This window comes from Schistocerca piceifrons, chromosome 1 (assembly GCF_021461385.2).
Source record: "Schistocerca piceifrons isolate TAMUIC-IGC-003096 chromosome 1, iqSchPice1.1, whole genome shotgun sequence".
NCBI lineage: Eukaryota > Metazoa > Arthropoda > Insecta > Orthoptera > Acrididae > Schistocerca > Schistocerca piceifrons.
Genome location: NC_060138.1, coordinates 337,616,424 through 337,760,602, shown reverse-complemented (window position 1 = coordinate 337,760,602; position 144,179 = coordinate 337,616,424). Strand labels below are relative to the sequence as shown.

The 144,179-nt window shown below is 40.4% G+C and overlaps 1 protein-coding gene across 2 annotated transcripts; it reads right to left on the bottom strand.

The window, feature by feature from the left end:
* Positions 1–59,486: 59,486 nt before the first annotated feature.
* On the bottom strand, positions 59,487–131,087 carry LOC124783422 (proteoglycan 4-like). 2 transcript variants are annotated; one of them, XM_047254019.1, is made up of 9 exons: positions 130,894–131,087; positions 116,315–116,450; positions 116,058–116,232; positions 115,778–115,940; positions 115,008–115,134; positions 112,670–112,850; positions 96,038–96,892; positions 93,578–93,767; positions 59,487–62,940 (listed from the first exon to the last, which is right to left on the bottom strand). In XM_047254019.1, the coding sequence occupies exons 1-9, from the start codon at positions 130,898–130,900 to the stop codon at positions 60,338–60,340; spliced, it is 4,437 nt and encodes a 1,478-aa protein (XP_047109975.1). In that variant the 5' UTR covers positions 130,901–131,087; the 3' UTR covers positions 59,487–60,337. The 2 variants fall into 2 exon arrangements, with proteins under 2 accessions (XP_047109975.1, XP_047109976.1); XM_047254020.1 differs by lacking the exon at positions 96,038–96,892 and having other exon boundaries at positions 130,894–131,080.
* Between the last annotated feature and the right edge of the window lie 13,092 nt (positions 131,088–144,179).

The following is a 144,179-nucleotide window of genomic DNA, read 5'->3' as shown; positions in this document are numbered from 1 at the left end:
CTCAGGTCTTTCAGTGGTCAGTCAAACTCTTGACGCAGTATCACATCTCCCATTTCAACTTCATCTACGTCCTCTTCCATTTCCATAATATTGTCCTCAAGTGCATCGTCCTTGTATAGACCCTCTATATACTCCTTCCACCTTTCCGCTTTCCCTTCTTTGCTTAGAACTGGGTTTCCATCTGAGCTATTAATATTCATACAAGTCGTTCTCTTTTCTCCAAAGATCTCTTTAATTTTCCTGTAGGAAGTATCTATTTTACCCCTAGTGAGATAATCCTCTACATCCTTACATTTGTCCTCTAGCCATCCCTGCTTAGCCATTTTGCACTTCTTGTCGATCTCATTTTTGAGACGTTTGTATTCCTTTTTGCCTGCTTCATTTACTGCGTTTTTACAATTCCTCCTTTCATCAATTAACTTCAATATTTCTTCTGTTACCCAAGGATTTCTACTAGCCCTCGTCTTTTTACTTACTTGATCCTCTGCTGCTTTCACTACTTCATCCCTCAGAGCTACCCATCCTTCTTCTACCGTACTTCTTTCCCCCATTCCTGTCAATTGTTCCCTTATGCTCTCCCTGAAACTCTCTAGAACCTCTGGTTTAGTCAGTTTATCCAGGTCCCATCTCCTTAAATTCCCACCTTTTTGCAGTTTCTTCAGTTTTACTCTACAGTTCATAACTAATAGATTGTGGTCAGAGTCCACATCTGCCCCTGGAAATGTCTTACAATTTAAAACCTGGTTCCTAAATCTCTGTCTTACCATTATATAATTTATCTGATACCTTCTAGTATCTCCAGGATTCTTCCATGTATACAACCTTCTTTTATGATTCTTGAACCAAGTGTTAGCTATGATTAAGTTATGCTCTGTGCAAAATTCTACCAGACGGCTTCCTCTTTCATTTCTCTCCCCCAATCCATATTCACCCTTTATGTTTCCTTCTCTCCGTTTTCTTACTCTCGAATTCCAGTCACCCATGACTATTAAATTTTCGTCTCCCTTCACTACCTGAATAATTTCTTTTATCTCATCATACATTTCATCAATTTCTTCATCATCTGCAGAGCTAGTTGGCATATAAACTTGTACTACTGTAGTAGGCATGGGCTTCGTGTCTACCTTGGCCACAATAATGCGTTCACTATGCTGTTGGTAGTAGCTTACCTACACTCCTATTTTTTTATTCATTATTAAACCTACTCCTGCATTACTGCTATTTGATTTTGTATTTATAACCCTGTATTCACCTGACCAAAAGTCTTGTTCCTCCTGCCACCGAACTTCACTAATTCCCACTATATCTATCTTCAACCTATCCATTTCCCTTTTTAAATTTTCTAACCTGCCTGCCCGATTAAGGATTTTGACATTCCACGCTCCGATCCGTAGAACACCAGTTTTCTTTCCCCTGATAACGATAGTCCCCGCCCGGAGATCCGAATGGGGGACTATTTTAGCACCGGAATATTTTACCCAAGACGACGCCATCATCATTTAATCATACAGTAAAGCTGCATGCCCTCGGGAAAAATTACGACTGTAGTTTCCCCTTGCTTTCAGCCGTTCGCAGTGCAGCACAGGAAGGCCGTTTTGGTTAGTGTTACAAGGCCAGATCAGTCAATCATCCAGACTGTTGCCCCTCCAACTACTGAAAAGGCTGCTGCCCCTCTTCAGGAACCACACGTTTGTCTGGCCTCTCAACAGATACCCCTCCGTTGTAGTTGCACCTACGGTACGGCCATCTGTACCGCTGAGGCACGCAAGCCTCCCCACCAACGGCAAGGTCCATGGTTCATGGGGGTGGGGCCCTTTTATTACTAGGAGACAATTCAGAACCTGAATCAGCTTCACAACCTTCATGTTTTGTCTCGTCAGTTTCACTATCTTATTCGCTACGAAAACTGTTTCGTTCAGGCTCAGACAAATACAGCCTGTTTTGCCACTGCTAAAGTTTTATTGCACTGCAAGTAATGAAAGCTTCTGCATCAACAATATTTTTGGGCGATGTACTTGAGGACAATATTGTGGAAATGGAAGAGAATGTAGATGAAGACGAAATGGGAGATACGATACTGTGTGAAGAGTTTGACAGAGCACTGAAAGACCTGAGTCAAAACAAGGCCCCGGGAGTAGACAACATTCCATTAGAACTACTGACAGCCTTGGGAGAGCCAGTCCTGACAAAATTCTACCATCAGGTGAGCAAGATGTATGAGACAGGCGAAATACCCTCAGACTTCAAGAAGAATATAATAATTCCAATCCCAAAGAAAGCAGGTGTTGACAGATGTGATAATTACCGAACAATCAGTTTAATAAGCCACAGCTGCAAACTACTAACGCGAATTATTTACAGATGAATGGATAAACTAGTAGAAGCCAACCTTGTGGAAGATCAGTTTGGATTCCGTAGAAATATTGGAACACGCGAGGCAATACTGACCTTACGACTTATCTTAGAAGAAAGATTAAGGAAAGGCAAACCTACGTTTCTAGCATTTGTAGACTTAGAGAAAGCTTTTGACAATGTTCACTGGAATACTCTCTTTCAAATTCTAAAGGTGGCAGGGGTAAAACACAGGGAGCGAAAGGCTATTTACAATTTGTACAGAAACCAGATGGCTGTTATAATAGTCGAGGGACATGAAAGGGAAGCAGCGGTTGGGAAGGGAGTGAGACAGGGTTGTAGCCTGTCCCCAATGTTATTCAATCTGTATATTGAGCAAGCAGTAAAGGAAACAAAAGAAAAATCCGGAGTAGGTATTAAAATCCATGGAGAAGAAATAAAAACTTTGAGGTTCGCCGATGACACTGTAATTCTGTCAGAGACAGCAAAGGACTTGGAAGATCAGTTGAACGGAATGGATGGTGTCTTGAAGGGAGGATATAAGATGAACATCAACAAAAACAAAACGAGGATAATGGAATGTAGTCGAATTAAGTCAGGTTATGCTGAGGGAATTAGATTAGGAAATGAGACACTTAAAGTAGTAAAGGAGTTTTGCTATTTGGGGAGCAAAATAACTGATGATGGTCGAAGTAGAGAGGATATAAAATGTAGACTGGCAATGGCAGGAAAAGCGTTTCTGAAGAAGAGAAATTTGTTAAAATCAAGTATAGATTTAAATGTCAGGATGTCGTTTCTGAAAGTATTTGTATGGAGTGTAGCCATGTATGGAAGTGAAGCGTGGACGATAAATAGTTTGGACAAAAGGAGAATAGAAGCTTTCGAAATTTGGTGCTACAGAAGAATGCTGAAGATTTGATGGGTAGATCACATAACTAATGAGGAGGTATTGAATAGAATTGGGGAGGAGTTTGTGGCAAAAGTTGACAAGAAGAAGGGACCGGTTGGTAGGACATGTTCTGAGGCATCAAGGGATCACAAATTTAGCATTGGAGGGCAGTGTGGAGGGTAAAAATCATAGAGGGAGACCAAGAGATGAATACACTAAGCAGATTCAGAAGGACGTAGCTTGCAGTAAGTACTGGGAGATGAAGAAGCTTGCACAGGATAGAGTAGCATGGAGAGCTGCATCAAACCAGTCTCAGGACTGAAGACCACAATAACAACAACAACGGTATACCGCGAGTCGGCTTTGGTCATCTGATCTCAAGTTTTTTCCAACAATGGAATTGTGCTTATTGTTGATTTGTGAAACTGAGAGATCATAACCACGAAATTTAGTTCATAAGCGACATTTTTATCCACACTGTACCAGTTAAGGATTGGTGAAAGTTCTATCAATTGTGCTCTGGCTGGCCATTTAGGTTTTCCTACTGCCACTCAAAAAACTACTGAAAAATGAAAGCTGGGATAACGAAACTGCGACCTACTGCTCATGTTGCACGTGTCTCATCTGACAGAAGAAATGCCCACGAAACAATTCTTGAGCGATCAGGGTGTCACAAAGTTAACTTTTTCAGGGAAAACATTTCCACCTTAAACTGTTTAATGTCAAGTGTCACATCTGTAATTTTGATATTATGATCATTTTCAAGCTTGAGATTTGGTGCCTGCGCGCATATAATATTTTGTCATACACGAATAACTTCTGCTCTAGTAACACACAGTTGAAGCTGTGGAACTGACATGTTTTTGACTATGGCTTGAGATGTTTATGTATACTACAAGATTTTTAAATTTTGTAAGATGTGCGGAAGCACGAAATGTCACACTTGAAGATAAGTTTCGTAGTTTCATTATGAAGACTGGTTTCACGCAGCTCTTTGCGCTGGTCTACTCTGTGCAAGCCTCCGCATCTCGGTGTAATTATTCCAGCCCATATTCATTTGAAAATGTTTACTACAGCCAAGACTTGGCCGCTGTTGGTTGGTTGCGTGTTCCATTGATCAATCGCACGGTACGGAAGCTTTTATGATGTGGAACGTGTCAAGTGCCCAAGATATGCACATATGTTACAAGAATTTTAATATATATATATATATATATATATATATATATATATATATATATATATATTCTCATTACCAAATTCACGATTTATGGAAATAATTGGAAAGTCGAAATTACAAACTTGCTGACTCGTAATGAACAGAGAGTCGCAGCTGAACCTGTATTCCGTATGAAACGATATACGTGAGAGTAATCGCTCATTTAAAAATTTTATAACATCTACATCTACGTGATTACTTTGCTATTCACACTAAAGTGCCTGGCAGAGGGTTTAATGAACCACCTTCAAGCTGTCTCTCAACCGTTCCACTCTCGAACGGCACGCAGGAAAAACGAGCACTTAAATTTTTCTGTGCGAGCCCTGATTTCTGTTATTTTATCGTTATAATCATTTCTCCCTATGTAGGTGGGTACCAACAGAATGTTTTCGCTATCGGAGGAGAAAACTGGTGACTGAAATTTCATGAGAAGATCCCGTCGCAACGAAAAACGCCTTTGTTTTAATGATTACGACTCCAATTCACGTATCATGTCTGTGACACTATCTCCCCTATTTCGCATTAATACAAAACGAGCTGCCCTTCTTTGTACTTATTCGATGTCATCCGTCAGTCCCACCTGATGCGGATCCCACACCGCTCAGCAGTACTCCAGAATAGGGCGGACAAATGTGGTGTAAGCAGTCTCTTTAGTAGACCTGTTGCACCTTCTAAGTGTTCTACCAACGAATCGTAGTCTTTGATTTGCTCTACCCACAATATTATCTATGTGATCGTTCCAAATTAGGTTTTTTGTAATTGTAATCCCTAAGTATTTAATTGAATTTACAGCCTTCACATTTGTGTGACTTATCGTGTAATCAAAATTTAGCTAATTTCTTTTAGCACTTATGTGAATAACATCACACTTTTCCTTATTCAGGGTCAATTGGCACTTTTTGCACCACACAGGGAGGAACGATCACCAAGATAAAATAAGGGGAATCAGAGCTCGTACGGAAAGATACAGGTGTTCATTCTTTCCGCGTGCTATACGAGATTGGAATAATAGAGAATTGTGAAGGTGGTTCGATGAACCCTCTGCCAGGCACTTAAATGTGATTTGCAGAGAATCCATGTAGATGTAGATGTAGATGTTCTCTTCGTTCTTGCCAAACCTATCTTGTGCAGCAAAGTCGCCGGATCTTCCCCCAGTTGAGAACGTTTGTAGCAGTGTGCGCAGGACGCTCCAACCAGCTCAGGATATTGACCATCTAACGCGCCAATTGGACAGAATTTGGCACGATATCTATCAGGAGAACATCCAACAATTCTGTCAATCAGTGCCAAGCCGCATAGCTAATTGCGTAAGGACCAGACAAGAACCAATGAGTTATTAAGTCGCTCAATTTGGGAAGCTCTTTCTCTTCAATAAACCATACATTTTTTCTGAATTTTTAACCATTTGTTTGTCTTCAAATGTACAGCACATCTAACGATTTGCGGCCCATTCGGATAATTCATTCCTTCCCCATCCCTATTTCTTTTTTTTTTTTGGGGGTGTACATCGCATCACTTCGTGCTACTGGTGCCCTTTATCTACATTTATTTATACTCTGCAAACCACCTTACGGTGTGTGGTGGAGGGTACTCTGGTAGCACTACCTTTTCCCCCCGTTTCCTGTTTTATTCAAGAAAGACGCATCGAAGAATGATGCTCTCGGTAAAGCTCCATATGACATTTGGTTTGCTTTTCTCGTCACGACTTTTCGCAAGACATATAGGGGACGAAGTAACATGTTACCCGTCTCTTCTTCGAACATAGGCTCCCGAAATTTCAACAGTTAGTATCTCCGTTATGCACAACGCCTCTCCTGCAACGTCTGCCACTGTAGTTTATTGAACATCTCCGTAAAGCTTTCGCTCCGAGTAAACGAAACCGTGACGGTATGTGACGCTCTTCGTTGGATCTTGTCTAACTCTTCCATTAACCCCTCTTGTTAAGATACTCATACTGATGAACAATATTCAATATTTGCTCGCACAAGTATTTTGCAAACCATTTTTTTCGTGGATAAATTACTTTTCCTTAAGATTTTTCCCGTGAATCTGAGTCTGACATTTGATTTTTCTGCTATTTGTTTTATGTAGCCATTCCACCTTAGGTCGTTCCGGATGTTCAGGCCTATGTATTTTACGATACTGGTAGTTACTGTTTCTAGTGACTTTTCGACGATAGTGTAATCGAACAGTACTGTAGTGGATCTCTTCGCCTGTTTCTGCGCAGTGCATTACCTTTATTTTCGTTCAGTGTCAACTGCCAGTACCTGCACGTGTTACTGTATTTCGATAAAGTTTTCTGGCGTTGCAACCCTCCTGTGAACAACTGCAACGTCCGCGAACAGCCTCATTGAGCCCCGACCGTTATCCACTAAATCATTGATAGAAACATTGAATAGTAGTGGACCTATAACACACCGTTGAGATACTTCCGAAATAAGCTTTGCATTTGTCGATTTTGTTCCGTTAATATCGACGTGTTGAGTTCTATCTGCAAGTTAGTCCTGAATCCAGTACAAATTTCGTCCGATACTCGGTAAGCCTGAATTTTCTTCGTTAAACGACAGTGCGGAACTGTATCAAGTGCCTTCCGCAAATCAAAACACACGGTGTCAGCCTGAGCGCTTTTGTCTCATGGACGATAAGAGGGTGCTGGTTTTTGCAATCTCTCCGTTTGCGGAATCAATGTTGATTTAAAGAGCAGGTTTTCGTTCTCCAGAAACATAATAACGTGTGAGCTTAAAACACGTTCCATAATTCTACAAAGAATCATAAAGGGTGTCTCCATTAAACACGTAACAATACAGTCTAAAACGTAATCACTCGAAAATGAATTGATGTTTTCATTGACGGTTTGTTTCTACAAGTATGGCAACTCAAAAACACCTCGATATGAGCATCATTAATGGCGTAAATACATCTAATCTGCATTCCATTTCTCTCCAAGTTGTTTGTAGCACTGAAGTCGTAACAAGTACTAATGCGATGGTGCGGTTTTGGTAGATGACGAACTAGTGTCGGGTACACTTGATTCTTGCTAAACCCCCACAGTAAAAAAATGGACTACCTCTCTCAGTCCAATGATCTGGGAACTCATGAACCAAGAACTCCCTCACAATGTTCACAAAATCGCGTGATGTGTCATCTTGTTGAAAGATCATGTCATGAGGAAATTGTGGCACAGCATACAGCTCCACCATGTCTACGTATTATGTTGCATTAGCTGTTGGCTCTGTGAAGACGAAAGGGCCTATAATCCTGTCCTTCAACAGTCCACACCTCACATTCACCTTTGCACTCTATCATTACGTGGGGAATTCAGTTCCCCAAACGCGGCAATTGTGGTCTTTAACGTGCCGGAAGTGTGGAATGTAACCTCGTCTAAGAAACAGACGAAATAGAGGAATGCCTCGTTTTCATACTCTTTTGACAGAATTCTCTCCGTGGTTGTCTTCAGTGGCGGCCTGCCCTCAGGCTTTATTTTGTGACGAAGCGCAACTTCTTATGAAAGACATCGTGTACTGTCGAACGAAGCAACTGTAATTACCTACTTGCTTGTCCAACTGACTTACGAATGCTCCGCTGGAAGGACGTACGGGTTAATTCAACAGCAGCGTCTGAAACTGCGTGCTTGGCTTGATGACCCGGCATCGCAAACGTGCTCCCACTTTCCTGAAGGCACTTGTCCCAATTCTTGATTGTTACGTAAGTGGGAACATCTTCATTTGGTCTCAGCCTATACTCACGCCGAAAACGATGTTGTAACAGAGCACCAGACTTTAGCCCCGCGAGAGAAAGGATGCAGAACACCTTCTGCTGTAGTCTCTGTATGGCTACTGACGCGCATGCGCACGCGATAACAACTGCCGTAAGCAAACACAGAAAATAGCGTTTTTGAGTTACCCTACTGGTAGAAGCAAACCCGCAATAAATCTCTCAATTACGTCTCAAGTTATTGCATTTCATATTATTATATGTTTAACTTGGACACACAGTACAGTGATATAGGCCCAGAGTTATGCCCGTATATCAGAAGATGCATCTTGAAAACGGGAATGACATGCGCTTTTATCCGATCGTTAGATGCTCTTCGTTGCTCCGGTGACCTAGCATAAACTACTAGTAGCAATAGATCTTTCGCATAGTATCTGTAGTACCTCACAGGCGTCTCATTTGGTCCAAGACTTTACGCTGTTGTTCTTGTTCATTTGATATCGGACACATAATGGTGTGATTCATAAGAGATAGTAGTGGACTCAGGTATACGGAAGTCGTTAGATAACACGGCATGAGATCACTGAAAGAATTGCGACAAAGCGACGTGCGTAGTATGTTACAACACCGAGCGACATGTAGAGGTGTTTAAAGAATATAATTCGCATTGTGGACGAGCTGGGTTCAAATATATGTCTGACCATCCAGACTGACGTTTTCCATGAGTTCCCTAAATCGATTAAGGCTAATGCCGAGAGTGTTCCTTTGAAATGCCCGCTACCTATTTGCTTCTCCTCTCTTTTCCTATCCGAATTTGTGCCCCGTCTCTTGAGACCTCGACACACTTAACCCTAACCTGCTTTCTTCGTCTAATTTTCTCTGCTTGGCATACCATGGTTTCTATCCTTACTGTAATTGAGATGAACGTTAGAGACTGATTACACGGAGACAACTGCTTCAGATACTCAAATCGATAATGACGGTATGATTTCTTTCACTCCAGAAAACATAAATAAATTGTAGGGAGCTATGATAGGAATGTAGGATGTACGAAAAACTTTAAGGACCCGAGACACTTCAAGCAGAGGTTCGCTTTCCACTGTGCAATGTGGTTAGTGTGCTATCATAATGAAGTAAGGTCCCTTGTAAACTTTATTGTGAACGTTTTTCCCTGATGTATTCCAAGCGTTCGGCTATGCAGACTATAGGATATCCACTTGAAGTTACGCTTTTGCTTTTCTCCATCCACAATGGTGGTGGCAATGTAGTAACTTACCAAAAAAATGTTTCAAACGGCTCTAAGCGCTATGGGACTTAACATCTGAGGTCATCAGTCCCCTGGACTTAGCACTACTTAGACCTAACTAACCTAAGTACATCACACACATCCATGCCCGAGGCAGGATTCGAACCTGCGACCGTAGCAGCAGCGCGGTTGCGGACTGAAGCGCCTAGAACCGCTCGGCCACAGCGGCCGGCAGTAACTTACCACAAAGCATGTCCGTAGCATCATTTGTCCCACAGTCTGCGCTCGTTTCACTGTTGTTGACTGTAGAAGGAGTGGCTGATGAGGTATTTAAATGTGGGTTTTAAGCTTCCTGCATGATGTTAATTGGTAGTCTTTTGTAGACTTTTGCGCCCTAGAAAGTGATGCACACTCTACATGGAAATATTTCTTCTTATACTTTTGTGGTCGTAAATTGTTGAGTACATTTTAAATTCACTCTTTGGACGATACATTTAGAGAGTTCATGAATCGGCACGGAAGAGTAAGAATCCCTGGACCCTAGGACATGGTCCTGTTTGTTTGTACAGAATTCTTTCGTAAAATAAATCTTTTTCATCTTAGCCCGCATCTCGTGGTCGTGCGGTTGCGTTCTCGCTTCCCACGCCCGGGTTCCCGGGTTCGATTCCCGGCGGGGTCAGGGATTTTCTCTGCCTCGTGATGGCTGGGTGTTGTGTGCTGTCCTTAGGTTAGTTAGGTTTAAGTAGTTCTAAGTTCTAGGGGACTGATGACCATAGCTGTTAAGTCCCATAATGCTCAGAGCCATTTGAACCATTTTTTTTTCATCTTAGCTGCGATGCTCCAGAATATTATGCCATGGGACAGAACTGAGTGAAAGAATGCAAAAGATGTTTGGAATCCAGTCTGCAGGTCAACAAAATATGTTAAGTACAAAACATGTATAATTTACATACTTTTTGCTTAACTTATTCAAACGATGGTCCCACCTCAGTTTATTATCCATCTAAATGCTCAGAGATTTTACTCATGGAGACTCATCCGGTGATTCTTTCCATTAATCTCTACTTCTGGTGCCAGTAATTTTTATTTTTTGGAACTGCATAACATGAGTTTTTGTAAGATTAAGGGTTAAGCTGTTAACTGTGAATCAGTTGTAAACATGTTCCATTATTCTCCTGGCTACAAGTGGTAAGAAAAAAAAATTGTCCCATCAGCAAACATTGCAGTTTTTAAGAATGCCCCCGAGTTCTGGGCAAATCACAAGAACAGGAGTGAACCAAGCATGAAGCCTTGAGGAACACTTTTTTAATGTTTCCTCACTGTGACTTCAATTAATACCTGTCATACCATCTGTTAATGAGACCTTGTGTTTTCTATTGTCAAGATGTTTCCGTCCATGTAAGAAGCAGACCTTTAATGCCATCCATTTTAGTTTCTCTAGCAGAATTTTATGACGTATATAATCAAAAGCCTTGGCAAAATCACAAAAAAATTGGCTACTTGATATTGTTTCGTTCTATAAGAATTGGTTTTGTGAGATGATGAATTTACTTTCTCAGTTGAGGAGCCTTTGTAGAAGCTTACTGAACTGTAAAAAGATTATTCTCACAAAGATGGTTCTATTCTGTCTACCTTCTCAAACAATTGTAAGAGCGTGGTGCGGAGGGAGACTGGACTACATTTAGAGGCCAGTGATTCTTTCAGCTCATTTCATGCGAATTTTTACAACCACCCTGCCCGACAGTCCCTGTCCGTGAACACATGCATGTTTGCCTGGTCTTGTTCGGCTGTGGTTGTTCTTTCGCGCTTCCACTTCACTATCACATCACCATCAGTCGACCTGGGCAGCTTTAGAAGGGTCGATATGTTCCTCATGGGTTTGTTACTCAGGTGACATTCAATGAGCAGTTGACTATCAAAGACACTGAGCTTTCCTGCCGGCCGCTGTGGCCGAGCGGTTCTAGGCGCTTCAGTCCGGAACCGCGCTGCTGCTACGGTCGCAGGTTCGAATCGTGCCTCGTGCATGGATGTGTGTGATGTCCTTAGGTTAGTTAGGTTTAAGTAGTTCTAAGTTCTAGGGAACTGATGACCTCAGATGTTAAGTCCCATAGTGCTCAGAGCCATTTGAACCGTTTTTGAGCTCTCCTGAACGACCCATTCCGCTGTCACTGTTTCTCTGCTGACTACACAGTACCCCCCCCCCCCCCGCACCCCGCCTACTTTCATGACATTTAGTGGCAGTTCCGCATTACATGGGGATGTCTGCATGCTTTTGATAGGACCGTGTAGTCATTCAGTGTGTCATTCAGTTGAAATTTTTGTTTTATGTTAAATATTTAACAGAATATTTTGACAATATTACGTATTACGTATTTTCTTACAGAATTGACTCATGTCCATAACATAAACTTGTAGATATTTTGCGTTTTGATATTTATAAAAAATCTGCTCATAAAAGCTAAGAACTGTGCTTTACCTCATTCGCTGCCCTGTAATTGTTTATTACAGCTCCATGCAAACTACCGCTAAGTTCTAGGCGACTGATGACCTCCTCGATGCAAACTTATCCAAGGAAGGGAACAGGAAACTTCTCCCCTCGGAACTTCTACCACACGGCAGAGCGGAACGCTTTCATTGACCCGAACATTCTGGCTGAAGGCAAGGAAGAAGATCGCCGCGCGGAATTAGCCGAGCGGTCTATGGCGCTACAGTCATGGGCTGTGCGGCTGGTCCCGGCGGAGGTTCGAGTCCTCCCTCGGGCATGGGGGTGTGTGTTTGTCCTTAGGATAATTTAGGTTAAGTAGTGTGTAAGCTTAGGGACTGATGACCTTAGCAGTTAAGTCCCATAAGATTTCACACACATTTGAACATTTGAACAAGGAAGAAGATCAGAGTCATTCGAGACGGAAGACAAATTCAGAATGTTTCAAGAATACCTAAATCTGGATGAGCAGACGGGAGTTTGCACCGTTGATCTTCCGAATGCGGGCCCAGTGTGCTAGCCACAGTACCATCTCGCTCAGTCGTTATGGTCGAATATGTGGATGAATCATACCAAGCGAAACGTACACTATGTGATCAAAAGTATCCGAACACGTGACTGAAAATGACTTACAAATTCGTGGAGACCTCCATCGTAATGCCGTAATTCAATATGGTGTTTGCCCACCCTTAGCCTTGATGACAACTTCCACTCCCGAAGGCATACGTTCAATCAGGCGCTAGAAGGTTCCTTGAGAAATGGCAGCCCATTCTTCACTGAGTGCTGCACTGAAGAGAAATATCGATATCGGTCGGTGAGACCTGGCACGAAGTCGGCGTTGCAAAACATCCCAAAGGTGTTTTATAGGATTCAGGACAGGACTCTGTACAGGCCAGTCCATTACGGGGATGTTATTGTCGTGTAACCACTCCACCACAGGCCGTGCATTATGAGCAGGTGCTCGATCGTCCCCGAATTGCTCTTCAACAGCGGGAAGAAAGAAGAAGGTGCTTAAGATATCAATGTAGGCCTGTGCTGTGGTAGTGCCACGCAAAACAACAAAAGGTGCAAGCCCCCTCCACGAAAAACACCACCACACCATAACACCACCGAATTTTACCGTTGGCACTACACGCGCTGGCAGATGACGTTCACCGGGCATTCGCAATACCCACAACCTGACATCGGGTTGCCACACTGTGCACCGTGATTCGTCACTCCACACAACGTTTTTCCACTGTTCAATCGTCCAATGTTTACACTCTGTACACCAAGCGAGGCGTCGTTTAGCATTTACCGGTGTGATGTGTGGCTTATGAGCAGCCGCATGACCATGAAATCCAGGTTTTCTCACCTACCGCCTAACCAGCACAGTACGTGCAGTGGATCCTGATGCAGTTTGGAATTCTTGTGTGATGGTCTGGATAGATGTCTGCCTATTACACATAACGACCCTCTTCAACTGTCGGCAGCTTCTATCAGTCCACAGACGAGGTCGGCGTGTACGCTTTTGTGCTGTACGTGTCCCTTGACGTTTATACTTCATTATCACATCGGAAACAGTGGACCTAGGGATGTTTAGGATTGTGGAAGTCTCGCGTAAAGACGTGTGGCTCAAGTGATGCCCAATCAGCTGACCACGTTCGAAGTACGTGATTCCCGCGGAGCACCCCTTTCTGCTCTCTCACAATGTTAATGACTACTGAGGTCGCTGATATGGAGTACCTGGCAGTAGGTGGCAGCACAATGCACCTAATATGAGAAACATGTTTGTGGAGGTATTCGGATACTTTTTATGGCATAGTGTATTTCCGGCTCATTTTAGGTTATAAAACTGTATTATCCATAACATCAACTTTCTTCCTGGTAGGCTGCTAAAGTATACAAAAGTCCCTGTACACAATGAAACAGTTTATCAAAGTCCATTATGTTTGCCAAACATATGACCGTGTATGGTGCTGTATGACGTATTTTGTTAAGCATAAATCCTGGTTGACGTGTCTGTGAGAAATTTTGATTCACAGAAAGTTTGACAAGACAGTAGACTTTGCTTGTGTCGATGTTTCGCAACTATGGTTACTGGGAAATAGTTTTATTGCGATTTATCTCTCTGTTTCGTGATTTTCCACGTCTATATACACTATAGTCAAGGACAAAAACAAAATAGCAATATTTGTTACTAAAATGGTAGCGGCCTCTCCAAGGGCACCCACATGACAGTTTATGGGGGGGGGGGGGGGGGGGGAGGCTGGGGCTAGCCCTGGGGGTATGGAGTATTTTTAATATTTTGGAAAACGAATGGGCCGCCCCCAGTGGCCGAGCGGTTCTAGGCGCTTCAGTTCGGAACCGCGCTGCTGGTACGGTCGCAGGTTCGAATCCTGTCACAGGCATGGATGCGTGTGAGGTACTCAGGTTAGTTAGGTTTAAGTAGTTCTAAGTTCTAGGGGACTGATGACCTCAGATATTAAATCCCATAGTGTTCAGAGCCATTTGAACCATTTGAAAACAAATGGCTACTTAAAAAAAGCCATAAAAAGTTCTATTTTCGACCATGTTAAAAACCTATGTAATATCGACTTTTAAACCATTTTCTTTGAAGAAGAAGAATGCCTGTTTATAACATATTTTTTCTCTCCTTGAGAGCTAGGGGGGGTGGGTTGCGCCCCCCGCCACTCACCGCACTCCTCCTCTTGCCTTCTGGTACGGGCGCCCTTAGATGTCGCATCTTTCCCAGCCATATATTATACAGGAGTAGTTACAGAAAAAAACAGTATTCTACACATAACATACAAGCGGGAATTAAATAACATTAAAAAAGTGAAGTTCATCGGTTGTTTCACGGACGATGTTTTGCATGTTATAATACACTCCTGGAAATTGAAATAAGAACACCGTGAATTCATTGTCCCAGGAAGGGGAAACTTTATTGACACATTCCTGGGGTCAGATACATCACATGATCACACTGACAGAACCACAGGCACATAGACACAGGCAACAGAGCACGCACAATGTCGGCACTAGTACAGTGTATATCCACCTTTCGCAGCAATGCAGGCTGCTATTCTCCCATGGAGACGATCGTAGAGATGCTGGACGTAGTCCTGTGGAACGGCTTGCCATGCCATTTCCACCTGGCTCCTCAGTTGGACCAGCGTTCGTGCTGGACGTGCAGACCGCGTGAGACGACGCTTCATCCAGTCCCAAACATGCTCAATGGGGGACAGATCCGGAGATCTTGCTGGCCAGGGTAGTTGACTTACACCTTCTAGAGCACGTTGGGTGGCACGGGATACATGCGGACGTGCATTGTCCTGTTGGAACAGCAAGTTCCCTTGCCGGTCTAGGAATGGTAGAACGATGGGTTCGATGACGGTTTGGATGTACCGTGCACTATTCAGTGTCCCCTCGACGATCACCAGTGGTGTACGGCCAGTGAAGGAAATCGCTCCCCACACCATGATGCCGGGTGTTGGCCCTGTGTGCCTCGGTCGTATGCAGTCCTGATTGTGGCGCTCACCTGCACGGCGCCAAACACGCATACGACCATCATTGGCACCAAGGCAGAAGCGACTCTCATCGCTGAAGACGACACATCTCCATTCGTCCCTCCATTCACGCCTGTCGCGACACCACTGGAGGCGGGCTGCACGATGTTGGGGCGTGAGCGGAAGACGGCCTAACGGTGTGCGGGACCGTAGCCCAGCTTCATGGAGACGGTTGCGAATGGTCCTCGCCGATACCCCAGGAGCAACAGTGTCCCTAATTTGCTGGGAAGTGGCGGTGCGGTCCCCTACGGCACTGCGTAGGATCCTACGGTCTTGGCGTGCATCCGTGCGTCGCTGCGGTCCGGTCCCAGGTCGACGGGCACGTGCACCTTCCGCCGACCACTGGCGACAACATCGATGTACTGTGGAGACCTCACGCCCCACGTGTTGAGCAATTCGGCGGTACGTCCACCCGGCCTCCCGCATGCCCACTATACGCCCTCGCTCAAAGTCCGCCAACTGCACATACGGTTCACGTCCACGCTGTCGCGGCATGCTACCAGTGTTAAAGACTGCGATGGAGCTCCGTATGCCACGGCAAACTGGCTGACACTGACGGCGGCGGTGCACAAATGCTGTGCAGCTAGCGCCATTCGACGGCCAACACCGCCGTTCCTGGTGTGTCCGCTGTGCCGTGCGTGTGATCATTGCTTGTACAGCCCTCTCGCAGTGTCCGGAGCAAGTATGGTGGGTCTGACACACCGGTGTCAATGTGTTCTTTTTTCCATTTCCAGGAGTGTATTTTAAAGAACTGCCATTACGGGACCAAGTAGAAGAGTATGAATTTTGGCATACTTCTACATCTACATCTACATTTATACTCTGCAAGCCACCCAACAGTGTGTGGCGGAGGGCACTTTACGTGCCACTGTCATCACCTCCCTTTTCTGTTCCAGTCGTGTATGGCTCGCGGGAAGAACGACTGTCGGAAAGCCTCCGTGCGCGCTCGAATCTCTCTAATTTTACATTCGTGATCTCCTCGGGAGGTATAAGTAGGGGGAAGCAATATATTCGATACCTCATCCAGCAACGCACCCTCTCGAAACCTGGCGAGCAACTACACTTGTGTCTTCTTTTTCAGTATGATGGCGAAGTAACTCTAAACAAGTTATTAGATGTTTCACTGTTCATCAGCAGAAAGCTGATGAAATCTAATTGTAACATTTCCTTAATCAGGTTTGCATGTGGATACTTCTCTCTCATTTTAAACCATTCCCTGGACCACCGTCTTGTTTCCTTCTCCTTCTTTAAACACAGTACCAGAGGCAGTGCCAAAACTGCTTTGTTTGCATTTGTGTCCATTCTCACTATTGTCAAAATACTCACAAGTCTGTAATGAGAGTTAGCAAGGTAAAGGCAACATATAACATTCTCAACTGCCAAGGAAATTTTGATCATTCCAGGAAGAATAATCCTTATGAGTATTTTTGTTATCAACTGACAGTCACTATGCACCCACATGTAGAAAGCTGAAGCGATTCCCTTTGCCTAATGTATCACTTCACACGAAAAGCGCAGCATTTGACTCACTGTGACGCCAAGTGCGGCTTTCCAAGTATGTCGCCGCTACTCACTTCTTACAGATTCAGATGGGAACCTCTAGGCGCGAGGCAGCGAGCAGTTTGCCGCCAGTCGCGTGCGTCATTGCCTGTTGCCCTTTGCCCCACGTCAGCAGCAGTTACATTGTTTCTGCCCACTGTTGATCATTACAATACGGCACAATAAAGGTACTATGTTCGTGTCTGACAATGGAGGAAATCGTGACTGTTCTCGGAGTGGAGTGTGTCGTTCCAGAAGCGCACAGCCGGCTCGTTCTGTGCAACTGCTCCGTAATCGATAACTCAAATAATTTGGAAAAGTCCAAAACTGGAAATGAAATCAGTAGAATAAAGAACGGGGATTTGAGATCTGGTCGCCACAAGGAAAGAAAATCATAGATAAATTCTCATATTTTTTTTTTTATAAATCTGTTCAAATGGTTCAAATGGCTCTGAGCACTATGGGACTTCACAGCTGAGGTCATCAGTCCCCTAGAACTTATAACTACTTAAACCTAACTAACCTAAGGACATCACACACATCCATGCCCGAGGCAGGATTCGAACCTGCGACCGTCGCAGCAGCGCGGTTCCGGGCTGAAGAGCCTAGAACCGCTCGGCCACTCCGGCCGGCTATAAATCTGTAACAAGATATTTATCTTTAAAACATGTATAACTAATGCACGGCCGGCGAGGTGGCCGAGCGGTTCTAGGCGCTACAGTCTGGAACAGCGCGACCGCTGCGGTCGCAGGTTCGAATCCTACCTCGGGCATGGATGTGTGTGATGTCCTTAGGTTAGTTAGGTTTAAGTAGTTCTAAGTTCTACGGGACTGATGACCTCAGATGTTAAGTCCCATAGTGCTCAGAGCCATTTGAACCATTTGAACTAATGCACGCTAAAGCAAGTCTTTCCGTGGTAATTTTTCTTGATCTGTACAATGTTAAGGCTTAAATCCGAGAGGACTGTCATTCGCTTTCTCCATTACTGCTGAGGAAATAATCTACTAAATTATCGTGATTTCCTGTCAGTCTGCAGGCTTTCGTGGCCGTTGTCACTAAATTTAAAATCTACCGGGTTATTAAGCTGCGTCATATTTCCTCTAAAACAATCGACGTTTCGACCTCTGTGCTGGGATGCTCTTCAGGATGATCCGGTGTCCACTGTTCTAGTGTTCTAGCAGTAGTAGATACCGAAACATCCTGAAAAAGATCCCAGGAGAGGGGTCGAAACATTGATTGTTTAGAGGAAATATGATGCGGCCTAATAACCCAGAAGATTTTATCTTTACTGCGAATTCGTTTCTGAGAAGGGAACCTCCCCATCCGACCCCCCTCAGATTTAGTTATAAGTTGGCACAGTGGATAGGCCTTGAAAAACTGAACACAGATCAATCGAGAAAACGGGAGGAAGTTGTGTGGAACTACGAAAAAAATAAGCAAAATATACAAACTGAGTAGTCCATGCGCAAGATGGCAACATCAAGGACAGTGTAAGATCAGGAGCGCCGTGTTCCCGTGGTTAGCGTGAGCAACTGCGGAACGAGAGGTCCTGGGTTCAAGTCTTCCCTCGAGTGAAAAGATAGTTTTTTATATTCAGACAATTTTAGTGTGGGAGTAGACGTGATTACCATTCCTCCAGGTTGTACACCTCTTGTGCAACCGTTAGAAGTGTTTGGTTTTCGGAAAGTGAAATACTTTGTGAAACGATTCTATGATTTTGCCAAGCTGCACAGGTACACAGAGCAGTATTGTTTACGTGACGGTGTGTCAATTATCAAAGTTCAGGCACTCACACATAATCAACTTCGCTCTCCAAAATTCCAGGACATGTTCAGATTTGGTTGGACATATGCAGGATTTGACGATCTACACACGGAAAAATTTGAAAACGTTAAAACATATGTTTTGACAGAGCACAGGGAAAACTGTGCGACTGTGAAACTGTTGCATTTATTGGTTGCAGTTTATGTGACTATCTCTTACGTTTTCACTTTTTTGGGAGTGATTATCACATCCAAAAGAAAACCTAAATCGGGCAAGGTAGACGAATCTTTTTACCCATTCGCCGCCAAGTGTACAAGTGAGGTGGGTCGACAAAATATTCCTGTCATGTGACGCACATGCCGTCACCAGTGTCGTATAGAATATATCAGACGTGTTTTCCTGTGGCGGAATCGGTTGACCTATGACCATTCGATCAAATGTTTTCGGTACCCATTGGAGAGGCACGTCCTTTCGTCTACTAATCGCACGGTTTTGCGGTGCGGTCGCAAAACACAGACACTAAACTTATTACAGTGAACAGAGACGTCAATAAACGAACGGACAGATCATAACTTTGCGAAAATAAAGACAGTAAAATTTTCACACGAGGGAAAACTTGAACCAAGGACTTCTCATTCCACAGCTTCTCACGATAACCACGCGACCACGGCGCTCCTGCGGTTACGCTGTCCTTGATGTTGCCTATCTTCTGCATGGTCTACTCAGTTTGTATATTTTGCTTATTTTTTTCATAGTTTCACATAGCTTCTTCCTGTTTTCTCGATTGATCTGTGTTCAGTTTTTCAAGGCCTATCCACTGTGCCAACTTATAACTAAATCTGAGGGGGGTGCGATGGGGAGGTTCCCTTGTGAGTACTCGAGCCAGATTCTGTATCTTTAAAGCCATAGTATTGCAAAGCATCTTCAAATTTTGCTCCGTCCTGAAAGCGGACAAAACTGTGCCGTGCAAATCAACATTTTATGATGCCTACTAAAATTCCGTGGAAGACATTCAAAGGTCGGTAAAAAATTCAAGGCTTATTGGATCCTATTCCAAATACGTATGCATTCAGTAATCTTGCTCTACACAGACGGTAATTAAACGCACTCTTTTCCAAATATCTTCGGAGGGGCAGGGGCGCTGTGAGTGAGAGGACAGGGCCCAGGACGAGATGTGTGATTGGGCCCCTATGTCCAAATATAGCAACTCAGTTTTACCTTTATTTCAAAGAATGTTTGACATTATTTAAACATAATGCAATTCAGGGAATATTGGAGGTACACAAAAAATATTCATTGGGATGAATATAATTTCTCATTAAACACTAAACACGTCTTCACAAATGTGATCAGTTTTTGCACGACAGTGCATGGCACCATTATGTTAGAAAAAGTCGCGCGCGAAAATGCGATTTTCAGGGTTTCTGTTGATCACCAGATAAGGGATAACCCTCGGCCTAGCGATCATGTGCAAACTTATAGGCAGAACTGGCATGCTGTAGCTATTCTACAACACAGTGTCAAAATTTGAACACACACTTTCTCCAGTCCATGCAAATCGAGAAAATTGGTTGGTTCTTTTGCCTTAGGTGTGGTCCAGGGTGGGCCTTAGGCGGCTTATAAAAGCACTATTTGTTCATTGCCGATTCCTGACAAAACCCAGAAGATCCACGATTCTTGAGTACGGAAAGTACCAATTGTGGGGACGGCCACTTCTGTAATTTCTATTGATGGCAGATCATCCACAATTTTACCATATGTTTTTAAGATGATATTCTTGGGGAACTTAGAAACTTTTTTCGATATCATTATCCGTTACTAAGTCCCAGAGGTTCAAAGTTGTCGTACTTATGCAGTAGAATATGCAAGTAATATGCGCTCTAAAACGTAAATGTAATTTTAACTGACGATGTGAGTACATGGTAAGGGTTGTAGGGTCATCGCAAGAGTTCAGAGGTCACGAAACTATGTTTTGAGTCAGCATTTTTCCACCAGTAGAACTTTATGACCGCATTGTCTCTGTACAATGGGCACTTCATGCCTATGCAAATATTCCCAAAGTGACTGTCAAAAATTACGTAAAACTGGAAAGACTGCAAATTCAGTAAAATATTTCTCGTAACATTTTCCCTCGTTTTTGATACATACATAAGCTGGGTGTTTTCGATGAAGTGCGATCAACGAGCAAAGTATTTCGAAAAAACGTAAAGCAAACAATTTTGTGTAAACCTTATATTACGTGTCCTTATTTGTCGTTTATATGTGTCGAAGTATACAAATTATACATATTCACTGACCTATAGGATTCCTTTTGTATAAGCTGCACCCGTTGTTGTAGCAGGGAAAAGAAAGGAATCAAGGGAAAAATGGTCCTGTACGAGTACAAAAAGGAGAGTATGTTCCTCTTGAAAAGACAGTGACATTCCGCATTCCCCACTGAATATTTAGGAATGCAGGCATATTCGCGCTTTTTTGTGCTGAAAGAGAATGGCAGAGAGAGAGAGAGAGAGAGGGAGAGATTGATGGCCAGCGAGAGACAGTGGCAGTAAAAGAGAATGGGAGGGGCATGGAGTTAGAAGCAGTGCGGCGAAAAGAGGGAGAAGACAGTGGAAATAACAAAGAGAGATAAGTGGATATCATATGTAGGCTTGAGGAGTCTGGACACTCCCAGACCGGTGAACCTTAACACCTAAATATATGGGAGGTTACCTCTTGGACCGAAATTTTAAACACGTGGTTATAGGGAGATAAAAGTTGGAGAACCCCCCCCCTCTCCCTACCCCGCCCCCCACCCCCCCCCCCCCCCCCCCCCCATCTCTGCCACAGAATTTTTGAGCCATCGGGGTATTGTGGAGACTGTAAACAGTGGAAGCGCAAAGAAAGACAAAAGGGGACAGTGTTAGCAAGAGAGGAGACAGTGGCAGTGGGATACACTGTAAATTTTATTTTATTTACATGTCAAGTTTCGTAAGACCAAATTCAGGCGCAAATCTCAAAGGTCATGGAACGTGTCATCAACATAAAAGTAATAACAGATAAAAATAAAATGTTTATGAACCTGAAAAAAATCAGTCCATAAGTTTAAGTAAACGCAATCAACAATACAACAAGAATCAGCTTAATGTTTCAAGGAACTGCTCGACAGAATAGAAGGAGTGACCCATGAGGAAACTCTTCAATTTCGATTTGACGGCGCGTGGATTACTGCTAAGATTTTTGAATTCGAGCGGTAGCTTATTGAAAATGGATGCAGCAGTATACTGCACGCCTTTCTGCACAAGTGTTAAGGAAGTCTTATCCAAATGCATGTTTGATTTCTGACGAGTGTTAACTGGGTGAAAGCTGCTTATTGTTAGGAATAAGCTAATATTGTTAACAAGAAATGACAGAAAGGAATATATATATTGAGAGACCAATGTCAAAATACCCAGACTCGTGAAGCAGGAGTCGACAAGAGTTTTGTGAACTTACACCACTTATTGCCCGAATCGCCCGTTTCTGAGCCCAAAAATATCCTTTTAGAATGGGTAGAGTTACCCCAAAATATAATCCATACGACATAAGCGAATGAAAATAAGCAAAGTAGACTAATTTTCGTTCGAATGATCACTCACTTCAGATACCGTTCGAACAGTAAAAATGGCAGCATTAAGTCGTAGCACAAGATCCTGAACATGGGCTTTCCAAGACAGTTTGCTATCTATCTGAACTACTAGAAATTTGAACTGTTCAGTTTGACTAATCATATGCCCATTCTGTGAAATTAAACCGTCAGTTTTTGTTGAATTGTATGTTAGAAACTGTAAAAACTGAGTCTTACTGTGATTTAGTGTTGGTTTATTTTCTACAAACCATGAACTTAGGTCATGAATTGCACTATTTGAAACAGATCCAATGTTGCACACAACATCCTGTACTACCAAGCTAGTGTCATCAGCAAACAGAAATATTTTAGAGTAACCCATAATACTGGAGGGCATATCATTTATTATAATAAGGAACATGAATGGCACCAACACTGAGCCCTGGGGAACCCGCCACTTGACTGTACCCAACTCAGACACCACATCTCAGCCATTCTCAACGCTGTGAATAATAACCTTTTGCTGTCTGTTGCTAAAGTAAGAGGTGAACCAATTTTGAGCTACTCCCCATATTCCATAATGGTGTAACTTCTGGAGCAATGTTTTGTGGTCAACACAATCAAATGCCTTAGTTAAATCAAAAAGTATGCCTAGCATTCGAAACCTTTTGTTTAACCCATTCAGTACCACCCATAGAAAAGAGAATTTTCAGTTGTTAAACGACTTCTAAAGCCAAACTATACATTTGATGGCAAATTGTGCGATATAAAATGATCAATTATCCTTACATATACAGCCTTTTCAATAACTTTAGCAAACACTGATGGCATAGAAATAGGTCTAAAATTGCCTACACTATCCCTTTCTCCCTTTTTATAAAACGGCTTTACTACTGAGTACTTTAATTGTTCAGGATACTGACCATTCCTAAACGAGAAATTACAAATATGGCTAAATACAGGGCTAACATGTGTAGCACAGTAATATTCTGCTAGGCACTCAATCATAACCATGAGAGTCCTTAGCCTTCAGTGATTTAATTTTGGCCTCAATCTCCCCCTTATCTGTATCACAGAGGAGTATTTCAGACATCAATCTCGGAAAGGCATTTGCCAAGAAAGTTGTATGATTCCCTGTAGAAACTAAATTTTTACTTAATTCACCGGCAATGCTCAGAAAAGATTGTTAAATACTGTGCATATATCTGATTTATCAGTAACAGAAATATTTTTACTACGAACTGACTTTATATTGTTGACCTTGTGCTGCGGACCAGACACTTCCTTCACAACTGATAAAATTGTTTTAATTTTATCCTGTGAATTAGCTATTCTATTTGCATACCACATACTCCTTGCCTTCCTAATAACATTTGTAAGCACCTTACAAACTGTTTGTAATGGGATGCTGGAGCTTGATCGTGACTACTTGTAACATTTTGATGTAATTCCTGCTTTGTTCTACACGATATCCTTATCTCACTAATCAGCCACCTGGGCTGCCTGTTACTGCTAGTAGCTCGTTTAGAACGTTCTAATGGCAAGCAACTCTCACAGAGCATGAGAAATGGGTTAAGGAAAACAATATATTTATAATCTATGTTATCGGCACTATAAACATCCTGCCATTCTTGTTCCTTGGCAAGGTTTAAAATACTCTTTATAGCTGTTGGATCAACTTCCCTACATAGTTTGTAATTATATGTGACATTTGTTTGAGTACAAAAGCCTTTTAGTGTTAAAATTTGTGCATCATGGTCTGAAAGGCCATTCAGCCTTTTACTAACAGAATGCCCATCTAGTGATGCAGAATGAATAAAAATATTGTCTATGGCTGTGATACTGTTCCCCTGCACCCTAGTTGGTAAAAACACAGTCTGCATCAGATCATATGACTTTAAGAGATCTACCAACATCCTTTTTCTTGCACCATCACATGCAAAATTTATATTGAAGTCACCACATATAACTAATTTCTGGTACTTCCTATAAAGTGAATCAAGAACACTCTCTAGCTTGAGCAGAAATGCTCTGAAGTCAGAGTTAGGGGACCTATAAACAACAATAATTAGAAGTTTAGTTTCACTAAATTCAACTGCCTCTGCACAACGTTGAAATATCTGTTCAGTACGGTGCTGTGATACATCTATGGACTCAAATGGAATACTGTTTTTTACGTACATGGGCACTTCCCCACCCCACAAGAAACTCCTTGAAAAACAGCCAGCCAATCTGTATCCTGCTAAAGGATGCCTCTGAATTCTCAAATTATTTAAGTGGTGCTTTGACATACCAATGATTTAAGAGTCAAAATCTGTAAGCAATTCACTAACTTTATTTCTAATACCTCTTATATTATGATGAAATATGATAATTCCTTCTCTACTTGGAAACATGACGTTCTCTGAAGGTGAGCCCTTAGTTAGAGAGACTTCCTTTAAGTAGGTATACCTATCGGCTGACTTCAATCTAAAAAAAGTTGCAGCTCTTAATACAAACTACTACAGGAATTTTTCCATGAGTTATCACACCACCGCCCACTACACTGTCAGCTATAAGCTTTGCCAGCCTCCCCTTCCCATACCTATTGAGGTGCAGGCCATGCCTAGTGAAACCCGATCTACTGATAGACCCAACTGGCACCACTGAAATGTGACCAATGCCCTCTGACATCACCACTCTCTCCAGCCATATGTTAACGTGCCTAACAGCCTCATTAAGATGAGGTCGATCACGACGCTGAAACAGTTGCACGAAATGCACATTAGTGCCACCCATTTGAGTACCTATCTTTACCAGGTCAGCACCCACATCATATTCCCTGTCCCTATCAAGACTGTTCCCTGCTCCACCCACTATCACCACCTGATCCTCCTTCGTAAAATTCTTAGATAATTCTCCTACGCTGTCAGTCACCTGAGCCAACCCTGCACTAGGTTTCACAATGCTGGTGACCTGGTACTCACTACCCAACACTTCCTGCAACTGCTGGCCCACACCTCTACCGTGCGAACTACCTACCAGCAGAACCTTCTTGTTTCTGTTAGACTTTGCAACTGATCTAGGCCTCCTAACTGCTGCGAACTGTTGCATGTTCCCTACATCTACAGCTACAAATCTACGGTAGAAAAGTGAGACTGTGGAAAAGACACATAGTGGCGGTGAAGGAAATGCTGAGTGTCGAAGGATTTAGAACGTTCTGTGATAAAAGAGCGCGAGTATGTTCACATGCCAAAATTTTTGGTGAGGAAGCGAAATGAGGAGTGATGCAGCTGGTTCCCCACTTTCCTTTCAGAGTCTTTTCAAAACGAACATATTTGTCTTTTTGTGCTCCGATAGGGGCATTTTCCGTTGCTTTATACTACAGTACTATAAGTTCCATGACATATTGCCAGTGGAATTGTTCATGGTGCCACAGAGCTTGCAGTAGTATACATACGTGTATCATCGAGCCACGAGTAACAGTACTAACTTCGGTTGCATGTTAGATACAGTGCTATTCCGTGTTACAGATCATGTGAACATCAGAGGAAATTGTACAGACTGTGACATATAGTTGCACTTTATTTAGAAAGCTGGTGCCCTAGAAGAAAAAGCGTGAGTATTCCGACACAGAGCAGTAAGTTTATGTAAAGTTGTATCACAGGGACTGCTCTTAATTTCCGTAGTCATAAAGAGCAAAAATGTAAACATTACTTATAATAATACATTGTCTGCAAATGCTTCATTTTCTGTTCAAAAGCCCAGCTTCAACTGCTGTTATTATCACAAAAAGGATGAGCTACTGAAGTTAGTTTGTTACTATTGATCATAGAATGTCTCCTATGAAATTTACTCACTTAGTTTCAGGTACTAAAATATGTAACATTGTTTTTCTACGGGAGTGGAAAAGACAGGCTTCATAATTACAGAACTAACACTGAAAGTAAAATTTGTTACCTCCAGTAGTAATTTCTTCGAACACGTTTTCTGCATTCACATTTACGATTTCCACACACATTTTCAATCAGAACCAGAGCAGATTCTGGTAGCTAAAAATTTAAATAATGTTTATAAATATATTTGCAATTTTTATTGTATTTAACTCAAGTAAAATATCTGGGGCACGCTATTAGCATGTGTGGCCTACAGACCTATTCTCTTCTTACAGGCACAGTTCAGAATTATCCGATACCACGAACAACTTAGTAGGTAGAGTCGTTTGTTGGCCTCTGTAATTATTAAGACGGTTCGTGAATAACTTTGCGAAAATAGTCGGAACTTTGAATAAGTTACTGAAGCAGGGGTCGAAATACCATTGGTCGCAGGAATGTCAAGAACTATTTATCAAATTGAAAGAAATATTAGTTTCAGATCCATTATTGTTTTTTTCCGGATTTCGAGAAAGACTTTACCCTTTAGTGTGATGTTTCAAATGAGGCAATCGGTTGTGTTTTGGGACAGATGGTTGATGGTCAGGAACATCCGATAGCCTACACTTCAACACAGCTACTTAACAACGGAGAAAGAGATGTTGGCGGTCTTATGTGGTATTACATATTTTCTGTGTTATCTGTATGGTAAGAAGTTAAAGGTCGTGACAGATCACGCCTCGTTGAAATGGTTGCTTGTTTGAAAGCTCCATTTAGTACATTAACTCGATGCGCACTTAAGCTTAGCGAATTCTAGTACGAGATAATCCATAAACCTGGGAGATCACACGCAAATGCAGATTTGTGAAGCCACTTGGAAGCAATGTTAAGTACGCTAGGGGAGAGCATTGAAGAGTGGCAGCAGGCACAGGCAAGGGATAAGGAGTATCAAGCATTTAAGTCACAGACACTTTTTGTTACGAACGAGGGTTTGTTGTTAGAATACCAAGGTGTGGCCACATATGGTGGTTCCAGAGGATTTCCGGAAGAAATTTTTGCAACAAGCTCACAACCATATTTTGTCAGGTCATGGCGGGTGACGTGCAACGGGCAGATGTGTAGCAGAGCGTTTTGGTGGAGGAAAAGGAAGCGTGACGTCGAGCAGTATGTTAAGGACTGTGTGCCACGCCCGCAGAGGGCTGACATTACGCATCAGAAAGTGCCGTTGCAAAGATTAGCAGAGGTGTCCAATCCATGTTCTAGGTTGGTGTTGGATGTCCTCGAGGCATTTAACAAAACACCTGCGGGAAATAAGTATGTTCTCACGATCTTTTCTCGATTTTTGCCAATCGTATCAATGACAGACCAACAGGATAGTACTGCAGAACAGGTAAACAACTGGAAATTAAAGATTGAGGTGCCTGAGACCATAATTACAGACCAAGGTACGAATTTTGTCTCGTATTTAATGAAGCAGCTATGTCACATGTTGCGTACAAGGAAGTTATGGATGAGTCCGTTTCATCTGCAAACCAATGGGAGAACGGAATGTGTGCACAAGACAATTGCAAGTAAAGTGCTCTTATACTTCGAAGGTTCATACTGCAATGGGCTTGTTGCCATTTGAGGGTTGTATGGCAGGAAAATGCCACTTGTCTTTGATGTTTTGATTCCTAAATTAGGACTGGATGGTCAATCTGTGAGGAAGTTTGCCAGAAGAATTGGGAAAGTTTGGAGGAATTTCGAAAGACAAACGTGAAGGCTCTAGAACGCCAGGAACAACCAAACATACGCATGGGCAAATTGCCGCAATACCGCGTGGGGCGATGGGTAAAGGTCACTGGCCACTGTATGTCAAAGGAGAAAAAGAAGAAATTTTTAACAAAATGACTTCACCAGTATTGGGGCAAGGGTGACTCTACTCCAAAGTACCGTTATCCAAGATGGCGGCGATTACGTCATCCAATATGGCGGCTTTTGGCGGGAAGTTTTAATTTTGGTGGGAAGATAGGTCAATTGGGCTACCTCCACTAACCCAATCCCACTCCCCTCCCCTCCTACAGAAAAATGGCGGGAAGTTCAAATTCCAACAGGATACTGCATCACACCATGGTGATCTCTATTAACCTAAGAAAATTGCGGGAAGATAGGTCACTTGGGCTATCTCCACTAACATAAGTCACCCAACCGCCACCTCTTCCTAGGAACTGGCGCCACGTTTGAATTTTGGCAGTAAAGAAAGGTCACTTGGGGTTTCTCTACCAACCTAAGAAAATCATGGGAAGAGAGTTCACTTGGGCTACTTCCACTAATCTAAGTCACCCGACAGCCACCTCTTCTTAGGGATTGGTAGGAAAAGGACTCAGCCTGCACTGGGCTAGTGCAGAGAGGAAGAGTGTACTTTATTTATTTTGGAACAATTTATTTGGGGATGGAGTATATTTATCACAGTGATAGAAAACACATGCTGTGACAGGCCACACAATATACAGACCTGCAAACTACTCCTAAATAATTCATGTATAATGCTCCACACATGCGCTTGCTAATTGTAAACTGTCAAAATAATGCATTGCACAGCATACAAACATGCAAACCACTCTTAAATAATGCAATACATTTATGTCCAGAGAGCCAAACAACTCGTAATTTGTCAAAATAATAATCCATCTGAAAGACTCGAAAAACATGCTTGCTAATTGTCAACTGTCTAAATTATGCACCAGCCTTTATTTAAGCAATTAGAGACAACACCACCATCCAGTGTGTTCGCCAGGAGGTCTGCACTGCAACTGACCTAGTAGACAGCACCACCACCAGAGGACACTGTCGTCCGTTCCATGATGTAATCCAAGATGGCAGCCAAGACGCCAGCTAATAATGCAAGTACCGTTATCCAAGATGGAGGCAAACAGTGAATTCACCATGAGGTATGGACCTAGTACACAGCACCACCACCAGACAGCTCTGTCATTCATCTTGTGACATAATCCAAGATGGTGGGAGGAAATGGGGGGAAAACGAGTCTGCCTGTGTTGGACGTAAGTTTTTTATTTTGCGTGCAATGTCTCCACTGCGAGATCGAGACTCCAAAAACCTAGTACACAATATTCCCACCAGAGGGTGCTGTCATCCATTTTGTGACATAATCCAAGATGGTGGTCTGGAGTGGGGGAAAATGCCACGAAAATGACTCAGCCTGCGCTGGGCTGCTGGAGAGAGTAAGGAAGGATACTTTATTTATTTTGGAACAATTTATTTAGGGATGGAGTATATTTATCACACTGACACAAAACACACATGCTCGGGGTCATGCCACACAGCCCACAGACCTGTAAACTACTCCTAAGTAATGCACTGCAGGTATGCAAACTCTCCTAAGTTACCAAAATAATTTCAGTACAGACATGCAAACTGCTCCTAAATAATGCAGTACACAGATGTGCAGACACGAAATCAACTCATAAACTGTCCAAAGAGCGCATAGAACAGCCTACATGCCCGCTCGCAAAATATTGCAGCAGACATGCAATCAACGCGCACAAGCACCATCCACCACCCTCTGTCCACTAGACAGCACAGGAGGTTAGCGATAGGCCCCGTGAAGTGACGCAGCCATCAGCTGTCAAACCACGCACAGATGCCCTCATGCCTGAGGTGGAGACATCCCTTTCATACTTGACACCTCAGAAATTCCTCTTGAAATACGCGTTCACCTATCGACACTGTTGCTGATGCGACCGGACAGGACTGCAGACTCTCCAGGGGCACAAGCGCCAATGCAGCCGTGGGCCACCACCGGACGCAGGTGAAAGTTGCCTCCATTTTCGGGTATACAGTCAGTGTTATACTGACGTCACAGAACTCCAAGGCACGCTGACGCAGCTCCCATATGCAAGACGCCACCGGGCAGCACGTGTATTTACCATTGATGACAGAGTAGCACAGGGCGCATTGTTCTTAGCACAACATGAGAGATGTCTCTAACCATACTTAACTTTCCAGTGTGAGTGACACAATGCTGCATGTAACATTTAGCAACGTTCTCAATTCTATATTGATGTCACATGACTATGTAAAAATAAGAACCGAGTCGACCTGACGCAAATTGTATAGTGTCCTGAAAATAGTTAAAGCTCGCTTTCTTGATGTCTCAGCTTGTATGCACGGAAATTCTTACCCTAACAGATCCTGTTTACGAAATTAGCGCAGAATAACGTCGAATGCAGACTTTCTCGTGGACCTAACATGCTACTCCATTCATCACGTGTTACCCTTGCTGCTTTCAACACACACAAACGTTCCCCCCACTGCGTAGAGGCCCCAGCACAAAAGGATATGAATGATTCGAGCATTATGATTGGCTCTTATCGTATTTACCCGCTGAATTACTGATGCCGCTAGTATTGAAGCACTTTCAGCGGTTATTTTATACATGTCACCATATTGCACTGGCAATTAAATCTTACAAACTACCGTACATATCGTCAAATATGGAAAGACTCTTTGATATACTCGATATCAAGTACTAGGCAGGATCCTACCGATCCCTAGCGCAACATAATTCCCAAGATACAGACTGGAAATTATTTCTCTACCGACCCAGGCCAGATGTAAACCACTTACTACCTAGAAACTATAGAAGCTCCACTAATTTCATCCGATATAGAACTCACCTATGCACCATTGCTCACGCAATGACACAAAGCTGCGGTATACCATAAGGAATGCTTCGAGGGATGCACGCTGCGCTATTCTGGAAAGCATTGCGAAATCTCCCTCTCTGCACTGGAGCTCCACCGCAGCTTTTCGTCATCGTGCGAGCAATGGTGCATAGATGAGTTCTATATTGGATGAAGTTAGTGGAGCTTCTATCGTTCTTAATTTTTCTCTGTTTGGGGTAGAGATTAACGATGATAGCATGTTGGGCTGATAGATTTGAATGGACACAGATCTGTAGTTTGGGGATGCACAACAATATGTGCATTTCCACCAAATGGTCAAAACATGCTCCTGTCGCTCTAACTCACTAACTGTTTCTACACAGGTTGCAGAAGGTTGTGGATATGGTTTTCTCCAACTTCTGCTCAGTTCTGACTTAATATGGAACGATCACATGCGCAAAGCTATGGAAATGGGAGCAGTTGCAAGATGCGTATGGTCTGACTAAAACCAGGTTGTAATTTTACTGTAGCAGGCAGGTTCAAGGAAGGTGACCCGTTGCGAGATATGAGAGTGCCAGAAATATGATTCACTTGTGGCCGTGATCCAGTGCAGGTACGTAGTTGAATGGGAGGACTTGATTCCAAATTGCAAACAGCATTTCTAGCGGATAGCGTAACACTAGAGATCTGAAAAGCTAGTGTACATTTCTTACGACCTCAATAGGCATACGATTTACTACTGTTTGTGATCCTTCTCAGTCATCACCTACAACTCATCAAGACAGAATACGTTACACATACTGGATAAATATCTAGCGGTGTGAGGACGTCACAAATACGTGTTTCATACGATGTTCCTTAGTTGAATAACTTTCAAAATTCAGCGATTTTATCACGAGGTTGTATTGTGGGCTATGTGTAAGTGTGCTGCTGGTCTGATAATATACACTCCAGTGATCACTGTCTTGGTATTTGTCCAGATAGAAAAACCACCTCATTCAGAGGTAATGTCGTACCTCAATTTATAAAGCCAGTATAGCTTTTAACATGGATACTTGTGTGCACCTATAGAACCATGACTGCTTGTGACAGTAACATACAGTAGTTGTTGGGATCGAGTTTTTTTAACATCTGGACGACTATGTCTCTCTTTCTAGGACACGGTGATGGCACTCGCAAGAAAAACTTATGAGACATGTCTACCCATGCTTGATTTTTCTCTCGGTATTATTTCGTATTGCCAGCGATCAGTTATTGACAAAGTATTATACATAGGAGTAGGGGGTGTGTGATAGGTTCTCGTTGAGCATCAGGCTGATAAAGTGTATTTGTGCAAAGGAAATGACTATGTCCAGTCGTAAGGAAGGTATGGATTTGACATGGAGTACCGTGATAACATGGGAAGAGTATGTCAAGTCATAAGAGTTCATATACATGAATAATTTAGGAGTAGTTCGCAGGTCGGTATGTTGTGTGGCATGTCAGAGCATGTGTTCTGTATCACTGCGATAGATATACTCCATCCCTAAATAAATTGTTGCAAAATAAATAAGGCACACTCTTCCTCTGTAGGCTGAGTCCTTTTCCCACCAACCCCTAGGAAGAGGTGGTGGTTGGGTGACTTAGATTAGTGGAGTGACCTATCTCCCCGTGATTTTCTTAGGTTGGTAGAGAAACCCCAAGTGACATTTCTTTACCGGCAGAATTTAAACTTGGCGCCAGTTCCTACCAAGAGGTGGTGGTTGGATGACTTAGGTTAGTGGAGGTAGCTCAAGTGACCTATCTTCCCACAACTTTCTTAGGTTAGTAGAGATAACCATGGTGTGATGCATTATCCTGTTGGAATTTGAACTTCCCCTTCATTTTTCTGGAGGAGGGGTGGAGAGGGGGGTTGGCATAGTGGAGGTAGCCCAATTGACCTATCTTCCCGCCAAAAGCCGCCATCTTGGATGACGTCATGGCCGCCATCTTGGATGACGTAATCGCCGCCATCTTGGATGATGTAATCGCCGCCATATTGGATAACGGTACTTTGGCGTAGAATCACTCTTGCCTCAATACTCTCACCATTCAACGTGAAGACCCAGTTCTCCACTGAAACATGTGTTATTCATGTCAGTCACATAAAACCGTTTAAAGGAATGGTAGTTGGACTATCGCTGTTATTGGCTGCCAATTAGGAGTTGAAAGCTACAAAGGGTAAAAAGAAGGAAATTGGTGAGGAATGAAGGTGCATTATGTGCCGTATGGGCTAAGCTCTCGTAAGTATGTATAATTGTAATTTGTTTGGGTATTTTCTTTTTTTTTTTTTTGGTTTAATATATTAGGATGCATGTATTTTTATTGCCATTAGGGTATTTCTTGTTTTTGCTTTTTTTGCAGGGTCATTAGTTTTTCACGTCATGATTAGTGATATTGTTTTTTGTGGATTGTGCGTTTTAGGAAAAAGGGAGGGGGCGTTAGAGTAATTTGTGTTGGTGACCAAGTAGGGATTGATACACGGATGTGTGAAGCAAATTTGTTCCTGGGCAAAGTAAATTAAAGAGTTGTGGTAAGGAGCTTCTGCTAGCCCAAACATGCTTCCAGAGAGGGATACTCATTGGTTATACTGTGTATTGACATCGGAAAATGTATGGCTGAAATGCTACGAAGGAGGTAGACCAGTAGGGTGGAAAAAACTTAAGCCTGGGGAAAGCGGAATGATAATTAATGACACGACTTGTGAGGTGATCAGGGCGGATTTTCCTCTTCTGTCTACGTTCACAGGCTCAACTGTTTCGACATTGTTGCAGAATACATTGTATTGGCCAGAAGGATCTGTGAGGGCATTATACATTCAAAATTTAATGTATTTAAATGAAACACTCAATCCAGAACTTTTGGAGTCCTTGGACAGATTAAAAGAGTCCCAGCAAGGGGGAATTTCGATGGAGCAAATGTGGCAGCATGTACACCATTTCCGGGAAGAACAGAAGCACAAAGTATTAGTGGTGGCCACCAGTTCTGGCGTGTTTCTAGCAGGGTTTTGCGTACTGTATTTCTGGGTGAGAAGCCCAAGGGCACAGGCTACTGACATGCCAACATACCAATTATCAGTAGAATGGATGACCGGCATTGGTTGGGGAAGCAATTAGTTTCAAGGTCTTAATTAATGTGTAAGGGCATGATAAGGGATAAATGGCAGTAGTAAAATGTAAGCAGAAGTCCTGTGTGATGAATTCAGGAGATTGTCTTCAGTGTGTAAATTATCAGAGTTAAGATAGTTGATTGGGAGAACAATATATTAAAGATTTGGGATGAATCTTCTTGGAAAGGAGGAGGTATGTGCACCACGAATAAGTACAGGCATGGATTTGGGAAATTCTTGTGAATTTCGCTCAGCTATGGCTGGAAGGCACCGATTGGTACATCAGATTGCAGGCATGGGCAATTTTGACATTTTGCAAACGATTCTGCAAGGCTGGTTTACGACACCACTCGCAGCTTAGAAGGCACAGCATGGTGAGCACTGTATCCAAATGTTAAGTAATCAGGGAAGCACAGGGCACCAACTTGTTGTGAAGAACCCATACATTGCAGTTACATAAGCCCCTAGATAACTGTGTGTAGGGCCGAAGCGGGCTGAATCTGAACGTTGTCATTATTAAGAAGCACTCCACTTGTCCCTTCCAGAGGAACTATGTCAGAGGCATAGGGAAAATATGTATAAATAAGTGAGCCCAGAAGCTCAAGGCAGGCAGTCGTGTCGCCATGCCTAGAACCGGAGAGAATGACGACCGGTTGCAGGGCGACCACGATGACCTTTTGGTAATTGATTATGGAGGCCAATCTCCACTGCATGGAAGTGTCATTGCTGTGGTGGGATACTTCACACCTTGGAGCCACACTGGCACGAGGAGTGAGACGGCTGCTAGCCTCCGTGCTCTGGGTGGCACAGTCCAGCAGACTGCAAGCTGCCATCTGCAGGGGTGGGCAGGGGCGCGCACTCGCAGCCTCCCAAATGCAGAGCTGTCTGCGGGCACTAAACAAGCTGCCCTAGGCGGACGGCCAGGGCTGCTAACACTCACCACAATGACAGCTGCTTCCCTTCGGTGGTCTACATTGTGTCCTCGAGTCTCTCTTGAGGGAGCAGTCAGCCCTGTTCTGGGCCACGGGCACAGTTAGACCAGTATTACACTGTCATATTTCTTTGTCAAAATTAATGTACGAAATATTTTTGTCAAAGAAATTTGATAGCGTAATAGGAAATTTTGTCAAATCTCGCCTTTCATCAAAGAAATATGATCAAATCTAGGGCCTCACTGTAGATTTGATCTTAAAAGTTTTTCGTCTTCTGTTCAGTGCAATGTGAAATGTAACCACTTGGAGCACTGGTATTGCTACAGCTATTTTACGTCTGTAGTGTGTTGCTAAACATGACTGCAAAGTTTATTTTGTGTGTTCCTTTGACTATTTTTAATAAGACTGCTTTGCCACAGGTAGGGAGGTGCACTTGGGGAGCAACACACACTATTAATCGTGTGCTGATGTGCAAGTGGGATATGCTGTAGGCGACTCCAAATCCACAATCACAGCTACAGCCATTTAGCTCTACATCTGGAAACATCCAGGCAGCTTTTCAACTAGCCGGAGTAGAGGAGAAGGAAACACTCTAAAATAAAATTTAAAAAAATCTTAGCTCTCTATTCTACTTTGCCTATTTTTGAAATTTAGATGCAACAAGTTAAAAAGTGCTGTTTTGTACTCTTTATTAAGTTTGAGATTGCTGGAACACTAATCCTATTAATTAAATTATTCAAAAATAAAAATAGTTCTTATTGACCATATTGTGTGCACTAGAGATTTATTTACCTTCATTGCTTTATAAATCGCTTCACACGTTTCTTGAATTATTGAGGTTAATGTGCTCTGTCATATTGGAGTGCTGTATTGTAAGCTACAACGGCTCTCTTCTGTAGCAAGAAATCGTAGTGTTATGGTGAGCCTGTCTTGTGGACTTATAGCATTTCTCAACTGAGTATTCTGGTTTGTAATACAAGGAGCCACTTCACTGAGCAAATACTGAAATGCACTCTCATCCAGTCGTAAGTAATTTATATAAGACTTGGCGTCCTCCACTTGCCACTCTCGTAAAAAATTTGCTGAATGTTTTTATTATCTTGACATAAAACTCACAGTTTCACACAAGTATGTTTCCTTTTGTTTCCTCTGATTCTCATCCAAATGCACACACAATGCAATTGTGGTACTGCAGTGCATAGTAACAAGTTATTGTTGTCCGCCATCTTGAACTTTGATGAAAAATACGATGACAGTGTAACACCACTATCTAGCACCACATCAATGAGTCTTTGTCAAAGAAATTTGATGAATATTTGATCATATGTCTTTGTCAAAGAAATATGATAGTGTAATAATGGCACTAATACATGCGGTGGCAACTTAGCCAGGCGCGAGTAGGTTTGCAATGTCCGCAAGGCTGGGCAACCGAAAGCCGACGTTGCAGATTCCGGCTGACCCACGCACGCTGCATGGCACCATCGCCGAGTACAGCATAAGGCTTTGATGTAATAAAGTCAATGACACACTTGCCTGTGTTTCTCTGCACGCTTTGATGTGATTCACCTCTCTCTCCCAAACCATACCTCTGGGGTGTTCTGGCACAACCAGGGGGCTGTAACAATAATAATTTCATAGAAAGAAGAGAGTTAATAGCACACCTGCGTGATGTGCTCTTGCTAGGATCGTTGACTAAATTTCACATTGATTGTGACATTATAGCGATGAAATGACTACTCAGGAAATAATGAAAATCCGCCTGCAAATACAAAACTGTTGCATTTTTTAACTGTGCAAAGGAAATTTTTCTCTTAATTATTGTCTGGTTTCTATGACTCCTAAAAGTTGACACTCGCCAAAAAATGCTGGAAAAAGCACGCTCTCTTAAAATATTATCACAAGTGTGACCACTTTTTCAGCTGAAATATAATCTTCATATATCAGCTAAAAGTAGACATTTCCACAATTCTGTCAAGATGTAACACATTGATGTTCGTTATGGGATGTAACCAGAATATGAGCTCAATGTCAGGGGTCAATCATTATGAAATGGGTACTAAACACATGATGTCACACAATCCAAAATACCCCGTAACACAGAACATGCTTCAGCTAAAAAATTTAACTTAATAAGAGTTTCAACAGCAACACACACACACACACACACACACACACACACACACACACACACACACACACAACATGGGAGTGCCCTTGGAAGTTTGCTATTCTATGGATCTTATCCAAGTGAGCTGCAATTGGTGTTGCAGCGCCAGACAGAGCACTCCAATGGTTATCAGACATGGAATAACAAGGAATTCCAGCACATTGTTTCAGAATTTCCCATCACTGTGGACTGAGACTGAAAAGGTGAAAAAAGTATCTGCTTCATGACAACTCTCAGCTGCATGTACTCCACGTAAGATTATGACAAGCACACAAAAAAAAAAAAAAATTGCAAAAGGGTTTCACTGAGAAAATGTGTCAGGGCTCCTTTATAAGGCCATCTAATATTACTTCAGTTATCACCACCGTGTCTGAGGCATTCACTGGTAGGTTCTGAGCATTTCACAAGTGCTGATGAAATTAAATGTGCAACAGCAACTTACTTTTTCTGACAACAATCTACGATTTACAAAAGCCATTTGTTTATGTCATATGTATCAATTTCACTCTTGACGTAAATATAATGCAGGATGAATGTTGTTTGTTCAATATGATTTGAATTAGGAGTTGCATCAACAATAATTCAATAATCTCATTTTCTATCATTCCCTTTCATGATGGGCACAACTATAAATAAATTCATTTTGAGTATCACTTGACAGACAGTGCACCTGCAAATGCTTTCCACCTCCTTGTTGATCTCTGACCAAGCTAATGTGGTTTGGAAGAATTGGATCATAGTGCCTCAAGTGCTCTGATATGTGTGTGCACTGCAGAAGCTTTCATTCATTCAACATTTTTCATAGAGATATTACACTGAAGAACGTTCAGGATTGTGTATACATTAATACAGACTTATCTGTCAGAGACAAACACTACATACTTTATTTGAAACAAATTATTACTAACACTATATTTTAATTCTTGTTACACACATAAGTGTCCACAAGGGGACACTTGCCCCCTGTAGTATACATTGTACAAAGACAAAAAATATAAATATATGAAAAATTATGAATTAAATATCTCAGCTTAAATAGTAATCTTTCAATTTGTGATCCATTTAAATGATTTCAGGTGAAAACTAACTGCAAGTCCTCTTGAACATTGGCTAAATACCAATGCCTTTGCTGAGTGGCATGCTTTCACGACAGATATTGTGCTCCACCTTAGAATGTGTAAACTGTGCTACATAACATACTCTAAAGAACATTACACAAGAATAGCAAATGAGTGAGTGCTTAAATAATGTTCATGGTTTCTACTACTAGGAAATGAGTATGCTGAAGTGGAGAATGACTTCCTTACCTTAATGTTGTTATTTACCTTCAAAATAACAGTCTACAGTGTGCCATTTGTTGTGATCTATATATTAGTATATTCACCAATACTACAGTACTGAGTAAACTAGTCAAGCAATGGTGTTTAGTTGCATCCAGCTTGCACAATGGCTGATCAGAGAAGAAGTACAGATGGATGAAATTTAATCATAGTGTTTCTCTGTAAGTGTTTACTGTCTCTGCTAATAACTACAGTGCTCAATGTAAATATTAGCTGTGTTTAATCAAAACACTGCATCCTTCCCGGAATCTGGGAGGAGGGGGGAGGGAAGGGAGGGTAGGATAGACATTTTTATTGATTGCAGAAATCTCATTAATTTTTAGTGGTGATAGTCTATGACTCTATTAAACTGCAGATTTAACAATGCCAAGTGTGATGTCAAACAATGTGACTTTAGCAATCACTACATATCTTGTAGTTTTTCGTTTGTCACCCTGTTCACAAGAAATTATGCCAATTTGTTGGTGCAGCAGCAGTTTTGATCCTATTCAGCAGTCAAGATGGATGTGAACCCCAATGGAAGAGTGCCAAAATAGTGTCCTCAATCTTTTCTCTGTCTCTCACTACCACAGCCCTTACTGTCCTGAAGGAAGGGACTGATCCAGTATCTTGATGCACATATTCCTAACACAACAGAAACATGGCAGCAGTATATATGTGCCTATCATTTGTCCCCATTTCTCACAAGAATGTCCTCTTCTCTTCTTGCTGCCCAGTAGGCACTACAGTAGTTTACTATTTTACTACAGACAAAAAGGATCCATACTGATTTAGTGGTTCTACATTCAATTTTACACAGAAAAACTAATTTAATAGACTTTGAAAAATTCATATGTACATCTTTACTTAATCTATGGGGCCAAATACATTAGATGCAGAAACACAGTTTTCTGCAATAAAAGAAGGGGAAAAATTGTCAAATTTCAAGGTCAAAAAGACATCTTCCCCAGGAATTTGGACATTTTCAGCTCAGTAGTCCTAATCTTATACTGGCTTCAGGTACCCTTTACTTAACCAACCCCAAAAGACTAAACCTTAAAAAAATAAAAACTCATAAGTATTTAGTAAGTCCATTAAGACATGACATACTCTAAGCAAACAAAGTGTTGTAATTGGAATTAAGGTAGAATAAGACCTTCCAAAGTTTATTTCCTGTTTTGCCACTGCAAAGAGTATTTGTAGGGTTATGTCAGTTATTTTTGTTGGTATTCAGCTAGATTTTCTCCAAAGTTCTTATTTCTCTTTTCTGTATCCTAATGTTATTGGATATTGCAGGAAAGAACTGTTGCCAAGAACAAAGTTGGTCACCTGGTGGCATGACATGCAGGTGAGCACAAAATGCCTAGTTTCAATGGCTATTCCACAAACCAGGTCATCCGAATCCTTCCCTCCACCACTAGTTTCTCTGAAATATGCAGATGGGAGTTATCCTTACGACATATCCTCCACTACAGTAATTGTCCTGGCCTCAATCTCAGGTAACCCACTGTCCCTGCTCCCTCCATCCAACAGTGTCCCATTCCTCCCTTGTGTTATCCTCTCCCAATTCATGTCCCCAATGTGTGTCATTCTCCACTGGCATCCACAATCGTGCATTACTTGCCTAGCCCATATATCTGTCACCCCTCCCTCTCGCATTCCTAGCCAGCAAACTGACCAGCCCCCTCCAAGGTACTAGCCAGTCACCTCTAATCTCTCTCCTGGCCTCCCACCTCCCTCTACCCACCCCACACCTACCTTACACTACCCCACCACAACCAGTCCACCTGCCGAGAAACAAAGCATTGGCATTGTTAGTCCAGCCAGCACCATTAGGGGCAGAGGCATGTATATGCACGGCAAAAGTATTAATATTATTGGAATGTGAATTACTTTTTGTGAATGCTTTCAAGCTTTATGCCCCACAGATTGTTAGAAGTCTTGGATTTAATCATATGAATACATAATTTTAAACTGTTGAATAAAAAATTGTGACATTCACATCCACCTTAATAATATACGAGGTGCTTTGGACATACTATATAAATTTGTTTACCATATAGGCATCAGCTGACCTTAAAAGTGCTAAGTGGATAACTATCACTTGTTTAACTTTAAATAAGTTTTGTGTTCTTCTTATCGAATTTAGTTCTTGGGGTGTTACACATTGTCTGTCTTACTGAATCAATTATGTGAAAAATTGCAACTTTGGTATCTTGCTTCCTCTTGGAAAAATCTGTGTATTGTCTCTTGGTTAAGCAAGCTATAAATGGACAGAATGAAATTAGCAGAATAGCTACTATTCTGAAAAGCCTGCTGCCTTCTGGTCATACTAAGCAGCTGCTGATTATATGCTAAAGCTTGAGTGATATTTATGTGGGCACACTGACAATGAACAACGAATTATGGTACATTTATATACAAGCTTATTGAGGCCAATTTACAATGAACATTATTACCTGCATCATCAATATGTGTTTCCAGTTCTTAAATCTAGATAATATGGTAATTTATGGAAAGAGTAGGTGACAAGACACATTTTTCATTATTATATGTATTAGCAGTTTCTTGTACTTTTTCTGCAAGCTGTTTGCAAACATCTTTGTACGCAGTACCTCATGACCATCACTGGACAAGGAGACTACGTCTGCAAGGCAACAGTTTTTGTGGAATTTGTTGCAATTATGCACATTGTAGTTCACAGTGATGTTATATTGATACAAATCCAATTTTTTTCTCCTCAAAGAATACAAGAAACTCAAAATTCAAATGAATGAAAGATTACTAATTAATTATTTGGAGTGGAATCCTTTCTTAATCTGTGAGACACTTTTATCACAGCAAAAGCTGGTGTACATATGCAGACAAATAAATAATTACAATTTCAGAAAAAAATTATGATTTATTCAAGAGAAAGAGCTTCACAAACTGAGCAAGTCAATAATGTGTTGATCCCCCTCTGGTCCTTATGTAAGCAGTTATTCAGCTTGGCACTGATGGACGGAATTGTTGGATGTCCTGCTAAATACTGTCCAGTTGGTGCATTAGATTGTCCAAATCCTGAGCTGGTTGGAGGGCCCTGCCCATAATGCTCCAAAGGTAGCAGTTGGGGAGAGATCTGGCAACCTTACTGGCCAAGGTAGGATTTGACAAGCATGACGGCAAGCAATAGAAACTCTCGCCATGCATGAACAGGCAACAGAACAGGGTATAGAATATTGGTGATGTACACTGTGTACGTGTGCTGTGGATTAAAACCAAAGGGGTCCTGCTATGAAAAGAAATGGCACCCCAGACCATCACGTCTGGTTGTCGGGCCGTATGGCAGGTGACAATCAAGTTGGTTTCCCACCACAGTCTGGGACATCACCAGACATATCTTTGCTTGTCATCGGGTTTCAGTTCAAAATGGAACTCGACACTGAAGACAGTTCTACTCTAATCAATGAGATTCCAGGCTGAAGATGTGTCTGGAGATGCCCCAGACAGTGGTGGGATACCAACCTGACTATTGCCCACTATACAGCCTAACAACCAGGAGTGATAGTTTGGGGTACCATTTCTTTTCATAGCAGTACACCTTTAGTTGTCATCCATGACATCCTTCCACCACAATGGTATGCCGAGGATATTATATGCTCTATTTTGTTGCCCTTCGTGTCCAGCCATCCTAGGCTTACATTTCAGCAAGATAATGCCCAACCTCACACAGTGAGAATTTCCACTGTTTGTCTTCATGCTTGCAAAGCTGTACCTTGGCCAGAAAGGTCATTGGATCTGTACCTAATTGAGAATATTTGGAGCATTAGGGGAATGGCCTTCCAACTAGCTCAGGACTTTGATGATCTACCATGTCAATTGTACAGAATATGGCTTGACATCCCCCAGGAGGACATCCAATAACACAATGCCAAGCCAAATAATTGCTTGAATAAGGGCCAGAGCAGGACCAATGAGTTGTTGACTTCCTCAATTAGTGAAGCTCTTACTCCTGAATAAATCATCCAATTTTTTAAAACTGTAATCATTTTTTTGTATGTGGACATACATTAAGTTTACCAATTTTTGTTCCATTTGGATAATTCCTTTGTGGTGCATCTTATTTTTTGTCTTAAAGTATATTTAAAGACACTGACAGTCCTAGTCAGAAACCGAACATTCATCTCCTTCTGCAACTACAATAAATCACTCTTCTTACTCATGAATGCATCACATACCTTGGATATTCTTCAAATGTGATATGTGTTTTTGCTTTTTGTCTCACATTTATACAGAGGTCATAGGAATGTTTCCTGTTTGGACACACTTCATCACTATGTATCAATAATTAACTATAAAAATACCTCAAAATGGTGCAAATTATGTAACATGAAACTTGACTGCAAACACAAAAGATGTATTATACTTAAAGAGTTAATTTAATATTCACATAAAGGACAGACCAAGTTCAAAAAGCAGCAGTGTTATTTCAAGTGAAAGTGTTCCAACTATAGCTTATGTAATTTCAAATCTTTCTTATTCCTCAGCTTTAAATACTGACATTGGGCTGCAGTTTCAACTATTCATATTAATATTTGGCAATGAAGAACTATTGCAGCATACTGTGTGGAAAACATTTGTTTTAAGGATGTGGCTCATGTGCCTTTAAAAGTGTAAAGTTTTTATTAATAAGGTGTTTTTCCTATTCATTACTTACTATTTCCTCCCATAATTTAACCCTAGCCTTGTCTTTACAATTGGAACTTTACCTTTAAATTGCAACAATAAGAGCTTTGGAAGCAAACTGAGCTCTCTTCATATGCAGATACTGAGACAGCTCAGCCTTTGGATTCAGTTATAATTGATAGCCAGACTAATAAAGTGTTTTTGGTCCTATTTTGAACTATTAAAGCAGTACCAGTTAGTTTCTTTGTGCTTGGGCTGAAAGTCAAGTATCTAGTCCAATGATTTTGTAAATATTTGTTCCATCTGTTTGTATACACTGCAAATGTAGAACTGTGAAAATATGCAAAGAATTCTCACTCTCCTACAGAAATTCACACATATGAGAGTGTGACTCACCAGAAGCAGTGTTATACTGTAAAAAATAATAGTAGAAGTAATCTGGATGAATGTAAATGTTGTCAGAAGTATTCAAAAACTTTTTATTCAGGTAGCAAATTTCTCATACTCAAGCAGTAGCACCAGGATAAACAAGCTGTGTATTTTGGTGAGCTCAAAAAAATGTGAGTTCATAGATGAGCTGCCATGTTCCATTTCTTGTTTATGTTCTTACATACTGTTCACTCAACAGCTCCACTATATATGTGGTGACTGGTTAGCCTTATTCTTTTCACTGAAAATTTCCCCAATTATTAAATTTAGAAATATCCTTCTGAAAGTAGCAGTTTTGTCATTGATCACTAACATGTTTTCATGATGCATTAAATATCTCCTAAATTTTTCACATTTTGCATTTTGTAACTAAACTGTTGTTATGTGCTGGTTCAGTGCAACCAAGCAAGATTTGTTTCTTACACTGAAGCTGGATATTAATTCATTCTTGCATTATTCTTTAGAACACAATTTTAAATGCATTCTACTTAACTTTACTGTTATTTCATTTTTTAATGATTTCAAGTTTAAGTCATTTTAACAAAATTGGTGCTTCATTTGTTTGTGCATGGGGACTACAGTAGCTACAATATTGAGCAGTTAGTGTGTTCTTGTGCTGTTTAGTATATCCCTCCCCAACATATATACATACAATGGTGAGCCAAAATACTATACCATTCCCCATCACGAGACTGAATGCCACCAGGTGGTCATTCATTTCTGTGTCCAGTCAGCATTCCCAAAAAATAGGAGCTGCGATGGATTTGTCTTTTCCTTCGTAAACATCTTGTATTGTGCACGAGTTGTCCAAGAGGGGGCATACAAGTAGGTGGCTTGGATCTACTTCAGCCCTGCAGTCGCAAGAGGTGTCTGCGCTCGCTGGAAGGATTCCCCATTTCTTCAGGTTGGTCTTGCATTGGGGGATGTCCACTCTTAGACAGTTGAGGGACCTCCACACAGGGTATTTGTAGGTTTGCGCCAGGAGCTAGTTCTTATTTTGGTGATTCGTCTTCCATGTTGCAAAACAAATTGCCTCTGGTGCTCCCTCCAGTGGTGCAGTCCTAGCAAGGTAACTGTTGCAGGATTTAAGGCGGGATCTTGCTGCCTGATGACCATACAGAGGATGTCGGCAGTCATTCTCTGGCTTTGTTCTCTCATTGTCTGCAGCAGTGGCCCTCCGGATATTGGGTGGGGCTATTCCAACAATCGGATACAATTTCTGCACTGGTGTTGGCTTCAAGCATCCTGAGATGATGCTTGCAGTATCGTTGACCGCAATATAAACTTGCTTAGCGTGAGCTGAAGCGTTCCACACAGGAGCAGCATACTCAGCAGCTGATACACAAAGCGCAAGTGCGGAAGTCCTTAAGAGGTGCAGGTTGGCTCCCCAGCTGCTGCCAGTCAGCTTCTTAAGTATTCCATTGCAAGCAGTGACTTTCTGTTTCACATTTAGACATTGCTGCCTGTATGTTAGAGTCCTGTCCAGTATGACACCTAGATAGTCTGGTGTTGGGCAATGTTTCAGTTGCTCTCCTTGCCATGTGATGTCCATCTTTTGCTGTGCTTCCCTGTTTCGTAAGTTGAAGGCACTCACTTGAGTTTTACTGGGATTGGGCTTCAGGTGCTTGGCATCATAGTACTTGGAGAGTTAATCCATTGCTAGAGACAGTTTTCCTCTACTTCTTTAAATGTTGGCCCCTGAACAGCTACTGCTGTGTCATCAGCACAGCCTAGTACTTGCTGGTATTGGCTGATCATTTGTGTAGATATTATACAGTGCTAGAGCAAGCACACTGCCTTGGGGGAGACCATCCTTCTGCATTCACCATCCACTCCTCTTACCCCGTAATGAAACTTGGAATCTTCTGTTCTGAAGAAAGGCCATAATAAGTGATGTTAGCTGGTAGCCCTTAGTAACATCATACACTTTCTTTAACTGTTTCCTATGATTCATGGTGTTGTATGCAGCTGTTAGATCAACAAAAGTGACTCCAGTAAGCTCACCACACTCCAAACTGTCCTCGATGTGCTGGGTTAGATTCAAGATCTGGCTACAGCATGATCTGCCAGCCCGAAAGCCTGCTTGTTGTGGGATAAACTTCGCTTCAAGGGTGGCCCTGGTAAAGTACCAGCTGTCCTAATATCTTGAACATGTGGCATAAAAGGGAGATAGATCAAACATTTTTTGGATCACTTGGTTCCTTCCCAGGCTTAAGTATTGCAATGACTGTGCCACATTCTGGGGATGTGTAGCCTGACGACACATATGTTAATTAGGGTTAGTAGCCACTCCATTGTTTTACAGCCAAAGTTCTTTATCTGTTCAACTCTAAAGTCATCGACACCTGCAGCCTTATGCATCTTCAGACTGCAGATGACAGCTTTGAGTTCAGCCATGGAGAAGGGATCCCTAAGAAAATAAAGCTCTGTTTCTGGGTTGCTCCGGAGAGCTTCTGGGGTGTCTTTCCTTTTATTTTGCCATTCAGTACTGGGTTGCCACTTTATCAGGAGTCACACTCAGGTTTTTAAGCAGTTTCCAGGCTTGTGTACCGTTCAGCTTCATGTTGAGGTTCTCTACCAGGTAACTCCACTTGGCCTTACGAGTTGCTGAAATGGCGTTGCAGCAATATTCCACCAACTTGAATAGTTTCTTCTGCAGATTGATCCTCTTCATAGAGAGTTTGGTATCTTTCTAACAACAGTTTGTCGTCACTGGACATGCTTGGAACATACTGACTTTCGCATCCTCTCGGAATAGTTTTGCGCGAAACTTGTTGGACACATTTGATGAACGTTTCATACATTTCAGGTTGAGGTGGGATGTTTATCACTTTTGAATCAAACTTGTTGCTCAACTTCTGCCATTCAGCTTTCTTGAAGTTAAACCTCCTCTTGAATGGTACCTCTTCAGGTGCTATTACAGGATTCACAGTGCATATGACAGGTCTGTGTTGGGTATGGGAGATGGGCTCTCCTACAGTCTTCATACATCATACAGCTACCTTTGAAGAAACAAAGATGTTGTTAGGGTTGTAGCTTCTTTTCCACCTGCCACTGTTAAAAGAATGAGGGAGCTTCAGCTCATGGATCAGATGTAGGTCATGAGCCTCAGCCCATGTTTCTAGACTTGTTCCATTTGTGTCAGTATCTGGGTATCCCCATGATGTGCTTCTGCAATTGAAATCACTTATGGCAAAGTTCACATCCTGATCATTGAAGTTGGCTGGTGTTTTAATGCTGAAATTGGCATTGGGTGGTTTGTAGACAGATGTTACACAGAAGAATGGGGTTCACACTATGAGGAGCTCGATGTTGTTGTCTTCAGTCCGTGAGGCTGATGTGATATTCACTTTAGGTCTGGTAAAGATGGCACTGTCATATTTGTTATGTGTCCTTTCCAGTATTAATTCCATACCAGCAATTCTTGGACAGTTTTTTGTACTTCCCCTGTGTGTTTCCGGGACTAACAGAATGTCACGTATATTTTTGACATAAATTTACTACTAAAACTTCTTTCTCTTGGTAAAATCCCTTGCTGTTAATGGAAATAAAAACAAATAGTCTTGAGAAAGACCTGTCAAAATGCAGTCCATTTGAATGGAGACCAGTTGTGAAAGGATCTGCTGTCAGTGCACTTCATAGCATCTTCTTACATTACCCAGAGTATACCCGACTACTACTCATTTCTTGTTCTTCTCATATTGCAATATTCATGGAGGTTCCTTTCATGTACCCCTGGTGGTGTTTCAGGCACATGAAGTCATAATTGATTCAGCAGTTGGAAGAAGGAAATAACTCCATAAACCTGTTTGTTGGGAAATTAAAAAAACTGTATAACTTATGCATTTTTCATTGAATGAGAAATTATTTTTTATTGTACATACAGAACAACATTTCCATCCGTTTGCAGTGTTCAGACAATTTCCAGGTGTTTTACTTTGACTTGTAAAATTAAAAAAAAATTGATGCATTTGTTTCCTTCTTCCAACTGATTGAAAATGTGACCAAAAGTAAAGAAGTAAGTCAATAATGCCTTTCAAATTTTATTCAAAATTGTAAAAACATAACACTATAGGCTATGGAAAAATGTATATAGTTGAAAAGTTTAAAAGGGCATCAATTATTTGACCCCAAGAATGCGCAGAAAGTTTTATGGAAAAAAACTCGGACACAAAAATCACTCATCATCGTGATCAGCTGGATCTGAGATGGTAGGCCAGGTCATTAAGTCCTCGTAGAAGTCCTTCTTTTCTGTAGGTATGTGGGTGATTATCTTCTCTACATCTTACATTTTTTTCTCATTTATGGGCATTTTTCCTGTGTATGCTGTCTTTGTAGGAAGCGTTATTTCATCCAATAACTTTGGTTTTTGAAGGATAAATCTTGTCTGAACGATGCCATCAACGAATTCAGAGGCTATTACAGAACCCTTTGAATCAGTTGAATATTGAAGGTGTCGATGTTTAGAAATACAAAAGTTTGAGTGTTTGTCAGTACTTTTCGTTGATTTCTCGAAGAACTTTGACCACCAATCCTTACAGTTCATGATTTGGTCTGAAGTCACCTTTTTCACAGAATATCCAGATTCTCTCGCTGTTTGTATCAACTCACAGTACTCATCCAGAGTGTTTGGTCTGAAGTCGCCTTTTTCACAGAATATCCAGATTCTCTCGCTGTTTGTATCAACTCACAGTACTCATCCAGAGTGTATGTTCTGTCCATTTTCATAATTTTATGCTTGGCGGTACCAAAGATCCTGTCACACTGCAGGAACAAATAGGAAAATATTGGTGAATTGTAGCAAAACGGCAAAGTGATACCAAGGCAAATAGAAACCTGATGACAGTATTATTTCGGTTTTGTCCACTGCAAGCGTTGCTAAAAGTGTGAATTTCTTTAACAGTTGGACTCATGTCCTGAATCTTCAACCAAAGTAGGTTACATACCTCATCAGGGCGTCTTTTAGCCACACCTTCTGGATATGCGTAGAAATTTGCTCATCCTGTTTTCACATCATGGATACAGAAAACGTACAACCAAAGCTTTCTTAGATAGAATGTCTCTTGGACCAAAATTTTTGGCAGTGGAAGATTTTGCATGTAGTCAAAGACGAGGTGCCCTACTTCTTCTTTTACATTGCACAGTTGCAACACTTCTTTTTGTCTGGAGTAAAATTTCTTGGCTCGATGTAAATGGACCATCTTTTCAGTGGCTGGGACACATTTTGCGGGGTCGTTGAGAACTGGTGATTCGATCTTCATTTCCAATTCCTCACATGTGCTACAGACATGAATTTGGAGCCTCCAAAATCTATATCCATGGTTCTCATTATAATATTTCCAATAAAAATCGTATTTGACACTAAATGCGTAATGCGGATATTTCTAACAAAACAGGTGGTGCAAAGACTTTATGTCCAGCTGAGCACTTAGATATTTAATTTCCTTACTGCAGTAATGAGAATGGTGTATTGGGAACTCATTTACATGATCATCAATAGCACCTAGTATTTGTGGAGGTAACACATTACCCTGGTTCATATGTTTATCATGCATATCAACTGCAGATTTTCCAGAATGTTTCTTAGGGTTTTTGTTATCCGAACAGTGGCATTTTGGATCACGACATATTATCAGACCCATTAGGAATGTATCTAGTTCATTTTTGTTTTGTCCATCATATAAATTATCTAGAAAATATTTCTTCTCTTCAGGATGGAAGTAGTCTGTACATTTCAACTTGCAAGAAAACCAAATGTTGGTGTTTGATTTTGCAGGACGTACTCACATATTGTTGACCAAGAAGATGCTGCCTCTTCTGTACTTCATGTTTATAGCTGTGAAATTTACAAACTCCATTTTTCCGCTTGTTTCTGAATGATGAAGCCACTTCAGAATGACTCTCAGAAATCGATGGCATTATATAAGTATGTTGTAGTACGAAGAAATTAGTGATTAGTAAAAGCTCTACATGAACATGTAATCACATTAACCAACTAATCAAAATATCCACGGGTATGCTGCCGGTCTATAGTGTCCAACGGGCACAATATTTCGGCGATCAAACATGTCGCCATCATCAGGTGAACTGACGGACTGAGCTCCTGTGAGCGTGCCGGCACGGAGATCCGTACGCTATGGCTGCTCAGAGGGAACTGGGTTCGGTCGCGGCGGCGGCCGATTTAAATACCCTCCGCCCGCGGCGCGCTCCCTCCGCCGTCCGCGCCCAGCGCCACGGTCGCGCGGTGGAACAGATTGCGACGGCGTCTGAGATGACGTCGGTGTGATGGCTCTGTCCGCCGTGGTCATCACAACTATACGTCTGCTCGATTTACTCTTGATTAACCCGATAGAAAGGCAAGAGTACTTAGCAAACGACATCTACAGTGGCGCAACTTTTCAAATTTCTTCATGCTGCGATACATCTCCTCCCCGTAAAGGTGTATGATGTGATTCTTGAGTTTCTCCCGGCGTATTTGATAATCAAAATATCCACGGGTATGCTGCCCGTCTATAGTGTCCAACGGGCACAATATTTCGGCGATCAAACATGTCGCCATCATCAGGTGAACTGACGGACTGAGCTCCTGTGAACGTGCCGGCACGGAGATCCGTACGCTATGGCTGCTCAGAGGGAACTGGGTTCGGTCACTCACTCACTCACTTTTACTTGCGAGCAGTTCTTTGCTCATGAAGGGGCAGGGTGAGCATCGGGTGCTATTCCTGCTAATATTGACTTACAAGATGCAGGAGGGAAATGGCTTACTTCGGGCTGGCCTATCGGATGCGTTGCATCCATTGGTTGTTGCAAGATTTTTATGCTTGCAACAGGTCGGGCCAACGTGTGGTCGGCCTGTGGTGTATTTGGTGGTCCAGTGCCTGGATAAGCCTATTGTGAGACCTGTGGGCCTCTTGATAGAACTGTCCCGCTGAATGTCGGAAGCGATCTCTCAGCAGAGGTATACCAGTTTGTTGGTGCAGTTGGGTATTTGGGTAATGCCAGGGTAGACGGAGGGCGAGCCAAAGTGCTCGGTTCTGCACCCTCTGGAGCTTGACAATGTGGGTTTCGGCCGCATTTCCCCACACCGCGGCAGCATACTCCAGCACCGGGCGGACCAATGCCAGGTATAGGGTGATGCCGTGGCGAGGGGGAAGTGTCGAAGTCGGGTTGAGTAGAGGGTACAGGACACGAAGACGCCCTGCAGCTCTACCCTTTACCTCCTGTATGTGGGGGCGCCATGTTAACCGCTGGTCTAGGGTTACCCCGAGGTATTTCGCGGTTTTACACCACGGGATGGGGCCTCCCGTGATTGTCACCGGCTCTAAGTCAGGAGGCAGCATTCTCTTAGTGAATATTACTGCCTGACTTTTGGCAGCATTAAATTTCAGCCGCCATTTCGTCGACCAGCTTCCTAAAGCCTCACACCCTAGCTGGAGACGCCGTCTCACTTCTTGCAGGTTCATGCTCCGGACGAGCAGCGCAGTGTCGTCGGCATATAATGCGAGCGACACCCGCGCCACTAGTGGAGCATCTGCGGTGTAGAGGGAGTACAGCAGGGGGCCGAGTATGGACCCCTGCGGCACTCCAGCCTGGATCGGTCGTTGAGTAGACACGCCCTCCTCAAGGCGCACATGAAAGGTCCGGTTTTCGAGGTAGGACTTCAGTAGCACCCCGTGCGACGTCGGGACCCCGTGCACGAATAGTTTGTTCACGAGCCCGTCGTGCCACACGGAGTCGAATGCCCTAGAGACGTCCAGGAACACCGCCCCAAGGTATTCCCGGGTCTCCAGGGCTCTCATGGCTTCCTCCACGACACGCATGAGTTGGTGTACTGTGGAGTGGCCCCTGCGAAAACCGAACTGTTCATCTGGAAGCAGGTGTTCGGCCTCCACGTGTCTGAGGAGGCGTTTGGCGTAGAGGCGCTCGAATACTTTCGAGAGTGTGGGCAGGAGGCTGATCGGGCGGTAGGAGGCCGCCAGACGGGGGTCCTTGTCTGTCTTAGGGATTGCTACCACTTCCGCGTGTTTCCACTCAGAAGGGTAGATTCCTGTGCGTAGGATGGTGTTGAAAATGTCTACGAGTGTCTGGTATGCCTCTGCTGGGAGTTCGCGCAGGAGGATGCCGACGATGCCATCATTCCCTCCCGCCTTTTTTGGGCTGATTGTCTGTAGCTGCTGGGCCACTTCTTCCACTTTTATCAGTTCAATGTTGTCTCCGTCTTCTCTGGCCGCCAGGAAGGTGGGGAGCTGTGTTTCTACCAGGCGAACGTGATCGGCGTCCACGACGTCCGCCATGGGCGTGCAAGACGCCGCGAAGTGGTCGGCCAACACGTTCGCCTTTTCATCGGCGTGGCTGAAGACCTCCTGGCCTACCTGAATTGGTGGGACGCGCCTGCGACGTCTCAAAAATGATTTTGCGACGCGCCAGGCGTTGCCGTCAGCAGGGTCAAGGGTTTCCACTAGGGCCGCCCATTCCCTGTTTCGGTGGGCCTCGACTGCAGCCTTGATCTCCCGGCACATGTGGTTCAGCCGGGCCTTCGTGTGATGTTGGCGTGTAATTTGCCACTCTCGGAAGAGTCGATTTTTCTCCCGGATCGTCTCCCTGATTTCGGGCGGGAGGCGACGGGAGTTTACCAGTGGATGTTGTGGGGGAGGCGGTGAAGCTGCCTCAGCGGCCTGGAGTAGTTTTTCGGTCAGATACTGCAGTGCAGTGTCCGTGCCAACCTCAGAAGGGTCTGGGGCGTCTGTCAGGAGAGGGAGGACCTCCTCCTGATAGCGCTCTCGATTTAGGTGCCTGAAGTTCGGGCGACGTGGCGGAAGGGCCGCACCGACGATGTCCACGTCATAGATCACTGGGATGTGATCTGATGACAGTGCACAGCGCGTCGATGCAGAGATGTGGTGCCCTATACCTTTGAGAAGTGCTATGTCCAGCACATCGGACAACAGACCCTGGCGAGCTGGGAAGATAGTATGTTCGAATGGCCCCAGCGCTATGGCGCCATTTCTCTGAGCAGCTCTGAGGAGACGGCGGCCACTGGCATTTGTGAGGCGGGAGTTCCACTCCGCGTGCTTCGAGTTGAAGTCACCCGCAATGAAAACCCGCCTCCCAGCCGCCAGTAGCGCGTCGGTATCCTGGTCGGCAAGAGCAGCGCGTGGGGGCTTATAGGCAGCAACAAAGGTTATCTGTCCTATTGCGGTGGACACGCTGACTGCTGTGGCTTCCACCGATACTAGATCAGGGAGGTGGGTGGCATGGTGCATCAGTGCACGTCGAACATACACGGCTGTCCCACCACCGGCGGTTGGCCTATCATAGCGGTAGCAGGCGTAATTGGCTGCCCTGACTTGGACTCCAGGCTTAAGGCGGGTTTCGCAAACGAGACATATATCAACTGCTTCGTCCTGCAGAAAGTTGCGAAACTCACCTTGTTGCCTTACCAGGCCGTTTGCGTTGAATCCGCAGACGGTTAGCCCATGTATGTGTGGGTTATCCATGGTGTGGGGCTGGGACGGTGCTGGCCTGGAGGGCCGCCGTGACTGCCTGCACTAGTACCGGGAGTTGCTGGAGCATAGAGGTCAGCGAGTGCAGGAGGGCATTTAGCTGTGTTGTCTCCAAACAGGGTTTATTGTGGGGCTCAGGAATGGCTGTTGCAGTATTCCGAACCGGTGGGATGTGTGCAGCAGGTGCCGTGCGACTGGCCACTTGTGCATTTGCCTGACATGTTTGGGGTGGGGAGCTGGGGGTGGGACGCAGTGGGCCCTGACTGCAGTCTTTGGTGCTTGTTGCGGGTGGTGTGGGGCCTGGCTGGGCTGCTGGTGACTGGTTTGTGGCAGCTGGCTTGCTCGTGGCGTCTGGGGGTGCTTGCTGTCACCCCTGGTGGGCTGGGGCCGCGCCTTTTGCGGCTGTGGCATAGCTGGTGCCTTGCTGGACTGGGCGTGACGTTCCACGTCCGCGTCCGCGGCGCCTAGTCTTTTTAAACAGGTTGCAGCCCCTGTAGCTTGCCACGTGTTGTTCACTGCAGTTGCAGCATTTCGGCGGTTCGTCTTTGGTCTTTTTGCAGTCTCTGCTTTGATGGGGGCCCGCGCATTTGACGCAACGGGCTGGCATTGTGCAGAAGTGGGCCACATGATCCAGGCCTTGGCACGAGAAGCACTGTGCTCTTCGCCCCTTGGCCCGGAGCGGCTCAACTTCTACATCAACTGTGGCTACTGTTTTAAGCTGAAATATCTTTCTTGCCTCGATGCTGTCCACACAACGAGGTACAGCGGCATGTCCCTCCGTGTCCTGGGTGACTTCATGAGGCCTGCGGATCTAACGCTGTACCCCAGGGCGAGGAGTTCCTCCTCGAGGTGATCAGGTTCCATGCTCATGGGCAAATGGCAGAAGACTACCTTCAGGAGAGGGAGCCGCTCTGCATCATGAGTGTAGCAGAACAGCCCCTCCTCCCGAATCTTTCTCATGGTTGCGCGGTAGTCGTCCATGTTTGCAGGTGTGATGCGCAACAACTCACGTCCAAGGGACTTTATTTTGGGTGGTGCAGACACACCATCTGAGAATTTTTCAAGGAAGGCTCGAAAGGTGTCCTTCCATAGGACATTTATTGGAGGTGGGGCCACCCTTTTGAGCGGCATTGGCGCTTCCTCCATAGCCTCGGTGTCGATCGGGGCGGCCTCGAACGAGTTTGCCGTCGGGAGCGGCTGCACCTGCTCGAGCTTCCTTGCCCGAGCCGTGTGCCTCCGCTTGGGGCCGACAAACTCATCTTCTTCCTCCTCTGCGGCTTCATTGTCATCTGTGGCGCCTTCAGGCGCGCTTTGCTTCTTCTTCTGCTGCGGCATTCTGTGGGCAGAAGAAGAGGTATTTTCGGACGACTCATCGTCATCCGCCGGCCTTTTTCGCGATGGGAGTGAGACTTCCATAGCCTCGCCATCGCGGATTAATTTTTCCAGGTTGGCTTCTGGAATATCGTCCTGGTGAGATGCTGCTGGCAGGTCAGCAGCCTCTTGACTGGCCTGTACCGTAGGGGGGGCCAGTAGGGCAGAGGGTGCTTGAGACGCCTCGCCTGGTGGCTCTGCTCCGCCCGCGGCGCGCTCCCTCCGCCGTCCGCGCCCAGCGCCACGGTCGCGCGGTGGAACAGATTGCGACGGCGTCTGAGATGACGTCGGTGTGATGGCTCTGTCCGCCGTGGTCGTCACAACTATACGTCTGCTCGATTTACTCTTGATTAACCAGATAGAAAGGCAAGAGTACTTAGCAAACGACATCTACGGTGGCGCAACTTTTCAAATTTCTTCATGCTGCGATACATCTCCTCCCCGTAAAGGTGTATGATGTGATTCTTGAGTTTCTCCCGGCGTATTTGATAATCAAAATATCCACGGGTATGCTGCCGGTCTATAGTGTCCAACGGGCACAATATTTCGGCGATCAAACATGTCGCCATCATCAGGTGAACTGACGGACTGAGCTCCTGTGAACGTGCCGACACGGAGATCCGTACGCTATGGCTGCTCAGAGGGAACTGGGTTCGGTCGCGTCAGTTCACCTGATGATGGCGACATGTTTGATCGCCGAAATATTGTGCCCGTTGGACACTATAGACCGGCAGCATACCCGTGGATATTTTGATTATCAAATACGCCGGGAGAAACTCAAGAATCACATCATACACCTTTACGGGGAGGAGATGTATCGCAGCATGAAGAAATTTGAAAAGTTGCGCCACCGTAGATGTCGTTTGCTAAGTACTCTTGCCTTTCTATCGGGTTAATCAAGAGTAAATCGAGCAGACGTATAGTTGTGACGACCACGGCGGACAGAGCCATCACACCGACGTCATCTCAGACGCCGTCGCAATCTGTTCCACCGCGCGACCATGGCACTGGGCGCGGACGGCGGAGGGAGCGTGCCGCGGGCGGAGGGTATTTAAATCGGCCGCCGCCGCGACCGAACCCAGTTCCCTCTGAGCAGCCATAGCGTACGGATCTCCGTGCCGGCACGTTCACAGGAGCTCAGTCCGTCAGTTCACCTGATGATGGCGACATGTTTGATCGCCGAAATATTGTGCCCGTTGGACACTATAGACCGGCAGCATACCCATGGATATTTTGATTATCAAATACGCCGGGAGAAGCTCAAGAATCACATTAACCAACTGTTTGCAAACTAACTAGTTAAAAAGATATCCAGCAGATTGAGCAATAACGAACTTGTTCCATGCCCTGATGCCATGTCTTGGCCACTCGTGGCAGTAGTTGGAAGACAGAAATAAATCCAGTCTTTGTTTCCTTCTTCCAACTTACGGAATATTCAGACCTGGTTTTCAAGGCTTGATGGGTTAATTTTCATTCCTTTCTTGTATTGTATAGTTGTGTGTAGCCTTTCATGACTCGAATTCAGCAAAATCTCAATTTATTATTTTTGGTGTTTATTCCCTTCTTCCAACTACTGATTCAATTAAAGTATATAAGTGGAGCAGAGATGAGTGAAGAATCATTCTAGCAATAACATAAGCCACAACTCAGGAAATCCACTGTCATAACTGAGTTTGACAAAGGCCAGACTGTCATGGCCCAGAATCTGGGGATGAGAATCTCAGAAACAGTGGAGCTGGTCAGCTGTCATGTGCTAGTGTTGTAAGCATTTATGGAAAGCATTTCAAGGACACTCAAGCCATGAGTAGGTGACAAGGTGTTGAACATACCCTCCTTATTACAGAGGTTTGCCTGTACTGAATTGGAGAGCAGGTGGCAATCTGTGTTAGGTCTGATGACAGAGTACAACGCTGGTGAAGGAACAAGTGTTTTAGAGAAGACCATTCAGTGCACAGATGACACACAGGTGTTACCACATTCACCCAATGGTGTCACCAATTTTTACGAGTGCAGTGGGTACTGGATCACTGAATTTAGATCACAGATCAATGGAAACATGTTGCCTGGTCAGAATAATCATGTTTCTTGTCACACTAGGTTAATAGCCACGTCCGGATATGGTAAGATCCAGGTGAACGGCTCAAATTACCCACTGTGCCATGGATGCAGGCCCTTGGTGGCAGTATCATTCTCTGAGAACATTCACCAGGTCTTCCAGGGGACATGTGATAGCAATCAAAGGTTGTGTACAACATGAACATTATTGTGGTCCAACTGCAGCCCTTCATGTTTGATGTCTGTCCCAACAGTAATGGCATCTTCCAGCAGGATAACTGTCCATATCACAAAGTCATATTCATGCTACAGCGGTTTGAGAAGCATGATAATGAACTCAAATTGATGTCTTGGCCACCAGGTTCACCTGATTTGAACTTGAAACACATCTGGGATGCTATGGGGCACAACAAACTATCAGCTCATAGTTCGCATGCATTGCATAACCTATGCATTGACAGCTAGTACCACATACCTATGGATACTTACCAAACACTTGAATCCACACCATGCAGAATCAATATTGTATTGCATTCCATGTTATAAAGCAGTCAGTCATAATGTTTTTGTCTCATCACAGAGAATTACTATTGTGTGATCCTTTAGCTCATCCATTCATGTGTGCATCAATTGCAGCCTCCATGCTTGCCCACATATTTCTGTCTGCCTGATGTCTGCTCTAATTATATCTCTGTTTTATTTGCACAATATATATTTATGAAGAGCAGAATATTCTTAGAATGAATATTAAAGTTATGGTCAAAGAAATTTTGGGCTTGCAGCTGGCTGTTGTTAAATACACTCCATGATATTTTGACAGGGCACCTGCCGGTCATCATCAGGTGAGCCAAGAAAGACTGACAAAGATGTCCTCCATTCACAGTTTATTAGTGCGCTGCATGTATTCTGCAGATGTGTCAAGATTGCATTGAAGGACTGGCCAAAATACCTGGCAGCAGCATCCTTAGTTGTAGAAATGCATAACTCAGCTGGCCCCATGTTTGCAGCTTGCTGCTGCCATTGGCATATTATGTCATCTTCAATTAGAGCAAACCATGGAGATGATAGGGTTCCATGTGTTATGCATCTGGTAGCCACTATCACAGCTCAGATTTTCTGCCATGCAGATTTCTATGGATTATTTAATAATACAGTCCCAAAAAGATGTTGTTGTGGCCAAAATTATTCTGTTACCGTACTCTATTGAATGTCTGCTGGAGATACTATGCTCTGGAACAGCAGGCTTGCTTGGCTGTAAAATGCAAGCATGGTATTGATGTTCAGTGCAGCTTGCTTCCATAGTGTGTGTGGTGTGGCCTATAGAAACCGTGCTTCACTGGCAAGATATCCCATAAATTCCACCCTTCTGCTGTATTAAATTGTCCTTCACTGTTCCCAGAAGATAGGTGATCGTAGATAGTAGGCAGAAAAACTCTTTCACCTGAAGCTTATGGAGAACGCTTACTATCTTATTCGAAATATTGCCAACAAAGGGAAGAAAAACCAGAGATTTTACAGGTATGCTCTACTCTTTATCCACTTTCTAGTTTTTAGTTTCAACCGATAGTGGCCTTTTAATCTACTGGGCAGAAGATCTGTGTCCCTTAATACTGTCTTTAGGTGAGCAAGTTCTTGAGGCATATTATCAGGATGTGGGATTGTGTGAGCTCTGTGTGCAAATGTTTTAAGGATACTCATAGGTTGCAACAGGTGATGACAACTCAACAACTGTAAGTACAAATAATTTTGACTGGGTTTATAATAAACTGAATGCACCAGAGAGCCATCATTCTTCCATCTAACTAAAACATCCAGGAAAGACAGGCAACTGTTTTTGTCTATTTCCATAGTGAACCAGATGTTCTTATGAAAGGAACTAAGGTAATGAAATAAAACCTCCATTAATTTGCCCTCTCCATGAGGCCACATTATGAAAGCATTGTCCACACACCTCCAAAATACAATTGGTTTAAGGGCCACTGAGTCCAGGGCTCTGCTCTTAAAGTCCCCCATAACAAAGTTGGCCACCAGGGGAGACAGAAGGTCACCCATAGCATTGCATCAATCAGCCGAAAATATTCTTGGTTGAGCATAAAATAGATTGAGAAAAGAGCATGCTAAAATAAAGTGCTGGTGGCCTCCTGAAACTTATTACCAATTAGTGCCAAAGAATCTACAAGAGGGACCTATGTAAAAACTGATACTATGTCAAAGTTCAAACTGCTTAGATGGAGAGTCCCCAATCTGTTGGTAAAATCAACTGAGTTACTGGATGATGTGAGCATTTGTCAGAGAGGAAGCAATGTGCTTGGCAAAATCATATGTACAAGCGCTAGTGTTGCTTACTGTTGGCTGTAAAGTCAGACCTTCCTTGTGATTTTTAGGAAGGCCATGCAATCTTCGAAGTAAGCAACCATATGGTCTTAACCTGTTGGTGGTCTGTTGAAGTAATGCAGACGAACTCAAGAGTGCAGAGGTTTTCTGTTCCTCGTGTCATGGGAGTCATAATCAATAATCCTATAGGCAGAATCATTTAGTAAATCATGCATCTTATCATCATACAATTACAAGATAACAGGACATTTTTTCTGCACATACAGTATTCAAATTGAATGTATGAATCAAATAAAATGATACACCACCTTAATTCCACAGCAAAATAACATTACAATAGAGGTTGCCTAAAACTTCAGTAGTAGTTATTGCTATACTCAGGAAAGATTTGAAAAAAAAGTTGCATTGTACCTGTACCTTTCCTAGCATAATAGTATAATATTATGTCTAATGTGTAATCATCAGCTGTCTCACAACATCTTCTTTGATTTAGTATTTGATATTTTGTTGTTCCCCCCTCCAGAATTTCACTTGGTTTTTCTATAATTTTAATAACAGACAATAATTTATTATTAAACCAGAATAACATTTCATTTATGTTATATTCAACTGGACTACACTATGTAACTGATAGGTTCTTATTTTTTTTAACAACAGTTGCAGAGAATAAAAGTGTTTAAGATCAGACTAATTGTGCACTTGGGGTGAGTTTAAAATAATTTTTTAGATGGAAAACACAGAACATCAGTTTTTAATTTCACATTTAAATTACAATATACTGTTACAATTGAAACACATTTTCATACACAGGAAATAACAAAGAAGGTAGAATTTGTAACATTTATTATGCAGACAGCACTACAAACTGAAACTACAACCCTGTTTTCTCTGTTCAAAGATGAACAGCTTTTTCTTTTATTATTAATGTCTGTTCTTTTATTTTACTTTCATGGCTCTTATACATCACATACTTTGTCCTTTTATGTAATGTTCTGATACACAAAGAAATCTGAATGGAAAATGTAAGGGACTGAATAGCATAAAAGATACACACTGGGGTCCACTCAGTTTGGCACATACATTCAAACTCCAAGGTTTAGTTCAATGTTCACTCATAAAACATATGAAAATTTACAAGGCTATGCACAGACCTGAAAATGCAATTAATCTACATTAATATTCAATTAATACTCATAAAAATTAGTATACAAATTTTGAATGTTGTTTGATAATGTTGCTATGTTACATAATCTTGTGTCGAAATGGGTGCAAGTTAAACTTTTAGTTAGAGTTTTAAAAAATTGAAAATGTAAAATATGTACAGCATAAATTTTAGAAAGCTGTAGTGTTTTGTCCAAAATAAATCATGCACAATGGAAGATTTTTGATAAAGCTGTGCAAAATGCATGTAAGTAGAGCATTACATCTCCTATTAGTTCATCTTATTTTGATTACGAACAAGCAAACTGGTAGACTGATAAAGATAGAGTATAAAATATTTAAAAAAATCTCCAGCCAAATGTTATGCAGCTTAAAAGGAAAAATTCCTGAGTGCAAATAAGCAATGGAAAATGTCTTATTGTGTTACTTTTTAGGTTTTGAAGTAGGTTTTGCAGGTTTAGGTTGTGGCTTGCTAGCACCTTCACCAGAAGCTGCAGCCTTTGCTGCTTTTCGTTTTGGAGGCACTGGAGCAGGTGATGCCTGCTCTGTGGAAGCTGTAGCTGCAGGTGGAGCTGCTTCTGCTCCTGCTGATTCCTTCACTGGAACTGTCGGACTTTTCTCAGCAGGTGCTTGAGGCTTGGGAGTTGCTACCTTAGCAGAAGCTGCTTCCTTTCCAGCTGACTGATCTTTCTCAGATGTCTTAGCTGGTGCTGTCTTACCCACATCAGGGGATTGTGGAACCAAGCTTGCAGTAGGAGATAAGGGAGGTGAAACAGTCTTTGAAGATGAATCCTGCTGCGTTGTTTCTTTTGTAGCACCTTCCTTTGCTATCTTTTTAACAGCTTTAGTTTTTGGTTTCGTGACTGAGGGTGCTGCTTCAGCTTCTGGTGATACAGATTCAGTTGCAGGTGCAGCAGCTGGTTTGGCTGGTGTTGGTGTTGCCACATCACCAGGTTTAACAGGTGCAGTTTCAGACTTTGTAGGAGTGTCTGGTGCCTTAGGCTTTGTCTGCTTTGCCTGTTTTGAGGTGGTTTTGGCAGTGGATTTTTCATGTGCAGCTTGACTGTCTGTGCCTTGTTCAGTGTCTTTCACTTTCTTAGTTGTCTTGCTGTCTGTTTCTGCTGTCTGAGTTGTAGGTAGCTTTTCTAAATTACCTGAGTCTTTCTCTTGTTTCATTGTTGTCTGCTGTTTTCCAGATTTCTTTTCACTTTTCTCAGGTGATTCTTCAGCTTTAGCTCCCTTTAATTCTGGAGTAGTGGTAGCACTAGTGGCAGTAGTAGTAGTAGTAGTAGTAGTAGTAGTGATAGTAGCAGCAGCAGCAGCAGTAGCAGGTTTTGGAATCTGCTGCTCTGTCACAGGAGAGACCACAGGGGATGCTGATGGGGGTTGCACTGTAGATGGCGATTCTGGAGCTGGCATTGGAATAGGAGGTTTTGGTGGCTCTGGCGTTTTTGTTGGTGCTTTCTGTTTTATTTTTGGTACAGATACCAGAGCAGTGGACATTGGTCTTGTCAGAGTATCAATGGGAGAAGATGGAGGAGATGCCAGAGGGGGCAATTCAGCTGGTTTTTCTGCTGCTGCAGTTGGAGCAGAAATTGGTAATGGTGTAGAGGGCACTGTTGTAGTTGGTGGAATTGGTGGTGATGGAATGTGTGCACCTACAACTGGTTCTGTAGGAACTGATGGTGGCACAGCTCCTGCTGCTGGAGGTGATGTTACTGGGGAAGGCTGTATCGGAGTTGGTGTCACTGGAGTTTGTGGACTTACAGCTACTGGGACAGCTGGTGCTGGGGCAGACTTTGTTGTCTCTGTTTGAGGGACTGCAGGAACTGATGACTTTTCAGTAAGTTGGGGTACTTCTGTAGGGACTGCTGCTTCAAGGACTGCTTCAGGCACTGGTGCTGAGGGTTTTTGAGTTAGGACTTGCTCTGGTGGAGTTGGAGTTTTTGGAACAGGTGAAGTTGTAGGTTGTGTTCCGGCTGTAGGGGCTGCTCCAACCACTGGTTCTGGAAGTTTCTCAGTCATAACTTGTTCAAGCGGAGTTGGAGCTGTCGGAACAGTTGAAGCTGGAGGTTGTGTTCCAGCTGTAGGGGCTGCTCCAACCACCTGTGCTGGAGGTTTTTGAGCTATGACTTGCTGTGGTGGAGCTGGAGCTGTAGGAACAGGTGGAGTCAGAGGTGGTGTTGCAACTGCAAGGGTTGCTTCAACTGCTGGCATTGGAGGTTGCTTGGTTATGACTTGCTCTGGTGGAGTTGGAGCTGGAGCTGTTGGCATGGGTGAAGCTGCAGGTGGTGTAGAAGAAAGTACTTTATCTTGAGGTGGTGCACCACTCACAGATGCTGGTAGAGGGGCAACTGGGGGACTTGTTGGAGGTGTAACAGGTGGTGGAGCAGTTTGTGGCTGAGTGATAGTTGGCTGAGGTTCTGTAGGATGCACAGTGGGCTCTACTGTTGCAGGAACAAACTGGCTTCCTTGTGTGGCACTTACTTCAGCTGGTGGCTTTGCGGCCAATGGTTGTGCTGGAGTTGGCAATATAGTTTGCTTTGCCTCTGAAGGAAGGAGTTCCGGGCCCACTGGCTCTGCAGTGGGAGCTGTAGGAGATGTTGGTGTAAGAGGAGACAATTCTTCGACCTGCTGCACTGGTGCAAGATCAGGTTGGGGGGCCATTGCCACAGAAGGTGATTTTGCTGGTGTTGTTGTCAAAGATTCCTTTGTGGAAAGGTCTTTATTGTCAGGAGCTATCACTGCCTGAAGAACAGGTGATGCTGGAGGGGGGGTAGCTTCTGCTACAGAAGGCACTGTAGGAATAGCAGGAGTTGGAGATCCTGGAACTGCAGGAACAGTGGCACCAAGGGGAGAGCCAGCAGCCATTTCTGCACTTAGTGAAAACTGAACTGATGGTGCTTGAGCACTAGTCACAGCTGCTGTTGGAGTGATTGTGGAAGTTTCGCTCAGTGTCTCAGGAGGCACAGGGGGACCATGTTGTTCTTGTTGTGCTGGTGGTACAACTTCCTGGTGTTCTTCTTCTGTAAAAAAAAGAGTAATATTATGCATGGTGATTAAAAAAATACTTTTACATACATAAGGAAGAGTTGGATTTAGCATCTCATCAGTGATAAAGTAATTGGAGGTACAGGACAAGCTCAGATTGAAAAAAGACAGAAGAAAAATTCCTTTTCAGAGAAATCATTCTAACATCCACCTTAATTGGTTTAGTGCAACCACAAATAACCTAAAGCTGATTTTGCATACACAATGATTTTTTATTCTGTGGTTTCATATCAAAAGAAGTATGGGTGAAAGTTAAAGAATAAAAAAATGAACAATTAATGGTAAATATTTTACAATAATATCAAAATTAATTTTTTCTTTCTTTTCCCTTTCCCTTGTCTCATTTTTCTATGGGATCAGCATTATTATACATCATTTTTGGGAATGTTAGTGGTGTTTGATGGCTGGATGCTCTTCCTAATACCACCACTCTCTTAGGGAAGGGATCTGTGTAATCCATCTGTTTATATCTAGTGCAGATCTCATGTTCAAGTCTGATACTGTTTTCTGAGTGTTGCTGTACTGTGTGTCTGAGGTGAGACATGAATACCAGCCTGCTATTCATGTAGTTGGATGTGGGAAACCATTTACAGCCCACATCCCAGCTGGCTTGGTCCACAGCCTCAATTGTTAATCCCCAAGACAAATCAATCTGGGGCTGGTTCACATACCCATGTTTCAGAAGCATGTGCTTTAGTGCTCTTGGCTATCCAGGTGGATTCAGTATAGAAATTGGTGTTTCAGTTTATTTCATTTGTTATGCCAAAAAACTTTATCTCTAAAACCAAAAGTTTGTTAATATGTCCCATAACATTTTTGTGCAGACTAATAGTATTAATTTTTCTCCTTTGGAAAAGTATACCTTTTTAGCTCCTGACCTGTCGCTTTAACCTTCTTAGAAATGTTTGTAAGTTTTTTAGCCAAAGTATGTCCACACAGTTTCTGGTAATTAAAATAACCAAGTTGAAATAATGAAGGGAATTTCTTTCACACTTAAAAATTAATTATTTATATATTCAAAATAAAATTTTTTGGCACATCTCATATTAAAATTATATATGCAGTCACATCTCATGGAGTCTGAGTCTCTGTCTTCAGATTACAGAACTACAGCAACCATATTTCTTTACTTTTTATATCATAGTCGAAAAGAAAAAGAAAGAAGTAAATGATGTTAACCAATTCTTTTGGATATAATTAGAATGTATTTTTATCTGTGCAGCTGATGCAAAATTAAATCTTAAAAATTCTAGATAATTCTCTTCTTATTGACAATCACTTTAATCTTTAGATGTTTTATTGCAATAATCATATTTACAGAGAATAATTGTAATGTGAAATTGCTGCTATAGCAGAGCACTTATTGAAGGAAACAGCAAAAACATTAATTATCTGCAAACAAAGAGCAGTTACAAATTTTTTCATAGGTTCAGATAATAGCTGTGGTACTTTATTTCACAGTGAAATTTTTGCTGCCTTTAAACCTGTGTAACAAATGCAACTTAACCTGACCTCATTCTCCAATGTAATGCTTGTTATCATATTGTTTGCAATAAATATCTTTCATTGAAAAATATTTATTAACAAGGTGTTTAACTGTGTCAAAGGAAAATTCTATAGAGAAAATTAATAAATATAGGATAGAACTGCTGGCCATAAAAAACAGGCAATGAAGCAAGAAAAAATTAGCCTGCTGGCACTTGCAGTGATTTTACCAAGGTCTTTAATTACGTAGATCGAAAAATCCCACAATGGAAACTAGAAAGTTATACTATTAATTGCATTCCCCTTATATGCTTAACAACATAAGTAATGGGTCTCCCAAAGGACACTGAAGGATTATTCAAAAACTTTGATGTTTGCCAGTGATACAAATTTGCTGATAAAGGACATTAACACATCCATGTCAGACATAAGCAGAAAAATGGAGTAGGATTGTGGGAACTTGACTAATAAAATTGCTGCCATTAGGCAAAAATAACTTTATGGTTCCAGGCAGCAGCGTATTCTGTTCTCTGACATTGACTGTGACAGTCACATTTATGTAAGCTGTTATACATGGTAATAAAACACTGTTCACACCAACTGTATGTGTACAGATTATGTTCTTTTCCCACTGCCATAGCGAGGAACTACAGGTTTATCATTGGTTTGCAGCAAACAGCTTAACACTTAATCATACGGAAGCTTATATTATGTAATTTCAAACAAATAAAATTTACCTTCAGGTACCAGAACTAGAGATTAATGGACAAGGACTAAATGAAACATCATGTGTGGAATTCCTAGGTATCCAGATGGATAAAAAACTGAGAAGTTAATTGAAAAGCTTAGTTCTGCCTCTTTTCGAAATCTCTTTTCTTTGGGTTGACCTGCAGATGGAACTGGTAGCATACTTTCACTCAGTACTGTCCCACTGCATAATCATCTGGGTCAAAACTGCTAAGGTGAAGAAGTATTTGTTCTACAAATATATGCAGTAAGAATTTTATGACAAATTACTAAAAGGACATCTTGTAGAAGCCTCTTCCAAGGCCTTGAGACTGTTACACTCATACGGAATTGTATTTACTTCACAAAGGTATTTGTTGTTAATAATAAAGATTGAATTAGGATTAACTATGAAATTCATCACTACAATACTAGAAATAAAAATAATTTTCATCTAGGTTATGGAGCCCTGTAGTGCATTCAGAATAGTTTTATATTCTGGTGCAAGGTCTTTAACAGGTTCCAATAGGCATCAGGCAGGTAACTGGGAATCTCCTAACATTGAAAATCAAGTAAAAGGGTACCTTATTAGCCTTTTCGTGTATAATTTATCAGAGTATTTTGACTCAGGAATCTAAATACTGGCTAACATTAATGTTCACAATATACAGATTTCTAACTTTTCCAGCATATACATGATTAATAGAAAATAGTTGATAGAAACATCATCTGAATGGCATCAGAGGCAGAGCAATGGCTAGTGTCAGAAGCTCTCAGAGCAATGTGGAAGCTGAGAAAATGGTCCAGACATTCAAACAGCAATAGGTCAGACAATGGAGGTTGATGGCAGGGTGGTAGGGGGGCATCCTCAGATGCCACTCAGACCTTTCTTCTCAGCGTATGTCACACCAAACCAGTTAACAGAAGGAGATTGACCAAGGTGTCGTATGGGTGGCAACCCAGAACTCCTCTGTCTGCTGCTCTCAGACCAAAACACATACTACTCCATTCATATCACCTGTTTCCAATTAGATCGTCTCCTACATGTATGTAGTTTCAGGATAGTGGCCCCATGGGTTCTTGCCATGATGGAGTTCATTAATGGCCACCTGATGTGTCTACCTGAGATGATGTCCATTGATGCCACTATCTCTGCCACCATCAGTTCAACTAGAGCTTCTTTCACAAAAACTGGATCAAGAACCACCACCCTGGGTCCTGCTTGGTCTTTGAACATTGTCACTGTGTATCGCCAACCAGATGACTGTTTCATACTGCCCTCCATCCTCTAATCTCTTCCAAGATTTGGCAATACAGGGCAAGTGCTGTATATAAGACCAGATCCCTGCCACCCATGACCATGTAACTAAAACTGAGGATGCATTTAATGCCACCAGTGCTGTCCTGCCAGACTCCACCCTCTTGCTAACTCAGACAACACTGGAAGGGTCATTTTTTGTCCCTGTGCGTTGAACTGGGGAGGGAGGGGGGGGTTGTTTTAAAGCAAGTAGTATAAATATTCAGTTTCCAAAGACGTTGATACAACTAGGAGTGATAACTCACCAGAGATAAGTGCAATGAAAGGCAGCCACATGTAATTCCATGCTCCATCTCCTTGGAATGTGCACTGACAACCAAGTATGGATAAATAATCAGCACCATAACTAACATTTAACTTGTTTGGTTGCCACATCAGTGCTGCCTTAATTCTGCAAACAAACTCTCTTTGGATTATTTGTATATTTTTGCTGCTTACTTGTCTTTTCTGTTGACTGGATTTTATATGTTACTTCAATGTTGTTGCATGGACTTGTACACTGCTGCTCACTATCAGAGTATTCAGTGTGTTCTTGTGATGTTATTCTGTATAATTTTAAAGAATCAATAAATAGCAGCTTAGCACTGACAGAACAATTCTGTAGTGTAGGGCTACAGTTTATTACATCTAAAATAAACCGAAGCCTTTGAGTGTCCACATTATGCACAGAGGCCACCTTATAAGGCATTAGGGTAATCATTTGGTCGCCACAATAGACTGAGTCACTGCCAAGCCTTCCAAGGGTGCCTAACAGTACTATCTACCATGGTGAGGGAGAGGACAGTAGTGAATGGAGACTCAGTCGGTCGGTTGGTTGGTTGGTTGTCATAGCTCGTGACCTGTGCACCTTGTATGCTAAATGCTGAATATGTATATTTTCATTTGTTGATGTTAACTTAACTGTAAATAATAAGTGATTAACAAACACCTGTTGACATTCATAACAATCTAAATGTATCCAAAGCATTATTTAGTCCTTTTAAATTCTGTGTCCTCTGGTAATATTACAGTTAACGTTTTGGTCCTTCCAGGCTGGACTGAGGTGGGTTCAGTGAAGTAATGTGCAGTGGCAGCCATCCATTGGTGGGATGGCAGTGGCAAGTTTCAGCAAAGCAGTTGGAGACACAGCCAGCAGCATCAACATATGCCTGGTCTGGTCATTCCACTACCTGAATTCCCACTTATTGTAATTGCTGCTTCTGCTGTTACTTGCCCCCTCTAACTTTTCAAGCTGGATGGAGTTTAAAAAAAAAAAACTTATTACTACACACTTGGCTGTGAAAGCAAGCCTCACATAGTTGTTAAAGTTTGCAAACAAATTCGACATAACAGGCAAATTGGACACTTTGGATAGTATTGTCATGATAGAAGAATTTTCAAAGATCATGGAGAAGTATGAGGATGTGCAGTCACAGGTTTAATTGTTTGAAGATGTAGAAGAACATGCTGATGATAGAAATATCTTTGAAAATATGATTTTTGAGGTTTCGAAAAAGATGGGAGCAATCCAGATGAATTGTGCCAATGCAGCTGACAGGGTTTCATCAGATGCTGGATCAGCATCAAGTGCATCAAAATGTAGTTTCAAGCTGCCCACCACAAAACTGCCATCATTTAATAATGATGTAATGCAGTTCAAGCATTTTTACAATACGTTTGTGAGTCTCATCATAAATAATGAGGAGTTAGAGGACATTGCTAGGTAACATATTTGCTTAGTTCACCTAACAACGCATCTTCCAGTCACTAACACCAACCTTAAGGTAAGTTTCGGTTTGGTCTGTAACAGATAAAACAATCCTTGATTGACTGCATTGGCACATTTGAAGAGAATGTTAATGCTACCACGCGCAAGTGAACTTCCTGCAGTGCTGAACAAGGATTCTAAAAACATGTATGCATTGATGGCATTACAACTAGATGTCTCACTGCAAGGTATCATTATATCACAGTTTCTTCTAGAAAGGGTTGAACCATCTACAAGAACATAATTTGAAGGCACCTGAGTTCAAACAGGTTTCTGGCATTCAAAGAAATGTGTGTTTTTCTCAAAAACAAGTGCAAATCATTAGAAATCATCAAGACTACAGTACCATAAGTCACATTGTATCTAGTAATAAAGAATGGAGTGCCTCCAATGGCCGGCAGTTTGCGTCTTCAAGACAAATTTACGTCACTTTTAGTGCTGCATGTGTTATGTGCACCAGCCTTTTGCATGGCATGAGTGCAACAAATGCAGGCAAACTGCATGTAGCGAATGCAAAGCTGCCTGTGACGCACAATGGCGTGTGTTACAATTGACTGAAGAGTGATCACAGGGCTTCTAACTGCAAACCCATTAATTGTCATACTTGTAGAAAACAACACAACACATTACTGCATGCAGAATCGCAGCACACACAAGATGGAAGAAGGGAGGATTCTCCAAGTGGCATGCAACATGAGCAAAATGACAAACATCAGTCAAGTACATCGAGTTATTGTTCACTGAAGATCAGCCCAGGCAAACAACTATTCCTTGTGACAATGAGAATAAGTTGCAAGATGGCAGACTTTTCATATTCTATTAGACTCTAGGTTGCAGTCACGCTCCAAATCAGAAACAGGTGCACAATGCCTCAGAATTCAAAGGTGGCACAGCCAAGCACTGATTCAAGGAATAGGTGCAACCCTCTCAGAAACATAACATCACTCTCTGTACAAGTGGGCCCCTCCATAAGCAACTTTTTCCTGTCAAATATTTAATTTTGCTAGAACAAATAAATGATGCTAGCACATGGAACCTGCCAAATATACAACTCACTGATCCAGAGGTTTGGTTCACTGGCATAATTGATGTATTGTGAGGTGCAGAATTTTGTCCGTACATTCAAAGGCCATGAACCATCTCCATAGGAACTGATCATCTCACACTTCAGGGAACATGACTAGGTTGGGTCCTATCAGGCCATTATCAAAGGTACAGTCCACCAGTTCATCACAGTGGTCCCTCACATCAGGCAGTGTAAAATCCAGCACTGACATTCAAACACATTCAATTCTGGAAGACAGGAGAATTAAATGAAGTTGTAATGATGAAAGAAGGGAAAAAGTAAGAAACACACATTGTGGAATACATGACTGAAGATTCCAAAGGCAAATTTGTTGTCCAATTCCAGCTCATGATGAGCCAAGCCAGTAAGGGAATTCTTTCCACAATGCATCAATTTGTTTTCTTAGACTGAACAGAGAAAATCAAGACAACCTAAGTTTATGGAAAGCTGCTGAGTTCATGAGGCAATTTGAAGATGTTTATGAGGAACAGTGTGTCAGAGATACAGAACATTTCATCAGCTGTGGTATGGAACCCTGTACTTATAATGGAGAATCCAGCTCATATAACATCATGACAAGTGTCGCCTGCACACCTAGAAGAAAACAGCCTGTGGTAGGAGATGCCAGCCTTGCTTAAGACATCATTTCATAGCCTCTGTCAGATACCTCCAATGTTTCTGCATTTGACGAGATGCCAGAAGAAACAGCTAAAATCCTCTGTCACATTAGCAGAACAATTCAAGGCAAAGAAGGCATCAGTTCTCACTTCATTCCTCCAGCATCACCACATTTTGGTGAATATGGGAAGCAGGAGTGACACCCTCCAAACACAACTTGTGGCAAATGATGGGAACAGTGTGTGTAACATTCGATGTGCTGACAACTCTGACAGCCCAAATTGAGGCTTGCTTGAACTCTCATGCCACTATGTTGCAGTCCTACTGATCCCCAAGTCTTCACCCCAAGTCATTTCCTGAGAGGAACCACAATCACAAGTATCCCTCAGCCAGATCTTTGTGCAGCCAGACTGCAATTGCTCACAAGGTGGAAACTACAGCAGCAAGGATTCCAGGTCTTACACAACACTGGTCATCTGGCTACCTACATCATGTGCACAGTCATAGTAAGAGATGACAACCTGCCCTCCTTGTCTGGAAGCTGGCCATCATTGAAGGCATGATGGAATGCTGCAAGTGACTATTCACACACCACAAGAGGTTTTCAAAAGATCCATCTGCAAGCAATTTTCTTTGCCATCGTTATGCTCAAATCTGCCCATCTTTGAAGGCAAAATGCAATGCTGTGCGTGATCACTATTCACACAATGCAAGCTATGCCCTTTACCAGGTGTAGCGATACAAAAGTGAACAATATATTAGTTGCTTCATTTTTTATTTTTATTTTTTATTTTTTCACCTTTAAATTTTTCTTTGTTCTGTGTGACTCAGACTGAGTGTATTTCATCATTTTTTTATATTTCAGTTTTTTTTGAGTATGTGTGTGTGTGTGTGTGTGTGTGTGTGTGTGTGTGTGTGTGTGAGAGAGAGAGAGAGAGAGAGAGAGAGAGAGAGAGAGAGAGAGATCATGATTTTCAGGAACCAAACACTATTATCAACAGTACCTAGTTGAAAGACACAATGTTTTGTGTATTTGCTTGTGTTCTTTTCTGTCCTTTTGTAGACTTTGTGCTACTTGCATTACTTTGGAAAGAAGTCAATATTCCTTTGGTGACCAGTATGTTTGGTCATTATATTGGGCTGTCACTAGGGAACACTGTCCTCTCTGAAAGTATTTGTACCCGAGAGACAATGACAGGAGGCTGCCCTTCCAAGGGTGCCTAATGGTACTATTGCCACTGTGAGGGAGGGAATGATAATGAATGGAGACTCGGTTGGTCGGATGCAATAGTGCATGGCCTGGGCACCTGATTGTGAATAATAAGTGATTAACTAATACCTGTAGATGTTCATCACAGTCTGAATGGATCCAAATTATTATGGAATCCTATTACATTCTTTGTCTTCTGGTAACATCACAGTTTACATTTTTGTCTCTGGATGCAAACAGTCATGACTACCCATATCTAAAGCAACCATATTCCAAATGGCATCAAATAGAACACTTAGTAAATAAACATGAAATGTTGTATTGATAGGGCCTCCCATGGGTAGACTGGTCACCTGGGCAAGTCTTTTTAGTTGATGCCACTTCCGTGACTTGTGTGTTGATGAGGATCATATGATGATGAAGATAATACAACACCCAGTCCCTGAGTGGAGAAAATCTCTGACCCAGACAGGAATTGAACCCAGGCCCATCACATGGTATTCTGCTGTGCTGAGCATTTGGCTGTGGAGGTGGATAGTAAATAACAGTGATCTGTCTGTTCTCAAGCTATTTCTATTCACACATTGCAACATATTCAAAGCTTTGGATGTCTTACCTTCAAGTTTTTCGGGTGATGCACAATTGTAAGTTTTTCCAACAAATATAGAGTGCTAGCAGATATAGAGCTCAGAGGACCGATCATGAGTCGCGTTCGGATAGCTCCGTTTCCTGCTGGTAGAGCATTTGCCCATAAAAGGCAAAGGTCCAAAACACAGTTTTAATTTGCCAGAATGTTTCATATCAGCATACACCATTCCGCAGAGTGAAAATTCATTCTGGAAACAATAGCCCAGGCTGTGGCAAAGCCATGTCCTCACAATATCCTTTATTCCAATACTTCTAGTCCCGCAAGTCATACAGGAGAACTTCTGTTTTGGTAGGAAGATAGAAGATGAGGTAGTGGAAGAAGTAAAGCTTTATGGATGGGCTGTGAAGTAACTGAACTTTATAATCATATGATGTTGGAAAAAGTAACAGGTTTGCCCTTTGAAACAAATTGTCTAAGTAAATTCTGGGCAGAAACAGCGTCTGCTACAGTCTATCTAATCACAACTGCTCTCCAGCTAAAGCACTCAAAAGTATGAAACAAACTTAAACAGACGAGAGGTTTCGTATTCAACTCCTTAAAATAGTTAGAAGTAAAGCCTATATTTGCATTTCAGGAACAGCAGATGAAAATGGAATAAAAAAAGTATAGTATCTTAGTTCAATATTGTGAAGTATTTTTAAGCTATACTCAAATTATTCAAAACCCATTGAGAATAGATATTTTCTCACAGCTAAATGTTATGCAAAAATCAAACATACTGCATGCACCCTTTGATATGATTAAGGAAGCCTCTAGCTCATTGTAAATCACATGCTTATCATTCAAACATGTCAAACACAGCATCAATGATTTTTGAAATAACAATTGAATTTGATCAACATTCATGAAATTCACCACTGTATGACCATGACAAAATTTTGCAAACCAATTTCAGACACCTCTCTGATGGGGGCTGATTACCAAAACTTTAGCAAAACAATTCAGAGCATTGTTGCTGAGTTAGACCTTTACAAAAAATTGTAAAAAATCATCTAATGAACACCTTCATGTCAAAATTATGTTTTTTCACTAAACTGTCTTCATTGAACTCTCATAAACTAAGTCCTCAATCAAATTCTGAGCTGCCATTGTTCGAACAATAACAAATTTTAGAACATTAGTAGTCTCACATCTCTATAGTAGTTGTTTGTAAAGACTTGAAGAGGTGACCCTCAAATTCATCATCTTTTTATGCTATTTTTTCGTTTCTTTATTATTATTAAGGAACCCACTAAAACACAATCAATTTTCATTGCATATTTTTCTGTCTCTTTCTTTTTCGTTTCCCAAAAGCTTCTCATGTATTCACTGTTTCTTCTTCCTCCCTTCTGTCCAAGTTTTTCCTATTTTCTTCTCTTTTGGTGTTTGCTGATATTTCTGTTTTCAGATTTTCTCTCTATTTTGTCCTGTCTGTCATATCTTCTGTGGAGATGTTAGTTTCTTGAGGTCTTCCTTGGTTTCCTTTACCCAGGTGGTTTTTCACTGTATTAGTGATCACTATGTTAAAAATCTTTTTGGTCAAGTCTGTTTTCATTCATCATGCGTGTGTCTGTAGAACTTGGTTCTTACTACCTGATAATGTTTTTAATCATGTCTGCCCATTCATACAGTTCTTTTGTTGGTCTTTTTATCCAGATATCATATTTTGGAACCAGCTCATAGATCTTTCCCAGTGCTTTCACCTTTTTTTATCCATTTCCTTGATTTTCATTCTTCTCTTGATTACTGTTGTTTCTGAGATAAGACTACTGTACTATAGTGTCTAAATTTTACATTGACAGAGAATTTCTTTTGTTGCAGGGGTTTCATGCAAGTCTGTCTGCTTTTTGTAGTATTGTGATACTTTCTTCATTGAATGTCAAGTTCAGTCCATTTTTCTGTATAATCTATCCCAGCTTTTTGAAACAGATTTGTAGTCCTGGTTTGGCTGAGATTTCATTTAGCGTCTCTAGAGATTCTTTTCTGTTACTTGTTGTGATGGCTACATCATCAGCAAAGACCAGACATTTTATGTTGACAGTTCTATCCTTGGGTCTCCACATCTTTACCCGTTTACTTCTTTGTCACATGTCTTGATTATTTTCTTCAAAACTGAGTTAAAAAGAATGGGCGACAGGTCATCTCCTGTCTTGATTTTGAATTGTTCCAATATCTCTCCTATGAACTTCACTTTGGAAGGTGTATTTGTTAATGTGCCCTGGATTAGCGTTCTCGTCTTGTCCACCTTCATTTCTTCCAGAGTGTTGAAGAGTGTTTCTCTATCTACGGAGTCATATGCCATCTTGATGTTTACAAATATTTTGTTTCACTTTTTTCTTTATTATTTTGAATTTCAGCCTACTGTTTTCTCACTACAAGGTTTTGACCTGAATTTACATTTACATTTGCATACACTGTACAGTTTACTAATGTTTGTAAATGGAATATTATGATGTAGTTCAGCTAATATTTCCCGGGTATAATTTCTTCCTTTGTGATTTTCAAAGAAGGTCCTTGTTACAATCAGCTGAAATACATAACATGACTGTGAAAGCTTCTTTTGCCTTTACTTTGTCCCCAAATCACAAATTCTCCAGTAATACAGCCATTATTTTTCTGTTCTACTATAACATTCCAATTGTCTAGGTCTATCAGATTTTCTTTGTGCTGAATCATCAGCTTTTGACATGAGCATATATAACTGTTGAGTGGTGTTTCATGTGGGCTTTGTTTCAGCCCTTGGAAAAATAATTTGGACACCATGTTGCTCATAACAACTCTCTCCATTTCATATTCCATGCTTTTAAAGTGGCAACATGTTGCATCAGCCACTAATGTTGTTGTTCTTCTTCTTGTTATTAGCTTATAATTACCTTAATAGAAATCTTTTTTCCATTTCATTTCACTGACCCCTGTTCTTCATTGCCCTGATAAGTAACACCTGAGATGTCTCCAAACAGAGATCCAAATATGGATTTAGTTTCTGTCCGTGATTTATTTTGTTAATTTTGTGGTTTTTATGAGAATTTTGTACTATATAGAAAATTTTGTGAAGAAACTTCTGTGTATTTAATGTGGTGGTTTCATTTTTCCATCTGCATCTACATGCCCTTGTTCATTGCTGGTATTTTCACTTTTAGGGACAGATCTAATCAAAAACTCAGTTCACCTTGTTTGTGTTTTGATGTGCAGACAAAAATTCTAATATGTTATGCATACTTCCCACCCTTATTATCATTCAGGATATTTTGCTGGGTAAAACAGCAAGAAAGAGTAAGTATTTATTCTGAGCAGAGCGGTGAGAATATGGTGAAGTCAATGGCAGTAAATCACACAGGTGCCTGTCACTCTTGTGCCAGTACATGACCACATTAAAGCATCCACAACCAAGTATCTGGTGAAATGTGATGAATGTAACCGCTACATAACACGTAAAATAATATTCATTGACACTTTGTATCTTCTCAGTGACTTAGAGGGATGTTTGATTATTCTTTCTTTATGATTACAAATAAAGGAGACAACTCATCAAAAGGCAGAAGCACTGCATCATCGATAGGCACACAAACTAAAGGTATGGAGCTTGGCTAGCTTTTGGAATGTACTTACTTTTTCTAGCTGTAGAAAAAACATGCACACAACACACAGTCATTCACATGCACATGCCTGTCTCCCTATATTGTGCTCAGTTGACTGCCAGCTCTTTACTGGCCCACAGTGGGTGGAGTGGGGTGGGGTGGGGGTTTGGGGTGGAGTGAAGAATGGAGAGAGAGATAGAGGGGAGGCAGAGTATGGGTTGGGGGGGGGGGGGGAGTGTCTAGTGGCTCATGGGTGAGTGGGGAGCCATCTGTGGACTAGCCAGGGTGCAGGTAGGATGTGCAGTAAGGATTGCTCCCATCTGCATAGCTCAGAAAAGCTGGTGGTGGTGGGGAGGATCCAGGTCACACAGGTAGTGAAGCAGCTATTGAAATTTTGCATGTTGTGCTATGCTACATGTTGTTCCCCTGGGTCATCCACCTTGTTTTTGGCAACGGTTTGGCATTGGCCACTCATTCTAGGTAACAGCTGGCTGGTTGTCATACCAATGTAAAATGCTGTGCGGTGTTTGCAGCAGAGCATGGCTGCTTTCACAGGTGGCTCTGATTCTGATGGGCCATGATAAGCCTCTGACGGGACTGGAGTAGGTATTGTGTGGGTTGATTGGGCAGGTCTTGCATCTGGGTCTTCCACAGAGATATGACACCTGTGGCAGGAGAATGGCATAGGGATGGACTAGGATGTGGAGGTTGGGTGGTTGGCGGATCACCACTCTGGGAGTGATTGGATGTGTCTATGGTAGGATTTCCCTCGTTTCAGGGCTTGATGATAGACAGACAGAGCCCTGACAAAGACCGTGTTTCAATCATTCCAGTCCAGGATGGTACTGGGTGTCAAGGTGGTGCACTCCTTTGCAATTGGTTCCTGGGATGGATGTTAGGATCAGGTATGTGTAAGGATGTGGTCCAGGAAATCTGTTTGTGAACTAGGTCTGGAGGGTATTGCCTGTCTGTGAAGGCTTTTGTGAGGCCTTCAGCATACTGGATGAGAGAGTTGTCATCACTGCAGAAACCTCTACCATGGGTTGTCAGGCTGATGGCAGAGATTTTTTGGTGAGGAAAGGGTAGCAGCTGTCAAAGTGCAGGTACTGTTGGTGATTGGTGGGTCTGATGTGGGCTGAGGTGTGGGTAGAGCCGTCTGAGAGGAGATCGATAACAAGGAAGGTGGACCAGTTGGTGGAGGAGGGCCAGGTGAAGTGGTTGGGAAAGAAGATGTTGACATTGTGGAGTAATGAGGATAAGATGTCTTGGCCTTGGATACAGATTATAAAGAAGTCATCAATAAACTTGAACCAGACCAGGGGTTTGGGCTTTTGGGAAGCTAGGAATGTTTCCTCTAGGTGGCCTATGATGAGGTTTGCATAGCAGGGTGCCATGCGGTGGCCACAACTGTGCCACATATTTGTTTGTATACTTTCCCTTTAAAGGTGAAACAGTTAGGGGTTAGAATGTAGTTGGTTAGGTGTACGAGGAATGAAGTGACGTGTTTGGGAATCTGAAGGGTGTTGGGGGAGGTAGTGTTCAATCCCTGCAAAGCCATGGGCATGAGGGATGTTGTTGTATAGGGAGGTTGCATCAGCAGTGACGAGAAAGGATCCAAGAGGTAAGGGTGTGGGGATGGTGGAGAGCCAGTGCAAGAAATGGTTGGCATCTTTATTGCAGGAGACTAGATTTTGGCCAATTGGTTGGAGATGTTGATCAAAAAGGGCAAGATTCTCTTGGTAGGGGCACTGTAACCGACCACAATAGGGTGGGGAGAGATTCTGGGGAGGGCCTAAGGATTTCAGCAGGGATTGGAGGTTATGTTGGACTTCTGGGATGGGGTAACCCTGGTAGAGCTTGTAAGTGGAAGTATCAGGCAACTGGCCTCTGCCAGGCAGTCACTCTGGTTCATAACAACAGTGGCGGAACCTTTGTCTGCTGGGAGGATGATGAGATCAGGATCCATTTTCTGGTTATGTAGGGCAGTCCTTACTTCTTAGGGGGGCCTGGGGAAGGATGACGAGGTCAGGCTGGAAGTTAGGAATTTGTGGAAGGTGACCAGGAGATGGTTGGGTGGGAGTATGGGAGGGTCATGGTTAGATGGTGGTATGAACTGGAACAGGCAGGGTTCGATGTTGGGACTGGATTGGTTTTGGTTGGAGGGGTTCATGACAAAGAAGTATTCAATGGCTGCTTAACCTGTGCTATCTGGGTCCTCTCCACCATCACCTGTTTTCTGAGCTGCACAGATGGTACTATCCTTGCAGCATCTCCTTTGCACACACACACACACACACACACACACACACACACACACACACACACACACACACACACCATCCCTTGCCCCAGTACCCTTGACCAATGTGTGTGTGTGTGTGTGTGTGTGTGTGTGTGTGTGTGCATGTTTTTGCTACAGCTAGAAAGAGGAAGTGCATTCCGAAAGCTAGCCAAGCTCTGCACCTATTGTTTGTGTGCCTATCGATGATGCAGTGCTTCTGCCTTTCAGCAAGTTGTCTCCTTTATTCCTAAATAATTTGTAATTTTCAACCAGAACTTTGGTTAGAATTTTTATAAAACTGTGTGTAAACATCAAGTACGAAACTGAAACTCCACAGAAACTCACAAATACATTACCTTTCCCACAAAACAATGTGATATTGGTTTCTGCATTTGCAAATCTCTGTGCATATTTTAAGGAATAATACTCCTTGAGAAATTAACGTGCTTTCATACAGCAAAGTATTTTCTTTGACAAAATACCGGGTGATCAAAAAGGCAGTATAAATTTGAAACCTTAATAAACCACAGAATAATGTAGATAGAGAGGTAAAAATTGACACACATGTTTGAAATGACATGGGGTTTTATTAGAAAAAAAAAAAAACAAAGTATTGCTAGACGCGTGAAAGATCTCTTGCGCACATCGTTTGGTGATGATCGTGTGCTCAGCCGCCACTTTCGTCATGCTTGGCCTCCCAGGTCCCCAGACCTCAGTCCGTGTGATTATTGGCTTTGGGGTTACCTGAAGTAGCAAGTGTATCGTGATCGACTGACATCTCTAGGGATGCTGAAAGACAACATCCAATGCCAATGCCTCACCATAACTCCGGACATGCTTTACTGTGCTGTTCACAACATTATTCCTCGACTGCAGCTGTTGTTGAGGAATGATGATGGACGTATAGAGCATTTCCTGTAAAGAACATCATCTTTGCTTTGTCTTACTTTATTATGCTAATTATTGCTATTCCGGTCAGATGAAGCACCATCTGTTGGACATTTTTTGAACTTTTGTATTTTTTTGGTTCTAATAAAATCCCATGTCATTCCAAGCATGAGTGCCAATTTGTACCTCTCTATCTACATTATTCCATGATTTATTCAGGTTTCAAATTTATACTGACTTTTTGATCACCCGGTACATAGTTTAATGACAATAAGATAAATAATAAATAGCTGAGTGTGTGTTTCATTCAAAGCAAAGCTTTAATAATACAATGATAAATCAACAGATGGAGAGACTTGACAGTTGCTAACAGTAGTGCTCTCAGTTTGAATACTAGGTAGCAGATCGCAACATAAATCAGGAATACTAAACAAAGATGGCCACTCCATAGGTGAAGATTAACAGCAGCGGTTAATGACTATGCAGTACCTTTATTATTATTATTATTATTGTTACATAGTGTAGAAGCTCTTAAGACATGGAAGCAGACAAACTTGGACCAAATCTATACATTGGGTTAATGACCTTTTTACTGGTACTTAAGTTGGCTTGGCTGGAGTTTTTAAGCAGTTTTCCATAGTCTGTAGACATACGACAGGTTAGCTTTTGATCTCTGCCTCAGAAGCACAAAGTACAAACATTTCAAATATGACTATATAAGAACTATTATATAACCATCCACAGACAGACAGTGCACACAACTTTCCTCCCTTATAATAACTAATGCCTCTGGCAACAAGAAGAATATCTAGGCACAAAATAGAAATAAAAGTGATAGCCGTATCACAGATGGGTAACTGTTTATCTTAAATGGATCCTGCAGTAGATAGAACATGTTCCAAGGAAAAGAAAAAAACGCAGCTTATCCCTGCAACAGATTTAGGAAGTTTAAAAATGTCATCCATTTTGCTTGGGCTATGACCAGGCCACAGAAACGCGTTGTCAAAGATATGTGAGCAGGTGTTGCTTTGAAGGAAATAAACAATGAATATGAGTGTGTAGGTGTCAGTTCAATATATTACATTCTCCAAGATGTTCTGCAATTCCACAAAAGTTCTGTGATTTGTGGTACAGCAATTGACTGTACAACTTCAGGACAGACCACTAAAGATATGAACTGTGCCTTTCACATCTGGTCCATTTGATAGACCTTAATTCCACTGAATTTTCATGCCATTGAAAGATTCTTGAGGAAAGCATTCCTTCTCCAATGAAGAGAGGGAAAACACAATGGAGAAGACTCTTCCAAGAAGTGAGTGCACATTTGAAGCATAGGTGTATTACAACTTACTGAGGGAGATAATGTAACTGAATTACTTCAGTGTGTTAACAGTTATTACAATTAAGGTTCTCATTTGAACAATCGAAATATAACCAGTAATGATATTATGAAAAGGATAGTTACTACTCACCATATAGCGAAGATGCTGAGTCGCAGATAGGCACAACAAAGAGACTGTCAGAAAATGAGCTTTCTGCCAACAATACCTGTGTTAGAGATAGAGAAAGAACACACACACACACAAAAATAAGCACGTGTGCGCTAATGCAACTCACACACTCATGGCTGCAGTCTCTGGCTGCTGTGGCGTAAAGTTTACTTAGACACTATAAGAATAAATCATTATACATTTGATATCCATTATTGGATAAACACCTCTTCTGACTTTCTTATGCATTTCAGCTAAACACATCCGTGTTGTTCCTTCATGTTTTCTAATATTGTTTATTGACCTTCCATTAGGTCATTGTCTCCATCATTTATTATCTATTTGAATTCAGTAAGAAACTACCTTGCTCCATCCACTATCCATCTGCCAGTCTTCATGTCCAGCATACCTGGATTTCCATTTCCATTGCACTCATAGTTATGTCTTGCAGTCCTTTCAGTTAACTGTTCCATTTGTTTGTTTCCATTTCTCTCCTACTGACTCCAAGAGAACATAAAGCAAAATGCTTCTGATTGATATCATAAGAGCAAAGTTAATGCTAATTAAAAGTCAGTTTAGCTCCTGGTGTACATTTACTTAGTGTGCTCGTAAATATAGGTGTTTTCTCGTGGAAAAACAATTTATTAAGGTAATATTGTAGCTTAAATAAGTAAATTAGTATCTATTGTGACGTGAATATTGAAGGTTTTGCTTTTACTTGTGTAGTTTTCGAGAAAAGATAACTGTTGTAAAGTGCAAGCCTTTGGCGTGGGTTTGTTTTCGTTATTGACCGCAGTCAGTTATGTTATTATTCAATAATTTCTGGGTAGTGTGTGTAGCTTTATTGTGAAGAGTATCATGGGTGTGTAGTTTGCATTCGGTTCATGTTTTCTGTGTTTCTATACTTCCGTACAGTTAATTTTCAATATTGTGCAGTAAAGTCGTTAAGTGGTGTTTCTGTTTTCATTAGCATATTTATACATAATTCAGTGATAGCACCTGATCAAATTTATCATTAGAAAATATCAAGCCTCTTCAGTTTCTTGCTCGTTTCGTGATTTCCGCCACTATAACCTACGCCAGCAATTAACTTCGCGCTGTTTACATTTGCCTGCTGCTACATTCGCCTGACGTCTATAAGTTCTCTGCTCATCTCACCGCAAGTAAGTTACTTTCTGCTAATTATATTGGTGTAGAGGAATTGCTTGTAGTGCAATTTGTATTGTTTGTATTTGTGTTGTTTGTTTGTAGTGTAATTTGTATTGTTTAATTTGCAGCCATGTGTGACAAATGTGTATGTTGTCATAGATTAGTGAGCACAGGAATAAAATGTCAGGATTGTGGATTGGTGTTTCACTAGGGAGATTGTAGCGGGGAAGCTGTTATAGTGTCAGATGAGGCTTGCCAATGGAGTTGTAGATTATGTAGCCATGACAAGAAAATCATGGAACAGGGGAAAAAGATTTGTGCCCTTCAGGCTGAACTAGAAATGGTTTACTTTGAATTAGACAGGTTGAAGGGGGAAAGGGACAATGGGAGCTGGGAACAGGTAACAAGTCGTCGTCAGAAGAAGAAAACCTCAGAAATCACTTTTCAGATTCCAGTGAGCAATCAGTTTGATTTGTTACCTGAAGTAGAAGAGCCTCAAACAGCTTTTGAGCAAAGTGGGGTGCAGCAGACTTGTAGTAACAATTGTAATGCTAGGTCGGGAGTAAAGTCAAGCAGAAAGAAAAAGAGTCCTGCTGTTATGTAGCAATCACAGGGGAGGTGTAGGCCAGTTGCTACAGGATAGGCTAGGAGTCGAGTACCACGTCACAAGCATTGTGAAACCTAGTGCTAAGCTTAGCCAGGTTACAGAAAACCTAGGGGCCTTGTGCAAATATTTTGATGGTGAGGACCATGTTCTTATAATAGGAGGAGCAGGAAACAGCCTGGCTAGAAATTTGGACTATAGTATTAGGTGTGACCTGGATGTGCAGCAACAGCTCACACTCATGTGGGGTTTGTGGATGTTTTGCAGTGCAATGACCAGCCCTGAGTTAATACGGCTGTCAACCGTGTTAACAGAGAGCTGGGGGGGGGGGGGGGGGGGTACTGTTGCCAGAAACTAAATCTCATATCTGTGCTGTGCCTGTTGATGAAATTGGGAGGTGGGGTTACACTAGTCATTGCCTGCACCTGAATAATAGGAGAGGGAAGGATAGATTAGTTGATCTTCTGGCAGAAAATGTAAGGGGGGCCACATGCACACAAGACAAAATGCCTGTGTTTACTGGAGTCAAAGGGACATATTTTTTTAGGTTAGAGTCAGGTTACAGATAGAGAGTATTGAAAGAGATTAAAACAGAACAGTGGCACAATGTCTGTAGCAGTATCCACAGAAATAAAATTTGTGTTTCATCAGAACATTAGAGGACTGAAAAATAAGATGGATGAGCTTCTTGTATGCCTAGAAAATGGGGTAAATTCTGAAGGTATAGATGTTTTGTGTCTCTCTGAACACCACGTAACCTCAGGGATGGAGAAGTTAAATTTAAGGGATTATAGTCAGCATTTTATTCATGTATAGTCAACTTGGAAAAAAGGAAGAGTTGATACTTATATAAAAACTGGACACAAAGTCAAAAATATTGAAACAAATAGCTTTTGTGTGGATCAGATCCTTGAAGCATGTGCTTGTGAGTTGCTACTGCAATATACTTCTACAGTAATTGTAACAATCTACAGATCCCCTCAAGGTAACTTTCAGCTATTCATGAAAAATCTTGAGGCATTATTGAGCTACCTGTCAGACAAAAAGAAGCAGTTAGTGGTTTGTGGTGATTTTAATGTAGATTTCTTAAAGGATACAGATAGGAAAAAAGAGATAGAATCTTTGTTTGGTTGTTTCAATCTAGTATCTGTTGTAAATTTTCCTACTCGTGTGCACCAGGATAGGAGGTCACTTATCGATAACATTTTCATAGACAGTGCTCAGGCAGAAACAATTAATGTGTACCCAGTTGTTAATGGGCAATCTGATAATGATGCACAGTTAATGGAAATAACACATATAGCACCCTACAGGATTCAGATAGGTTCATACAAGGCAGGGAGGCTTATTAATGCGAACTGGATATAGAGCTTTAAGTGCAATCTAGAAGAGCTACACTGGGATGAAGTATACACAGAAAATGATGCTGATGCCAAATTCAATTTATTCCACCATAAATTTGTCTCAGTATTTGAGAGTTGCTTTCCTGAAATGTTATCCAAAAAAGCCATTACAAAGTCAAGTAAGCCATGGATTACTAAGGGAATTAAGATATCATGTAAGAAGAAGAGGGAAATATATGGACAGGCCAGAATAAGTCAGGATGTAATATTTTAAGGAAAGTCATTAAGAAGTCGAGAAATGTGTTCTGACAGAAATTAATAGTGGGGATAGTAAGATTAAAACTATATGGAACATTGTCAACGGGAGACGGGGCAGCCTGACAGTGCACAGCCTACCATAGCAATAAAGCTAAATGATGATGTTGTGAGTGATAATTCACAAGTTGCAAGTATTTTTAACAATCACTTTCTGGATGTAGCAGCAAAAATAGTGTTAAAGGGTTCAGTTGAAGAAGCAAAAAGTTGTTAAAAATGTCATTCCCCAGGACTTTAGGCCTTTAGAAATAGCACCAACATCCCCCACTGAAATTAAGGGAATTATAAATATACTGAAAAACAAGAGCTCATGTGTTGTTGATGGAGTCTCTAATAGAATTTTGAAGTGTTGTTCTAATTTAATAAGTGGAGTCATTAGCGATATATGTAATGCTTTACTGGCACAGGGATTTTTTCCAGACAGATTGAAATACGCAATTGTCAAACCTCTTCATAAGAAAGGAGACAAGTGTGTCTTAAATAATTATAGACCAATCTCATTGCTGACTTCATTTTCTAAAATTTTCGAAAAAGTTCTGTATTCAAGAGTAGTCTCACATTTAAGTGAAAATAATTTACTCAGTATGTCACAGTTCGGATTCCAGAAGGGTTACTCAACTGAGAATGCTATCTACACATTTACCCATCAAATAGTACAAGCCATAAATAACCAATTATCTCCAGTTGGTATTTTTTGTGACCTCTCGAAGGCATTTGACTGTGTGGATCATGTCACATCTTAGAAAAACTCAAGTTTTATTGAATTAAAGGCTATACATACAGCTGGTTTGAATCATACTTAATGAACAGAAAGCAAAACGTTGTGCTGAGTAGCACAAATAATGTTGAGAGGGTGGAAAATTCTAGTGAATTGGGAGATATCACAAAGGGAGTCCGCAGGGTTCAATTTTAGTTCCTCTGCTGTTCCTCATTCATGTGAACAACCTCCCACTTAATGTTTGGCAAGTGGAACTAGTACTTTTTGCAGATGACACGAGTGTTATACCAAAATCCCATTCCAGAAATAGCAGCTGAAGATATTGTTAAGGCTGTCTTTCAAAGAATTATTAAGTGGTTCTCAGAAAATGGACTCTCCCTTAATTTTGAAAAAACTCACTATATCCAGGTCTGTACACCGAACAGAGTCATAGCAACAATTGATGTAGCATATGAACAGGGTAGATTTCTCCAAATTTTTGGGTGTTCACATTGATGACAACTTAAACTGGAAGAAGCATATTACTAAGCTTCTCAAACAACTAATTTCAGCTTCTTTCGCTCTTCGTATAATCACTAGTCTTGGTAATAAACAGATCAGTCTCCTCACGTACTTTGCATATTTCCACTCAATAATGTTTTATGGGATAGTTTTCTGGGATAACTCACCACTTAGATATAAAGTATTGATTGCACAAAAGACAGCAGTGAGAATAATTGGTGGTGTTCACCCAAGGATGTCATGTAGGCACCTTTTCAAGGAGTTAGGGATTTCAACAGCACCATCAGAGTACATTTATTCACTAATGAAATTCATTACAAATAATCCATCTCAATTTGCGAGGAACAGTGATGTTCATACGTACAACATGTAACAACAACAACGGTGTACTATTATACATATAACTAATTTTTTTTCTTCTGATTTTTCGATAAACTTGTGTAATTAATGTTCTGATTTCATTTCTTTTTTGTTTCATGCCATTGTGTTAAGAAAAGTGTAAACAAGTTTCAATGTGAATATTAATGTTTATGTCAAATGTCAAGCAATATTGTAATAGAATTGAAATGTAACAAATGTTGAAACTGTTGTAAGATGTTTAAAATTGTAATTGTGCATCTGGTCCATACATAGGCAATGTGTTAGGATATGTAGAATGCAAAACCTCAGGTGAATACCCTGTCTGTAAGGGAGCGGTAAAAGGTGGATGGCAGGCTAGCGTGGGAAAATGCACGCGGGCACTGCATGGCACAACGGGCTCAGCAGTAGTAGTTGGAGCCTGGCACTGGTTTGAGCAACACTTTCTGGAGCGAGGAGGCTCTCCTGGAAGACGTAGTTTCACTGAGCCTCGGGTATGCCGTTCCAAATCCCACACAGCATGGCAAAATTCCATAGGCACTAAATCGAAAAGTATTGCGACGCTATGAAGAATTAAAGTGCCGATACGTCAAGAGCCATAGTTGTGGTTGTATGTGTGCTCTGTCTCGCCATCTCGCCGCCCGCCAACCACCGCATCGATAGAAGCAGGTTGAAACTTTTAGTACTGTATTCGTATGGACCATAGAGTGAACTGTTCAATAATAACATAAATTTTACCAGAACTTTCCCGTCATTTAATTATCCTCACAACTGACCTAGACAGGGTCCTTTCCAAATGTTGTGCAATCCGAGTGTCCCGAAATGAAAAATTAAATTGTGTGTTAATAATAATTACTTGCAGACCTAGCAATGTTAGAGTGGTGTTTAAAGAACTGTTTTGTTAATGAACCAGTAAATAAATAACGAATGTCTAACAAAGTTGAAAGATAACTTTAATATTGATATAGTAATGAAGTTTAATTATTTCGAGACAGATATAAAGGTATTTAAATGAGCAGTAAATAAGATGAAAAGAGTAGTAACTTATATACTGGAAATCTTGAACGCATAATAATTTCAGTAATCAATTTTTTTAATATAGTGATCATAACAGTTTCAGGGTCCCCACCTCCCCCCTTTTTTTTATTCATTTGAATTCTGAAGTGTTCTAAATTGGTTTGACCAGCAAAAGTTAAAGTCATATATAAGTCAAAATTTATCAGTATTTTATCTTTATCAAAATTGACATTTTGTGTGTGTCACGAAAGTGCTATTGCTAGGGTAACCTATGACCAATTTTAATCAGATTAATAGACAGTATGAAGTTTTGTAGTATACATTATAGTGTAGTGTTATGTATTCATGGTTTTTCCATATCAGTACAGAATGTGAAACTATCAGTTCAATAGATTTTCTGGTTCTAAAATTCTACTATATTATGCAGTGTTACTACTTGTTGTTTTGCATGAATATCTACCATCTTGTACAGGGAAGAAACTCAGTTAATGCCTAATTAGGCTGGCGACCGTATTATTATTAAATTGGTAACATCTTCAGTGTTGCTTTTGGTCCATCCTGATGTGTAGTTGCATTTCGGACTTGCTTGACGGATCATTGTTATTACAGAGTGTGTGTAAGTCTGATTTGCCACCATTCAGGTACACGCAGTCGATATCTGTAAGAAAACCCTTTCTCATAAGGTGAATTCCGCTCACTTACTATAGTACAGGCTTTAACGAGTATTGTGTGCCCCACGCGCACGTTACAAACACTAGAGGGAAAAATGACCTTTCCTATCCATTACTGAAGCTGTCAGTTGCTCAAAAAGGAGTACATTATTCAGCAACTAAAATCTTTGATCATTTGCCCAACAACAAAGTGTCTGACAGGTACCAGATCAAGTTTTAAATCTAGCTTAAAATAATTTCTTTTGGACAACTCCTCCTACTCCATGGACGAGTTTCTGTTTCAGAAATGTACCTCTAACTGTAATTGCATGTGTAGAACTAAAAATTTGAGTAATATTAATATTAGCACTATTCATGTGTGTGCGTGTTAATCTGACTTGTTCTACATCATATCGATAAAACAATCGGGAAAATGATCTACGGAACATGACATAACTAAAACTGAACTAAACTTACTATCAATTCATTCCTTGGTCCATTACATGTCCCTGAATGTTTCAGTCCATACTGGATTTTACAAAATGATATCTGGGAGTGAGAGAATACGCTTTACAGAGTAAGCGAAGTGGAATAAAAGAGACACCAAGTGAGACTAAAAAGGATCAGCTAAGACAACAAACACAGAAATAGATTTACCCTCCACAGTGACTCTGGTTGAAAAAAAAAAATTATAAATTTGTTGATTTATCATCTTCCTAAGTTCTATCACAGTTTCAATGTATTGTAAGAAAAGGCCCATTAGGGTGAGATGTCTTGAAGTTCACACTATTCATTATCAATATCATTAGAATAACTGCTGTTGCCACAAGGAATTGGCTAGATGGGTGAATGAATGAATGCACTACATATAGGATGGGTGGCAAACATGTTTGTTTTTCAAAACATTTTTCCTCCTTTCTAACATACTACACACCAGATGGAGGGAGATAAAGATAAACAAATTAGAACTTTCGATGAAGGACAAGAAAGATTATGTAGCAGTAAAATTTGTTATGCCAAATAATTCGAGAAAGAAGCAATCAATGGACAATACCTCTTCGTTATTTTATCTGTTTTCTCTCTTCAAATTTATGACTGCCTTAATCTTGATTTCTATATTACTATTCTTTCTCATTAAGTCTCAAACCACAAAGGCATTTCATTGTAAGAGACAGATCAAGAGGAAACCATAGATGGTTCTAAAATGCTTGAACATTAGCAGATATTGACGAATATTAGTATCAAATTTATTTTGATGATAATGACCCATTGAGTATTAAAACTTTGAGAAACTATTTTATTTCCTGAAGAAATATTCGAAAATGATTGAGCGTGTGTGCATGCACACACGCGCGCGCGCCCACACACACACACACACACACACACACACACACACACACACACACACACACACACACACACACACAAACACACTCTCAGCCGAATACATGGCGTTGTCTGGATGTGTATTAATTCCAGTCTCCTAATAGTCCATCTCCTCCTTCCCTCTCGCTATACATCTCCTCCTGGTCCCTTTATGTCAATTTCCTTCTCCTCCCTTCTTCTCCATGTTATAATCTGCACCCCAATACAAGGTTGTTGATTTACACCCCATAGTAGTTCTTTTCAGATGGTGACTAATTTGTGTACCCAGTTTGGTTGAAATTGATCCAGGGATTTAGGAGGACCTCCTTACCTGTGGTTTTCCCCGTGTACACACAGATCACATATATTCGGTTTATTTGTATACGTACTTCATCCGTATCTCCAGCAAATTTCCCCTTGCTGTTCTGTTCACACACAGCTTGATGTTTATGAGGTCACATCTCCTGAAAGGGGTGTCCTACAATGACATATTATTGCAAATACATTCAGTGGTATATGTGAATACTGTGTACAAAATTTGTCACAAATAGAGTTAGTAGTAAAGCAGTAATAAATTAAAGGGTCATGCCTGATCTGGCAGTTTTACTGCATGAACAGTGTAAATGTAGTAAGCGAAAAACTTTTTGGGAGGGGGGTATCAGTGAGAAAAAAATCTTGTAAATGTTTGCAATTATGTGTAAAGTTACATGCAAGTCACTAAGTGCTCTCATTCTCAAATACTGGATGAAGATAGTCTAGCTACGCATGTGTTATGAGCTAGACTTCTTTTTCATGTCCACCCGTTTTGAGAGGTAAGTGGTTCTTACCCCCACAGTGGTTTAGGAATAGATGTGGAACATACACATACATTTTATGTATATGAAAAGCAATTTACCTTAGTTTACTCATGTTTACCCGTATTTACAAAAAACTGCAGTTGCAATCTTCTTATCTCACTGTCATTTACATAGTTTCTATATCATGTATTGGTCAGGAAACTGCAACTTGTGTATGCTGTTCAGTCTGTAAACTACAACAATGATCCAAATAAGTTAAAAGATTCTGCTGACAATACACTCGCCCAAGCATCATATTGGTTAAGGTCAAACGGGTTTGTCCTGAATAAGAACAAAACACAGAAAATGGTATTTAGTCTAAAGGACAAAAGTCCTTTTAATGATCCCTTTTATATAAAAGTTCTTGGGGGTATACCTAGATGGCAAATTGTCCTGGGATCAACACATAAAATACATTAGTGTTAAATTATCCAGAGTTATTTACTAATTAAGATGTCTTATGAAATGTGTACCAGAACCTTATGTTAAAACATGTTATTTTGCACTGTTTCAAGTACCATGTTACATGGACTTATTCTCTGGGAAAACTCGAGCCACATTCAATACATATTACATCTGCAGAATAAATCAATCAGAGTCATTACAAGTTCTCGGCATAAATCACATTGTAAGCCTTTGTTCCCTGAATGTAAAATAATGACCGTTATAAATCTGGATATATACCAAGCGTTAACCCATTAAAAAAAACATAGAAACAATATTCATGGGCACAACACAAGAAATAATAGTTCCATACATATGTCATACCACAGATTATCAAAGTCAATCAATAGCAATGAGCTAGTGGGCCATAAACTATTTAATAAGCTTCCGCAGAGGGTACAAGTGTGAATTTAGGAAAACATTAAATAAATGGCTTTTGCCAATGCCTTCTACGAATTGAAAGAATTTTTTGACTGAAACATGGAACTGTAAGCTAACAACTGACATGGCCAAACAGTTATATTTGCTAATGTAATAATGATTATGCTACACATATAAAAAAATTGTCTATTGCTGTAAAGGCCTAATGACAGTAAAATTGTCTTGTCTTATCTTGTAATCATGTTGTGAAACCTCATTTCAACCTGAGACAGTACACCCACAGTCGCTTTACAGCAAGAAGGATTGTCGGCATGAGAAGTTGCCCACTGAAATGGCATGCACCACAGTGAGTTCATTAGAACATTCAACTGCTATCGTGACCCACAAAATGTTGAAGATCTACTTTGCAGGGGATTGCCTGCAGTTAGTGACGCCAATTACAACCACTACCTACAATTTATTGCTTATAGGTATCTTGAGGAAGACAGGAAAAAATAAATAAACAAATAAATAAAATAAACTGTTTGGGTATTGGTGTAACCCACTGGTATGACTTTGATGACTCAACATGTACTTAACCATTTCAACAAAATGAATTTGGGTACAAATCCCAACAGCACTTCAGCATGCAGAAAAGATGGGCATGAAAACACGTGGAATAGAAACTGTGTCAGTGATGTCATGTTCTCATCGTTGCTGGATTCAGGAATTGTCCAACACCTGTGTCATATAAAGATTTTAGGACAGCCAGGCACCAATGTATGCCACAGGTATGCTTTTCCATGTGTTTGACAGGGACATGGCTCAGTCATGTTTTGGGGCTGGTATCATGTATGAGAGTCATACAGCTCTCATTAAATCGAGGGTAAGTGAAGTATTGGGACAATCTTGCAATCTATTTTCCAGCCCTACACTTCAATGGTGAGTGTCCCTTTCAAGATGGTAACGAATGAGCATGGTGCACTCATCTCTCATATGCATCCCTCCAAGAGGCAGGAATCAACTGAATGTAATGGTTTGCAGTATCTGTTGACATGAACCCAACTGAGCATATTTCTGGATGGTTAAGACTCTCAGTCCCTTGTCATAAATACCCTCTTAGCACACAGGATGACCTCCGGAAGAGGCTTAAGCAGCAATGACTTCACCATTTTGTGGAAAATGTATGGAGGAGGATCTAAGCATTTTGCAGTGCACAGGCTGAAGGAAACACAATTGAATTTTACCAAAAGTAGATTTTTATTTTGAAGATTTGTACTTTGAAAAGACTGTTTTATTTCACTTACAGTTTTGGTTTTATTTTACTGTAATGTACTTTTTTTAGTTTCACAGGTCTTATTCTTTGATTTCTCACAACCCCTGAATCTAACCAAGACCACACACATTCATAGATTTGCTGGGGAACCAAATTACCACCACCGTCGTCACCACCACCACCACCACCACCATTATTATTGTTATTATTATTCCACCACCATTATTATTATTATTATTATTATTATTATTATTATTATTATTATTATTATTATTATTATTATTATTATTTTATTTATTTATCAGATTATTGTATGGTTTACATTTTGAAAATTTTCTCACCTCATTATGTAAACTATATCAGTCAAAACAAGTTCTTTAATTGTTTTATAACAGTATACATATTTATTTGCATATGTCTGAGTATTTGATGTGTATTGCTTATCGATAATCTTTCATAAACTTGTAAAATTAATGAAAAGACCAGCTGTATAACAACTTGCTTGTTCCATATTTTATAAAGAGTGCCATGCCTCTATTTTCACAACGATGTATGTTACTAAATGCTGTTAAAATATCCTGCTATTTCTGGAATGATGATTTTATTTTAATACCAATTTTCAGTGTTAGACACATAACACTCTGCATTTTGTTAAAGCATTATCAGTTGTGATATTAAAGCTTCAGCAATACACCTCAATTTTCCGAAAATAATTTATTATGGCAATATTAATTTCAAATAAAAAAATCAATGTTATTGTGCAATATACATTATGTTCTAATAGCCATACAAACTACACTTTAAAAGTATAGTTCAAAGAAACAAAAAAAACAACATGCAAGTTCTTTGTAAATTTTTATTAAAATAACAAAGCAATTCTTACAGAAAATGCTCCAAATTTTACATTTTTAAAGAATGTTACAACACACACATCTGACTGCAGAAGAAAGAAGAAAGTTTCACACGAGGCAGTCAAAACACAATGGCAGTATTGCATAAAATATTAAAAACTTTAATTTTTTATCATCTTCCTTGTAACAGTATTTATGAAATACAAATACTACTTCTATTTTCACACAGAAGTATTTAAGAACACTGCCATATATTGCTTATCAGGCAAAAGCATAAATAAAAAGTATCACAAACTGAGTTATAATGTAACAAGTCAGGTCTTAGATTGACCTGGATGTGGTAAAGACAGAAGAAAGGAAGGTAAAAGATAACAGATCTTTCAGTTAATATCATTCATTCATAGTTACAAAAGCTGTAAGTTGCTGCACCTAGATGAACTGCTTACCTATCTGTCTTCATTCAAACGGAATGCAGCACTACTGATCACATAACAAAATTTGAGTTTGCAGCAGTTCATTACACACTGCTTTTGTTTTAAACAATTGGAAAGCAGAAAGCAAACTAAAATTTTCATTTGTGCTGTGATGGTAACTACGATTTTGCCTTTGGAAAAAACAACTGAATTACCTGTGCATACAACAGCCTTTTTTTTCCTTTTCTTTTTGTCCAAAAAATATATTAATAGCCACTGTAATATAACTTTCTCAATATTAAAAGAAAGTTCCAGCACAGTACTCAGAGCACTGTATTTGAAGAAATGCTATGTAAGATTGAAGTCTCTATCAAAATGCTCACAAATTAACTTGTCTTAAAGCTGTTGTTCAACAAATGACAGCAGATCGATATTGTTAAACCATTTCAGGTGGCAATGCTTTATACAGGATACTCATCCTCCAGCGATGCATTTTTTTTACAATGAATGTTGCTACCATGTTTCTCTGAGTACTTTTCAAAATAAATCTAGCTTCCACATGATTCTGAAATACAAATTTGGAACATATACAAATTCTCAGAGAAATACAGTAGTGGACAATGGTGCTGAAAGAACTAAATTTCTCAATTTAGGTCTTTTTCTAGGTATTGAGTGTTGTCTACATTGAGAAGCTGCCCAGATAGAAGTCTGCTGCCCTGTAGTTCAAAGATCACTTCCTGGATCCTGCAACATGCCTTCACGCATCCATTCACAAACATACAAAATTAAATTTAAATATTACATAGCCTTCTTGATAAACAGAGTTCTTGCAGAACTATTCAGTGCATAGAAAATGAGTATAAAGAGTTAATTCTCTCAAAATAAAGCATAAATATATTAGAAAAGAGACAGCACTTTCAAGAGAATACAGAACAATAGTAATTAGCTGTCAGTCTTTAGTATTTCACACAATTCAACTGCATAACATTAGGCTTTTAGTCTTCATTCTATAGTCTGAACCTCAACCACATCTATCAACTGTCTTAACAGAAATTGAACTGGGAAGAACATAAAACAAATGAATTTTTGATATGACCAAAGACACACCAGAAAGAATTATACAAATATAATGCATCATTGCTGTATCAAAATATAGCATGTCTGTAGTATACAAACACTATATTTTTTCTATTATGACATTCTTTAAGTATTGATAAACAGAAACTACAAAAAGCATTCTTGGGATTATGTTAATTTTCTACACTTCTTGTGAGGTTTAGACTATTCAGTTTTGCATCCTTTGCATGTTAAAAGTGTATACATGCACAACACACACAGAAAACTTATTACTGCTGTGTGGTGGAAGTCAACTCCTGACCTTTACTTTCAGGCTTTGTAGCCAATGTTTCACTTATCCTCTGCCATATATTGTCAAAGGCATCAGCACCCATGTAATCAAATCTGCCTTCTTCCCATGCCTGCCGGCGCACATGTTCATCATATGCGATTTGAGCTGCTGTTCGAGGTGCTCCCAGTGTCAGCTGTGCAAATGCTCCAGCAAGGCCAGCCTGTGATAAGTTAAACACAAAGTAAAAATTTTACTACTGTACATTAAATACTTTAAAAAATGAACAAAAGAGTCCAAAGACTTGGATTAATCTCATTTTTAATTATATTCTTTTATTTAATGGTTAATCCATGGAGAGAGAAGTAAGTTATCACTGAATGTACACCAACTTATGATTAGAGAGACAGTAAATGAAGTGAAAAATGACCCCTTATGTAACAAAATCAAAATTTTCTTTTCTGCTTGCTCATCATATAAAATGTTTGGTCAATAATTGACATCTCCGTCACAAATCAGTTACAACTCATCTATTATTATGACACACCAAGCAATGTGTCTAGGTACAAGTTTAAATGTTCTTTCAGATTATCTAAGAATTGTGATCCAACTTAGGTGCAGTTTTTCCATTCACCAGTATTATTAATGGCCAACATCACAGATTATTAATGATTTTGACCATTTGTATCCACAATAAAATGTACATTGTAATACAGTCCTGATAATAGAATGAATTTATTTATAATAGGTATTGAACAAAATAAAACTACAGATGAAAATTTATTTAATCAGCAGTGTAAGGAACCAAAAAACAAGTAATCAGAAATTGTGTGAAAAATTTGATAAAATGGCTGTATAGAAAATTTATACAACATGACAAATAACAATGTAATGTTTAAATTGTGATACTGCTCTCACAACTATTAATAATTTACTTTTGCAATTTTTTATTATTAGTTGTTGCGGAAAAGGTCTACAATGCTGGAAGAATATTTAGTACTTGTTGCCACCAACTGAACCTTGATTACCATCTAGCAAACACAGAGGCTGCTCATATTTGGCACCGATATCAAAATGTGATTTAAGCAGTTACTTGTTTCATGAACTATTTACATGTATGAAATTCATTGTCTGAGTCAACTCCCATTCAAGTAACACAGCATACGATACACAATCTGAGGTAACTTCTATCATATTGGAACACATAACAGCTATAATTACTAAGTGATAAGTTTGGAAGCAAATTAATTCATTAGCCATCAACCTCCATTGGAACTTCTTTAGGTAGGAGGAGGACTGGCAGTCTTTATTAAAATACAATGTTGCCAAGAGCCTCCAGACAATATCACTACATATGCTCTACACACACATTAGGCTATGCACTGTGGGTTATTGAGGAAGGCTTTACAGATGTGGATTATGATGATGATATTGGTTTTAGGACTTTCAACAGCATGATTATCAGCATATTTTATGAACATTAATGTATGCAGTTTCTGAAATGAACAAAGAAATCTGTCAATACAAAAATAAATTTACTGTGATGTACTATGAAAATACATTAGCAGCATTTTTGAAAATGTGTGACAATGTTGGTGTGAAATGATGTAACATAACACCAATCTGCAGACTCCATCCTGCCAACACTGACTGACCAAATTTTATTGAGTAGTAAAGGCTCCCAGATAAAACATCCACATAAAGCCATTAGGCAGGTAATGACATGGTCACTCAGCACTGCACAAACCTATGGGCATGATCACTGAGTTACTTAGGATGAAATACTGTGTGATGAAATTAAGATTAGCTGGATAACAGACTCATTTTTCCCCAGATACACATGACTGGCTGATCAACATAATAGATGGCCAGCCACTCAATTTTTAAATATCCTCCTTAATAGCTTAGGGAGCATTCCTGACTAGGATGAACTTGACTGTCAGTTAGGTAAAATGTAAACATACTAAGAAAGTGTAGCAATACTACAGAATGCTTCAGTAAGAATGGAAACACCACATTTAAAATATTAGCACTTGACAGATAGCCTTCCTCTGTGTTTAAATACAGACACAAACTGAGAGAAAGCCTGTGTGCTCTTATTAAATGGTTTGCATCTTTGGAATGAATAACGATGGGTGTCTGAACACTTTTGGGAAACTGTACATGTAAGTTCCAAATTATTTCTCCATTAACAGTGAAACTATCTTCCTTAGCTCTACAACAGAAATTTTTCAGGGTCAAAAAGCTCATGAATCCATTAACATCTTGAAAATATTGTCATCTTACTTCCACAGATTATTGTGATAAGTTGGACAATTTTGCTCCTCCCATTATGTTGCCTCACTCTGTCTTGAGACAGTTGGAATCTAGAACTGCCTAAGGCATACCTTTTAATAATAATGGAGCTAAGAATGAAAAAATAATCAGTTATTTGCTTGGATGGATTTGTAAAGCCACAAAAGCTGAAATAATTGAAAATGCATGCTTACTTACTTCAGTTATTTGCTGTACTCTGTCTGCTGCAGGTCCAGTATTGATATAGTCACATTCACTCTCTATACTACTATCCACATTATGATCACTGTGGACCTCATTTATCTGGCCAGTGTTAAGAGGATTAGGGAAGTTTAAGGCTTGTGTAGTATTAGGAAATTGGGACACTTGCTTGCTGTCATTGTTCTCTATGACCGGTACACTTAATTCACTGTTTTGAGTCTCGTCCAAATGCTTGTCTTCAGAAGTGCTTTCAGTCCGTGAGACATCTTCAGAACCAGTTCCAGACTGATGAAAACAGTTATGCTGAACTTCATCCTCAATAATACAATCTACTACCACAGGTAATAATGTTGACCTATCTTCAGAAGATTCTAAATTCTGCTGCCAATAAATGTTGTCATCATGCAATGCTTTATTGATGGCATCAGTACTTTTAACTTCAGAATCTTTATCACAGTCTAAATGGACTGAACTACAAGCTGTAATTTCACTTTCTGGGGAAGAAACACCTTTCTCAGTTTCATATACTATGCTAATGGTTTTATCTTCCACAACTGAAGGTGCAAAAGCAGGCAATGATTTTATACAACTGTTATTATAGTGTTCCTGACTTTCCACATGTTTTGCATCACTGGAGTGTTCTGGATGACATGTTTCATTGTGCTCTTCCCATGGATCAGTGAAATAGCTACTCACATCGGGGCTACTGTACACAGTTTCAGCAAGATTAGAGTTCTGTTTATTAGAGAAATTGGATGCAAAGTTTTTATCAGCTGTTACACGTGCAGGATGTACATCAGTACGTGCAGTAGAATGTGCAGTAAGCGGTGCCACATAAGAACTTCGATGTTTCTATCAGAGTAAATCATGCAAAACAAAGAAGAAATTAAAAAGTTAGTCAAAATCAATGCTATAATAAATGGATGAGTAAAAAAGCAATAAAATGAAGTACTACACAGGAAACCATCACCATTCTGTTAGAATTTTAGTGAACTTTTCACAACAAAGAAAGATTCAAAATGGCTCTGAGCACTATGGGACTTAACTGCTGTGGTCCTCAGTCCCCTAGAACTAAGAACTACTTAAACCTAAGGACATCACACACATCCATGTCCGAGGCAGGATTCGAACCTGCGACCGTAGTGGTCGCACGGTCCCAGACTGTAGCACCTAGAACTGCTCGGCCACTCTGGCCGGCAACAAAGTAAGATTTTTCTACATTTCACCTCTTACTAGAAAGTAATAACAAATTCTACCAGAATGGTGATAGAATTTTAAAAAATTGTAAAACAAAAATATACTTTTTTAAAAAGAAATAGCTACATTTTACAAAATTATGATTTAACATCAACAAATACAGTAACACAAACACACACATTTATTTGCTTTTTGTTTATTTCACACACTTTTTCACCTCTACATGTCTACACTAAAAAGCTGAAATGCGGTTGTTTAATTAAATCTTTATAACAAATTTTATGTGCTGAAGCATAATTCTTATATGTAGTAAGTAATAGTCACGATTTAGAACACTAACTTTAGTTAGAAAAAAATCTTCAGTATTTAGTAAGTATAAAATGACATGCACGGCTCAAACTCTACTCTCCAGAGGACATCGGTGAGGCAATTTAACTTCTGATTCTTTTATGCGTATCATACAGAACTCATGGGTAGGTGGTTCAATTACTGGACTGACTGAGCTTAAATCTTTGTGATTAAGAACAAGCCCTTTGTATTAAATCAGAACATGTCTGGTTTCTTACAGCTCACTTCTATTCATGAAGCATTTTATGTAAAAGAGATAGTTTTGCTGTATTGTGTTTTTGTGGGAACCAAGAGCATACACAGCAAGAAATGATCAATTTTTCTTGGAAATGGGCGAGAGAGAATACAGAATTGCCAGTTAACATTCATTCTAGCCTTTGTGAACAACTGGTTACACAAACAACAGAAATTCACGCATTTTTACCTTAACTACATAAAGGAGAAAAATTGGTCAAAGGTAAGAATATTTTGAAAGCATTGGAAATGCCTTTACAGATTTTCAACAGTCTCCCTAAAGTAAATTAAAAGCACAGAAGAAAAATGTCCTGCAATATGGTCTGTACATTGTGAACTGTATTATTCAGAAGAATGGAATAAAGTATAGTTCTTAATACGCAAACTGCTATGAAAAAGATAGGCAAGATGCCAATGGGGGCAGAATTTTATTACGATTAAGGTATCTTATATCTAGTAAGGTTATTACAGATTCTGAATATGATTAATTTGGGTGAAAAATCATCCAAGATGGGGGTCAAGCATGCTATGGCAGCTTGCTTGGCTTAATAGATGTAGTGCCAAAAATCTTCAGTAGAAACTGTGAATGTCACATGTAAATTTCCTGATTATGTTATGATAATTCGAAATATTTCAATTACAGCTAAAAACTGGGTGACTCATATGATTAGAACAGGTTTCAGGGACAGGGATTAATGTGGTATTGGTCTTAACCTCTTACGCAACAATTACCTTGTGCAGTGAGAGAACCAACTCATAGCTACACCCTAGGAACATACAGATCTGAACTTATTGATTCGGTTAACATGGAAGACAGACAGTGCCCATAAGGTTTCTATAGAGTCATTGACCAAAGGGTATCAAAAAGAATTTTAAGAACAATAGGAAAATATTTCTTTCCTTCTCATCCCTTCTGGTAAGACTTCACTGACAAAGGGTTCTGGGTAACTTCTTTTTAACAATAACCTTCTTCTAAACCTCTCCAGTCCTTTTCCTTCACCCCTCTTCCCTCCCCTTGAACAAGCTTGCATACATCAAACATTTCTTTATATGTGTGTTCTCCAACTGCCACTTGTTGAGTAGATTTTTTTTATCTATGCAGTTACATTATATTTCTGATTAGGAAGTGTGACCAGAAACAGATTACAGAAGACTGAACGATTTTCACTGAAAATTCACCTCTGGGGATGAAAATAATAAGTAACATTGGATGTAATTCAATGCTGAGAACAGTTGTGAAGGGTGGAAAAGACCCACTGTGATTCATTAGCCATGTTGCAATGATGTTACAGAAGCAAAGGGCTTCATCACAAATTTAAATTAATCTGATGCATTGTTGACAAACAAAAGATGAATAAAGGAAAAAACAACATTAAGGATTCCACAAAATTTAAGACAACATTCCATTGCTGACACAATGAAATATCTTAATAAGTTCTGATGTTACATAAAGTCAGTAAAAATGTCAGTCATGCACATATTCAGTTATATTGACAAAGGCACAGAGGATGACATGAGGCTAAAATACTGAATTTTATCTTCCACAATTGTTTCACTACAAAAGATTGCATTATAGTTTCTCGTATTACTCACTGCACAAATACCAAATTAATCTAAGTTTATTGTTGGTCACCTGAACATCAAATTGTTGCAAGTGTTTAGAAAAAAAAAGTGCAGGCCATTTCAATTTTCAAGGTAGATCATTTTTGTAAAATAGTGGAACACTTTTTAAGCACAAGAAAATATGATCTTTTTGGACATCATAAACACTGTTTGACTGAACATGGAGCCTTAACAGTAACCTCTACTTGTTCTATTAGTTTACAAATCATGACGGCAGTACATACAAGCACACAGTTTATGTCATGTTATTTGACTTTTAGGAAGCAATTTCTACACTGTCACCTAGTTGAGAAAATACAAGCTTATGAAATTTCAATTTGAAGTTCCATTATGCTGTTCACTTAAAGGCTGTCATCAAGGAAAGTATTATACCAGAACACAGAAATGAAATGTATGTAGGCCTGCAGAGAGTCACTGCATGGTGTACGAATTGGCAGATGATCCTCAACAGAAGCACATGCAAAGCACTGAGCACAAAATGATGTAAGGGTCACATGAGATTCTTCAGAAGAACTTTAAGGAAATGCAATTCACTCACAAGACAGATTAGCTTACAAAAATCCTTGTTTGGCTGATTCTTTAATATTGCTCATCAATTTGGGACCTTTACAGTGTAGTATAAAGAGAAGATTGAAAGAGCAGCAGCAAATTTTGTAACAACTTTGTTTAACAAGAATGAGATTTTCACAGGAATGCTTGCCACAATACAACAGCATGTCTGCGGCCAACTGTCACTAAGTTGATTGACACAGAATCAGGAAACAATCCAAGATAAAAAGTGTTGGCACTACTGCGCCATGACAATGCTCCAGTAACATAATACATTGCCTCCTCTTTGTTAGATCTCTTGTGGTAAAGAAAAGGTTACAATTCCATATTATTAGATTTTTTTATTTTGGGCAAATAATTTAGAACCATGGCTTTTTATATAAATATACAGGCTTATCCATGCAGACTGACAAATGCCCATGCTTAAAAGAAAGAGAGAGAGAGAGAGAGAGAGAGAGAGAGAGAGAGAGAGAGAGAGAGAGAGAGGGGGGGGGGGGGGGGGGGGGGTGAAAACAATACTTACTTTTGAAGCACAGATTCACACTAAACACAGCAAACTCTGCTGCATTTACTACAAAGTTAATGAGCTATGCTTGAATTCCTACGTACAGTAATCCACACGTTATAAAAAATGTATGTATGTTCCACATCTCCTCCTAAACCACTGGACCTATTTCAACCGAATTTGGTACACATGTAACTTACTATCTGGCAGAGAAATACTGTGGGGGTAAGAACCAGCAACCTCTGATTGAGGTTGAAGTGATAACAAGGAGAGAGAAGAGGTGAGGAGGAGATGTTCTAATAGAGGTAGAATAAATACATACCTGGGCAACATCAGGTACTCTGCTAGTATTTACTATAAAATTTAAGACAAATATTCTCTTCACATTGTAGCACCTTAAAGGTAACTCACCACTTATGTAACTACTGGCACAAGTGTCTTTTATTCCAGTAGAGTTACCATGTGGGAATTATCAATTTGTCATAATTTTGTGCATCTTTCCCACCTATAAAATGGAGTTTTAATTTCAGCTTTGTAATGCAACTTTGTGAATAATGCTGTGTGGCCCATCAGTTTCTATTTTGGTTCACTTCTGTGTCAGTAGTGTATAACAACTATTCATCTAAAATGCTCAATCAGCTGTTAGAGCAGAACTTAACTGATACATTATCACACTTTTCAGAAATGTGGTAGCAACATACAATACAATCCATTGTAGCATGTTTCGACAATCTGTGACTAAAAGGTAGGTCTTTGGTCTTGCTATTGTGATAGTCATCTGTTGTCACAAAAAAAGTTGAAATTGTGCAATAATGTACACAATTTTAAATAATTCACTAGTGCGAAACAATGCCTTGAGTGTTACATCACTACCATGTCCTCCTGAGACAGTGAATGCTAAAAGTACCTACTGCACCTATCTGCAGAGTCAGTGTGATCTTTTGTAATTCAATTGACTGCTGTCTCTCAGATTGTACACAATAGTTTATGTGAGGCAAACTTATTTCACAAATACAACATCATTTAACTGCAAATAGGAAGCACCATAATTTAAGTTCCATACATAAATACTAAATATGTATACAGGGTATTTCAAAAATGACCGGTATATTTGAAACGGCAATAAAAACTAAACGAGCAGCGATAGAAATACACCGTTTGTTGCAATATGCTTGGGACAACAGTACATTTTCAGGCAGACAAATTTTCGAAATTACAGTAGTTACAATTTTCAACAACAGATGGCGCTGCGGTCTGGGAAACTCTATAGTACGATATTTTCCACATATCCACCATGCGTAGCAATAATATGGCGTAGTCTCTGAATGAAATTACCCGAAACCTTTGACAACGTGTCTGGCGGAATGGCTTCACATGCAGATGAGATGTACTGCTTCAGCTGTTCAATTGTTTCTGGATTCTGGCGGTACACCTGGTCTTTCAAGTGTCCCCACAGAAAGAAGTCACAGGGGTTCATGTCTGGCGAATAGGGAGGCCAATCCACGCCGCCACCTGTATGTTTCGGATAGCCCAAAGCAATCACACGATCATCGAAATATTCATTCAGGAAATTAAAGACGTCGGCCGTGCGATGTGGCCGGGTACCATCTTGCATAAACCACGAGGTGTTCGCAGTGTCGTCTAAGGCAGTTTGTACCGCCACAAATCCACGAAGAATGTCCAGATAGCGTGATGCAGTAATCGTTTCGGATCTGAGAAATGGGCCAATGATTCCTTTGGAAGAAATGGCGGCCCAGAGCAGTACTTTTTGAGGATGCAGGGACGATGGAACTGCAGGATGGGGCTTTTCGGTTACCCATATGCGCCAGTTCTGTTTATTGACGAAGCCGTCCAGGTAAAAATAAGCTTCGTCAGTAAACCAAATGCTGCCCACATGCATATCGCCGTCATCAATCCTGTGCACTATATTGTTAGCGAATGTCTCTCATGCAGCAATGGTAGCGGCGCTGAGGGGTTGCCGCGTTTGAATTTTGTATGGATAGAGGTGTAAACTCTGGCGCATGAGACGATACGTGGACGGTGGCGTCATTTGGACCGCAGCTGCAACACAGCGAACGGAAACCCGAGGCCGCTGTTGGATCACCTGCTGCACTAGCTGCGCGTTGCCCTCTGTGGTTGCCGTACACGGTTGCCCTACCTTTCCAGCACGTTCATCCGTCACGTTCCCAGTCCATTGAAATTTTTCAAACAGATCCTTTATTGTATCGCTTTTCGGTCCTTTGGTTACATTAAACCTCCGTTGAAAACTTCGTCTTGTTGCAACAACACTGTGTTCTAGGCGGTGGAATTCCAACACCAGAAAAATCCTCCGTTCTAAGGAATAAACCATGTTGTCTACAGCACACTTGCACGTTGTGAACAGCACACGCTTACAGCAGAAAGACGACATACAGAATGGCGCACCCACAGACTGCGTTGTCTTCTATATCTTTCACATCACTTGCAGCGCCATCTGTTGTTGAAAATTGTAACTACTGTAATTTTGAAAGTTTGTCCGCCTGAAAATGTACTGTTGTCCCAAGCATATTGCAACAAACGGTGTATTTCTATCGCTGCTCGTTTAGTTTTTATTACCGTTTCAAATATACCGGTCATTTTTGAAACACCCTGTAACTACAGCAGGTCAGTACTGATATTCAAAATTTTTGAAGATAATAACTACCACCATACAATATTCACAAATATTCACAATTAAACCTAAAACTGAACGTTCTGTTTCAAGAAATTTAGGAGGAAAAGTCTAAACTCAGGTTTTCTACAGTATGTACGGAATCTCTCTTCCAAAATAGGTCAAATCTTCACAAGAGTTGGAGTAATCCTTCACCTGCCACCATACATACCACTCATTGGCTCTGTAAAGGATGTCCGATCCTTTGCAAGGCAAATTTGTACAAGATCCAAAGTGAATGAGGTTTATCTTATATTGGGTGAATGGTACGAACTGTTCAATAACAGTACAATGAACACTGATGATGCCACCACCTGACAAATCTGTGGTGAATGAACACTGCACTGCGATGGACCACTCGTGACCAAGATTACAGTCCTTGTGCAGTGCCATGTTGCCTCACACGTTTATTTACATCATGCCTCACACATGTTTATTTACATCATGGCTGTCAAAGCATTTTTCGAGCCAGCTGTCTGAGTTGCTGTTTTATTTCTCTTGAGAATGTACTTGTTATTGCACTTATTTATTGTTTTTCAGAGATATATTCCTGAGTTACTTAGTTACACACTACATTAAAAGATATTCTTGTATCTTGAGAGAATATTCTACATGTTTGCTGAACTTCTCCAAAACTGCTGATTCTTAATAAGTTTCTTATTTTCTGTGCCATGCAATAAAACTTATTTTTTCCCTGCACAAGTGTGTATATTTCATACACCAGCCAGGCTAGATCTCCACAAGTGTAACTTCAAAGGTCAGATGCCACATCAAGCAGCCAGTCTGACAACTGTGTGGTTTTAAAATTATGTCCAAATTTTGGCATCTGCTTCGTCCTCTGGAAATTGAGCATCAAGAAAGCTATTGAAATAATGTGGCAAAGGACTGACTTAATCATGTTAGTGGCTTCAATTTGGATAGAGAATGAAATCCAGCAGTTGCAGTAGTTGGCTCTTAACAACAATAGTACAGCACCCATGTTGATAATGCATAATTATTGTGTGCCAAAGTTACTACAGTGTTCATTACAAATGACATGCAATTTGGATATATCTCTGCCTCATGAGTGACATTTCATGAGCTGTTAGTGCTTGTGGTTGTACGCGCATCAGTGCAATACATCAGCTTGCTTAATGTCAGTCTGAAGACAGCTGGACATCTTGTAGCAAAAATATCAGAAGATGAAAGGTATTGGTTATGGGAATGGCTTCATTAAGCATGAAAATATGAAGATACATAATGAACAATGGAGATTCCAGGTTGCACACACACACACACACACACACACACACACACACACACACACACACACACACACACGTGTGCCTGCATTCATTCACACATGACAGCCATCTCCAGAAGGCTTTGGTCAAAAGCTAAATCTGTAACAGACTTTTCAATGTGCCTGCCCACAACTTGACACATTTTTACAGTGAGTAGCAACCTACCTTTTTTGGTAATATGTACGTTGAGCATCATGTACGGCAACAGACTGTAACTGTATCAAAGTAACCACAATGAAATGGCAGTTGTGCATCTGGACTTACCCTAATCATACTACTGAGCAAGTTGGCACATTGATTCAGTCGCTGGACTCTTATTATGAAGGTTCCACACAAGTTCATGTTCAACATCCAGTGATCTTGTCATTAATGGGATGTTTAATATAATATTCCTTCCTTCCTAACCACACTTTTTCAAACAATAATGCAAGGAGAGGTAAGAGTGGAGACAAAAATGAAGCTCTTCATTTGAATTTATATCAATAAATGCTTAATAGGTTTCATTATCACAAATGATCTTACTAGTCATTTTTAATACACTATGTTTTGCAATTCTCAGCAGGAAAGTCTTAGTGGCAGAGAATATGGAGGAAAGATTCAAATTCATGGCCTTTCTACTATAAGTACGAAGTCACCTTTCACTCAATATGGATGCAGCAACACAATTGTGCTTCACGAATACAGGGTAGTTTGTCACTTGCCTGAGTGCTGGTCACTTGTGTTCAGTGAGCTAATATTTCTTAGGCTATAGTGAACTCTGGAGGGCAGATTTTAATGTCAGTTTATTCTTGTTTTTAATTTATGAACATTCCAACCTCAGTAGCACCACAGTTTAATAATATTCTCCTGTATGGGAGTCTGATTGTAGTTTCTCACTTACTCCCAACGGCTTTGTTTGTATTGTTTGAGATATTATTCAGATTTTTTAAACAGTATGGTATGGATGGGGACAGTTCTAGTAAGCAGACACAAAGAGTACTAGCTGCTGTCCGTAAACAGCTGGAAGCTGCGATGGCCACTGTCAGGAGGCTTCTGGATACTGTTCATAGCTGCAGTGACATTGGAGCACCAGTAATGAGGCTCCATGACACTTTTGGCACCACTGGAATCCATTGTTAATCTGGATGTTGCAGCAACTTCCGATACACAACATCTGACTGGTCTGTCTTCACTTGCGAGTGAGTGATGGACATGGTAAGTTAAAGCACCACTGTGTGGGAGGTGAAATAGGGAACGGGGATGCACAATTCGTGTCTTACACCTTAGCAACGAGTATGCAGTTTTACCCATTGTCGATAATATTTCTGAACCAGGGCAAGATGCCTCTCCCGTTGGACCAGTGGCCGATTTTCCTGTCCAGTCCAGACAGGTGCAGAGACTGGGTTATGTTAATCACTGGGAGTTCCAACATAGGCAGGCAATGGAACCCCTTAGGGAAAGAATGACAGTGTGCACTCAGTACGTATGCCGGTGGGGTCTCATCCAAAATGTGGACGAGGCTCTGCAAATAGTGGCACATGTCAGCATGAAGACGCCCACTGCTTAGGCATAATATTAGGGACAAAGTCAGGTGAAAGCAGAAGTGAATAGCAACGACATCTTAACTTCAAAATGGAATGTTTATCGTAAGGTTACTCACCACTGGTGGCAGCATTGTACTGCAGAAACCGAAAATATCTAGGGAGGGTATCAAGGATTCCAAATGAGAGTTAATTTGGGTGAATTTAAGCATCAAGTACTTTAAATGGTGATGTGACGTTTTTATACACTGCATGGATCAGGAGCTGTAGTGGAAGAGTGCTTCATGGAAAACACGCATATCATTAATAACCTGCTCATGCTGTTTTAATAGGAGGTGTCTTCAACTTGCCAGGCAAGGACAGTCATGCTTTGAATAATGATGCCAGACACAGGGATTTATCTGAAATTATTCTCAATGTTTTGTCCGAAAATTACTTTGAACAGATAGTTAGAGAGTCAATTTGAGAAGGTAATCTCTTAGACTCCTTGGCAACAATTAGACCTGAACTTATCAAACAGTTTAATGTACAGGAAGATATCAGATCATAAGGCCTTGATAGCAACTATGACTATGGGTATTACAAGGAATGTTAAACAAGAAGGGAGTAGACTTTTACTTCACAAGAGTGACAGATACAAATAGCAGAGATATCTGGATAGTCAATATCAAATATTCAGTGCTGAGGTAGAAGATGTGGAGTACAAATGGAAGAAACTCAAAACCATCATTCAATATGCCTTAGACAAATATGTTCCAAGCAAGAACTTAAGGGCTGGGGAAAACCACACCGTGGTTCAGTTGCTGTGTCATAAAACTGCTGCGTAAACAAAGAGAGCATCACAGATTCAAGTGAAGTCAAAACCTAGCTGACAAACTAAAGCCAAATCAAGCAAAAATGAGTAAGGAGAGCAATTACACAAAAATTCAATGTCTTTCAATGTGAAATTTTATCAACTGGTCTGACTGAAAACCCTAAAGGTTTTGGTCTTATGTAAAATCAGTAAGCAGTTCAAAATCACCTGTTTAGTCACTCAGTGACCATGCTGGCACTGAAACAAAAAGATAACAGAGAGAGAGGCAAAATACTGAATTCGGTCTTCTGAAATTGTTTCACCTCAGAAGGCTGTAACACGGTCCCTCCTTCCAAACATTAAATGAATGTTCAAATGGCAGATATTGAGAACCGATCATGGAATAGAAAAGCAACTGCAATCTCTTAATAGTGGAAAGGCTTCATGACCATATGAAATGAAATGAGCATGTGGCATTGTTGGCCGGGAGCCCCCATCTGAGGAAGTTTGGCTGCCGAGTGCAAGTCTTATTTCAGTTGATGCCACACTGGACGACTTGCATGCCAGTGATGAGGATGAAATGATGAGGACAACGCAACACCCAGTCCATGAGAAGAGAAAATCTCCATCCCAGCTGGGAACTGAACCCAGGCCCGCTGCATGGGAGGCAATCACTTTACCACTCAGCTAAGCAGGCAGACAGGACCAGATGAGATACCTGTAAAATGCTACAAAGATTATGCAAAAGAACTTGCTCTCCTAGAAGCAATTCATTATAGTTCACTGGAGAAACGAAAGGTACCTAGCGAATGGAAGAAAGTGCAGGTCATTCCCATTTTCATGAAGGATTGTAGGAAGGTGCACATGATTATAGGCTTACACTGTTGACTTCCATCTGTTGTAGAATTATGGAACATATTACATGCTCAAGAATTACAACATTTTTGGAGAATGAAAATCTGCTCTATAAAAATCAACATGGATTCTATAAACATAGATCCTGCAAAACTCAGCTCACTCTGTTCTTTCACGAGACCAATAGTGCTGTAGACAATGGTGGCATTCAGGTTGATGCAGTGTTTCTTGACTTCAGGAAGGCATTTTACATCGTCCCTCACTGTCATCTAGTAAAAAAAAAATTACAAGCTTATTGAGTATCGTGACCGATTTATGACTGGATTCAAGATTTCTTTGCAGATAGAAAGTAACACATTGCTCTTTATGGATCACAAAAGAGAGACGTAAAGGTAATTTCTGGAGTACCCCAGGGAAATGTGACAAGACTTACTTTTTACAATGTATATAAATGATCTAGTAGAACGAGTTGGAAGCTTTTAAAACTGTTTGTAGGTGATGTTATTGTCTGTAAGACAGTAGCAATGCCCTAAGACCATATCAATGTGCAGACTGACCTACAAAAGACTGATGAATGGTGAGGGCTCTGGCAGTTGATCATGAACATTAATAAATGTAACATATTGCACATACATACAAGAAATTCACTGTTATACAAGTACACTGTTGATTAATTGCTTTGAGTAACATCTATTGTAAAATATCTAGAAATAACTATCCAGACTGACCTTGAGTGGAATGAACACACAAAACAAATAGTAGGAAAGGTATGTGCCAGGCACCTTCGTAGAAACAATCTTAAGGAAATGTAACTCATCCATGAAAGAAGTGGCTTACATTACTGAAATTTCGAAGAGTAATTTATGGGTAGTCCGATAACACATTACTTCCTGCCATATACATCTCGCAAAATGATCATAATGAGAAAATTCGAGAAATTAGAGCTAATATAGAGGCTTACCAACAATCATTCTTCCCACATGCCATTTGCAAGTGGAACAGGGAAGGAGGTCAATTAGTGGTACCAAAAGTACGCTCCGCCACACACCATCAGATGGCATGTGAAGTATTGATGTAGAAGTTGTAACTACAGACTGACTCAGAGCAGTCAGCTTTCCATAGCTGTATTTAAGAAGCTAATAGAAGTTCTCAGACTGAGATTTGCTCTGCTACAACAAGATCTGCACCTGGGTGCAAAATAAACGTTTCTCAAGGAATCCACGATTCAAACACTTCCCTGTTCACCGCAGTGCCCCCATCTGATCTCACACAAGACCTGTGTGTGTGTGTGTGTGTGTGTGTGTGTGTGTGTGTGTGTGTGCGCGCGTTTGGGGGGGGGGGGGGGGGGAGAAACCATTTGTGGGCGTTATTTGAAATGTTCCTGATAAAATAGGTATGTTAGGCAAGGTTTTGGGGTCGACACTATGTCACATAATTTCCAAGAGTAGGTTTCAGACCTATGTGAAGGTTTATTTCTAGATAAGCAGAAATTTGCATTGCTTCTACAGAATATTCAGTGTGCTTTTTATACTTGAAAAGGAACACCATTTTGTTGAAGGATAAGAGTACAGTGATAAATTACTGTTACCTACATTTGTCTTTTACAGTGTTCTATTTTACAAAGATAGCTCTTTTAACTTTTACATAAAATACTTTGGTTAAGGTTACTATGTCTGTGGACTAATTCTTGTTGCTCATAGAGTCTGCTCTTGTAAAGCCTTACTTTACGATCAGATTCTTCTGCTATCTCCAAATTAAAGGTGCTTTCTATAGTGTTCGATTCAACCAAGGTGTAGAAAAAAATTGCATTTTTCTTAAGAGATTTATTTATTTTCCATTTCTGATGTAGAATTTCTGTATCCATTATTGATTGTATCCAGTTTAATCCACATATCACAGATCTTACATCAAGTACCACACTTATCGAATTTTCATAGCTCATGTACATATTAACTTATCCAAGAGGATCATTTGCGCATGAGACGTGGAAGTATGCAGTAACTGAAATACAATGTACGATTTGAAATTTATAGAGAACCACTTAAAATGGCTTAAGGCCTAAATTAGCCAATCATGAATATAAAAATATACATTTGCTAATAAATATAGCAACGTGACAGTGAAAATGTCAATCCAGTAACTGCTGCAACATGGCAGACTTTGTATTCAGATTTAGTGTACATATGAGTTGCATCTCTGTTGCCTCTCCAAGAGCATTTGCGAAAAAATTCCAAAATTTTTGAGCGTTCTGCCTGATGAGAGTGAGGGCTTTATGAAGCACTTAAAACACTTTCCATATAGGAAATATAGTTGCAAAGTTTGGAAAATAAATTCTGTTGTCTTGGGTTTGTTACAAAACATTCCTTCACCAATTTATTGATTCAAGAGGTTCTTTCAGAATGATTTCATGCATTCTCCAACACAATCACAAAATCTAGGCACATTTGTGTATTAGATATGCATTTATATGAAACTTCCTGGCACACTGAAACAGTGTGCCAGCTGGAGAGACTTACTTGGGACCTTTGCCTCTTGCAGCAAGTGCTTTACTGACTGACGTACCCAAGCACGACTCAACCTGTCCCATAGCTTGACTTCCACCCGTATCTCATCTCCTACCATTCAAACTGCACTTTTCCGCATAAGGCAAAGATTCCGAGTCTGAGTTGCAAGCACACTGTTTTAATCTGCCAGAATATTTCACAGTAGTTACCCAATGCACAACACAACCTAATCATTTTGTTCAGTCCCTCTTAAAAGGTACTAAGCAAAATCAAAGCTGCATGAATCTGTATTTTCTGTGAATTATACTGCTTTCCATAACCAAGAGAGAAAAAAAAATGTAAACCACTGTAGCTATTTACATTTATCAAATATAAATTAAATTGAAACAGAGAACAAAAAAATTGTAAAGATTGAAGTACAGGAATTAAGAGACAAGGAAATAATGAGGAGTATGAATGAGCTATTTGTACTAGGACTGTATTAATGGTGAAAATGTTAGAAAATTGAAAGTAAAAACACACATTCAAACATTTAAACGGAAATGTAAGACAGTTAACTATGAGTGAGCTGTTTAGTAAATAAGTCTTCTACATAAAAGATTTAAACACACACCATAATAATCAGTTGACCACAATCCACTTTGAAGAACAACACATAGGCACATTGAACAGTAATGTCACCATATCTTAATAGTGTGTAGTGGGCACACAAGCCTCAGTAGCAGCTGACATTCACTGCTTATTTCTGGCTGTTAGGAGATGCCATTACCCGATTACTCGTGCCTTGCAAACCTGAGCAGGTTGGCTGATGTGACATCTGACAAATTTTTCAAAACTGTCCAGAGATATTCAATGAAGTTCAGAGGGCAGGACTTTTGAAGCTAGTACAAAAGTGAGATTTCTCCAGAGTGCTCCTTTTAAATGAGAGACAATCACAGTTTTAGCCTGATGAATGCAAAATTGTCATCTTGAAAAACATGGTTGGAAATTTATGATCCTTATTCAAGTGACAGGCAAGCAACAAAATTTGATTGCACACCAGTTGAATGAAGCATGCTTTTTTTTTTTTTTTTTTAAATATCTGTAGGCGATTCAAAGAATCCATTCTTGAGTAGCTGTAAAAGATTATAGAAATCCCTCCAGTTACTAACATATTTAAACTTCGGTCTTTAGAGGCGTCCTAAAGTCTATTGTGAACATGACATGTATCATTTAGATACAAAAACAGGGTCTGACCAGATAACATTACTCGAGTTCTCCACAGTCCAATGTTTGTCATCTCTATACCAAATGTAATCATGCAAGTTTGTGAGCAGCAATGATGAAAGGCCTCTTGGGTGGAACTCCATCCCAACATTCATTTGACAGCACTTTTCTCTGGATTATTTATTCCAAGAAAGTCCAAATGTACCACTTTTACCCTGCATAAATTATTGCTGCCTTGGGAAGTAATCTTATTTGTCACAAACCGAGGAAACATCTCAGTCCGTGTTTTTGTCGAGCTATCTTTGTATCCCGTGTTACACACTGTATACAAGAAGACGGTCAACTGTCCTGTCCCATCTCCATGGAGCCTAACACACCTATACACTTCACATACAATTGTCCACCCCCCCCCCCCCCCCCGCCCCTTTCACCTTATTCCATACTGTAACTTACTGCAAATTTAATATGCAGGTCCCTGTTTCGTGTCCTTTGTGCTTACATTTTTAAGCTTCCATGGTCTTGCAAACAGATGTTCATCTATAACCAAAATTACAGTGGCCACTTTTGTTCCTTGGTGCATCACTGTCTCACTAGTTTCACAACAGTACTGCGTGTGATATTTCCATCCAATTCTGGCACAAATATGGAATTTTCTAACTGTTATTTTCAATTTTTTGGAATATTGTTTCATGAAACAGCAATTTAATAATACCATATTTTTTTTTTAGCAAACACAGTCGTGGTTGCGTACTGTTGTTACCTCCTATTTGTAGATAACCAGTTTCAATTTCCTACAGAGATGATCATCAGATCTACATTCCTTCGTGATAGTACAGTGTCCTCAACGCCAGCACGTATGAGCCTGCCCCACACCAGTGATTCCTACTATTCCCAAGGAATGCAGATCTGATGATAATCTCTGTAGTAGATTGAAATCTGTCATCTACCAATAAAAAGTAACAGCAACCATGACTGTTTTTACTAAAAAAACTTTGCTCTTTAGTTTCAATACTGATTTTAACTTTACCACAAACTACAGATTTTATCTGCCAACATCTAACTCAGCAACAACATAGAAACTTTTTTATGCTCTGCTCCTAAAATGCTCTCTTCACACTGCACTTACCTTGTTTTCTTTCACATTAAGCTTGAAAATGAAACAACAAAAATTACTAAGAAAATCTTTCGTTAATGTACAAAACATTCAGCATTGATTTACAACTGGAGATTAATAGCAATTCTCACAAGGCAATAAGTAGCAAAATGTTTCCACAACAGAATTCAACACAGAACTGAATGAAAGCTTACAAAAAAATGACTCACCATGTCCGTACTCAGGCCAGAATGCACCCGACTACAAAATATGTCCCACCATAATTGAAGAAGTGGCTGCAAGTGTTCGGAATTTGGTGGTGCTTTTACTCTCTTTGTCTCAGAGTCAAAGTACTGCATCCAGGGTTTGCATGTACCAATGAAATGAACTATTTTAACTTTGTCACCATACCTAAAAACAATTATTTAGTAATATGCATCTCATTACCAATTTCAATTCAAATTCAGTTCTAAATAGCACATTGAAGAAATTGAAATAAAACATCAAGTAATACTAGAAGACATAGCAAACAAATGTTCAAACCATGATGTAGAAATGGCATTCGAATAACTCATCCCACACAGTGTAATGAAATGAATTACATCATAGCTTTATTTTAAGAAAAATTATTTTGTCACAAACAGATTCCTTTCTGTTTGAAAGTGCCATTATTTATTTATGAAGAGAAATAAATATTAACCCTTTGTTGCCTGACGGTACTTAAAAGTACCAGTAAGTTTTGACTCATTATTTTCTCGTGGTGCAGTTTCGTGATCTGAGAGCCTGTCAGTACGTAACAGTAACTCTGCTCTACTGTTTCATAGATGTTATTGTGCAATACATAGACCTCTCTGGCGGTCAGAGCTTGAAATTGTTTTTCGCGCGCTGCTGTGAAAACAGAAGACTGTATGTGCTTGTTTCCATGGTGTTGCCTGAATTTGTGCGCAATTTATTGGAACATCGTTGAGTTTTCCATTGTACGTACTTACCTTCTTTGTTTTTTTATAATAGTTTGAAGCATTACATTACAAGTGAATGAGATAAAGTGGAAAATATAAGGCGGACTTATTAGTACCGTCAGGTTGTGCAAACACTTTATTGTAGCAACAATGCGTTACCTCTCACTAGTTGTTCTGTCCACTTTTTCTCACACAGAAATCCGTAAATACATTTGCCTGTGGAACAATTAGAACAAACAGGAAAGGTTTGCCAGGGAATTTACCTAAAGAAAAATGTCTAAATCAAATCACAGAGAGTCATCTTTAGACCTAACAGTATTTCAATGGAAGGAAAATAAAGTAGTGTATTTTGCGTCAAACTTCCATGGCACTGAACAGAGCGTAGTGACAAAAAAACAGAAAGATGGAACTAGTATGACTACACCATGTCCAGTTATTGTATGTGATTACAATAAAAACATGGGTGGTGTGGATCACGCAGACAGATTACGTCCAACGTATGGTCTTGACAAGCGATCAAAGAAATGGTGGCACCGTCTCTTCTGGGGAGCAATAGAAATTGCTTTTGTCAATGCTTACGTCATTTTCAGTGATCTACATGGGGCACTGCCACTGCTGGAATTCAGGCGTGCTGTGGCACTAGGGCTAATGAATGAACAGCAAGTGCCAAATCTCAAAAAGAGAAACTCTGGTAAAGATGAAATAACTCTCCCAAAGAGAAGGAAGGATAGCTTTTCTGTTCCGAAGGATGTACGTCTTGGCAACCGAGGGAACCATTTTGTAGTGTTCAGTTTTAAAAGAGGACGATGCGAAATGTGTGCGAAAAATAAAATTCTGTCGAGTCCACATTCTCAATGTAGTACATGTAAAGTGTATTTGTGCTGCAAATGAGAAAAAGAACTGTTTCCTACACTTTCATGAGGTATCACTAAATGTGAGATATGTATATACTGTCTAAAATGTATAGCTAAGTTACTATGTACTGTGAAGTTGTGCCGGCCGCTGGTGGCCGAGCGGTTCTGGCGCTACAGTCTGGAACCGCAGCGACCGCTACGGTTGCAGGTTCGAATCCAGCCTCGGGCATGGATGTGTGTGTGTTGTCCTTAGGTTAGTTAGGTTTAAGTAGTTCTAAGTTCTCGGGGGCTTATGACCTCAGCAGTTGAGTCCCATAGTGCTCAAAGCCATTTGAACCATTTTTTTTGTGAAGTTGCTCTAGAATAAATTTATGCAAAATTAAAAAAAATTCAGAAATATCCTATTTCTGTTAATTAATTTTCTAATGTAAAAATATTTAATATTTATGTGGCATAAAGTACAAGTTATAAAAATTGGAGCATTTTTCTGCGCATGTTGTGATTGTGTCCATGGAGTCTGACGGTACTTCTGAGTACCAGGAGAGAAAAAAGTTGTGAAAAACAAAATAAAATTTTACAAAAAATCCTACCATCATTTGAGGCCACAATAGCATAAATTCTGCAAAGAAAATGTTAGAAAGTAAATTTTATCTTATGTCAGGAAACAAAGGGTTAAATAAAACAAAATTATTTGAAGCTATTCAAAATAAGAAATATTTATGAATTTATTATAAAGTAAATCTTGAAAAACTTACTGTTTCAGAGCTGGGAGGTAAGAATAAAATGCTGAAGAAACCATATTGTAAATGAAAGGCAAATGGCGACTAATGTCTTTTGTTGACCAATCAGAAAAGTATGAATTGAGAAGTCCTTGGTCCCCACCTGTTTCAAATTAACAATCTTTTAACTCCAGTACAATAATGATTAAGAAATCAATTACATCTAACACTAAGAGAAACATATACTGATAAAAATACAATTTTTCCTCTAGGATAAGAGAAACAGATCCCCTTAACATTATCATCATGATAAAAGGATCATTTGCTTTCCTCAAGCTATCTGTGGCAATCAAGTACATTTATTACGCACAATATGCACAACATACTCCTGGCATCCCTCTTTACAGCATAGTAGCATTTTGCATAAATTTATATAAAAAAAGCCAAGTCTGGAAACTTGTCTTAGAAAGGAATAGGACAGATAATGAAAGATTAGATCTATTTTAAAATAGAAATTTTATAAATGAGGTTTTACAAACATAGGAGTAACACAATATTTGTCAGAAATCAATGAGAATATTGCAAATTAGAAAACAGAAAGAAAGAAGAGACATGACTAAGATGACTATGGATTCTGAAACAACAGAAGACCAGAGACCTCATTGAAAGCATCAAGGAAGCAGAATAAATCAGGGAAACTTTTCTTTTCTACTGACTTACCATTAAATATAAACAAGTTAAGAGACACATCAAAATTGCAACACATTTTTGGCAAATTCGACAATGAGAATGTAAGGATGACGTACCATCAAAACTTCCATGTGTCACAGCAAACTGGACGAGTGACTGGTACGTTTCCTCTGAAGGCTTGAACACAAACACACCAGAGTTAAAGCAATCGGGCCACCCTGCATCTGGGGCGGCAGAGAATTCTTCTCTCTCAAATAGCTCATCACAGTTCTTTAGAACCTGTCATAAAAAAATAATTACTAAAACATAATTCTAGAAACTATCAGATGCCTTTGCACAAAAGCAAATGGGCATATCTTCATACATACATAAAAATTTCTACAGGGCACTGCTCACCAGAGTATCGGCATCCAAGAATACAGCTTTTGAAAACTCTGTTAAACGCCAACAATGCAGCTTGGTGAATGTAATGCCAAGATCTGGTCTTGCCAACAAAGCCAAATTGGCTTTGTCCTGAGAATCCAAAACATTTACTTCTTTCACATTGTTGAACACAGTTGACAACTGAGCCCTGGGAACACATTTATAGCGCATAACACAATAGCAAATGTTTAGGGATTGATTGGCTGTAATATTTCAAATAGTCTAATTACCTCATCGGTTTTGTAACACCATGTGTAACAAGGACTGTCAGTTGATGAATTGTGCCAACATTCCGGAGAGAATGTCCCAAAACAAGTGCTCCCAAGGCATATGAGTCATTTGTGGCTAATGTTACCCAGGATGTTGCTAAAAAGGAACAAATAACACTTTTAATGACATCACAAATATAATAGAGAACATTCATTATGAAATGGGAATTGTTAATAATGTTGTGTGATTTATGGTAAAGTACTGACAACACCTTCACAGGTTGAAGTATTTATGTATTCATTGTAGAGCAGGAACCATTCGGTAAATTTTAATATTCATAATGCAAATACTCCTTTCACAGTTGCCATACATTCTTCAATTAAATGCATGAAGTACCAATTTTAAGCAATGGAAAGGGACAAGCAAGTTATGGCCTTCTACTATTCCCACTTTATCTCAAATCACTCAGAAACAGGAAAAACACACAAGGCTAGCTCAGAATATTCAACAGTAGTTATTCATATTTCTGAGTGCATGTCTTTAACAAATGTCTTATGAAATAGCATTGTTTCAGTGCATATAAGTTTTGCACAGATGAACTAGAAACAACAGCTCTGACATTGACTTTCTTAAAGTAAATCCTTGATCTAAAACCCCAAGGCACTGCAACACACACACTGCTTATGAAATTTTACTTTAACTTTTATTTCATTTGCCTTGCTTTACTGATACTTTCTTAACCTCCCCCACGCCTCCCTACTTTTTTTAAACTTCTAAATCTTCTACAGTTATACAGTCAGATTCTGCAAGTCACTATGAAACACATGGAAGAGGGGGATCCCATTGTACCACAAATTAGGGTTTCTTACCTTCAACTCACATAAGGGGTATGGAAAGCCTGCATAAATGACACTGTGAGCACTGTTGTTGGCCTAATTTTGCCTGTGCAGTACCTAGTGGAGCAATGCAGAAGAGGCTGCAAATGTTTCTTGAAACTTTGTAAGCACACTTCTGCAGGCTAGTTGGCATCAGTCTTCATGTGTCTGTCAGTTCTGGTTAATCAGTATTTTCGTTGCACTCTCCCATGGGTCAAATAAATCTATCATAATCCACACTGCCCTTTTCTGCATACTTTCAGTACCCCAGGTTAGGGCTATTTGATATGCGTCCCACACATAAGCGATATTCTAGGATGATCGCACAAGTCTCGTGTGCCATCTTCTTTGCAGATGGACTGTTTTCCCAATACGCTACCATTCACATTACTTGCAGTGTGATACTTCCATTTCAAATCCCCACAAATTGTTACACCTTGGTATTCATATGAATTGTCTGATTCCATTTGTGATCCATTCGTATTGTAGTCATAGGATACCACAATTTTACATTTTGCAAAATGCAAAATATTACATTTCTGTGTCTTTGATGCAAACTGCCTGCCATTTTGAAATCTGATCCAGATTTGACTGAATATTTGTGCAAGTTTTTTCAGACACTATTTCATTAAACCTAACTGCATCATCTACAAAAAGTCATATGTCACCTGTGCTAATGCTCTTTCCGGGGGCACACCTGAAGTTACTTCTACATCTGCTGGCGACTCTCCATCCGAGACAAGATTTTCCATCCTGCCTACCAAGAAATCCTCGATCCAGTAATAAATTTCATTTGTTAACCCATATGATTGTACACTCATTAATAGGCACTGGTGTAGTACTGAGTCAGATGCTTTTTGGGAGTCAAGAAATGGTGCACCTATCTGTCATGATCCATGGCATTCAGAATGGCATGTGAGAAAAGTGAGAGATGACTTTCTTATGACCAATTTTTTGAACCCGTAATATGGGTCTAATAATCAGCATCATAGGGGTGTCTATGATACTGGACCATAGATTAGTGGATCACTTCTGCTACCATTCTTGCAGATAGGTGTGAGCTATATTTTCTTCAAACTGCTCGTTGTATCATATACTGTAGCAGAAAATACGTATCTTTGCAGTGAGGTAAGAATTACGATGCGGTGGAACTCTTGGATTTTACTTCATTAAGGAACATTAGAAAATGTTCAGCACTACTGCTGTTGCTTTACTACTGTCAATTTCTGTGCCATCCAGAAGCATCAGACCATTCATTTTTGTGCCACAGACAGCCTTTACATATCACAAGAATGTGTTATTTTGTGAGAGGTTTTTCAATATAATTCTGCTAAGGTAATCACCAAAGGCTTCATGCTTAGTCATTCTGAGGCCACATGTGTTTCACTAACATCCGTCCATCTATAGGACTATGATTTGCTTTAGGTCTATTTTGCAGTAGCTGCTGTTTCTTCATGTATACCATGGAGGTTAAATACCATCAGAAACTGTTTCACTACGTGTGTATCTATCCAGTGCTTGATAATCATTCTTCTGAAGTTTGGTCACACTACCTCCACATGCTCATGACCAGCAGTGAAGGTTTCAAGTTCTTCCTTGAGATCTGACAGCTGCATAGTTTACAGAACATATAGATCTTTCTACTTGTATTAATTGCTCTTTGCACTGTGGTAATAATTACTGCTACAACAGATTCATAGTCACTGATACCAGTTTCAACATAGGCATTCTCAAAGAAGCTAATTTTATTTGTTGCCTCTACATCAAATATATTTCCATTGTGATTGAATTACGAAGTATCGTTGCTATGTAACTTTCATAGAAGGCATTTAGTACTATCTCACAGGATATCTTGTGCCATGCCAACCACATGTACAACTGTAATTGTCCCAACAAATTGTTGAATCACTGAAGTCTCCTCCAGTGATGATAGTGTGAGTGGGGAGCATACATGTCAGTGAGCTGAGATTTTCATTTAAGTTTTCAGTTACATCTGGGGGTGAATCAGGTGGTTGGTAGAAAGACTCAATGGTAGTTTTATGCCCACCTTTGATACTGAGCCTTGCCAAAACAGCCTTTCATGGTGATTCATTTTATATCTTAGTAGAGGTGATTCCTTGTTATGTTGACAAATTCACCACCTCCATTTCCTACTAGCCTTTCCTTTCAATCTCCACCTGGGTTTACTCCAGAATTTCACTGCTGTTGATTTCAGGTTTTAGGCAGCTTTTTCTGCCTAGCACTGTGTTAGTCCCTTTTGCTACAGATTAATTTCTAAATATGATAAACCACAACAACAGAAATTGCTGTTTCACTCAATAGATTGCTGTTTGGATGCTGTTAGGACACAGAGGCATTTTTTTAAGGGCAATCATTTACATCATCCCCAATTACAGTGAAGAAAACTATCTTTATTCTTTTAGCAATACTCTTTGCCCTTCTCAGTTTAGCTGGAGGAGCATCCTCTTGGCAGTGTGGTGTGATGGATGCCTTGCATGTTTTATGCCATTTTGCTGCATGGAATCAGAACAAACAAAATTACTTTGTTGATTACATCTCATTTTCTCCAAGACATTTACAACTGCATAGAGCTGTGTGTCGCAGATCGTTAATTTACCTGGGAGTTGAATCCTACAGTCGTTTCTTGGAGGAACTTGCTAAGCAGCAGACAGTCTGCCCCTGCTTATACCCATCAATGTAAATAACTACCTTGTTAACATTTGATACTTGTCTAATAATTCATATAAGGTGTATTTGAAAGTGGTATACATGCTATTTTGTAGTTTATCAAATTAAAAAGAGCCTGAGCCTCACTGCAAATCAGAGAGGATATTTACTGTGTTAAAACATTCAGATTCACTACACCAAGCTCTGCAAGTTACTCCTATTGGTCTTCTACAATTCATATACACATGTTTTGCTGTTGGCTGGATAAGAATATTAAATGCTGGACACAGAGAGTGAATGAACCTTATATGCATGTCACAACATGAATTATTACCAGATCGTTGAAGGTTGTTCCCCAGCCTCAGCACTGACGCTGGGTATGTCACTGGTTTAACACCCTCATTGTTATGCAGAACTATATACAGAACAGCCAGGGTTCAGCTGCACCTTAACAAATGCGCTGTAAAATGCTCTGAACCTAAAATACGACCACTAAAAATTTTCAGATATTGAAAAGATAACCATAGAAACCTAATTCATACAGGTGTTGGATGATGATGTATGGCCATATGATGCCATAGGCATTTTCAATGTGAGAAAATGTTCTTTACTGCAGCGTACACAAAAAGATCTCCTTTTACCACTGCTTCTAGGCTTATCAGACTGTTGAGTGTAGAACAGTAAATACAGAAATCACACTGAGGATAACTGACATTCCCACGAGTTCCCTATGAACTGATAAGCACTCAACTGCAATAACTTACTGAAGTGGTGTTTTACTACGCAGGTTACAGGAGGCAAATCATTCTTCTTCTCTCCTAAAATTACGGTATTGTCCCTCAAACCAGATTTTGTTGAAAAGCACAAGGAGGGAGTTGTTCTAATCAGTATTCAACTGCCACAACATGTGTAAATACACATGCTTTAACATCTCCATACTAAAGGGGCAGTTGTACTCTTCAACATTACTGGAGTCAATGTCCAATGGATATTCCTAGTCTACACTGGAACTGACATCTTTATTGCCACTGGATATTATTTGTTGAAAGTGTTTCACCATTAACTGTCCTTTATAGAAATGCATTGAATATGTTACCTTTACAGATGATGTGAAACAGTTAATGGATTTTAAGAATTCTTGTGATGACAGCTTTTTGCTCTTTCAGATACACCAGGCTTTTATGTAAGCACTGCAAAAGACTAAGATCATCAGCAAGTAGACTGCGGTGGAATTTTCACATTACCACCTGCCTTTCCCCCAGGTCTACATAACACTCCTTGCTCCACCATGGAACTTAATATCTGCCAGGTTTAACACATGACATCAGGAGGAAGATGTTACCAGCCCTGTGAATGACTGCAGTGATGTGATCTACCATGTCCTGGATATCGATCTGGTGACTGAACACAGCCAAGTTGCTATAAAGAGTTCAGTTGACCCTGTTCAACAATCATTTCGATGGACTGATTGCAGGTGTTGACGTATCTAGCAGATCGATTCACATGGAAAAGTGGCTACTGAAGCGAAAGTCCTCTGCCACTTTCTAAATGAAAACATCAGATAGCATAGGAGAACAAAGTGATAGGTCAGTGGCTGAGGATGATCTGTTTACAGTATTGAAGAATTCTGCTTTTCCCATATTCAGGAGCCAGACATAATTCTAGAAGAGGAACATCTCCAATACCCAACTTGTGGGGCTAGTGTATGCAGAGCCCAACTGCATGTAATTAATGATGAAACCTCCAGAGGAGAAAGAGACAGAGGACTCTGTGGATAAGATCTATAAGGCATTATCATGTTCATAAGGTGGGAGGTACAGGGACCTAACAGTTATTCTTAATAATGTGTAAACTGAAACAGATACTGCTTGAAGGTGGATTGTGAGGGTAATGCAGAATGGCATGTACCATGTATGAATACTGTCACTCCATTCTTAAATCTCTCATCTGTATCGTCCTTCCTGTGAGCGGTATAGCCTTCAAACAAAGAGGTGGCTGAAGATTTGAAAACCCTCATATGCGTAGCCATAAAGACCTATCCTGTGTTAAAAAGTTTTACTTCCTCTCCATGAGTATGTAAAGCCATTCAAACTCCACCGGAGATAGGAACCATTCATCAGAAGGGGTCTTTTTTTCCTTTTTTTTGTGACATGTTGGGCAGTGAGTGATGAAAAATGAATCGATAGTCATTTCATCTGTGTATATATATTTCCAGTTTCATTTCAGAATAATCTTCATTAGTGCTGACCTCCATCTATCTGATGTTTGCATGTCCAGTTTCTTTGAGTTTTACCAGTTTTTCAGCATGGATTTTGCTTGGTTGTTACTGTGAAGCAAGTACTTTCCACAATTTGCTAGTGACCTCTCCTGGAACTGGTTTAGAAACAGCAGTAAACTTATTAGTTAGAGCATTGTTACACCTACCTTTACATACACGTATTTGTGCAAACGCCTACTGCTTTTTGTATCAGTACTGACTTTTACTACAACTGACTCACCAACAGCTCAGCAAACCCAAGTTCACTACAGCTGTACGAAAGTATCACTGGTTGAGTACTAGGGAGAATATATCAGCAGACAGTCAAGAGTTAGACCAAACACAGAAAGGCTTAGGGACTTACGTGCCAATTGTGCTCACAAACGAGTTGTAAGCACTGGGGAAGGGAGATGGAGGCATTGGAAATAACTGGCAGAGTATGGATCCTGTTTTGGTCCGACTTGCTGTTTCTGGCAATTAATTGAGCAAGTTGAGCAATTAAACTATTACCAGAAGCATTCAGTTGCAAGATGGAGTTTTAGGGATGTGGCAATGACTTATGTGTAAACAGCCTTCTTCCCATGTACCGGTCTGAGCTTTTCATTAACACATTCCACAAAACACAGCAATCAAGGTTAGTCATACCATTCAAATAATGAAATAATCATGTTATCAAGCAGATTATTCTCAGATGTGACCTCAGTTACACAGGGTGGGTCAAAAAGGACTCGCCAACTTTGGAATGATACAGAAATTTATTGTGATAACTAACAGAATCGGCAGATGTGTCATTTTGTGGGAAACTTCCTCGAGTTTCATATAAAAGTGTCAAGTGTAATTTTGGTTTGATGTAACTACCATTTGTAGTGCGGCAAACATGCCACTGGTATTCTTTCCACACTCATTGCAGCATACCTGCCATAACTTGTGGAACAGCAGCATAGATTCAATTTTTCAGACTGGTTAAATTGTTTGGTAGGGGAGGAACATACACACAGTCTTTAATGACATCCCAGAGAAATAAATCTAGTGTGTCGAGTCTGGACAGCGAGGTGGTCATGCAATTGCCCCTTCATGGTCAGTCCACTAAACTGGGAAGAAATTATCAAGGAAACCTCAAACTTCCATGAGGAAATGAGGTGGTGGACGTGCTTGCTAGCACTGAACTATCCCATCTCTGTCATCTTCACTGATTTGTGGAACTAAAAAGTTTTTGAGCATATCCAGATATACAATACCAATGATGTTTTTCCCCATGAAAAAGAGGTCATACACTTTCAATTTGCTAATGGCACAAAACACATTAAGTTTAGAGTTGTCACAAATATCTTCCAGGTTTGCACGTGAATTTTCACTGCCCCGCAGTCTGCAGTTGTAGCTGTTCACCAAGCCACTAATATGTTGGCTCACTGCTAAAGATTATTGTGTTTGGATTTATTTCGTCATCCCCTATCGGATGCAAAAATTTCAATACAGAATTCCCCACAAGCAATGTTATCTGCATCACTAATGTGCTGTGATGTTGTAAACTTGTATGGTTTCAGACAGACGTCTATGCAGTACTCACCAAACAGTCTTTTGTGTAATGTCAGTCTCACAAGAGACACATCGCACTGATTTTTGTGGACTGCAGCAAAACTCTTCCCAACCTGTTCGACATAATCAACAACACACAGGCAACCTGGTGGTTTATCACATCACACTGAACAACCTGCCTCAAAGTTCTTGTCCCGAGAGTAAATAGTAGGCATATCTGGTGTGAAATTTACACTAAACAGTTGTTGCATAGTTCATTTCATGACAACAAAACACACAGTGAACACATTCTGCATCAGTGAAAGTAACCATTTTAACTGGCCACTATGGCCAGTTAAATGGGGTACTGATGCACTATGTGAATCAAACATGAGGTTGATTGTTATGAAATGACAGATCTGCCAAGTCAGTAAGTTACCTCAATAAAATTCTATATCATACCGAAGTTGTAAAGTCCTTTTTGACTCACCACATATAGTTCACATTACACTAACTATTATTGCACATGCAACTAAACAACCATGACCTTTACCAAGATCTTCCTCTAACAAGCCTGAATCACAGGCAATCATGCTCTGCATTACATTTGTCTTGAAAATACTTTGTAATCACCACCTAAAAGAATCAAGGAGGACACAATGCCAAAAAGTTTAAAATGGGGTAGCCTACAAAGGCATTTACTTACTCTAAAAGCCACTTTCAAATTGTAAAGAACAAATGCATAGAACTGCTACCGTTTTATAGACATTGGATGTAGTGACAATTCAATTCATTCATTATGTTCTGTACATGCCATCAAGAAGGAGAACATTCAGGGATACGGAACAAGTTAAAAAAGGGCAGGGGAGGGGCAGTGGGGGGGAGGGGGGAGGGGGCAGGGGGAGCAACAGATATACCTAGAGACCCATTTATTTTTACATGAGCTTACTCTTGGCAAAGGAACTTGTACCCTACCAGCACGAGGAATACCAGACATACATGACTGCACGAGCTGTGACGAGTTTTTTTGTGCTTACAATGTATACAATGAGGAATGATACAACACAAATCTTCAGTTCACTTGTCCTCTCTCTATGTTTTACATATATGACAGTTCCTGCACTTATGCTCACCTCTGTGCTCCATTACAGCAGAGGCATGCAGAACTTACCCTTTGTACTGTAGAGTGAAGAGATCATTCTGGATAGTACTAATTGCTCACTCAAACAAGAGTTACAGTGCAGTGGCTTCAATAAAATTGGAAAGGCTTCACTCAATGCTAAAAGATTTTTCAACACAGCCAATCTAGTCAACCATAGTTAGTTAACGACAGTGTTCTACATGTCTATGTACTCTTCAGCAAAAGCAGACACCACCACAAAGCTACAGATCACAAAAATGTCGTAATTAATTAAATTTTAAATAATTTGAATTTATTGATATGCTCAATGACAATATTCTCTGCACACTGTATTGAAAGCTAAGGCGGGTAGCAATCAGAAACAAGTGATTATCGATCCATAGTCCTAATCTTTCTACCAAGTTACATCAAACCAGCTATACTTGTCAGGCATTGTGCTATAAATCCTTTTCGAATAAACAATTAACATAGTTGCTCAGGTATTGATTTCTATCTTTGATAGTGATAAAGGAGAATCACCATTGTTGCCAACATCACTGTCAGAAAACTACAAAAATTGTTAACCTTAATTGTTTCCAGAATTTTTTTTACTTCCTTCTCATCTAAAATGAATGTAAACATATTTCTCCATAATAACATGCACTGCCTTGCAAGTAATGAAAGGTTCAATTCTTGTGTTTCACACTCATTATCTTCATATTATGGCAGTCAGTGTTGATGTTTTATGTTGTCTCTCTCTTTCCATCTGGACTGGGAATTTGGGGTGAAAATGGGTATGTACTTAGGGGCTTTCACATTCCATCATGCACACACAAATTACAATATCAGTTACGATTTGATATCACTGCTGGACAGACGTAATGGTCTTTTACTAATTGGCTTATGACCTATTTTTTTCTTTGTTTTTATCTTTCCTTCAAGTTTCTTCTTTGGTGAATATAGGTGCAGGTGGTGGAATACTGCTCTTCAAACATTTTTTCTGTAATACTGCTATGTATTGATTTATGGATTTTGCAACAAGTGACATTTTTGTTTGTGCTGGCAAGTTCTGTCTTTCACCATTACCTTCAACACTGATGACGACGTTGCAAATATTGGTAGCCATTACCACCTACACCTTTTTTGCTACATTCAAATACATCTGTTCTATTACATTAAACTACCTCAATATTTTTCTGCTCTGCTTCAGGCAATGAATGCAAACTAGTGTCAAAGAGAATTACGGACCAGCTTCATATGTAGCCTTGCTGTAGTAACCCAAAGTTGGTCGCCCTTCACAGGCCACAGCAAAATGACGAAACTTGTGATAGTTCTACTTTTAGCATTTCACCATTTTTGGAATAAATGTCAACACTTGCCAATCAATCAAACTATAGTGAACTCTTGCGGAAGTGCAAAACTGCTGCCTGTTATAATTTTTTTACCATTCGGGATGCCCTCTTTCTCCTGCTATTGTAATATCTGTAAGGTTTCTGAACAATCATTAATCCAATGGTGGTGATGTGCATATCATTTTATTGGAATATTCCACTAAAATATTACTTTTCATCAGTTCGCTGATTTGACTGCAAGTAAATATCTCCAAGAGAATAATTCCATTACACAAATGCTTTGTGGACTTGAAAACTCCCACTAGCTCTTCTACACCCTTTATGTACGAGAGATGTATACTTCCTGAACAGCATTCTTCTTGATAAAATGGGTCTTGAATACTCTCTCATGGTCAACCCAAATCACTGGAAGTATTTGCAGACGGATCATGAATTTCCTACAGGTAACCAGTAAAATAAATATCAACTTAGATAATGTTGTATGAACCTAATACCATTCTGTAGGCCAGTCAACAAAAGTAAACAAAGGTTGACTGAGGGAAAAAAAATCATGTGGTCGCAATTTTTTGTATATTAGTGGGGAAGAGTGGGGGAGGGAGTGTCTTTAACAACAAGCTAAAACTCCTGGTCAGTGGGGTGTGTGCATGGGGTGGAGCAGGGATCTCTGGGAATCCTTCTTCCAATGAAAATGTTTCTCAGTGCAAACCTAAACTACATTAAATTTTACACAAAAAAGATTATTCATATTTTGTCTAGGACTAAGTTTCCATGTTACAGAGGATGGAAAACAAATGGGTCAAGAGCTATTATTCAATGTTTGTACCACTTCTCAGTTCACTGACACTTATTTTGAGATAATCTCTATTCCAGGTGGGGGAGGGGTGCATGTGGAGTGTAGACGGGTGACTGTAGGCAAGTTGCCAGATTCAGACACTCCCCTCCTTCGCAGGGCTGTTGACTGAAGAACAAGCAAATGAGTCCCCTCTCTCTAACCCACTACATTACGAAAAGCAACCACATGGTATTTCAACAATATTATGAAAAGGATAGCTGCTCCTCACCATATAGCTGAGATGCTGACTCACACACAGGCACAACAAAAATGCTGTCACAAAACGAGCTTTTGGCTAACAAGGCCTTCAGCGGGGTTAAAACACGCGCATGCACGCACACAAACTGCAGTCTCTGGCTACTGAGGCCACACAGAGCAGCTGCACATGATGGGAGATGCAGCCAGGTGGTGGGGTGCCTATCTGAAACACGTCATCTCCGCTGTATGGTGAGTAGCAACTAACCTTTTCATAACGCTTTTACATTCCACCTTGCAGTTTCCATTGTGATAAATACATGGTATTTCACAAAGGTATACCGATCCTTCCAGAGATTGCCTTATCAGTCGATGACAACAAAGCACATAGATCCCCCCTAGGGCACTTTATTTTCCATATAAACCTCTGCACACTATTCTACATTGCTAGAGGGGAAATATATTCTTAGTCATCCTGTACAGCAGTTGCAACATTCTTCTGGGAAAGGCAACTTCCCCACCAGCACTGTTCGCTTTTCAGTTTGCAGACAGGCTATAGCTCCCCCTCATTTTTTGGTCCAGTTCCATTATGTAATGTAAGAGGGCTTTATAGACACACGTGTAGTTTCATAGGACCAAATTGAGAAGCAAATCTCCAAGGTCATGGAACATGCCATTACATGAAATTACAACATAAAAGTAATAATAGATAAATTAAAGTGTTTATGAGCCCAATAACGACAAGCCATAAGTTTATGTAAATGCAATCAACAATATAACAATGAAATCTGGTTAATTTTTCAAGGAACTGCTTGACAATAGAAGGAGTGACCCATGAAGAAACATTTTGCTTTAGATTTGAAAGCATGTCGATTACTGCCAAGATTTTTGACTTCTTGTGGTAGCTTATTGAAAATGGATGCAGCAGTATACTTTATGGCTTTCTACACAAGAGTCACTCCAAATGAAGATTGAATTTCTTCTGATATTCTTAACAAGAAATGACAGTAAAGGATATATATATTGAGAGGCCAAAGTCAGAACACCCAGATAATGAACAGGTGTTGACAAGAGGTTCGCTAACTTACACCACTTATTGCCTGAACTGTCCATTTCTGAGCCCAAAATATCCTTTGAGAATTGGAAGAGTTACCCCCAAAATATAATATCATTTGTCATAAGTGAATGGAAATAAGCAAAGTAGAATACTTGGCTGAACAGTGCTTAATTTGTAAGTGTGGTACCAATGATGTACATAGTGTTGGTGAGAAAGGGATTGGACTGATAAATATGGCATTTTGCTACTGCCTGGCATTGACAGCATACTGGAAAAACATATAGCCTTGTTGCAATCATTTGATGTTTAATTACTGATTGACCAGAAAGTTACTGCATTTCTCTCGCCTTTAATTGTGGTACTTGTACACAGATATGTATCTCACATTCAGGAATTTCAGGCTATGTACAGTGGGCTGCACTGAATGGGGCCACTTACCACACACCCACAGCATATGTTGCAGGGAGACGTGCAAGGATTGATCATGTTAAAATCTAGAACAGCAATCAGCTGTAATGCATTACTTGACTATGTTGAAATATCTGAATTTAAAGAACATTCAGGTGAGCTACTTCTGTCAAGACAGAGCAGGTATAAGCCTCTGGATCTTTTCAAATGCTGGGAGAGCTGAGGCAGAGCTGATGCACTTAACACCACTCATGCTGTAAAAAGTCACTCCTATGCTATGTAATTTTTAATTTTGATAGTGTTAAATATTACTTTTAACTTATTAGATTTTGTCTGAGTTTTTATTACTGAATCTGGCAGTCATAGTTTAAAAATACATATTTAATAATATCATGCTTATTTTCAGGTGCCACTTTCACTTTTACTCAACAAAACTTGTACTACAGTCATGTCTGGGACAGTTTAGGGACATATCAACAGCAAATGCAACAGATACATTAATACAGTTTTGTTTCTCCCTTTCTCTCACCCATACACAGGCAGTGTAACTATCAACTGGGCTATTTTGAGCCACTCACAGGCGTTGTGCCAGACACAGGCATTTCTTGGAGGAACAAGATGTTTCACTGGTGCGGATGGTACCTAAAGTGTAGGTAAATAGTAATCAAATTGAACATATCTTGTCATACAATATGTTATTTACAAGGTATACCATGCTCTTTCAGTCCTTTTTGTGAAGGCCATGTGAATGGATATTTTGCAAATAAAAAACCTCATATTTGAAACAACAAAAAATAAAACTGTGGCCCATTCTATTTTATTAGCATTACTGTTACATCTGAAGCATCAGTTATTACCCATATAAAGAAAGATAATTACAGTACATTTGCTTATTCCATTTTCAAGATACACTTAGACTGTGACTTATGTTCTGCACACACATCACTAATTCAAAATTTTCATTCTGGTTGTGGATGTCTGATTTACAATAAATATTTCTTACGTATTGCGTGACAAATTACCTAAAAACATTGTAAATATTCAAACTAAAAATGACTGTCACTCATGCCTAAATTGTGTGTTTCTTCTTTTTAAAACACCAAAAGTTACAGTCATCATCTTGTCTCTAAGATTATATGCGGGGATTATAAAGTGTGTTGACTTGTGCAACATCAGCTTCCTTCACATCACACACAAATCATAGCAGCCTGTGCTGTGATCCAGAGAAACAGTGAAATAGATTATGGAAGTGCATTATTAACAATTTCTCCACTGAAGATGTAAACAATGTTCATCCAAGGCTAGTAACAACTGTTACATTTGCAAAGAATGTAATGAAATTTTACCTTCTCCTAAAACGAGAGTTGATCCTAGAAGCTGAAACGCTGACAAACAGAAATTCTACAGTTACCATGGAATAAAAAAATAAAAAAAACTAGGTACTTTCACATGAGTGACGCCAGTGCCTTTTCAATAACAGAGAGTAGGACTCACACTGCTACTTGCGAATAATGTTCTACATTATAGCTATTCAGCAGTCACTACAAATTCTACAATACTGGCACCTCAGTTCTTACCACTAAACACCAGGTGCTGCCAAAGAACTATCTGAACGACTACCAAACATTACTTGCAAGCCGTAGTTTCATTTGTTCGCCTATAAGATTCAGTCAGTTTTCTCAAGAACACGGATTAGCGTAATTAATTGCTCGATTATTCGGTACACATATGAGATTATTTTCTAACATCTAGGTGAGAGAAATGTGACAGGTCGACTTATTCCATCCTCATAATGAAATAATAGTTTTTAAATAACAAAACATCGGGCAGTTTGGCCACGCTAAGAAAATAATTCCCAGATTAAGTCCATAAACAAAAATACATTTAAACTAGACTGACAATAAAAAAAGGTCCCTATGAAGATCCCTATGTTATACAGAATACTGGAGTGAACAGTTTTTTGCATTTACGCGGTTAAAATAAGTGAGAGGGAGACAAGTAAACAGAATTCTATTTTCTACTATATTTACTTTTTTAAAACAGCAATTGATATTTGTAGGTAGAATCAGTAAATCTAACTACTTCGTTCTCCAAGCTCTCTCGTACAGGAAAACCATCAATGCATCAGCAAGGTCAAAATGCAAATTGACCTCTGCGTTTAAGAATGACCTTCATATGACTTAATTCCATAAACAGGCCAGTAGATGTATACCTGTTTCTCACCGATGTCCTAGAAATTCTTTTTCGGAATACAGATTTTGGTCTGCAACACTATCCACCAGATAGGAAAGAAATTGGACAGTATAATACAGAACACTCACCACTCATTTTCTACAGAGATTTCCTAGTATCTGTGTTGTATTGACGGCAGAATAATCCGTCACAACTCGTTTCAATGTTTCTAACACTTGTACACAGCTGACACTACACTCCCTCACGATGACACTTTACACTCGCACCTCCTACAACTGATTCGTCCAACACATGTGTTGCGAGTAAACTCGAGTCCCTCCACCCCCTTTCCCCACTACTTGTTCCAAGCAGTGTCGCCAACGACTGAAAAATGAACATCCCAAGGGGACGAGCACACTGCAGCTCAGAGCAATTTCGATCCTCTGGCTCCGAGAATCGCCTTCCGAAATGTATATGAGAGCATAAACAGTTTGATCATAGATACAAACATCAGATTTAGCCTTACATAAACTATGGTTTTATCGCTTACCAATAGTTTATACTTCAGTCTGGCAACACACTAATTCGTTCTTTAAGTATGAACTGGTCATGTGTATATATATACATGTGTGTGTGTGTGTGTGTGTGTGTGTGTGTGTGTCGATGCCAATACTCCACGTCCTCGAACTGAGCGAATGTTGTCTCTAGTAATCTCACTACCAACAGACACAACATTCGAACAATCAACGCCGCATATACTCTCAGGCCCTTCGCACGATTACCTGTCAATCGGATAAGTATAAATACAGGAACTAGGTTGGCTTACATCGCTCTGAGTGGTAATGTTGTTCCGTCTTGCAATTTAGCAAAGTATGTTCATCTATCGACTATAGAAATTTATGCAAAATAGTCGGAGCGTTGGCCAACAACAACGAAGTATGAGCTCGCTCTCCAAGTGATGGAAATGCGTATACCTGAATGGTCACTTGGACTTCTCCGACTTGACTACGCAAAAAATGTCGACGTTCGGCGGCGACTTGGAGTTGCACCCGTCTCACTTATCAGACAAACTATAAGAAAGTAGGTTAAGATGGTATGCACGCGTCATGCGCAATGAAGCAGACTCGATGGCAAGAACAGCTATGCACCTGGACATAAATGGCCGACGATCTCATGGCAGAACCAAGACACGATGGATATCAAGAAGGATATGGAATTCATCGATGCCACCTATGAAGATGCCTTTGACAGACCCAAATGGAGGCACGTGAGTCAATAAGTGGACCCTGCTAGCGCGGAATACAGAAGAAGAAATGGAGAAACAGAAAGATTGGTTGGTTGATTTGGGGAAGGGGACCAAAAAGCGAGGTCGTCGGTCCTGTCGGGTTAGGGAAGGAAGTTGGCCGTGCCTTTTCAAAAGGAACAATACCGGCATTTGCTTGAAGTGATTTAGGGAAATCACGGAAAGCATAAATCAGGATGGCCGGACGCAGGTTTGAATCGTCGCCCTCCCGAATGCGAGTCCAGTGTGCTAACCACTGCGCCATCTCGCTCGGTGAACGCAAAGAAGAAATCGATGTAGGCATGTGTTAGTAACTGAATAAAATAGCATTTACAAGAGATTCAAACAGCTCATGGAACCCAACGGATAGAGTTCACGTAGTTGACAGTTACAAGTATTTATCGTTCTAAGATCTAAAATCGAAAACGCATCTATTGGTATATTATTTGACGACAAACATACTATGATGAACCAAAACCTTATGGCTAATGAACACTGCGAGACTGAACTTCTGACGTCGGGGGCGCGTGACGAATAAGGGAATTGTATAAACGCGGACGGGTGGGAAGAGGGGGGTGGGGGGGGGGGGGGGGGGTGCGGCGGTAAGGGTCCACAAAAGTGGAATCCATTAACATAAAAGGCTTTGACAAAGGGCGGCTTGTTATGAACGGAGCTTGCGAACAATCATTTCGTAGCTTCTTGACTATTAACGTGCTGCCAACGCAAGCATTTATGCAAAGCACGAGCTCCTCACCATGCCGTGAACGCCCAAGGAATGTCTACCGGCCGCCGTGTCATCCTCTGCCTTGTGGCGTCATGCGGATGCGGCATGGAGGGGCATTTGTCAGCACACCACTCCACGGCCGTTTTGCAGACTTTCCAGACTGTGGAGCTGCAAATGCTGTGACAAGCAGCTCTTCTGTTGGTGTCACGAGGTTTGAGTGTGCTCTGTACTAGCCCCCTCACAAAGGAAAAAAAATCATTTGTAGTACCGGGAATCGAACCCGGATCTACCGCATGGCAGCCATCTACGCTGACTTTTTTTTAAAAAAATCTCATTTTGTTCTATATTGTTAGTTGACTTTGTTCGTTGCGGACGTCCGATGACACTCGTTCTGGTTGTGCGTTGATCTGTTCACGCAGTTTTTTTTAATACAGAAGGTAGCTAAACCCTCTGACCGAACACGCTGAGCTACCGTGCCGGCCTTCTAAGCTGTGGAGGTAGGCTTATTTACGGAAAGTGGTTGGCTGAATGCAACGTGTTGGACGTTCATGCCTCATAAAAAGTGGATGTTGGAGGCTTACCAATTCTGAAAAGCACGCAGCACTCAGTGGCAGACCTTACGACAGGGTACAATGCTTGTGCAGGCACAAGTGTTCCGGAGCATACCATTCAGTGTACATTGTTGAACACAGGGCTCTACAGCAGACGATCCCTGCATCTTGCCACGTTGACACAACGACATCGTCAATTGCGACTCTAGTGGGGACTCATCGAGATTGGACCGTGGATCAATCGAAATTCGTCGTCCGGTCGATTGCATCACGTTTCTTGTAACGGTCGTGACCCGATAGTTTAGATTAGATTAGATTAGATTTACTTTCATTCCAATTTATCCGTAGTGAGGAGGTCCTCCAGGATGTGGAACATGTGAGAAATACAACAATACATGACAAATATTTACAATTAAAACAAATAAGCTAATGTACCATTCCACAGGTCCCAAGTGGAATGATCATCATTTTTTAATGAACACTAAGAGTCATTTTACAAATACTAATGCACTGAATTTAAAATAAAATTTATTTATTTATTTATAAGGTAATAAACATGTAATACAACTACTGTAATACTTATTTACAATGAACACATTACTGCACTGAAATGGTGCAGAAGTTAAATTATACTTACACACACACACACACACACACACACACACACACACACACACACACATACACACACACAGACACACAAATTTTCAATGAACACATTACTGCACTGAAATTGTGCAGAAGTTATGTTGTACTTATATACAAATCAGTTGGTTTTACTAAGAAATTCATCAATGGAGTAGAAGGAGTTGGCCACCAATAAATCCTTTAGGTTTCTCTTAAACTGAATTTCATTGGTTGTTAAGCTTTTTATGGCTGCTGGCAAGTTATTGAAAATGTGTGTTCCTGAATAATGCACACCATTTTGTACAAGACTAAGTGACTTTAAATCCGTGTGAAGATTATTCTTATTTCTAGTATTGATTCCATGAATTGCGCTGTTGGTTTGAAAAAGTGATATATTTTTAATGACAAATTTCATTAAGGAATAAATATATTGGGAAGCTGTAGTTAGTATCCCTAGTTCCCTAAACAGGCTTCTGCAGGATGTTCTTGAGTTCACTCCACATATAACTCTTACTGCGCGCTTTTGTGCCCGGAAAACTTTAGCTTGGCTTGATGAATTACCCCAAAAAATAATCCCATATGACATTATGGAATGAAAGTAAGCATAGTATGCCAGCTTTTTCATTTTTATATCCCCTACGTCTGACAAAATTCGCATTGCAAACAGAGATTTGTTAAGACGCTTCAGCAGTTCTGTGGTGTGCTCCTCCCAGTTGAATTTATTAGCAAGCTGTAATCCCAAGAATTTAACACTGTCCACTTCTTCTATCTTCTTGTCATTGTATGTTAGACATATATTCTTGGGACACCCCTTACAAGTTCTGAACTGCATGTAGTGTGTTTTTTTCAATGTTTAGTTACAAAGAATTGGCTAGGAACCAGTGATTAATGTCCACAAATATTTTATTGGCTGATCTTTCTAAGACTATGATTTGCTATTTATTGCAATGTTTGTATCATTGGCAAACAAAACAAACTTGGCATCTGGTAATGTTACTGATGAAAGGTCATTGATATACACAAGAAAAAGTAAGAGCCCCAAAATGGAACCTTGTGGGACCCCACATGTAATTAGTTCCCAGTTGGATGATGCCTGATAGCTTGATACATGTCTCTTTCCTAATAACACCCTTTGTTTCCTGCCAGAGATATAAGATTTGAACCATTTTGCAGCATTTCCTGTTACACTATAATATTCTAGTTTACTTAAAAGGATATTGTGATTTACACAGTCAAATGCCTTTGACAGATCACAAAATATACCAGTTGCCTGCAATTTTTTGTCTAATGAATTAAGCACATTTTCACTGTAAGTGTAGATAGCCTTCTCAATATCAGAATCTTTTAGAAATCCAAACTGTGACTTTGACAGTATGTTATTTGAGATAAGATGGTTATAAAGACGAATGTACATTACTTTTTCGAAAATTTTTGAGAATGCTGGCAACAGTGAACTTGGACGGAAATTTGATGCTATTTCTTTATCTTCCTTCTTAAACAGTGGCTTAACTTCAGCATATTTCAGCCATTCAGGAAATATTCCACTGATAAACGACTGGTTACACAGATAGCTTAATATGTTACTTAGCTCAGAATCACATTCTTTAATTAACTTTGTTGATATTTCATCATACCCACTAGATGTTTTTGATTTTAAAGATTTTATGATGGACATTATTTCTGTTGGGGTAGTGAGGGTCAAATTCATATTATGGAAGTTACTTGAAATGTCTGGTCTAAGGTAATCCATAGCAGCATCTACCGAACCTGACAACCCCATCTTTTCAGTAACAGTTACAAAATGTTTGTTAAAAAGTTCTGCAACACTATACACATCTGTCACCAATGTATCATTTACTCTTAATGCTATTTGTTCCTCTTCATGTCTGGTTCTACCGGTCTCTTCCTTCACTATATCCCATATTGTCTTTATTTTGTTATCTCATATGACTATCTTTTCCTTGTAATATATTTGCTTTGACATCCTTATTACAGTCTTTAATATTTTGCAGTATTTCTTATAATGTGATATAGCATCAACATTGGAAATGTTTCGGATTGACAGATACAGTTTTCTTTTTGTTTTACAAGAAACCCCTATTCCTCGAGTAATCCATGGCTTCCTTGTAGACTTTGCTCTAACCTTGGTAAGTTCTGGGGGAAAGCAGTGTTCGAATAAGGTAAGCACTTTATTAGCAAAAATGTTATATTTTTCATTCATGCCATGACCACTGTAAACATCAGTCCAGTGAATGTCTCTGAGGTGTGTCCTAAAATAATCAATTTTTGGCTTACTGATTACCCTCTTGAGCTCAGATTTAACAGATTTTATATCCTGTTCAGTATTAACATTTAACAGAAGGAACTGCATGTCATGGTCTGAGAGGCCATTGACTATTGGTTTTGTAATATAATTTTGTTCATTGGACTTTTCTATAAAGATATTATCAATGGCTGTTTGTGAGCAAGTGGCTATCCTAGTGGGGAACTTTACAGTGGGAATTAAGTTGAATGATAGTGTTACTAACTCAAATAAGTTCTTATTAGGAGAGTCTTTAAGGAAATCTACATTGAAATCACCAGCAACCACTATTTCTTTGGTTTTGGTTGTTAAATGGGCCAGTACAGCTTCAAGGTGGTTTACAAACAGATTAAAGTTACCTGCAGGTGCTCGATATACACTTAATATTATGAAGGATTTTTTGTGAAATTCTAATTCTGTTGCACATGCTTCCATATGCTGTTCTAGGCAAAATTTATGAATGTCTATGTTCTTAAATTTATGGCAGTTCCTGATGAATGTGGCAGCTCCTCCTTTCTCCATTTCTGATCTACAAAAGTGAGATGCTAACCTAAACCCTGTAACACTTAAAAGTTCTATACCAGTGGTCACATGATGTTCAGAGAGGCAGATTATGTCAGCTGGGTTTGAACACTAATTCATCTATGCAGATAGTTAATTCATTAATTTTATTTCTCATTCCTCGAATGTTTTGATGCAATAAAGATAGCTGACATTTCACATTGACTGAGTTAAAATTGGGTGGAGTTAAAATATCTGCTAACAGTTGAAAATTCTTAACCAATGGCTGTTTATGCTGATGTAATAAGCTGGAATTATGTTTTTTGATTTCTTTCTCAAACTGAAGGTTTGTCTCAGTTCTAACCTCTCTTAAAATTTGCTTTCTTTCTGTCCTCCCTACCCTAAAAAAGGGTCTTTTCTGAATCCTATAACCACTGGTATTTTACCACTCATGACAGTGCCTCCCCCCTTTAACTATTATGCTATTTCCCCAGCCAATTTACCCTTCCCCTTCCTGTTGAGGTGAAGGCCATGCCTAGTGTAATCCCACCTACTGAGAGAATCAACATGAACCACACCAATGTGTGACCCCGCACCCGACATGAGCAGCTGTTCCAGCTCCAAATTAACTCTCTTGACAGAAGAGTTCAAATGAGTTCGGTCATGGCGCCCAAGAACAGATACAAACTCAACACTAGTATGCTTCGATGCTGATGCAATCTTCGCCAGGTCACACTCTATACTGTACCCAGGATCTCTGTCAATACTGTTACCTGCCCCACCCACTATAACCACGGTGTCTTCCTTAGTGAAATCTTTGCAAATTGATCCTAAATCCTCTGTCACCTGCTCCAGACCAGCACTAGGTTTAAAAAAAATTGGTGACCTGGTATTCTGATCCTAGTTCATCCTGCAAAAGTTGGCCAACACCTCTTCCATGGGAACTACCTAACAACAACACTTTCTTTCTCTTTACTGATTTCCCTACATTCTTACTTTTCAACTTGCTGCTGAAAGTTTGTTGTGCACTGTCTACAGCTGCAACTGCTTGAGGCTCACCAGCTTCTAACTGAAGCAACAGGTCAAATCTATTTTCCAAATTCACCATAAAGCTGTCAGACAAAGTTCTAGGCCTGTTCCTCCTGTTGCCTGTTGCCACTTCCCACCTCTCTTTACCCTTCTCCCTCCTTAACCTGTTAAGATCTCCCATGGCCTTGTCTAACTCAGCCTGAAGGGCGGCAATTTTCCCCTCCTGTTCTAGTATCTTCCTATCTCTACTACAAATCCTACAAAACCACTGATGAGTCTCATTTACTTCCCCTATTCCCACGCCACTACAGTCACCCACATGGAAAAAACTACAGCACCCATCACACCAAAGCCCCGACCTAACAGTTCTACGGCAAGTCAAGCACTTTTCACTCATGATAAACGTAATAGTTGATTAAGAATAAGTCAGTTAAATTACAGATAAACACGAAAATATGGTTACACAAATTTGGCCTATACGCAACTGTGCGTAAACAAAAACAAAAGTGCAAAGTTTCTGAAACAACAACTTAAATTTTACGCTACTTTCCGGAAATGCTAGTTAAATAATGAAGAGGTACGCTAAGTTAAATTGCTGGAGAGAGCAAGGAACAACTAAACGAAGTTCTATAGATTTGCTGCAGCAGAACGTAAACAGAAAATACGACTGTACGGTCTTTTCGCGTTTTCTGCTATATTACGTAAAGAAAAATGAAACCTTTAATGGTACACTTAAACGGCACACTAATACACTTATTTACCACGTAATCAGTACTAATCTATATGTTTTATAATCTAAAATGACTTATCTTTACGAGAACACCAAAACTCGCGCTAGTCGCCTGGCTGCAGGGCTGTCACGAAAGTCAACGGCTCCTCGAAACGTGCACCACGCCGCAGACAAAGAATGGTAGGGGCAGTATTATACTATGGGGACATTCATGTGGTCTCCCATGGACCGTAGGGTAGTAATCGAAAGCACCCTGACAGCTACGGAGTATGTGGACATTATTGCAGGCCACCTGTACCTTTCATGCTGGATGTTTTCTCGACGGTAGTTGTATCTTCCAGCTGGATAATCACCCATATCACAAGGCCAGGATCGTGCTACGGCGGTTTGAGGAGCATGGTGGTGAACAAGTGTTGATATCTTGACAGTAAAATTCGTCTGATCTGACCCAAATGGAACATATCTGGAAGCTACCGGGGGTTAGCTCCGCACCCTACACCACCGGCCTGTAATTTACTGAAAGTGAGGGATCTGTGCACAGACATCTGTCACCACATAGTTTCACAAACGTATCAAGGACTTGTCAAATCAATGCCACACTGTATCGCTACAGCACTGAGTTTCAAATGTGGACTAAAATGCCATTAAACAGATGGCAATAAAATTTTGTTAGTTTCCCCATGTGCTGATTGTTTAATTAATGAAAAGGCCGCTCCAGTTGTTCTATAGAATTTTACTGAGTCCACTATCGGTTAAGGCTTTTTTGTTAAGGCATTCTCAGTAAGTTTGATGATCTATCTGTACATAAAAATACGTAAGCTATGTTTTTTTTCGTCTTCAGTATGTACAGGCATACAACTATCGTATGTACTGCAGTTTTAGTCCTACAGAGCAACAGTAGCGGCCTTTTCATCAGTAATTAAATAATGTTTTGTCTCATAAATCTATAAACAAGTTTGTCTTCTGTTAATTATGAAATCAAATATAAATTATTTTTAGTACTTCAAGTTTTTCTTTTGACATGAAGATATTATATTCGTACTTCTCCTGTCTCAATATTGGACGGACTTTAGTATTTAAAAATGGAGTTCGTTAAAGAAACAAATGACAAAGAGGCTTATTAGAATTGATATCCCTTTGATGGTAATATTTTATTTAAATTTGACTGGACATCTGTGTCACTGACATATCAGAATAAATGGATTCAGTAAACAAGCCTTCATCCTCTTCGCATTGACAGCTTTCGACCCTCCCAGTGAATTTTAGTGACTTACAGCTACAGTAATACAGTCATGCAATTAAGCTCTCGTTTATGAATATCTGGTACCGTAATATTGTCAATTATTTCAATTATTTCATTGGTCTCTTCGAACTTTAAATCTCTAAAACAATTGCTGCATCACAAGTTTGATATAAGAAAAACATTCCATTTGATGTAAAAATCTGCGGATTGTGACTAAAAGCCTTCCATGTAGGATACAGGGAGTTGCTCTGATTTCTTTTACGGTAGTAGCAGCATAAAAGCTGGGATATTACAGAAAACAGAGCAGAACTCCGTTGGACTTAGAAAGGAAATCGGGTACAGCGTGCAGAACAAATTGACGTAGCATTTCCCTGAAGTTATTTTGTGAAACCACAAAAAGATTTAAAATCACTGGTTAATAGCCGTGTGGAAATATGAACGCAGCACCACAGTAATGCGAGCCCAATGCTTTTAACTACTGTTCCACCTCAATCGATCATTCAATGGCAGACAGTTATCTCGCATTACCAGAATTCATTTACGCCGATGATAATTTCTGACGACTTTTCGATATTATCTAGTAATTTTATCGTTTGAAACACAACATGAGGTCTAGAAGTGGTAAAGGTAGTTTATTCTGCCACACAATAGCACTTTTATCACGCCACTACGTTTCTTGTAATAGGGAAACAAGCTGAGCACCACGGCCTTGCGCCAAAATTCTGCTGTGTTGGCAGCCGTGCAGCGACTGTTTTGGAATGCAATGCTAGTGGCGCCGCCCGTGAAAAGCGGTAGCGAGACTCACTGGACGCAGAGTATTTACTGTTTAGCCAGTGCAGACAGACAGCGCGGGTGGTCAACCCGAACGCTTGTTAATGCCCAACTACACAGTTGTGTTATGCACCTTTACGTCCAGTAGGACCATTTATAACTTTGAATGTCTTGCACTAACACAGCGCAGATCAATATGACTCTTGAATAACGCAAGCGAATTGAAGCCTTTTCTCTTAGGGCTCACAAACACTTTTTACAGTCGAAGACGAAGGACTCGAAGCCAGCTAACAGTATGGTCTACAACTCTGCGCCTGATTTCTACAAATTAAACGAACATTAAAATTTCCTTATATTGACCCATGACCTAGAAGACATTTACCGACTGTTTTTTCACTCAAACGGAACGTACATAACGGATATCGCTGTTAAGTGCCTTCCTTACAGGCAAAGCAGTGGGGCAAGAATACAATTCTCTCGACTGTTTCCTATGCCGATGCGATGTCAGAACAGCTAATCTTCAGTAGCCCTAATTCTAATCTTGTTTTTATTTTTATTTTTTACGTTACGGCGTGCTCAAGCACCCGGGAAGAACAGTGACGAGAAAAAAGGAACGCAATATTTAATGTGATATAAATGTCGACGACACTAGATGTGAAGCAGTAGTCCAGTTGGAAACAGATGAGGGAGGAAGTAGGGCTTGATTTGTATAAACTACCTATTGTATTGTTGTTGTGGTCTTCAGTCCAGAGACTGGTTTGATGCAGCTCTCCATGCTACTCTATCCTGTGCAAGCTTCTTCATCCCCCAGTACCTACTGTAACCTACATCCGTCTACGTCTGCTTAGCGTATTCATCTCTTGGTCTCCCTCTACGATTTTTACTCTCCACACTGCCTTCCAATACGAAATTGGCGATCCTTTGATTTCTCTGAACATGTCCTACCTTCTTCTACTCAAGTTGTGCCACAGATTTCTCTTCTCCCCAATTCTATTCAGTACCTCCTCATTGGTTATGTGATCTACCCATCTAATCTTCAGCATTCTTCTGTAACACCGCATTTCGAAAGCTTCTATTCTTTTCTTGTTCAAACTATTTATCATCCATGTTTCACTTCCATACATGGCTACACTCCATGCAAATACTTTCAGAAAAGACTTCCTGATACTTAAATTTTAAACTCGATGTTAACAAATTTCTCTTCTTCAGAAACGCTTTCCTTGCCATTGCCAGTCTTACATTTCATATCCTCCCTACTTCGACCATCATCAGTTATTTTGCTCTCCAAATAGCAAAACTCATTTACTACTTTAAGTGTCTCATTTTCTAATCTAATTCCCTCAGCATCACCCGATTGAATTCGACTACATTCCATTATCCTCGTTTTGCTTTTGTTGATGTTCATCTTATATCCTCCTTTCAAGACACTGTCCATTCCATTCAACTGCTCTTCCAAGTCCTTTGCTGTCTCTGACAGAATCACTATGTCATCGGCAAATCTCAAAGTTTTTATTTATTCCCCATGGATTTTAATTCCTATACTGCATGCTCAATATAAAGATTGAATAACATCGGGGATAGGCTACAACCCTGTCTCACTCCATTCCCAACCACTGCTTCCCTTTCATGTTCCTTGACTCTTATAACTGCCATCTGGTTTCTGTACAAATTGTAAATAATTTTACGCTTCCTGTATTTGACCTCTGCCACCTTCAGAATTTGAAAGAGAGTATTCCAGTCAACATTGTCAAAAGCTTTCTCTGTCTACAAATGTTAGAAACGTAGGTTTGCCTTTCGTTAATCTATCTTCTAAGATAAGTCGTAGGGTCAGTATTGCCTCATGTGTTTCAACATTTCTTCGGAATCCAAACTGATCTTCCCTGAGGCCGGCTTCTGCCAGTTTTTCCATTCGTCTGTAAAGAATTCGTGTTAGTATTTTCCAGCCATGACTTATTAAACTGACAGTTCGGTAATTTTCACATCTACCAACAACGGCTTTCTTTGGGATTGGAATTACTATATTCTTCTTGAAGTCTGAGGGTATTTCGCCTGTCTCATACATCTTGCTCACCAGATGGTAGAGTTTTGTCAGGGCTGGCTCTCCCAAGGCTATCAGTAGTTCTAACGGAATGTTGCCTACTCCCGGGGCCTTGTTCCGACTTAGGTCTTTCAGTGCTCTGTCAAGTTCTTCACGTAGTATCATATCTCCCATTTCATCTTCATCTACATCCTCTTCCATTTCCATAATATTGTCCTCAAGTACATCGCCCTTGAATAGACCCTCTATATACTCCTTCCACCTTCCTGCTTTCCCTTCTTTGCTTAGAACTCGGTTTCCATCTGAGCTCTTTATATTCATGCAAGTGATTCTCTTTTCCCTAAAGGTCTTTTTAATTTTCCTGTAGGCAGTATCTATCTTACACCTAGTGATATATGCCTCTACATTCTTACATTTGTCTTCTAGCCATCCCCGCTTAGCCATTTTGCACTTCCTGCCGAGCTCATTTTTGAGACGTTTGTATTCCCTTTTGCCTGCTTCATTTAGTGCATTTCTATATTTTCTCCTTTCATCAATTAAATTCAATATATCTTCTGTTACCCAAGGATTTCTAATAGCCCTCGTCTTTTTACCCACTTGATCCACTGCTGGCTTCACTATTTCATCTCTCAAAGCTACCCATTCATCTTCTACTGTATTTCTTTCCCCCATTCTTGTCATTCGTTACCTAATGCTCTCCCTGAAACTCTCTACAACCTCTGGTTTAGTCAGTTTATCTAGGTCCCATCTCCTTAAATTCCCACCTTTTTGCAGTTTCTTCAGTTTTAAACTACAGTTCATAACCAATAGATTGTGGTCAGAGTCCACATCTGCCCCTGGAAAAGTCTTACAATTTAAAACCTGGTTCCTAAATCTTTGTCTCACCATTATATAAACTATCTGAAACCTTCCAGTATCTCCAGACCACTTCCATGTATATAACCTTCTTTCATGATTCTTGAGGCAAGTGTTAGATGATTAAGTTATGCTCTGTGCAAAATTCTACCAGGCGACTTTCTCTTTCATTCCTTACCCCCATTCCATATTCACCTACCACTTTTCCTTCTCGTGCTTTTCCTGCCTGCTATCGAATTCCAGTCACCCATGACTATTAAATTTTCGTCTCTCTTCACTATCAGAATAATTTCTTTTATCTCATCATACATTTCATCAATCTCTTCGTCATCTCTGGAGCTAGTTGGCTTATAAACTTGTACTAATGTGGTAGGCATGGGCTTCGTATCTACCTATTGCAGCATACAAAAAAGTAAATCATTATGGCTGGGCAAGTCTCTATAAATCACTAAGCTCTTCCCGAATGTCCATCCAGCGGCCAAACAACGCCATGTTTCTAGGTGAAAAAATCGAACAAGATGTCTTAATTACAATATGTTCATGAAATAACAGCAGTTGCAAAATAAGTAGTAGGAACAAGTTCCTTTGTGACGACTAACTGATTACAGACTAGCCCTTATCGCTGTAATGTGACGTGCGTTAATACAACTTATTTGTTCAACATAATCGTTTAATTACAACACATAATCTTTAACCTGATTTATAATCGTTAGAGGGTAACACTCATGGATAATGCCTGTTACACAATAATTGCAGCTAACGTGACGTCTTTTGACGTCACG

Bases quoted from the DNA above. Each gene is read 5' to 3' on its own strand.
- LOC124783422 (XM_047254019.1), bottom strand. The intron at 115,941-116,057 runs GTGAGCAGTGCC...TTTTTATGACAG, and splicing joins TCTTGGATGCCGATACTCTG to GTTCTAAAGAACTGTGATGA. The intron at 93,768-96,037 runs GTAAGTAAGCAT...AACTTATCACAG, and splicing joins GAGTACAGCAAATAACTGAA to GCTGGCCTTGCTGGAGCATT.